The 144179-nt window shown below is 37.4% G+C and overlaps 1 protein-coding gene across 5 annotated transcripts; it reads right to left on the bottom strand.

Moving 5' to 3' along the window:
* Positions 1–75988: 75988 nt before the first annotated feature.
* SNX13 (sorting nexin 13) lies at positions 75989–141246 on the bottom strand. Of its 5 annotated transcripts, none has more exons than XM_050312444.1 (26): positions 141002–141246; positions 120459–120571; positions 116800–116902; positions 112364–112453; positions 111803–111924; positions 109320–109441; positions 109083–109184; positions 108339–108427; positions 107847–107930; positions 105328–105466; positions 104733–104821; positions 103985–104084; positions 102245–102438; positions 100658–100762; positions 99073–99205; positions 98302–98339; positions 94013–94082; positions 91252–91391; positions 88783–88890; positions 87981–88091; positions 86534–86695; positions 85227–85298; positions 83212–83357; positions 81378–81446; positions 80062–80174; positions 75989–79565 (listed from the first exon to the last, which is right to left on the bottom strand). In XM_050312444.1, the coding sequence occupies exons 1-26, from the start codon at positions 141011–141013 to the stop codon at positions 79318–79320; spliced, it is 2874 nt and encodes a 957-aa protein (XP_050168401.1). In that variant the 5' UTR covers positions 141014–141246; the 3' UTR covers positions 75989–79317. The 5 variants fall into 5 exon arrangements, 4 of the variants coding, with proteins under 4 accessions (XP_050168401.1, XP_050168395.1, XP_050168410.1 ...); XM_050312438.1 differs by having other exon boundaries at positions 91252–91424; positions 141002–141171; XR_007628618.1 differs by having other exon boundaries at positions 79420–79565; positions 80062–80191; positions 91252–91424; positions 141002–141171.
* Between the last annotated feature and the right edge of the window lie 2933 nt (positions 141247–144179).

Below are 144179 nucleotides of genomic sequence, written 5' to 3'. Positions count from 1 at the left end.
GTGTTTATTCATATAGCATAAAGACTCCCAGTTTTGCTGATTTGCACAAATGTCGAATACTTTCATAGAGCTGTGTTCTATTGCTTATAGATGGGACCCATGATACAGATCATACGTTGCCATGTTTTGAGAAACTGATAATACGGCACATGTAATTAAACATCTTAACATGCTAGAGTTATTTTACTTGTGACTAAATATTTATATTTCATTAATCTGGAAAAGAATCAGCTAGCATTGAGCTCCATTGAGCTAGGTAATGTAAAAAAATACAAAGGAACTGTTGGTTCTGTCCCATAGAGACATGTGAGCTATCTTTATATGATGGGACTATCGTAATCCCACTGAGGAAATGGAGACCGAATGTTACATATGGAGTTTTCATGGTAATTCCATTTAAAAAGTCTAGAGAAGTCTTGAAGTCAGCTGCTAATCCCACAGGATTCACTGTGCTGCCAGTGGAGATGAGATCTCCTACGAGATGATGCAGAACAAGAGCCTACAAATCCTGTCTTGATTTCAAGATGAGACCGTCAAGATTTCCAGGTACATGTCTTCCATGTGAACACAGAGCTACTGTCAAGGAGCCTCAGAAAGAAATTTAAGTGCTGCTGCAGTCAATGGAGTTTGGCTACAAATTCCAAGAAGGAGAAAAGAAGGGATTTTTTCCCTACTTCCCATCAGCAGGCAATGTCCAACCATTCCCTGGGAAGCAGGGCTTCAGTTCGTGGAGCAAGGGATCTGGAAGAGAAACATCATAATAAAAAATGCCCCTCCCCTCCTTCTTTCTCTTGGCTTCTATTGCTGGGCAGACATCAGACATGGTATGGAATATCCCTTTAATCAATTTTGATCAGATGTCCTGGATATGTTGCCTCCAAAGATCTTGCCCAACACCTGCCTACTGGTGAGAGAGGAATGTTGGAGAGACAGTGTTGATGCTGTGTGAGCTCTTCTCAACAACAGCCTGGTGTGTTATCAGCACCTTTCCAGCTGCCAATGCAAAGCACAGCACGGTGAGGGCTGCTATGGGGAGAGCTAACACCATTTCAGCCAAACCCAATACAGTTAATTATTATATTAGTTAAATAATGTTTGATGAAGAGTTGTGTTTTTATAACCACACGCTGCCTGAATGTGTGTTAGAGTCCCTACAGAGCACTGAAAGCCCTGTAGATTTAAGCAATTTTTAAAATCAGAATCCAAAAATGGCTCTAAGCCCACCACTAGGGAGTTCAGAGCAACTACAACAGCTGGAATTGATTCCTCCTTACTTCCCCAACATAGTGCACTGCAGTGTAGATGTTTAGGTCACAGTTCTATGTTAGGTTTTAGAGTCAGGAATATGGCACTTTTTGAGGCTTTAGTATTACAGTAAAGAAACATAAAACATATCCAAAATCAAAGGACAGAAAAATACGTATTTCTGCCTTTTCCTTATCTAAGCTGGATTCCTAGACTGCCTTCACACATGGAATAAAGCTGTAAAATGAAAGAGTGCTGTTAAATGTTTGACCTTTGTAACCTGGCACCAGTCTCACAGCTCAGTACAAAGGTTCACCTTCCCCTCCCTCACCCTCCTCTGCACAGCTGAGATCAGCATCCGTCAGCTCTGATCACGGCTGCCATAAAACTCAGTCCTGTCCCCTTCTCACCAATCCCACAATTTATCACCTACCAGATACCCAACAGAAGTACTACTTCCAATGGTGCCTTCCTTTGTAAATATTCAAGCCTTATATTTGTGGTAGTGTGAGTAATGTTCAGTTCCCTCATTAAATCCATTATGAATTTACAAATTAGTAAATAGTGCCTTCAATATTTATTTAAAATAACAGAAAACATAAACAACTCTCTTAAATGCAAAACTTTCTACATCCCTACTTGATTTTTGCAGAAGTGTTATGAACTTAATAAAAACTCTCTTGGTTGAACTCTGGAAAGCTAATATTGTTCCCTTTGAATATCAAGAAAAAACAGTAACTTTACGCTATAAGCATGATAATTAAAAAACAAAAGTCCCAAAAGACTGTCTGTATAAAACTGTATGGTCTCTTGCACTATAGGAGTCCTTCAGCTGGGCTTATACAAACAGTCCACTGTATGAAAAACATTTGATTTTTCTAATTAATAAAAAGTTTTAAATTATCTATTTCATAGAAAAATTTGAAAAAATGTCTGTGTTACATTCATGGCAATATGAGTAAAGCTAAAAACTAATATAGCTCAAAAAACAAATTTCTTATCACTAGAAACAGAAAGAATTATTTGTGCATTATTTTAAAATACGGTATAGAATTATCTTATACAAAACTTGTCATAAGGTAGTTCATAGCAGTTTAGTGGCTTTCAGTAAGTTTTCCAGCATCAGTTGTTGCACTACATACACTCAAATTTATTAGATTTGTTTTCTCTGCCTGTTTTTGCAGATGCTTCTCTGTAGTATAAAAATAAAATCAGACTCTATGAAACGTGAGGAAAATACCTACCGGTGTAATTTGTTTCTGAAAAATAATCACATCCGGGAAAATTGTTCCATCACCAACTAGTCTGTTTCCCACTTTTCACCTAACACTGTTGGAATTCTAAGTTGATCATTCCTCATCTTTTCTTTCTTTTACCTTCAATGCCACATTTCACATTTCTGCATGACAGAAATTAGCTGCAATTACCAGAGAAAAAAATGTTGTCCATTGAAAAAACTCATTCTACACATTAATTTAGTCTACTGATCATCACTACAAAGAGACATTAATTCTAATAATTTTATTTAAGGAAACACAGATGTATGTAGCAGAACTTGGTAAAATATGTTGGCACCATGATTTGGACATTTCATATTTGATAGGCTTCATTAGTCTTGTCACCTATATACCTCAGTCACAGTTGTCTCACCTTCATTCACAGATTTTTTCCTCCTTTGGTGAGATAGACTCATCCTATGAGTCCTTTCTTCTTTCCTTTTTCAAATTATCTGTGCAATCAGTCCAAAGAATGGGATATCATTTTGCCCTCTACAAGGTGTGAAGGTATTTGATGCAAATCCTGAGACGTGACCCTGGAACAAGAGCTGAGCTCACCTAATTGAGACCTCCCTGTAAGCAGATTTACTGACTCAGGTCTCTGCACCAGGCCTGAACAAATGTTGGATGAAACCAACAGGTTCCTCTCATGTGCTTCAGTAACCTTCAGTTTTGGGTGGTTTGTAGGTCGTAAGGAATGGCAGAGACTCTGCTCCTCAGCTAGGAGATGGAGTTTACCAGCATGGAGCTGGTGTCCTCATCCCAATTCAGTGTGCCTGTCTAAGTCCAGGCCAGCACTCTGAGCAGATAAAGCAGCTGCAGGACACCACACAACTCTCATGAGAGATGCTACCTGAGATCCTGGACGTGGTACAACTGTTCTGGCACGTGGTGCTGCAGCCATTCCCATGGCACTGTCAGAGTTCTCCTGTTCATATCACTCTCTGATGTCCCCACATGTCTGCACAGGCGCCATGTGCTCCCACTCAGGTGTCCTTATTTCCACATCTACATTTGGAGGAAGATTCCCAACTGCAGCAGAAGTACGTTAAGACTGATGAACTATCATGCTGTGGTAGTGAAAGCCCAAGGGATAGGTGAGGTAACATATGCACAGTGATACAGTATTCTTTTTGTGAAATAAAGACATGAAAGAGCTCAACAAAATTCAATACTGATATAGAACTCCACAAGTGAGTGTAAATATACTTGATTTGAACAGCAGCTCTTACCTTTTACTCTTTTTTATTTTACCAGAACATTCTGTTCTGTATATTTCAGAAAAACTTCATCCCATTTGTAAGAGAAATGAGAAGATAAGGAAAACCAAAAACTTCCAAAAGACCATTGATCAGCCCATGAAAGACAATAAAAATAAAGAAGAAAGCAACACCTGCATACAGAAAAAAGCTAACATAATGAAAATGTCTAACTATGGAGACAATACACTTTGAGGCAACCTGCCTATAATAAAGTTCCGCTTACTGGACTACTGCAAGTATTTAATAATTTGTCATATTGCCAAAGCTCAGACTAAACTGTAGTTATTTTCCCTGTCAAAAACTATTCATCTGTGCAATGTCAAGCCACCAGAAGTGGTCTTTATTGCATCCGTATGAGAAAACCTAACCACATTTCATTTTTCTAGAGTAACAGTTTTCTTTTTGTTAGCATGCTATGAATGTACTCAGAGATCAAAAATCTGTTACTTAAAACAAAATGTTAGAATGGTTCAAATTAAAAAGAAATTATATTCATTTCTTTAACTGGGAAGAAAATGAGCAATCTAGTCATGTGATTGTTATTAATGAGACTAATGACATAGTAAATGAACTTACGAAATATAGATGTATTTGTAAAGATTTGGTTGCAATATATCCATAAACTATAATCCTTCAACTGTCAGAATGTCCCAAAGTCACTCAAATATTACATTAAATTGATCACAGACTAATGTCATCTGCAAGTTTTGTTGCTTAAATGTGAAAGTATCATCAGCTTACGTAGTCAGGTGTCTTGGTTTAGGTAAGGTACACCTCAGTTCAGTGCCCCCCACTGAGATACTCCCAAACCACACGCTGTTCTCTCCTTTCCTCTTCCCTTCACCACTTCCTACTGCAGTAGGAGGGAGTTATGAATTGGAGAAACAAAAGGTGAGGATCAGGAGTTGAGATAAAAACAATTTACTGGAAACAGCAGTGAGATAAGCAAATGAAGCCACACCCTTCTTCTCCAAAGCCAAAAGATTCCTTCCTCCATGCCCCCAGCAATGACATGATGTGGTATAAACTGACCTCTGGGTCCTGGACATGCCCCCTCAGCCACATCCCCTCCTGGCACTTGCAAAAAGTGAACCCAGTCCTGGCCAAAAGCCAGGACATCAGGTCACCTGATGAAATACCTCGTCTGATTTCCAGAATGCACAGGTAGAGTTTGCATGTGCAGAACATGAACTATGGAGATCTCCTTTTTGACACTGTACTTGACTTTTATTGTAGGAACTTATTAAGATGCCTTTGAAACTTTTGATCTGTTGTTTAATCTCATACCTGTTACTATGGTCCAGTATTTCTCCATTCACTTATGAACAGTCTATACTTGCACAAATACGTTAGAAAGAATTATCTTCCACTTGTGCATTCATAATTCCACACTGACAAAACTGTGGGCTGAACTGTGGAGAAAAATATCTTCAGTTCTGATGTTGACTACTTTCTTTGTTCTCATTCATTTTTTTCCAAAACTGATGGACAAATGTCCACACACATTTTGGAGATTCATTTTGATATTGCATTAGAGGACTCTGAACCTTTAACTACAGAATAAAAATTAGGAGAGAGCTGCCCCTTTGTTTATGTATGTAAGTCCAAAATATTTTCTAAGAAAACCATGACTTGACAGATACCCAGACGATACATTTGTTTTATTGCCTTTTATATAACTATTAAACACTTTGATGCTTTATTGCCAGCCATTGCTTAGCCTTTCTTTTTGACAGAAATTCTACAGCCAGTGGATTATATTTAGCCAAACATAATCAGTACTTTTGTTTTAGACAATGTCATGCACAATAAAAAAAACACAGAGAATGAGGTCCACAGATTAAAAAGTGATGCAAAACACCTTTATAGACTGCAGACAGAGGAGTGGAAGGACTTTAGAAATAAGGAAAGGTAGAAATATTAGTACCGAAAGGTAAAAAATAACAGCAAGTAATCTGTGCTGCCACATGGAAATCACAGGAAGAAGGCATCAAGAAAAAGTTAACAGAAGCATTTACAAGAAACATATGGATTGAAGGGAAGGCAACACACAGAAGGAATGCAAAAACCAGTGAAGAAGATGTAACAGCTGATATCACAGAAGTAGATGGAAACTGTGAAAAGAGAAGATGGTACCACTGATATTGATGGGCAGCAAAAGACATGTCATTACTAGGATCTTTGGTAGAAAATCTAGCAAATCTTTTACTACATTCCTATGTAATGAAGCTGAAAAATACTATTATGTAGGCATTCATTATTCAGTAGTTATTCACTGGGTTCTGTTAAACTTGTGAAAAAACAGATACTCTACAGGTGTGTTCTTCATTTGTCACAAACCTGCTTCTGCATTAAGGCTAGACATTGCCTGCAAAGTTCTCAAGAACTGCTTCTTAAAATTCTACTGTAACTGAATTCAGGAGAGAAACTCACATCAATTTTAATGTTGGTCATGGCAGATTTTTTCCTAAGTAGGATATTAAAAAAATGTCTCTTTCCAGTTCATCTTCTGGAATATATTTATATTTAAAATGTGTTTTTGGAAGACTATTTTAAACACATGGGTAGCCTATTAGCTTTTTTATCATACTGGGCTATTACTACAGAATTAGCAATAGCAAAACCATCTATTGCATATTCAGTATGCAGTACAGACTTTTGCTGAGCCCTAAGGGAATATAATCCAGCAAGGAAGGAAAAATATTCCTCTCTTCTTTTTCCACAGGCTTGTTTTCATTTCCTCCTGCCTTCCACTGGAAGACATTAGACCTTCCCAAGAGAGGCCAGCTTCAGAGTCTGAAAGCCAAATGACCTAGAACAGAGAGACCTCTGGTATTATTCTTACTTTTTATATCTATTATGCATGTAAAAGCTATTTAAGAAATTATGGAGAAATGTTTGTTAATTATTCCACTTAATCACAATGAGAAGCTACACTGTGGGATTGTATTTATTTTATTGCACATCAAGACTTGTGCAAATGAACCAAAATTAATGGAGGTAGACAGGAAACAAAGGCAACTAGCAGGTCAAAAGTGCAGTAGACTTGCCATGCCTGTCTGCATAGCTTGTCCTCAACACAGAAGACAGGGAACTGTGCATCACTGGTAAGAAATGAGAGGAAGCAGCCAGCCCTTGAGTATGATTATAAAATAGCCCATCTAAATGTTATAACCAAGCTTTCAAGTGTTTGAGGTAAATGTTTAGAATAGTTCTGTTTTTCCTCCCTGATATTTTGAATTTCTAAAGTGCTATGCAACCTTATTTTACTTCTACACCCTATCTCATGAAAGGTCATATTAACAGTATAGGATTAATTGAACAGTACATTAAATCAGATTATCACAACTTATTTTTACATACGCTGTTATTATAATTTCAGAAAGTGGACATTTTAAAACATTACCTAAGGCAATGCCATGGGCAGGGACAAAAAAGGCAAATACACCATGACAGCAAGGATTTAAGCTGTGGTGCTCTCAGATCACAGTTCCCTTCAATATTTTCTTCATAGAAAAAAATTTTTACACAGCTTTGGCCTTCAGAGCTTGCTGTGGAGAATGGAATTTATCTCAGGTAATTTTCACTATTTAAAAATTAGCTTTTAGCTAATTTTATCTTTTAGCTAAAGTCACTCTCATAATTAATGAAGAGCTCCTTACCTCTAAAGGTTTCATTTAATCTCAAGATAGAGGGAAAAATCACTAGTTCCAGAAGCAAAGTCATTTTACTGTTTTCTCCAGTGACCATGGAGGCAGGACACCTAGACATGTATCTCAGGCTACCTATCTGACTTCTGGACACAGGAAGTGAGAGGGCACAAACCCCTTTGTTTAAATACATAAATGCAGTTAAAATGACATGAAAGTGCCTGACTTATTTGATATTAGGCCTCATGTCAGCAGACATTAAAGGATTGAACAGGGCATGTGACTTCCCTGTGGCTACTCACCCCTGCAGCAGATAATGTATTTAAGGGTTTTAAGGGTTGGGACTTTGATAAGGTCTGGGAAAAGGACTATGGATACAATTTTGAGAAGCAGCTAAATTATTCTGAAATCTAGCCACAACAAGGCACTTTTATCTCTACTGTCTAGCAAACAGGCTTGCTTCTTGTTTCCCACAGAAGAAACTATCACCTTGAGTGAAAAGTTTCAGAGCTTGCCTATGCACAACTACAAGGAAGAGTTATACAATTTAGAAACAATCATCTCCCCTTCGGTTGTGCTTTTTTAAACTGCAAAGAGCAAAAGTGAAATAGCAAAAGCCTAAAGGTATTTCCTTTCCATACAGGACAAGATATATTTCAATTCTAGAAGTCTTTGACCTTTTTCAAACTAGGTATGACTGCTGCTAATGATCAGGAGTTTTTTCCTGTAGAGTACTTTAAAGTTTATCTGTTTCTCTAGCTTCATTTTTTTTTTGTGGGAAAAACACAGTTATATTTTCAGAAGATAGATTAGAGGTATTTCTGACAAGCCAGGACAGATGTTTATAGTTACATTACCACAAACCAGAATTTCTCATTTTGTCTTCAAAGACATGAATAATTTACCCAACACACTGATATTTCTTCAGACTATCAACTATTACCTGACCAATCTAGATTTCTCTGTATGTGTAGGGGTTTTTAAAGTATTTTTAAAATTACTTATTACAAAATTTAGCTACAGAGCTAATTGGGATCTCTTCTTTCTAGGCTTGTTCTACAGAACTGGTTACAGCAGGGAAGAGAATGTATTTGAAAATTCACTGTTGTGTGTATCATGAAAAAATATCTGGACAAAAGACTTAATAGAACTGAAAAATGGAAATGGCTCTTAAAGCAACAGAACAAGGAAATTATCAGCACACCATAAAAATGTAGAGAATTGTTATTAACATTCACTAAACTTTCAGTCTTTATGGTGTTTTTAGCGAACAATTAACAGCCATCAAGTTATTAATAAACTGCGATTATAAGATACCATAAAAATCCAACCAACCCAAATATAGTAATTGCTCATCTTTACGAAAATATTTCTCTATCCTCTAGGATATCTTGAACTCATAACAAAAAATCTTTTTACAGAGATTTTTAACAAAGTAATTTAAAATTACTACTGTTTTTAAGCATCTGTCAAAATGATTGAAAAAGAAAAATGTTGCTGAGCAAAATATTAGTATTCATTTCGTCTCTGGTTATGATAAGCTATGCCTTGTGGGTCATTAAAGCAGTCTGTAGGTCTCTGCAATCAAGGGTTAGCTGGTCCACAAACACATGAAACTATGTTGTGTAAGGTTGGGAAGTTATGAGAGTAAACAATCCATAAGCAACTGTTACCCACAGCACACTACAAGGAATGAGAATGTTGGGAAGGTGACAGTGTTAATTACACAATCTGACTATTCCTGAAATATTACACAGAAGGCACCTAATCTAGGTGCATGTTCTGCATTTTCTAAAATACAACAGAAGATGCTCCAGCACTGGTTTATATCCCAAAACCATATATGGACAAATATTTTTTATACTCTAGATATATATTACACATAAAACTCTACATAATTATTGAAAATGTCCACTAATTTCTTTATCACAAATATTTTGGACTCCATGCAGGAATGTGGCTGATGTTCACAACATGAGGGTAAGCCTTAGGTAAACCATCCCGAAACAGCCCCATGGTACAACAGAGTGGACATCCCACAGTTTGCCAGGAGGGCAAGCAGCGTCCGGAATTTGTCTGACATGTCTCTGTTAAATTTATACTCATAAACAATCCAGAAGAATAAAAGCTCATGTTACTGACCACAGAATAGTGGTCTGATAGCAACCAATAGCATTGTTAGACTAGACACAAATTTGATATATGGTACTTTGCTTGAAACTTAATGCAAAGGTGTTTCTTCTAGTCAGGAAGTCTTAGATTTTTCTACATTACGTTAATAGCGTTCCTCCACAAACATTTTTATATAAGAAGAGCACAAAAAATTAAACAGCTTTTATTGAGCTGTTGGAGTCCATCGTCAAAGGAGCGCAGAGCTGGAAGCGCAGAGAGAAAGCACAAAGTCTGTGCATGAAGGGAGGTGGAGTGACTCAGCTGGTCTGAATCAGTCTAATGACTTTACAGAAGGATTTCAGTTTGGACCAGCTGAGATCAGAGTTCTATTATCAAGAAGGAGAAAAAAAAAAAAAGGATGGAAGAGGAAATCCCACCTTCAGAAATTAAGATAAGGAATCAGCAAATTTTATTACTATAAGTAATGTTTACAACAACATTTAGCTTTCAGACTTTGATGAGATTACTCACTAATCTTTAAATGAGCAGCCCAGAGCTAGTGTATTTTAGATTAACAATTTCCATGATGGTTCCTAGGGTCAGTTTGCAGCTTAATTTGTCCAAAGTTACATAAATGAATGAACTCAGAACATAAAATCTGTTCTCTGGTAAATGTAAATAAGAGAGGTAAAACCACAGATCACATATGGGGACAGAAGGGTAAGGAATCAATTAAAGATTTAAGAAACACCTTAAGTATGCAAAACACTAATTCTTCCAGTGACTGTCTTCCAAGGACAACTCAAGGAAGCAAGATCTGTTTTCAAAATAAATGTCCATTCCTTGGCCTGAAGCAGGGAAAAACATTACAGAAAGAGACAGCCATTGGATTACCACACATTTTCAGGATTACTCATTTTTCCTGCCAGATAAGTAATTGAAATTAATTATTAATCATGACAAGGATGTAATTTTTAATCAGTAAGTATTAAGATTCTATTTTTTTACCTTAGACAATGCATTTTTCTGTTTTCTTCAAAAAAAGCAACTTAAACAAGTGCCTTAGCTTTCAGCACTTTATCTTGGTGGAGAACAGCAATGAATTCATATGAGCAAGACCCCCAAAAAGACTTACTTTGAAATGTAATTTGGAAAAATTCCATTTTTAACTTCTGTAAACCTGGGTCTTCATTAAGTTCCCAGTCATGCTGATGAACATACCAAGTTACATCCAACCCATGTAAGGATGTGAAAGCACCAGTGGGAAAAGCCACAGGAGAAATGTTATACAAACAGCACATGCTGATGGCACCAGACTAAGCAGGTCACACAGAGATGTACACAGGACCAAGTACAGAGAGCAAGTCCTGATAACCGAGGTGGGATGGGATTGGATGGAATGGGGCAGAACAGCATACGAAGGGATGTGATGGGATAGGGAGGCTCAGAAAGAACAAGGCCTAAAGCAAGAGATGACTGCCAACCCAAGGTCAACACAAAGGGATGTAAAGAGGACTTAGCAGCTGCCATCCTTTATGCCAATTCATCACAAGGAGTGCTAAACAAACTGCCTGGACACAAGTTTCTTGTTGCCTGCATGTTGAGCAAACCTGTATACACCTCTTGGTGTGGGAGTCATGGTGCAAGTATAAATGGGTAAAATCCTTTTTATTTCAGTTTTAATTTTAAATTGAAAAACATGCTCCCACCAGGGCTTGCATTGAACTTTATTAAATTGTTGCTACCATATTACAGCAACATATCCTGTGAGGCATTGCTTGTGTTTTCATAGTAGGTCTGCACCCTTCCAGGAAGTGTTAGATACATAAATTAAATCCTGATTTACCCTCCACACATGTAGTATAGATGGCATTTTTACCACAAAATCTACACCACCAGTGCAGGGTAGCCAGCATGCTCCTGAAGCATGGGACACATCCCTATACTTCTTGCAGATACCTATACTGCCACTTCTAGAGTTTCGAAAGTCCTGAACTGCCCAACACTCAGACACAAAAATAGAATTTATCCTAAGCTGGATTTGATAATAACAGTCTTTTATTCAACAGCCAAAGGTCTGAATCACTCACCCATGCCACTGTTCTCCATGCTTGGCCAGATAGGTATACCTTCTGAGCAAGCACTGCAGATAGAAATTTCTATCCTGTATAGAAATCTTCCTTACACAGTTTTCTCAGTCCATGTTCTTGAACCTGTGCCATCTTTTATAATAATCTAAATGATTTTTGACAGAGAGAATGAAATCTGAATTTTGTGACATTGAGAATGATTATAGCAGTTGTTTTCATGAGACGGTAAATGTTTAATTAAAATCAAACAGCCTCAACAAGAGAGATCTATTCCTTTCAGTCATTGTCTGTCCCTTCCTCTGTAGTTATACAGACTAATAGAAATATCACAAGCTCTTTGCATTTGCTTGGAAGATGGCAAAGCCTTGAAATTCAGCAAGCAATGAGGAGGCACTGAGTTTGGTTATCTCTTATTTGCAGGAGTGTCCAAATCACTGAATTATTGAATTAAAGATGGGCAGTGTAGTACCACCACAACCACTACATAGGAAACAGGTATAAGAGAAAGGTTGTCCAGTAGTGACAGCAGAGCCTAGCAAAGCTGAGAGTCCCCCTCACCATATATCTCTCTTCAGGAAAGTTTTCTCCTATAATAGCCAGTTTTCCACTCCAAGTTTATTGCAGATCCCACAGTACCTCTGCTTTAGGTGATAAATCTTTAGGTGATAAATAAACCCTACTGAAGTTTTTTTCTGATTTTCTTTTATATTTTCTTATAGACTAAAGTGTAGGTTAACCTGGTGAACAGACAACACTTCTTAGAAAACATAGGTCCATGCTTTTACAAAATAGCTGATGGTCAAATAGTTGCACCTTCAAAGAATGCAAAGACACTACTGTCAGAAGACCCAGTCTTGAGGCTAATTAGTTCAGGCACTGCATCATGTTTATTCAGCTACATTTCTACTGTTACCCAAAGGATTACTGATGTTTCAGTAAGGTATGGTATTATGCCACAGAAGCATACCAACTGGTTTGGTGATAGTTTCGGTTTCCTAACATGGCATTGAATTATTTCCATCTAGCCGTGTCCTCGCTGATGTAATCAAACACCAGAGAATGTGCTACTTGAGGCTCTTCATCAAATTCATCATCTTTTGAGCAAGTCACTAAACCAAAAGTTTGATCCCATCACATCTAATACTGAATTAGATGGTTAAAAAATTGCATTTGACTCCTGCATCTTAAGAAATCACCTTCTACCAACCAGCATAAGTGACAGTCCATCTCATCGTAAGATCACTATCCCATCAAATATGCAAAAACTCCTCAGGACATAACTGTTTCAGAAAAATGCTGAAGACCTAAATTTCTCACTTACAGAAGTCAAAGTGTTCAATTTTTAAGATGTACCATTCTACTTATGTAGAAATCAGCCTTAAAAATATATATTGCACAGATTTATAGAATGGCAAGGACCAACTTTGAATTCAAAAGAGATCATGCTGATTATCAAGTCTAATCTCTTGCAGGTTTCTTTGGAAAAAAATGTTTTTTTAATATAGGCATACTTTGAACAATCTCAAGAAATACAATTTTTGTTTCACAGAGTGATATTAAAATCCAAGAATAAAGAAAATTCATAGTTATAGTTCACATAATTACAGCTTGTGGTTCATAGAAGACCAGAATGATGGCTCTCACATAAGCTTTTTATATTTTTCCTAATTAAAATGGGTCTAGCTTTCTCATAACTCTGTGCTGGTGGTCTGGTAATGTGACCACAGACTCATTTTATCCTCTTACCTCATTGCTGCGAGTGCCAAATAAAACTTGTTTGTAGGTCTTCTGGAATGCATATTACATTTACTGCTGGGCTGCATATTTTTTTAGTAATTAAATAGATCTCACAAAGCTTACTAAACCTGGCTTTGCAGACAGAGGGAAATTAGAATGGCATGCAGGAGCCCAAGGAAACCTATGTAAATTGGGAATGGGTGCAAAGCTAATGATAGATACAGAGAGAATATCAGAACAACAGCTGGGAGAATGAGTAATCCTAGAAGGCACAGAGTTAGCTGAAGATGATGGAGAAGCAAGAGAAACAAGTTCCCCTTGATTTAAAGGATGTGTAAGCAGGAGATCAGTTAGAAGCAAACCACCTTCATCTCACTAGGTTTGTAAAAGGTGTAATTTAAAAAGAAAAGAATATAGTATATAAAAAATTAAAATATATTATTGACAACGTAACAGCAGACAGTTCCTTACCTTTTTTTTTTTTTTTAAAGCCACAAAAGCTTTGAAAACATGCAAAGCTGCAAAAAGGAAAGACACATTTTAAATGTTAAAGATTATTACTAGAAAAATTATTATTAAGAATATAAAGTGCAATGTTAAATAAACATTGACAATTTAAAATGCAAATACACTTCTAGTGCAAAAAATCAGTTACTTTGACACAGAAAGTATGATTTAAAATGTAAAATAACTGCATGAAGGTGTAGACAGACATGTTGAATTTTTCTGGAGTTTATATATACAATGTTTATATAACCCTACAGTTATTATATCTAGGCTCAGATGCTGTAGAAGAGCTCTTTTAGGAGCTCATCACCAAGAAATATTTAGATTCAGTGGACAAGATTCTGGTTGAGTTATTTCTGATATCCAAATCTAGGACATGGAAGAATTGCTCTCCAAGGTTCTTTTTGCAGCTGTAAAATGTCTGTATTAAAAATATCAGTGTGACAGACATTCCTTTCTCCTGCACTGACACCAGTGACAGAAGTTTTTGCATCCAGGCTGTACTGCATCCTCTGGCTAAGTAAATCCATAAGCTTTTTGGTTTGTTCAGTGGCTCCTGCTCACTATCATTGACAATTCCAAGTGGTTTTATAGTTCTCTCTTAAAGCAGAACACTATGCTATAAAGAAATAATAGTTCAATTCAGTAAATTTGGGCAAGGGAAAAAAAAGAAATAGCATAGAATAAGAGCTACACTTGCATTGCCATGTTTTAGATCATGGTTGTTTCCTAGTTGAGCAGAAAGTCCATACTTGTTTGACAATAGGATTAAAAATTGCTACAAAATGCTGTGATACTGGCAAGAGATTACAGACAGATATCTAATTTTTGAAAATGCTGTTTGTGTCTTGTTAAATTTCACCTCACAATTAGAGCTGTGAAAGCAGGAAGAAAGTTTTCTCAAAGAGAAAGCAAATGAACTCCAAAGTCTGATCATCTCTGCTACTCTTACAATTTCTCAGATGACACTTGTTCATTTGTCTCAGCAAAATGTTCTCTGATATATATTTTAGCACTTACCACCAATCTCAGTATCTCTGTGCCTTAAAAATTTGGTGTTCTTCTTTTTTTTTCACACTGGAAAGTGAGAAATAGAGATATAATTAATTGTGTTTGCAGAAGGCTTCAGTGACGAAAATACACACAAATATATTTTTAAACTTCTGCTACTATTGAAGCAAAACACAGCAGCACAATGTGTGTTACTTCATGGGCCTCTTGAAGTGCTGCCCTTCTGTTTCCTGTAGCTGGAGTTTCGGGTGCTCAGCCACTCCCAAAAACAGATCTATTTTTTATGCCTTGAATAGAGATTACTCCAAATCAAAACCTTATCTCAGCTTTCTATGACTTGATTTCCTTCACTGCTTTGTGTTGTCACCACTCAAGAAACAGTTTCTTGCTTTTGTGCTTAAAATCATTTAAACCTAATTTGGCTTTCATAGAAGGCTTTCACTCTGTCCTGACACTCTGGGTTCAGTTTCCTCATGGGCATATTAAAAAGCAGAAAAAAAATGCACAAATCTTAAATTCTTTAATTTCTAAAAAAAACCCCATCCTCAGGGGAATTTTTAAGATGTTCACAGCCTTTGAAATTTAGGGAGGATGGACCTCCCATCAACTTCTCTCCAAGTCTTAACCTCTCTCTGGCTTGGACTCATAGGGGCCAGCTGGCTGTCCTTGACAGCAGAAGTTAATTTTGCATCCACTTTCTGTAATATTGTGTTAGATATTTGTATGAAGGACATCTTGGCATCTGCAAATAAACAACGCATTCAGGAAAGCCTGTGTGTATACAGTATTAGTCATTTGTAGAAGAGCAGGATGCTTCTGAATAAAATGCTAAATTTAGATTGAAACTTCTCATTCACCAAAAATGCCCTATTTGAATTTAACTTTCTTCTATTTTTCCTACAATTTTTAAATCTTTCCTTTTGAGTTTACCAAATCTATACGGTTTTCTGCTTGACATAATAGCCCAAAGAGAAGGTAAGCAGCAAATAGATATTTATTCAAATAATTTTTTTCTCGACTAAGATATATATTCTTTTAAGCACTTTCAACTTTTCTACTGAATATTAGGGTGTCCAGTGTTCTTCAGACTAACTTCAGTGTACGGTGTAACTTTCGTTGAACCTGAGGAACAAATAAAATGCTTGCTAAACAGCTCAATCTAATGCTAGACTATAAAAAGTAAGTCATTAAATATACCAGTAGATATGCATAGCTAACAAGGCAAAAATGTTACTTCCGTTCAAGTGAGCTTGTGTTTTCATTACTGCTTAAAAATTTGTATTTTTTTTACAAAAAGCTTTCTAGCTGAGGTAGCACTATAGCTAGATATTATTATATTATGTGGTTATATTATTATGATTAGATTTAATAGAGAATGTAAGCATAAATGGGGACAGATCTCATGAAACGAAACAGGTTTTGGAAGGACAGGGAGAGGATGGGACCAGGTAAGTGGAAAGAACCTCTGTATTATACAGAGAGGGCACCCTTTGGAAACAGACTGTCAGGAGCTTTCACTCTTCAAGGCACTGGTTTTAAAATAATGCAAAATGTAAATATATGACATGCCATTGAAAATGTTAAAGTTTTAGCTGGTCTGACTAGGATGCAGTGCCACAGAAAGAATGTCAGTAATGAGTTAAAGCACATATATGTCCTGAAAAGCAGAAAAGAAAGGGCTCTGTAGTGCATAGCACAGAAAACATCAGTTCTGGATCTGCAATGGGGGAAGAACTGTGTGCAACCACTATGATCAGATTGTGTTAATGCTCCTGTACAATCTTCTCCACCTACTTGTTGGACAGATCACAGCCCAATTACCAGCACAAAGTTCCTTCTTTGGGGACCCTATACAAGCATGCAAATAGAGGTGTTTGTTGGACCTGTAAACAGAAGGTGCTGGTTGTTAAAGGTTTCTGAAAGATGATTTTTTGATGTCCTTCAGGTATCACTAAAAATTTTTTTTATGTATCATAAAGCAAAATTCTATCAAGTCTGATTTCAGGAAAAGAATCCATAGTAAAAATTACAAATAATACCACTTGTCACATGTCTTCTTTTCAAAAATAATTTGTTCTAAATAGATATAATAAGATCTTTCCAGAGCTGATATTGCATTTCACTTCTGAACAATCAAGCCATCTGTATATTAATGCCCTAGGCAGCAACTGTAATTTTGTTAGGCAAAAAATAATTTGGGTTTGCTGTCACTGATAGCTGAGAATAATTCTAAAGAAAGCAAATGAATAAAGTGTCCTTTAACTAATGTATTTTTGTGGTGAAAAGAGTAAAATTAAACTGACAGATGACACAAAAAATACACTGATCCTTTTTGGCTAGAGCAAAAGCTCTACTACCCTGACTATTCTTAGTTTAAAAGTTCTGAATGTCATAAACAGTGACACTGCATCTTCTGGGACAACATTCCTAAGAGAGAAACTTTGTGGGTTGGTGGAAAGTAAATAGGGAGGATGGTGCCCACCTTTGCTTACAAGGTGCAGATATACAGGTATTGGGATTGTGTTGTGTCAGAGCAGTGGGGACAGAAGGGCAGCAGGGTTTTCTGTACAATTACACTATGTTATTGGCTACTGTGGTCAATGCCTGTTTAAATCCCCATGCCTTTGACAGCAGAGGAAGGGAGCCAGGACTGCTCTGGGCCTGGTGTTGTGGTATGATGGGCCATCAAAGAACTCCTTTGCTTTTGCCTGTATATTTCTTGCACAAACATTTTAGAAATAATCTCATTTCTTCCAGGTTTTGTTCCCTTCCTCATCCTAGTCAACCCCTATAATAGAGATCTGCCGTTGTGTTCTCAGAGATTATGACAATAAATTTCATCTCACTCAAGAAACCATTCACTTTCCCCAAAATTCCTCTAGAGTCTAGATAACTTCTGATCAAAAATAATTCAATTTATATATACATAAGTATATATACATAAAATATAAAAATATAAAGAAAAAAAGTCTTGAACACAGTTGCACTGATGTTAGTATGACCTAATGGTATTATTAAACAGAGTACAAATTTTTACAGCTTTTTTTTTATCTCTGGTGTATGGGCTTGATTCCAGTCTTTGAAGAAATGCTGCACTGTTTGTAGTTTGGGATGTCAGACTTTTAGGAAAGCCATAGCATGCAGGGTAGCTTAATTTCTGCTTTCGTGTCTGTAGTAGGAATTTAACTCGTGAAGCAGAAAGGCTCACTGTAAGGCAGGCATTGCAATACAGCATAATGTTCCTGAGAAAAATAAGGATTCCCTCTATCTGGTTTCACCACCCCTATCTGAGTTCTAGCCTGTATATGCATAAAGCATATAATGCTGAAATACCCACCTCTGCATTTCTTGCAGTGGTAGAATGTAAATTCAGGCCCTTTATAATCTGTTGCTGCTCAGAAAGGAGGGACTAACACAAAGTTTAATTGCTGGTAAAGCCTATAGTAAATATTTGCAATATTCTTTAACTCCCTTCCCACAGCTCTGTACAACACACACAACTTTAGCAACCTCAAGTTTCAAACCAGGATACAAAAGCACTGTCCGTCCCTGTGCTAAGTTAAATGTTTTGTGCATCTAACATAGTGTCACCAGGGTGAAATTCTCTGGTTTAAAGAGAGGTGGCAAATTTGCAGCTTACTCCTCCCAGAATCACATTATGCTATCTCAGTGACTTTGAAGGAAGAGGAGCCCAGCTGTCTTTACTTGATTCTGTATTATCTTGAGACCTGGCAGCACTATTATCCTCAAGATTTCACAGAGACGCTTCAGACTTTGAAGAAACTCCTCAGCACCTCTTATACAGACACAGACATTGTTTTTGGCAGCTAGAAGGAGAAGTAGCACATGTGTTAGGAACATATGGCCTTGGCTGGTGCATTTTTAGCCATTTTTACTTCCCATAAATATGAGATTAACTCTGAGCTGGTAGAGCAGAGAGTTGTTCTCTTTCTTTTGCAGTTTAACAGTCCAAGAGATAGCCATGTATGTTCTTTACCGGCTGGTGATCTTTGTAGCTGCACCTGAAAGCCCCAAATAACACACGAGTCTTACTCCATATTGACATATAGATACATGTTGAAAAGGATGTTCATATCACAGTCAAGACTTGCAGTCCCATGTCCACAGTCTGAAAACATCTATATGTGTGTTGTCATACTGAACTTAATGAGACAGCTTACCTAAGCAATGTTATGGACATGCATATGAGCATGACTCACCCTTCTGATAGACAAGTAGGTGGAAAAAATATGTCCTGCATAAAGCCAAAAGGCTTAAGAGTCAAAGGCTGTAGACCAGCCCATCCTCCAGGCCCTCCTTCTCTTTGAAAAGCTGTCATCAATAATTACAGTGAAGCACATGGAGCTCTGTTTGAACGGGCATGGTCACCGACGTGAAGGGGGGATGATTGGTACCTGGCAGGGCAAAGCAAGGGTGTTGAAACTGTGTCAGTCATGAGGAAAGAATTGGTAAATGGAAAAGAGAAGAGGCAGCATGAAGGCTTTTTATGCTGTGTGTTTTGGACATGTACATGGCTCTTTCAGTATATCTGTTAAAGTTATGCTCAGATTAGAATGTCACCTTTATAATCTAAAATTTCCTGAATGTATTTCATATGACAAATTCATCAATAAATATTAATTTCTCATTGTTTTTTTCTCAAGCCTTCCTAAATACAAGGAACTGGCTTGAAAATGATCACAAGAAATGTTTTAAATCACTTTTGAACAAAATCTTCCTCTGTTTATCAAATATCATATGCCTAAAAAAAAAAACAAAAAACAAAAAACAAAAAACCAAAACAAACAAAAAAAAGGCAGATTGTGTAAGGTTTTAGACTGGGAGGAGTTAAGTGATCGTGAAACAGTCCTTAATTTTCCTTTAAGTAAAGATACCCAATTTAAAGTGGCCCCTGCATTGATTTGTATAAACTGTACAGGAGTAGGAGATTCCTGTGGTGTCTTGTGCTGAGCAGATTCTCATTTTTTGGGTGTTTCCATGGACACAATGCAGAAAACAACACTGTGGTGATTTATTAAGTGTTTTCTGGGTATGCAGGTCTCTTTTCACTCCCTTCCTCTCTTTCCTCTGGCCAGGCAAAGGTCAGGAGAAAAACAAGCATGGAGTGGAAGAGGCTGGATCTCCAAACAAAGGCAGAAACACTGCAGTTTGCCTCAAAAGCCCAAAACAAAGTCAACCCCCCTCAGATATGCTTTCTCAGCACCCTCCATGCTAAGGGGGTTAGGAGCGTTGTGTAGCTATGGTTTGTTGGGCAGGAAGGGCACTCATTTCATTAAGAAGTTTATTCACTTCCAAGAGGAAAACTACTAAAAGTAAAAGCACTCTTTTCCCACTGAAACCAGGAGACTGTGTCATTCCCACAACCAGGTTGCCCAGGTACTTACTCCTACACATATACACTCATGTCTGTCCTGGGACATTACTGAAAGAAGGATGAAAAAAACAGACAGCCAGACAAATCCCAGTTCAGCAAAGCAGCAAGTGTTTAATGCTCAGATGATTAAGCCTTCAAAGGAAAACAGATGAGAACAACCTTCTGCAAGGCACAGGCAAAAGGTTTTGGTGAAAACTATTAATTTCAATCAAAACCTATATAATTCTTGGCATAAAATCCATCAGAGAGTGATCCTGCATTTGAGATATGGGAAATTAAAACAAACAAAACAAAACAAAACAAAACCAACCAAACAAAACCCACCACCAAAAGAACTAACCCAACCCAACCTGTAGGTAAATCAACCCTTTTGCCCTGTGGCAGGTCACCAGGGAGCACAGCATGTTGCTTTCCCACACTAGCAAGCAGCTTCTTGCACATTTGCTGTACAGGAAGGTTACACAGCACTGCCAGAGAGGCAGCAATCTGCCCTGAGATGTGGTAAGTTTTCAATGATGGATATTTTCCATACAGTGACTACAGGGAACTGAGGCTGATAGGATACATGACAGCATTCCTGCTCTAACTGATATGTTGCACGTACCCATGCACTTGGAAGATCTCCTGAGCTGTCACTTTGAAGAAAAATGGAAAGTTCATTAATGGTCCAAAAATGCTTTTTGTGGGCCATTGTTGTTTATGTTGGGCTGTTCACTCTAGGAGTTATTTTGGAATGTGCTTGCATTGGGGTTTGAGGTTTTTCAGAAGAAAAACCCTGGTTTATATTTATGTTTAAAATATACTTTTGAGGAAGAAAGAGCAGAGTCCTTTGTTTTGTGTATTTATCCAAGATGTACTTTATTGTTACATTTTCAGTTCCTCATCCTGCTGTCCTATATCTTTTTGTTTAAGTCTTTGATTTAAAACATATGGTATGGGCCACTGAAGGATTTTATTTGTCCTTTTCCCACCTCACTCTCTTCCCACTGCTCCCACCCCCCCCCAAAAAAGGGAAGTTTTACTGTCTTGAGTAAAGGTACTAATCTCAAGGAAATGACAGGATAATTTGGTACAGCTCCAGTCACCTACAGAACTGTTTTGGATCAGAAGACTTTAGAAAACAGTCAAATCAAGAATCAAAGTAGTTTTCTTAGGTAAAACAAATTCTTTTAAATACTATGAAAATGTTTTTAGCATTTAAAATAATAATGCCATTTATCCAAGAGGTTATACGTCCCACTTCTCCAGCAGTAAGGGACCTGGTTAACCCATGTTTTGCAGTGGTAGTTGTAGTTCTCTTGGTAAGTAGTAAGGGAGTCAGTGGGTTGTGATTAGATACAAACCTGTAGTATTGTGTAGCACCAAAAATAAAGATTTCTTAGCCAATGTACAGGTTCTGATTCCCTGTGAAATAATTTTATCCACAAATAACTTCCATTTACCAATGGAAACAAGATTTCAAGTCTAATATTCATGAGTTAATATATCTTCCTGTAAGTAGAAACACAAAACCAGATTTCAGGCAACCAGAACAATGACAAGAGTCATTGCTAACTAATTGCAGGAGACTTATGTAGAAATAACATCCCTTCTGGAAACCAAATGCTTCACATTTCTACTTAAAACTTAGAAAATGTGAGGGTTAAATCTGCTCTACTACAGCTTCTGTAGCATTTCTGGTGCTGCAGAGGAGCAAAATCCCAGAAAAATAAGAAGGAGCACAACACCTCTGTGTTGTCCACTTGGCAGACCCAGTGTAGAAGGCCTGCAATGATGACGCTTATGGTAAACACAAAGTGTGTCTGATGGGATTCCTCTGCTTCTGTATCTTCTGGAGAAGACACAGCAAAGAAAAATTTAGCAGAGCCCTGAATAAGGTTGTTCTTACCCATGCTGTAGGCACAAAAGGGGTAGACTAAGAAGCGGACAAGAATATTCTTTCTTTTTAAATTCTCCTCCACTTTTAGACAGAAAATGACTTGGCCAGAGCAGAGTGTCAGGGTCAGTGTATGCTTTTATTTTGACACAAAACACCATGCCCCATTTAAGCTTAGGGGAAAGATATTGCATTCACATGGATTTTTAGCACAGACCACAGAGAGGCTATTCTGTACTTTAAATTAACAAGGACATGCATTCCAAATTGTGCTCTGAGCAGGATCTGGCTTTGGTGGGGACAAGAGGTTTGTTGCTCCCACAACAAGGACTTATGAAACATTTTAATAAACAATAAGGCTTTGTCTGAAGAGAGAGCCTTGACATCCAGTGTACAGAACTCAGATATATGCACAATACATTCAAACTGAACCCCTGTTGTATTCTGAGAAACCATGGCAGACTAGTGGATGAAATCCTTATTTACACAATTGTTCACTTATTGAAGTGGCCTTTCCCATAGTATTTTCACAGGGGATTTAACTCCATGCCAGTCATGTTTTCTCCTGTCTTGTATCCTGATGTGAGCATTTAGTAACAAGGGATCTTCTGTGGGAAAATGTTTTCTCATTATACCTTGCAAAGAAAAGTCCCCTCACTCTGAAATATTATGTTACCGTTAATTGCATTAATCCCGTGTTCTATTTATATGCTTACTTCAGTGAATACTCTCAAAAATCTATGGACCAGTTTTTCTTTGTTCAGGTTACTAAAAAGCGACTTCTTTTTTCCTAGTTCTTTTAATACAAGAGAAATCAATTTAGGCAAACATAAATTAGTTATATAAGACCTCTGCTCAATTGTAGGCTTTGAATACCCACATCACTGGCCATACATGAGATACATCAGGCTCAAAAATGCTGGAATGCAGAATCACAGCTCTGGGTACAACAGCATGGCCTTTGCTTAATGGTTCAAATATGGGGACATACTATGTCATTGCTCTCAGTCTTTGCACTCCTAGAAAACAAAGAAGTTAGAAGTTCTGCTTTGTGCACTTACATGGAGACTGAAGGACTTGAAGACTCTCTGAGCTTGATTCCAGATTTCATGACTCACTAATGGCAATTTTTCATTTTGTTTTCCAAACTATCTTGCTGTTTACTTCCACTGAAGTTGCAGGCAAAATTTCCATTGACTTCAGAGGAAATCGGATGGCGCCAGTGAGGTTCTCATAGTTTTAGAAAGCTGCCCACATTTGCCACTAACTTCAAGAATTTGGTCTGAAAAATCCTTTTATATGTGAGTTAATTACTGTGGGAATAAACACAGCCACTGAATGTACCAAGACATTTTAACTTCTTTTCATACTGTAATTATATGTATTATCTTACATCACTAATTAAGTTCAAATGTTCTTTTCTTAACCCTGTCATTAATAATCTGTAAAAAAACTGTCAAGAACAAAACTGAAGAAGAAATCCACTGTAAAGACCACTTATAAGAGTGTAATCTGGTTTTTTTTTTTCAGTTCTGGCTTTCAGATACTGCCTCAGGGACTCCATTTGGGTGGTCAAGTAATTCTTCCTGATGAGTAATAAACAAATAATTCTACACCCAATTCTGTTTTATTCCCACTGAGTGGTAGCTCTTTACGCAAGTAGTTCCACTTCAGTATTTAGGCATGCAGTTAATCCCAGCTATTTATATGGCTAGATACCACTCCCTGAAACAAGGGATACAGTATTAGGCCATGTGTAAAAAAGTAGAAAATTGCCCAATAAAAACAAAAATCCTATATTGAAAAGGCAGACATTATATTCAGGACTCCAGCACCAAATTAATTACAATTTTCAGGTAAAAATAAAGCTTTTCCACTTTATATTTTAATGCCCTTTTTTTTTCCCTAAATTTGGTGGGTTTTTTTTTAGCAACAGTGATTTTTTTAATAGGTGTATTGTCCCTGCTGTCCGGATCTTGGTTAAGAAGAGCTATTTTGGTGCCAAGAATATTTCAGTGAATGTTGAGTGTTGTTTTATATTGAGTAGTAGCTGTCAGGCTATTGTGAAAAAAAACCCAAACAGGTAAACAAAAAAACACCACTGTACCCTCTGGGCACCCATGCCAAAACACTTGCATGGAAAATCTAGAAGTATTTCCGTTAGTGGTTTAAGTAAAACAGAGTTTGGCAGTTAATTTTCTAAATATCTAAACCTCACTCTGTTGGAGCGAAATGTATGCCATCCTTTGGAGAGCAATATTCAGGATGTGAAATATGAATGCATACATTTTCCTATGCACATACTCTTGCAAAGGTTTCTTTTTAGGAAAATGTCACTACAGCTCTAGTTAAATAAAAAGCCTAAGCAGTTCAGTCTAAGATTTTTATCTCTTAGTCTTTGGGGGTGAGATTTTGACCCCTTTATTCAAGTCAGTTCATCAGAATTAGCAGTGAGGTTTAGTCAGCATCGGTGAAAGCTGCAGCAGACAACAGAGGGCCCTGGGTCAAAGCACCATGAAAAATAGACTGCTTCTGTGGTTTTTTTCCCCTTGTAACCTGGCTGCGTTATACCTGCAGGTAGAAAACACAGCCAGCTCCACTTTACATTAATATTTAAGCATCATAAAAAGTGCTATGCCTGAAGATTGTTTCCAAACACTTTCCCATTTCATAGCACAGAGAGGCATACACTCATACACAGCTACATGACCATATGCACTGATACATAGCAGAGCCTCAAAGAGTCCTGCTGCAAATTTCCTATTTGGAACACCTTTATTATTATTTTTTCAGATTTCAGTTCAGCCAAATCAAAGACAGTTTACTTAAGAAACAAAGATCATCACTGACACTTCTGGCAAATTAGAGAACAGCATCTTAAACCTCTGATTTCACAAACAGCATAAGGAATTTTGGTTCAGGCAGTTGCCAGTCTTGCTGAACTTCAGAGACTACATTCTTCTCTGCCTATTCTCAAGTGTTTTGAAACTTAAATTTGGGAGAGTTCATGCAGCTGTTGCTGGCACTGTTTTGGCTCTGCATTGTGAGGCTAAGTGCTACCGTCTTGTCTTGGTTGCTTCAAATCAAATAATTCCCAGAATAAATCTCAAGAGCTGCCAGCAAGTTCAATTTAAAAGTAAAATACAACAATATATAAGAAAATGAAGAATGTTTTACTGTGCATTAAGATAACCTTCTGTCAGTAATTTTTTAAATGCTCCTCTATGTTTTAGGTTGGTAGAAACTTTGAAAAATATATTATTCACCATCTTAATAATTCATAACTATAATAGTACAAATATTAGGAACAAAGATCAGAAATTACATTTATGTCAAATAGGATAAGGATAATTCCCAGGATGCATATATGTTTGAGGACAAGTTCTGTATTAGCTCTAGAGATGCTGTACTTGGCCACAGAAAATACACACTAAAGAAATAATGAAGAATATGTTCAATATTGCAATAATAAAGGAAGATAAAGTGAACTAGGGCCTCTCCACTGTTTCTGGACAGGCACTGTCTTTCCATAGCACAATTCTGCAGAAAGGCTCCTTCTTTGTCATCTGACAAACTACCTCAACAGAACTGGGAAGAAAGAGCACAGCTACCAACCTGTGATACCAGCAAAGTACATTCCTTTATCTGGGATCAATAACATGCTAAACTCTTGTCCTGAGTCTTTGCTAGTTTAGCTTATCCCGTGTGATTTTTACCCTATATTTAGCTGAAGTACAGACTGTAAGTTGTCTTTGGGGGATTTGTTTGCTCCCAAGTGTGAACTGAGGATGGGCGTGGGGAAAATCTTTCCTTCTCTAGTGCTCTGTTTTCTCACTGAATTTACTGGGAACAGCAGAAGTTCAGAAACAGTGACAACAAGCCTCTGTTACTTATGCCATGTAAACTGTTGCAACTCTGAATCTTGTCAAAGAAGTGCATTAATTCAAATTAGCATAATAAGTTGTATGTTTTGGAGTTTGGCTCAAAAGGGCCTCTAAAGTCTATTTTGCCTATGGATTTCTCAGATGCTAACTATTACAGTTTGTTTCCCTGCAAAGAACGCTATGAATAGAACAGGAATGAGGAGTGTTTGACAAGAAACAGAAGTATGTAATACAAAACACTAAAATGCTCACAGTCTCATTCACCTCCACTAAGGGTTTCTTCTTTCTTTTTTCCCCCAACCCAAGAAAGTAGTACTCTAAAGCCAGTACCCACATCCCTTTATAAGCCTGTCTCCAAATGTAGCTGTTGTTTCATTTAGGACAGAGAACAGAAAGACTTCTTTTTATCCAGATATGACTGTAAATCTCAGTAGAAGGCATCAGTTCCAGCTCACTGTGCCACGAGGCTGTTTTTTGCATTTCGTTAGTTTCTTTGAAGTCATCTGAGCAGACAAGGGAAGTGACTTGGACATAGCTGTGCCCTTTGATGAATCCCATGTTTTTTTAGAGCTCTGAAGGCATCCTCACAGAGTGTGTGAACCAGTTGCATCACTCTTTGGTTCATTTTAGATGGTGCTGCTTCTTTTAATGATACTACTAACATCTTTTATTTTCCTAGTCTTCTTCCTAAAGAAAAAGGTGCAAGATATGAAATTATCTGAATATTGGTGTCCACACTGTACAGTGCTGCTATCAACTCCAATGGCAGTAGAACTATTTTAACCACTCTACTCTATAAAAGACAGTCAGTTCTGCTTTACCATCTAGATACGGGAACACAAAGGCATGGCTGTACTAAAGAAATAATGCTCTACAGACAAATCAAATCAACATAGCTAAAGGACAGATACCACCCAGCAGTTTCATCTCCTGGAAATTAAGTTGGAAATTCCTGTGGAAACTGAAACATCACATGATGTGGGTACTAATGGAACAGAACAAATGATACTGGGGGAGATGCACAGACCCTCGAGCAACCAGAGTAAAATCCATTTTTAGGCACCCAGCAAGCCAGGTGTTATGTCTTAATGTCCTTCCTCAATACATAGCAAAAGAACAAAATGCAGCACACTACTAAGTACAATCCTGCTATATTCTCTGTCCTGGAAAGTGTACAGTGTTAAAAGATCCAAACACAACTTCTTAACACAGGATGTTATCCTTACATAGAGATTTCCAAAAATAAAGATGAAACAAACATTTGTTCAGCTACTCATATTATCTCTACATTTCATAAGGAAGAAAGCTTTGCCATCCTTCACATAAATAAATAAACATCCTGATACACTACCTAAAATTCTGTTATAATTATAAATATTTTAACCAAAACCGTTTCAAAGTAAGAGGTGATACATCTAAAAATATCAAAACCATGTGATTTTATTTCAATTAGACACAGAAACATAATTGAACACATTAAAATAAAATGTAGAAAATAATTTAGGAAATTTGGTTCAATTAGAATAACATCAAAGAGCCCATTACTATATCTTGAGTTAAGTAAGCATGTTGTCACTCTAACAGACTGGTTTTAATTTGTTCAAAACACTCTGTTGGGATGATTTATATTCCAGTATTTCTGGAAAACACATTTAGGAGAGTTAATTATCTTTTCTGAAAGGCACAACAGTTTTCATTGACTCAGCTGAGGTGCAGATATCAACCTATACATTCTCTAACTTTGAACACGATATTTGAATTGAATATTCTAAGTAAGAACCTTCAATCCAAATCAGAATCTACCACTTTCAGTCTAAAAAAACCCTTCTAGCTTTATTTTTTTCTGATCTTCCTAGTTCCAGAGGCAATTTATGGAATCAAATTTATGGTGGGAACTGAGAATCATAGAGACCCAAAAGAACAAATACTCTGTGGTAGTTCACTGACCCTGCAGCCACACCAATACAACCCTTTTTCAAGAAAGGGGGGGGTTTGTTTGTGTTTGTTTGGTTTTGTTTGGTTTTTTTGTTTTTGTTTTTTAGTTGATTTTTGTTTTTTAATGTAGATCCTTTCAGTAATTCAGCTCAGAGTAGCCCCACATGCTGCTATTCTTGAGCAATGAGGATGAAGTTTCTCAACAGCTTAAACCAATCTAAACCAGCTTTTCCATCACCATCCTGCCTGTCTTTCCCTTGTGATCTCCACCTCTCTGCTGCAGGCACTGATGGTTCCAAGTGTCTCAAAGCTGGTTCAAAGGGCTTAGCAGCAACCTATTAGCTCTTTCTGTCGCCTGGAACTCTCAGTGCCAGGAGTAGTACAAGAGAGGCAGGGGAGAGCCAGAACAAAGTATTAAGATGAGACCACGACTGTGCTGACTGAGACTGGTTTAATTTGTTACAGAAGTGCAACCTGAGGGTATGGTAAACACCAGCATAGAGCATATAAGGCATCAGAACAGAGGGGTTGACAGGAGACTTCTAAAGCCAGCCTTTCCAGCAATGCCAATGTCTTTAGTAATTTAAGCCTGTCCTGCCACAACTAGACCTCCTGCAGTCCTTGTGCTGCTGAGTGCCGTAGAGGAGGGAGTGGTGGGAAGCAGAGAATCAGCAAATTTGACACAGATAGGAGACTGTTCTCTGAAGGAAACATCTACAGGCCATCTTCAGACAGCTTTTAGAGTCTTATGCTCTCTTAAGTAAAACAGTTATTAAATACACTGCTTGTTATATTACTTTACAAGCTGGTTTGCTGCTTGTCTTTCTGCTCTTCCACTCATTGCATCTTCAGTGTATTAACAAGCATGAATAGTTAACAAGTATCAATAAGCATTAATAGCTAACCTTATCACTTGGATTGTTTCTTTGGGTGATTTCTCACTGGGATAATTTTTATTCCTTTTGTGAGCAGAATTGCAGACCAGAGTGAACACTGGTAACCCACACTTCCCAGTAAAGGGCATTCATATTGAAGGAGAGAAAACACAATCAAGCCTGCAAGGACAATGTCATGTCTGGTCAGTGGGACAGACCTATGTATTCCCCTTACAGACTGATCAGAACTGATTAGCCCCATTAGAACTGATTCTCAATGAGGTTTCTAAATGGTCTTTTAAGCACCACATGTAAAAACAAAGATTGCCCCATACACTGCATTTATACCTTCAAGAGATAAGGATTTGAGAAGCATTTTAGGATTGGAAGGGATTCTCAGAAATTTCCTACACAACTCATTAGGTAGAATATCGAGAGTATCACTGAGGAATTCAATTATGTTCTGTATAAAATAAGATAAAAATATAGGGAAGAGATTAAAGTAAAGATTAAAAGAAAAAGAAAGGAAAAAATATGGCATTTTTGTTTGTTTTGGCAAGTATCCTTCTCTATGCAACTCCATAGAAGGTGCCAAAGAGTTTGTGGAAGGTTTAACATTTTTATTTCAATAGTTTTGGCCCATTTCAGAGGACAGTGACCTGTGGGAAGCATTATGCATGCTTACTCAGAAAAATGTCTGAAATACCACTGAAGGTTCCAGCTGTTCAAATGAGAAGGAAGTATAATTTAACTGCTGGCCATGACCAAACTTGGATGACAATAGTTAATGTGGGATTCCCATCTCAGTAGAAATTTACCTCAGCATCTGCAACATTCAACAATAGAAGGAAATAGTGGGAACCAATAGCAGGATTTCCTTTGAAAATTCACTTTTATTCTTTCTTCCCTTAAATCCCTTTATTCTTGCCTAGTAAAAATTGTAGACATCAGTAGCAGCTGAAAGGGAATGCAACTTCAGGCCTGAAAACACTTCAATCTGTCAGCAAAGAGGTGTGGCAGCTGGTCAGTCTGCTGTCCTGCAGGAAGGAAGCTGTAGCCTTCACTTGGAGTCACAAGAATCAGCCAAGAAGGGAATGCCTAGATGGTGGGTATGGTAGGGTCAAGCTCTGGAGCAAAGTTGTGCATAGAAGATCCCACACATAGAAGATCCTACCATGCAAAGCTGCTCAGGTTGCCAGTTTACAGTAAATACCAATGTTCACAACAAGAAACTGTGATCCTCTCTGTGTCTCCTTAGCAAGTGGTGGATTACAATAGCAGCATATCTTTAGAGAGGCAAAGTTGTTCCTGAGGACCCAGTCTTCTCCACTTTGCTCATTAGAGAGGATTTTGCAGCAGATCAGTTCTAGTCTGGCCTCATGGGTCAGAAGTGGTGTAAGCACATAAGGAGCCAGCTGGATCTCTTCTGGTTGAAAGGTCTCCAGTGTGTTCCACAGTGTAATGTGGTCTTGGAGTGAACAAACTGCAAGAAGTGGACATAACAGGAGACTTGTTTCTGAAGCAGTCTTACAGCAGCTGGGTTTTCTCTGCTTCACTAGTGAATGAGTTGTGAGATCAACATCCTGATAACAGTCAGAAAGAAGATGTGCTGACCTTGTTAAGTATTTACCAGCAATGATTCTTGAAAGGAAAAATCCTATCGCTCCCCCTGGGATCACATCAGAGGGATGACTTCAGGTCAGGAGCTGTGAGATTCCAACAAATCTACTGCTGAGAATACTCAAGCAGCTATGGTATGACACAAGCTCTCCATTACAACCGAAAACACCTGTGTGAGAGGGTATACAGTTTAACCCCATGATAAATCTCCAATGAGAGTCTTTTCTATCAATCACCTTTACAACCTTTTTGAAGTTTCTTAAGAATAAAGCTGAAAAAATTTTAGCCAGACAAGAATATGATGTTCAGAGCTGGTGAGCTCTCTTTCTGTTCCTTTTCCAGAGCTTATTATGGTGCAGTGTAGTAGTACAAGTACAACCAACAGCATTTGGTTGCACAGGGTAGCTGAAGGATACTGAATCAACTCTTAGTTGGCTGCCTGGCTTCCTCTGAATTAGCAGCAGGCTCCCAAGAAAACACTTTGAAGGGTACGGAAAGGCTACTGTGAAGAAAAAGATCACATGCCATAGTATCTTCTACCCACCGTCACACAGTAACAAGCCCAAACCTTTGTAAATGCAACTCATTTATCTTCTATATTTATAAAAGACTACAGGAGAAGCAGTGCTTTTTTGGAGGAAACACAAAAAAACAACTTGGCAAAACTCATATTGTGCCAATTCAGCTGACATATGGCATACATGAAACAAAAAGGAAGAAAGGCTCATCTTCTTATACTCTGACCTGGCTGTTTGACTACATGCAGCACGAAACACAGTCAAACACACAGAAGTGTTACAAAAACAGTGTTAGCCTTTTTGTAACATATATACAGTCAGAAGAAATCAAGAATAATGGCTGAAACTCCAGCATTAACACAAACAGTGATACTCAAGGACTTCTTTGGAAAGATTTGGGATGTTTATATATCTAGGAATATGTGGACCTAGTTAATTATAAGAAATCCACCTAAATCTGCATTTCCTTGTTTCTCAAACTCCTACAGTTACAGGTGCTTTTTATTTAATTTTTGAGTTATTTTTATTCCACTCAAATTTTCACCTGACTAACAAACATCAGCGGATTCACTACTGCCATTATTTCTTCACTGAATGCATGATTTAAGTTTGTCTTGCATCATACATTGGGGGGAAAAAAGGAAAGGAAAAAAACCAAGCAAGGATCCACTGAATTTACTATGACATTGCATTGGTTTTACTGGAGCTGAGATTTTCCAGCAGTCCAACAGCAGAACAGGGAATGAGACCAGATCCTTTTTTAGTATTTTTTTCTATCTTGCTCTGCCAATCTGATATTCGACTCTGCTGCTATTGTCTAATATGCTTCAACCAGCATGAGATTTTTTATAAAATTCTTAATTTTAAGAGGACCTATTTATTTTTATTGTAATTATTAATTTAGCAAAAATCCATTTTGTGATGTCTATGAAATTGTGTCATGATTCCCTGGCCCTTAAATGGCAATCCTTGAATGACCATTCTCATTCATTTTAAACAAGAAATCTTTTCTGCAATATCACAGCTCTGCTTTTGATGATTTCCATAACTGATGACTTCTGAAAATTTCCAAAGTAGAATTAAGTAACAAAAACGGTGAACTCACAGGTTCAATACCTACTGAAAGAAACTTCTTTATGCCTTCAGAACTTCAGTCTTTAGAACAGAACATGATGTTCTTGGTTTGAGAGGAAAAAAAACAGAGAAACAGCCCACTGGGACTAAGCAGGGCTATGAACATAAGCACACACTTCACTGTTAAGTCATCCCTTGCATTCTAAATTTGATTAATGAAAGCTGTTTTCTGCTATCAATGATCAAAGCTTCCACTAAACCTAAATGGCTTATGTAAAATTGGATGAAATTGCAATCCATAACCTCAAAGGAAACCTCCAAAGGAGCACGTGCCCACACACACACTCACATGTATCACCACCTTTCAAAATGCCTCTAGCTTGCTGATCTCAGGGTATATCTGTGGATATCTCAAATCTGATATGATTGTATTGAAATTGGACACTTCATATAAGGGCTTAGAATGAGCAAGTGGGAACATGTGGCCCCACTCTCCTCTCACACTCAAATCAGTGCAAATTAAGACTAACACTGGATGAATTTTTTTGACAAGCTGCAGAAGTTGTACAAAAAAAGTCTACTTTCTGGGAAACCCAAGGCTTTTGCAAATTTGTGTTTAGCCTGACAAAACATTTCCAATAGGAAAGTATTTTGATCAGAAAGTATTTTCATTTTGAAACTACGTTTTGTTAACACAAAAAGTGCTAAGTAAATCAAAAGTAAACCTAAACTTTATAAACCATTTCTTTGTCTTTTCTGCAAATGGAAAAGTCTTACATGAAATTGTCCATTCCATTTCCATGGTCAAAAAAAAGAAAGGCAAACAGATAGTTTAATATAGTGCACAGGTCAATTGAACACGACAGTACAAAAAGTATTCACACCCTTTCCTTACACGGGACAATTTTTCTTAAACCATAAAATCAATTAATATTTTCAGGCAGTTTCATTACAGATCAGAACTGGCCTCCAGCAAATTTGATCAATTCCTTAAAGATTTCTTGCATTCAAACAGAGGAAATTACAAGGAGCTTTACAGAAAATTCGTGCTCCTGAGCCCTGATTAAAGACTGTAACAGAGTCCCACTTGCAGTTAGTACACTTTTCAGTGCTTGAACAACACAAAGTAACAATCCAAGTTATGCTCAGTTCATTCTGATTTATCTTCACTTTAATTTTCCATGTACCTCCTGGAAAGGTTCAAAATGGTCTTAACAGAAACTGTGAAGCTAAGTTATACTGCCATTTGTGCTTACAGCACCTCTCAATAATATGGTAATAGATGCACTGTAGCAAATAGAGTTCAGAGCACTCAGCCAGACTCTACTGGCTCCAGTTCTGACACTACCTAATGTTTCACATCTGGCCAAAAGGGAGTTAAAATGGCAATCCTTGAGATAAATCCTTGTGAGTTGAAATGACAATGCCTATTCTCTACTCAAGAACAGAAGCAGATGCCTCTACTGAAAACTGTGTTAGCTGTGAGAGCAGGTTTTGTGATAGGTCCAGATCTGCACCTACCTTACTACCTCAAACTCAGTTTTACTCAGTGTTGACAACTTTCAGAGCTCTTCAGTCTAATTTGAATTGCTAAAATAAAAAAAGTAAACTGTTCAATATGTAATTTGTTTCCAACTGAGATTTTTAAAATCTTCACAACACTTTTACAAGTACAGGCCCAGTTTGCCTTGATCACTTCTGCACATCTTCAACACTATTATGAGTATTTATCGGTATCACTTGACAGCCAAGACTGGCATGATATGGCCAGAGAACTGATCCAGTGTCCTCTGAAGTCGATAGAAACCTTCTCACTCTTTGAAGGATTAGTTCTTTATTTCTTTTTATCTCTGTAAAGCAGCTGGAACTTTATTTTATGTTCTTAGTCTTTGTTGAAAGACAGACTTTTAAAGGGTTCAATAGCCCCATGAACTGTAATATGAACTGCTATTTGGTATGTTTTAAAAGCTAGTAAAGTTTAAAAGGTTCTTAATTTCCTTAGTTATCCATCTATCTATCAATGAATCTATCTATCTAGGTTTGATAGATAGTTATTCAGGTTAGACAAGTAGATATCTAGGAAAGAGGGAGGGAGAGAGTAAAACTATCAGTTCTAGGTGGACAGGGTGGATTGATGGCATCATTACTCACTAACTATTTGTTTGGTTTGGGCACAGGAAAAACACTTCCAAACCTCCTCTGTCTTTGATGAAAAAGTTGAAGAATGACCATGGCTTTGAGATGCTACTTGGCTCTTAGCAGACAAAATGCCTTTTGAGTATTGTTGTCACATAGATGAGTCACTGGGAAAAAGCAGGAGTGAAGTCATAAGGATGAGTTATGCTGTGCCAACTCTCGTAAGGAGAGAAAGGATGTTGCCAGGCCACCACCATTAACAAGTTCTCAGACCTTTCCTGCACCCTGTGAAGGACTAGATCATTGTGTTGGGACCGCAGAGCATTTCCTTCCCAAACCTGAGGCAGGAAACAGGAACACAAGGAAACAAAAGAAGAAAGAGAATTCCAGAGATAGTTCCATTATAATCACATGTGACATGGCAAAATATTTCCTTTCTTTCCTCCATAAAAGAAAATCTAAATTAAACTAAGCTATGAACCTGGATGAGAAGTGGTCTTCAGTCCTCCTTGTAGTTGCCCTCTTTTACTCCATGTTCAAATTTTGTCATATAATTGATATTGCTTATTCTTTCCTTTCCTGTCCAGTAAAAACCTTGAAGTGCCTGACTAGTCAGATAGGAAAAAGACACAGAGGGATTGCTAAATTACCAGAAAACTCTCCTGATTAGCTCCCTCTCAGTTTAAAGGGAATTCAATGGATTCATTGCTTAAAAATATTTTTTTTAATTGCTTTTCTTTTCCTCCTTTTCCCTGAGCAAAATATTAGTGCTCATTTTTTCTTGGATAGATATCCACCCTAGTCTAGCAACTGCAGATTAATAAGTCATTGCTATTGCTAAACCAAAGGCACTAGAGGAATATTTGCACTCCAGCCCTTCATTGACTCCAGGAGACTTTGTACTGGGACCTCTAGGGAAAACATAATATGAGACTAAACAGGTTTTCCAATAATCACATTTATTCATTCTTCCCCGTACAATAAGATACACCAAGGACCACTCCATATTAACCAAGAACATTTTCAGATTTCCAAATATATTTTTTGCAATTAAATGCACAGATAAACAGCTTGAGGATACCATTTAATAGTTCCCTTCAGCACTAATCATCAAAACACACACGCACAAAAGAATTATTCACACTTCCAAAGAAACAGTTAAATGCTGAAATTTCAAAAGCATCTTTCCATAACAGGATTGGGAGTATTACCTCTGAGTTAATGCATACAGTAAAGGAAATTAAAAGAGGCTGCAAAGCAAAAGTAAAAGTAAAGTTGGCTCTTACTGAAGTCAATGACAAAATTCCTTTAAACTGCAGTAAGACAAGATCAAGCCCCAGCAGCCTGGATTGACTACAAAGCCAAGGAAGATTTTAAAACATGAGTAATAAGAAGGAACAGTACACAATTACTAATACTAAAAAATTAGAAATATTTTAATATTTAGAATACTTCTTCAAATACACATTTTAAATGTTTTTAGGATTAGTACAATGTTATTACTACAAAGCAAGGATCAATCATTTTCTCAGTCTAAGTGCGTTGGGTTTTCCTTCACAGTATACAGGCAGTGTAAATTCATTCATATTTGTATATATCTTTACCATGTGTGCCTACAGAGAGGGAAAGACCATAGTTACACAGGCAGGAAACAGAAAATGTTCCTTTTTCCAAGCTTATCCTTGCCTCCAAATCATTACAATGCCAGATTTTATCAGGAACGCTGCTCTAAAAAAATTAAAGAGACTTTCAGTTCCAGATGGATTCTACAGTGATGTTACAAAGATAATATAAGAAACAGAAAGTGGAAACAGATGTGTCATTTTTACCAAAATGGATAAATGGATTACATTAGTGTAAAACTCTCCAAATGTTCTGTGAGTTGTGACATCTGCAGCAGTATTTTCAGACGTGGGTAGTTCTCTCCCTTTACCCCTGTGGGTTTGGATGGTTGTTTCTTCCTTCTTCCTTTCTTAGACTGTAAGGGACCATCTAGCCTGAGCCACTCACAGGCTGCAGAACCAAACTTGCCTTGAATTGCAGCAATAGACAGACTGTGACTATCCTTGCTAGCCATACTAATGAATTTTTTGTTGCTAGACAGAGAAGCCATAACTAATCATTTCAGGAGAGCCATTTTCTGAGCCTGCTCACAGGATTGTCACCGCTTTTGCACAGTCACTAGCTCCTCTGTTGCATTGCTCGAACATTTTATTCTTTGATGAATAACCTTCCCAAACAAAAATAAATTATTCTCTCTTTCTTTCTGCATCAGTACTCTGAAACCTTCCTCTTTTTGTGTGTGTGGTGGGTTGTTTTGTTTTGTTTTGTGGGGGGGGGGTTGTGGGTTTTCTTGTGGTTTTTTTTTTTGTTTTGGGGGGTTTTTTGTTTGTTTTTTGTTTTGGGTTTGGGTTTGGGTTTTTTGTTTGTTTGGTTTGGTTTTGGTTTTGGCTTTTTGTTGTTTGGGGTTTTTTTTGAATGATTTCCTTCATTCCCAGTGTCAGGGTCCTCTAAAAATTTTATCAGAAATAATTTTCATATTTTCTTTTATATCAGTGATGAAAGTCTTACCAATGTAAAGGCCAAGAACCACCTGTCCTCTTAGTGACAGCTCCCTGAGATGTTTAAAATTTGAGACATCGTGATAAGGTTTTAGTCTATTCTATATTACCAATTGTCCCTTTCATGTCTTGACCAGAATGACAAATGACAGAACACTTCAGTGCCATTGTCCTTCTCAATGACACATATCTCCATTCTTTAAAAACAAGATACTAAAAGCTTCTTTCTGAAAACCCATGTCAATGGATGCTGACACTTCCTTTCATTTTTCAAGTGAAAGTTCTTTAGCAGCTTCCCACAAATCCTTCAGCTACTGGGGTCATTCTTTTGCTTTTTTAAATATTGGTAAGTGATTAATTTTTCCCAGCTCTAGGCTAGAATAAATGTCTAGAGATAAATTTATGAAGCTAACTTACTTTAAAATATGTAGCTTCAACGGTATGTGTTTGATGTCCTTCTTAAATACTGGATAACATGATTACTTACAGAGCAGTTCTGTCTCTTTCTGTCATTATAGACACTTTTCTTTAACAATGGAACAATATAATTGTGAGATTATTTAGTATATTTTAAAATTTCTGTCTTACACTCTGCATATTGTCTCTTTGTGTGGTTTTTTTTCCTCAACAAGTGTTAAATGATTCTTACATTCTTTAATGCCCCTTCCAACCCAAACCGTTCTGTGATACTATGATTTTGACTTGTACCACTATCAAATTGACATTTCTTTCATTTTTATACAAATTTTCATTTTTCCTGTTTAGTTGCTTGGTTGGTTTGTTTGTTTCATATCTGTTTCCACTTTCCCTTTGAGCCACGGTTTCTTTTTATTTTGTTTTGTTTTGTTTGGGTGGTATTTTTTTTTAAACCAATATGCCCTTCTCTCAATTGCGGCTTTTGGAGCATTTGGTAAAATATTCCTAAGCAGCTCCCAATTATCATTCACATTTTTCTGTTTAAAAGCTTTCTCCCAAATGATTTAGCTCTTAATTGTTTTCAGCTTTATGAAACTGTTCTTTCAAAGCACTAAGAGAGAGGGTATGTGAAATCGCTTTTTTACATTTTTTTGCTAGTTGAACACTGGTTTGCATTCATATACCTAATATAATATTGCTGAAGATTTAAGAAAGGGGCAAAGAGAAATTCCTACAACTTTTACTACACTGAAAATAGGTATTTAATCATGGTATTTAATCAATAGGTATTTAAACATCATGGTCTGCTCCATCATTTGGTTCTGTAACATTCTTAGGAGAAGAGCAAAGTTGAAAACAGGGTTTGATTTGTCATTTGTCATACTAGATGAGTAGATAAATGTCCTTCCTGTGAGATTGGTCAGATCTTTTCAAGAGACACGATCCTCAATGCACTTCAGATTTCTACCATTCCTTTGAAATTTTCCTCAAGTGTCTTGGCTTTTGCTGAATGCTTGGTGAAGAGGCAGGCAGGTTTTTCAGTAGAAAAATGAGTATCTTTAGGGAGCTGGGGGGGAATGGGGTTTGAGACAGTAACAGTACATCAGTTTCTATATTCAAAAGAAATAGAGTTCATATATTCAAAAGACAAATGCAATAAGAGTTTGAGGTTTCAAATGCATTAAGGCCTGGGCTACATCTATCAGCAGGTGAATTATCACACTGTCATCAAGCTGAGTTGATAGATGCTTCCTTTTGCTCAGAAGAATTACAACAGGAAGACAATATTTTTTTAGAACCAGTCCAATCCCAAACTTTTAAATTAATTCAGTAGTGACATGGATAAAAGTAAGAAAAACTGACAAAGAATAACATCCTTTTTCATGCTTGTAGTCAAAGTTAAATACATTTGAAACTGATATTCCCTGCTGACCCACTGGAATAAGCACAGAATTTTTTCCTCAGTGTTACATAATTCAATTATGGGCTTTGTTTAATGATTCAGAGCACAATTTAGATAATTTTTCCAACGGGTTCCTTAATGAAATAATCACTATTCTCCTCTTAACAGGATTAAAAGATATGAAGTAACTCACATGAATTATAAGAGAATTAGTGGCAGCAGTCATTTGAGAGATCCAGTGTGGAATAGGCAGAACTAATTTGGATGCCAAGATCAATTTCCTTATTATTGTAAGGGAGCTTATGCTTCCTAAGCTAACAAACTGAAAAACTGTCAAGACTATTGCAGAATATTTTTAATAAATTAGAAGGAAAGGGTGAGGAATGGCCATTTATGGAGAGATTCCAAAACAAGTAGCCTTCAGGTTTAGTGACATCAAAAGTGTTCCCAGATAACTTCTAGATATGTGGTTTGGATTCTCCTTTTGACATAATCAACTACAGCTCTCATTGCTGACGTGCTTTGTCTCTGTCTGGTCAGTAAGGAAGATCATAAGGGAACTTGAGTATTTGGGGGAGGGAGAGTATTTTATTTACAGTGTAGGTATGGATGTGTTTATTCTTGAGTGGTAAACACACTGACACATCAAACACTGTGCTGAATGTTCCCAGTCAAGAACTATTTCAAGAATAAGAGCAGGCTTAGTCTGGTCAGCTACCTTTATTTATGTACCAGAAGAAAGGCACAAAAATTTTCAAAGCAGTCAGTCTTCTTTTCACTTATTATGTCCAAGAAGTGAATTACTTAAAAAGGTAATCAGAAAAGTCTGATAACTGATTTGAAGGAAACAAAACAATGCAGAGCAATAAGACATAAAAATACTGATTTGACTGAAAGAAAAAATAGGGTTTTAAAAGAAGGTGTCACAGACTGATAGAAAAGTTTGGTTTAGAGAGTACATCCTTTAAAGTATCTGTAGTAAGAGTCTGAAAAACAAAAAAATAGATTTAAAAATGCTTAAGGCTTTCTTCTGGTAGCCAAAAACCCCATAAAATAATGCTCACAGCTATAGGGACTTTGGTTCCATTTATTAAGGAGGTTTAAATCTACATCACCTAGTTCCTTAATAAATGCCTGAACAACCAAGTTGTAGACTGGTATTGGAAAGGTTACCTCAATCTCTCATTGCTTTTCCTCACTTCATATTAAAACACAAGACAACAATTGGAAATAATCACAGGTCTGAAATCTGCTTTCCTGTCTCCCAAGACAACAGACCTAATTATTGTGCTAGAATGTAATTTATTTCTGTACTTAAAAAAATATTCAGATAACTGCATAAAGTAAAACTCCACCAATAAAACAGGGCAGACTGTATCTATACACTTAGAGACGATTGCTAGGGTACTCTCCAAAGTGCAGATTATTAGTTTTATGTGTACAATGCTGTTAAAAAACTTTAGAGTTGAAAAGTGCTTGGGATCTATATCTTCCACTTTCTGAAAAAGCACTCTGTTCCCTGGTTATTTTTCAAAAGACTGCTCAACACACCCCTCCCAATGTGTTAAGATGAATCTTGTTTGATCACTATGTGTTAGGAAACCTAGAAATCACACACCTAGAAACAAAAATTTCAAAGAACTAAGGAAAGAGAGAGTCTAATTTCTTGACCCCAAACCTCATTAAGCATAAGGCAGGCTACTGACAGGACTTAACTCAAACCAGAGGAGCTTTTGGTGCAGGCTCCAGTCATCATATCAAGAGACCAAGAATGTCTTTTACCAATCATTTCTGGGAGCTGTTGCACCAGATTTCTAGCCCTCCATCCTCTGCATGTGTACCAAACTACCAAAACTGCAGCTTAGCTACTGTTGTAGATCTTGCCCACCATGCATTTATCTAAAACTTTGCAGGTATCAAAGTAAATTACCAGTTCTGCATGCACAGACATGTTCAGAAAGATCCAGTAAAACCATCCAATACTCTCCAGGCTTCTGCTGGATTTCCACATACCAGCTGTCCATTGGAGCTCAACCTTATGTTGAGTTTCTCCACAGTTGAGGCCAAGTACAGTGGTTGGTGGTCTTCTCTTCCTCCAACACTTACATTGTTAACACCAACTCAGGAATTGTGCTTTGCACTGTCCATTTCCATTTTAGAGGTATTACTGTCAGGCCCCAGCTGCCTGGTGAATTACCTTCCTTCCTTAGCAGCTGTGTGCTAGATGGAGGTACCAATAAACTCAGTTTTTCAAAAGAGAGGAGTAAAACAATGATCTTAAACCCATTTTGAGGTTCCAGTCGCTTCCTTGGTAACAGAGTAGAAGTAGGATTAAGGGCAAGAGAGATGGTAGGTGAGGGAAGGAAATAGAGACTTCAAATAATGGAGAGATACAAAGAGCAAAAGAAAAAACAGATACACACATACAGATATATATAAGCAAATAAAAATGGAAACCAGTTAGAAGACAAAACAAATGGAATATGGAAGAAAGATTCAAAGAAAAGGTGGTGGGAAAGACAAAAAAAAGCAACAAAGTATAAAAAAATTTAATCATCTAGGTTTTAACAGTCAGGTTGAAATTAAATGCGAAAAAAAAAACCCAAAGCAACCTTTTCAATTAAAAAAGTTCTGTTTAGGAAATGCTTTTCTTGGGAAAAGAATACATTATAAAATTTTATTTATATTGCCCTTAAAAGCTATAAGTGTTCCTTTATCTTTCGCTTTTCTTTTCTAAATAAAAAACACTATCAATAGGTATCACAAGTTTTCTGTTGATGGGAAAAAAAATCTTAGCTCCACTGAAGTGAATGGCAAAACTGTATATGACCATTTCAGTACAGAAATGTCAAGAATGCTTTTACAGAAGATATAAGTAGAACATTTCCAACCTGATAAGGCCACTAAAACTTGAAAAGTTACAACAAGAAGGGAAAAAAATTACAACTGATTGAAAGAGTTTAATTAGGAGATCCTGTTGGATTGTGTCAGCTTTCCTTCCATTCAAAATTTAATCTGGTGTAAATCTGAAGCTGACAGGGATAGAGTAATAATGATTAGGGGAAGCAAAAGCCCTTCTCATTTAATTCTCATTTATATATTGTTATATGACTCAGCTGGGTCTCAGACTGAGCAGAGGGAGAGACTTAAGAGAAGTAACAACTCATCCAAATGCCGCCAGTTTTCCAGAAGAAAGAGGAAAATGCGTTTTTCTTTACAAAAACTCGGCTGCTTCAATGTGGCAGCACATGTCTGCGAGAAAAAACATCTATGGTGATTATAGTTAAGAGACTGAAGGTTTGCAATAGAAAAAGGCTCCCTTCTAAATGGATAAGACATATATGAGATCTCTTTCCTGTGTTGGTAATGGGCACAGACAGCGATGCACTGTCACAGCTGCCCCTCTCCCCATGCCTGTGACAGGAGAGATGCTGCTGATGAAAATGAGATTTCCCTGGGTGCACATAGTGTCCAAAGATCAAATAGGAAGGGACAGTGTCATTGACTTTTTCATTAATCGTAGGAACGCTGAGGAGATTGTCAGGGAAATGAGGGTTGTAGGAAGACAGACTGCACTGAAGACTGAAGGTGATGTCTTGAAATTCTGGAGTCAAGGGCAAAACTTCTGGCATCTGCAGGGCCAGGAGCCCACCCTCTGCGTGTCAAACAGTGAATGCAAAACTTACTAAAGGGAACAAATAATTTCCACATCAGAAGGAATTCTGTCAGGGAATCACCACACAGCCCTCTCCCCTTCACCATGAACATACTATGATGATTTAAGAGCAAATCTTTACATTGCCTGCTAATGGTGATGTAAATGAAGGTTAAAATGACCATGAGAAAGAAACTTCTGAAATTATTGAATGCTTCATACGGCAGCATGTTAATTTGTGACAAGAGTCACAAGACTTCTCCCACATCTGAATAATTTAGAATAAACTTCAGAGTACAATAGAGGTGTGTCAGTTCTGGGAGTTACTGTGGAAAACCTCCATACACAACCATGGACCAATATGGTCTTCCTAAGATCTAACACAATTGAATAACTTATCAGTAGCCAGCCTTGGTCATAATACACATATTAATCATCTTATTTTACCAATTAACAGGAGAAATGTTACCACTGAAATAAAACTTCAGGAGCACCGACAACCCAGAAGAGAATTAGGCTGGATGAGCAGATTACATCCCAGTTTCCAAAAGCTAAAATCTACTCCGGCTTCTTCCCTCTCTGCTCATTTTCCTCTGCTGAAAAGTGACAGTGATTGATGCCTTCTCCCACCCAAAGTATGCTGTGGTTATTGCTCCTTATGGTTAGAATTAAGCTAACAGCCCAGCTCAAACACTCACCCATTTAGATGAAGTATTTATTAGCCACGAATCCTTCTGTTCTTACACCACCTCAAAGTCCTTGTGTACGTCACTGAGGAACAAAAAGGGAAGGACTCTGGCGTTCAGTCGGAGGCTCCAGCACCAAACCCTCTAATAAGGCAAGCAGGCATGGAACAGCTCTGAAGGCCCAGATGTTTAAACCATATGAAGCTGCAAAAGAAAATAAAGACCAGCTGAATTACAAAGGGGAAAGGATACAATGTTTGTCTATGGTTAAACTACTGTAAACTTTGAAATCTGTATTATGGAATCCATTAAGAAACCCATAACTTTGATTTAAAAGTAATAGTCGTAAGATTCTTACTTTGCCATTATTTATGGTATAATGAGAAGGTACATTACTGGAATCCCACGAACTAAATAGATGGATTTCATTAAAACTGTCCTGATGAAGAGTAAAATTGAAGGAAAAAGGAAATAACAATTTTTATTTGATGCCAATTTATTTTCACAGGGCACTTTGCACAGCAGAAACCTAGGAAGATGAAAAGAAAGGGAAAATTTTCCCTCTTCTCCATAGCAGAGAGAAACTTTTTAATGGTATTTGAAGGGCAGAAATGACCTACTTTTTAACTTTTTTTTATAGTTGCTTCTATATTAAGAATTTGTCTATGTATCGAAGAGTTGCCTGAAGAATCAAAGCAAGGTACAAATTCAAATCAGGATTTATTTGTCAACACATCGGTTAAATAGAAAATTTCTTCTGAAGAATGTGCTGTAAAAAGTGAGTGCTTGAAACTCTGCCCTGGTAGGGTCCTTCAAGGACATAACTCCAGTGTTCATCTTGCCTCCCCCCTGCTCCCTGCTGCTCTCCCTTCCTCTCTCCCCTATGATGACTGTCCTGGAAAAGTAGAAATTACAGAAGCATTATGGTTTGGTGCCCATCTTTCAGGTTGGTTTTTCACTCCAAAGGGCCCACAAACCAAGTCTGCACAAAGTGAAACCAGGACTGTTGTGGTCACTGTTGCTTGTTTTGTGCAGGGATCCCCTTCCCACTGAACTCAGTGAAGCCTCAAGAGCTCACCCATTCACCCCAGCCCCGAAACTGTTCCTGCCACAATGTTTTTTCACAAAACAGAGTTCCTCTAGGAAAACTAATATAATCAGAGCAAAGTGACTGTCCTATCTTATGGATTCCATTTCAAAATAAGCAACAGGTGATTGGCGACAAACGAGATTGGCAGAAGCCTGGAGGCCTCATCTCCTTGCTGATAAACCACCACCACACCAATGTCTGCACAGGGTGTGCGGTGGAATGGCTGCTCTCCTCCGCCTCCTCCCCAAGAACACTCCAGGGTGGGATGAGAGAGATGATAGGTCACATAGCATCACTTCTGGGGCTTCACCTTCCCCGTGCAGGGAGGAAGAGGACTGAATGGTCCAACATTCGCATATTATTATCTCACAGAGGAACAGAAAGGATACAGTCCCCTCCAGAACTCTTAACTCCATTCTTGAGTTATAAGTATGGACATCATATAGTCTATAGTTAATTTTACAGTAAACAGAGAGGGTTTTGCCCACAAACTCTGTTTCTCTACTTTCCAGCTCAAATGGCCACTTATCCCTCTACTAGGCTGTGCTGCCACTTTCCTAGATCATGTTTCTGTCATGGTTCCCCAGGCATGTTAATGCTTTCCCACTTCCAGCCCTACTCACCACCTCCCCAGGCAAAGGACTGGAGCTGGGTGCAACCTTCCAGGTGAGTGCTCAGCCAGGCTCAGGCCAGAGGTTCTAAAGGTCTTCCAGCTTCACTGGAAGCAAGTCTTCTCCTTGATTCTAGACCATACCTACTTTTCATATTAGCAGCCCATAACAAGCTTCTTCTCATCTCTTTGTTTGTTGCCTATGGACATGCTTCTGGCTTATTCTTCCTAGGTCTGAGCCTTTGCATTCAATCTTAACATGTATATCCCCTTCAGATGGCTGGAACCCTCATGCTCATCCACTGCCTGTAGTACTACACTCCAGTCCTTCTACCCACACCAGTATTTCCCGCATCTGTGTCACCCACTCATTTTGTAAGGGCCCCCGGTGCATTGTGCTGAGCTCCCCAGCCCCAGGGAAGCTGAAATCTGCAAACAAACTGGAACGGATGGAATACCTGGAAAAAAAAAGATATTTTTGTTTTCAGCTTTTCCACGTGAAGTTGCATTCTCTGGTGTGCAGATGTGCTTCTCTGATGTACCCTTGTGTGCACACACATAATATGGGCATCAAAAGAACAGGCTTTAAAACTGCTCAGTCATTTTGGTAATTTTGCACTCTCAGTTATTGAACTAATGTCCTGAGCAGCTGAATTTTGTTTGGGATGTCATGTTCTCAGGCAGACTGTAAATTCAAACTGTGAAGAAACTTTGATACTCCCAGTCCTTGTTCCTATTCTAATGTTTTAAACCGTTGCTGTTGATTTATTAGGAGTAAATAATCATTGCAAAAAAATAAGAGCCATTAATTCCTCATTTTTTAAAATCTACAGACTTCTGACCATCACTGCCTTACAGTGACACCTTCTGGAAAAATCTAGGAGGAGGCAGAGAGCTGCTCCATAGAGGAAGAGAGAGTGTGTAGGACGGATGTGAATCAAGACAGATCATCTTTGGACCACTCATTTCTGGCAGAGTTCTGATGTTCAAATACATGTATAGGGCTGTTACAGCCACCCTACGGCTTAAGCTCTCTTTAAAAAAACAAATGTACTGCTATGACATTAATCAGGTCATACTTGTTTTCTTTCATAAAAGAGTACTCAAGTGTACAGGGGTCATAATACCACATTCTTCTCAACATCTCACAGAGATAAAAACAAATAAAACTAAAAGAAATTATTTTTACTGGATTAAAGTTTATTCTGTTTGAAATACAGTCTAAAAATGTTGCTATATACTGAGAGAGACACTTGTCTTTATACTAAAAATCTTTAAGGGACAATAGTACCTGTAGTACACAGACTTCAGCTAGTTAGGCAACTTGCTTGGTCAGACAAGCAAAACTGGGAAAAAACCCTCTAAATCCATTACAGGAGAATAGCAGAAGATGTGAAAATACAGTTACCATTTCTAGAGAGCAGTTCAGCTGCTGAGAGTCTACTGACATGGCACAGCTCCCAGTGCTGCAGCTCCCTCAATGTTTAACACACAAAGGAGTTATGCCGGCATCGACGGTAGTTTCTGAGAGCACTGTCATGAGAGTGGCTCTGCTGGGTCTCACTAAACTTACAAAAGAGAAAGGCTTTGAGACTGAGTGCCATTTAAGCAAACACAGGCTTTACAAGGAAGGTCTGGGATCTGGGCATGGCCACGTTCAGTTCATTAGCAGCGCTACGCTGATGAACAGCTCGTCCAGGAAGAGTGTAGGAGTAGAGTTGGTTTATTATAAAAAGCTGAAATCTAACCAAAAGCAGAGCTGTTAGGCCCCCACAAAGAGTATGGCAGGGGGATTTTCCAAATTCGCAACTCCTGACGTCAGAAGTACAAACTCCAAAATGTCTCAAGATTCTTACTCACGTTGTCACTGATGACCCCTGTGCCATGAGTTTCCATCCATTTGTATAACAGTGCTAGCTGTAAATTTCCAGCTCATTAGTTAGTATACGTAAGCATGAAATCAGCACAGCCATGATGATTTAAACCAGATGAGGATCTGACCTTTAATTTGGACACTGGATCACGTTGGAGGGGAAATGGTATTACATGGGAAAGAGTCATTATAACTATCAAAATAACATATTAGTCAGGTGAGGTCGGCTGTACTCATAGGGAACATTGTGCCCAAACCCACCAGGCTGGCTGGTATTGACTCAGCCCAGACCAAAACACGCATTGGGTGCTGCTGTCACCAAGCCCTCAGCCCTGTGAGATGGGGTAGGCTGGCAGTGCAAAGTGACAAACTCTGGCCTGACCTGCCATCCACACTAACAGGCTGCACCCAATGTACATGGCATGGGGACATCCCAGATTTCCAATCTACAAAGCAATTCAGGTTGCACGATTGGTCTGTTCGGTCTCAATGTGGAACCAGCACGTAGTCCACAGTTGCATTAAGCCCCAAGAAACTGAAAATTGTCCCACTGCTGCAAGCAAGAGAGGACTTCAGTTTTCAGGGGTCTAATGAACTTACAATAGAAATCTTCCCAATGCAGATTAGCCCAAACTTTAACTTATTTCCAAAAGTTTCCATTATTCTTTGTGTGTTGGTAGTTCCTTTACCTGATTGCACTTCAAAAGGCACTTTACCATTTAAAAAATAAATTGTACTTCACATCACAAAAAAAGGAGTCAGGAAGACTTAGTTATGCAGATACAGTTTCCAGAAGAAAATAGGAGAAAAATCCATGGTGGAATAAAAAAAGATCTTGTATAATCAGGATTGATCATAGTTTAAAACCCATGAAGTTTCCAGACTTGTGACTTCCACCCCTTAAAACTGATTTAGTTAGGTCCTCCAGCTTCACCCAGAAGGTAATTTCCTTAGGTAGGTAAACCATGGTAGCAGTAGGATGTTCTGAAAATACCAGGTACTGTAGCATTTGCAATAAAGCAAAGGTAAGTGAACACTAATTTTATTTCTATGTATATCTAATCTCTGTGTCTGCATTGTTACTGAAGGCTGTGCCGTTTTGTAGCAACCCACTTAAAAGGGTTACACACAGTTGTGCACAATAGGTGTAATATGGAGAGTGCAAGATGGAAGAAAACATAACATGTACTTCCTGGAACTCACAGGAGCAAATGGGAAAGAAGGATAAGCAGCAGGTATGATCCGAGACAAGTGAGGAGAGACCAGCACAGTGATATAAATCAAAGAGGCTTAGTGCTGATATGCAAACTGATGGCTATCTTAAAATTTGATTTCTTTTTTTTTTTTTTTAATAAAGGGGAGTCAGATTTATCACAATAAGCTCGGACCATTTTTTGAAGACTTGCACTAGCTGTCCTCACTGATGCTCTAGAAACACCACTGCAGTAGAAGCATTAGAGAAACTGAAAGAAGGAAAGGCTTTTGCAAGGAACAGCTTAAGACAGTGACTATGAGGTTTTCCTTTTTTCTCAAGACCTGATGAATATTAAGCAAAAAATATTCAAGATACAAGGGATGCATGCATTTTTCACTGATGGCTATGTGAGTTACAAAGCTATAATGAGAAATTTACTTCAGACTAGATGTAAACCATTGATCTTGAAACCATGAAATTAAAAAGAGAAACAGAGAGGGGCACAGACAGATAGAGCATGTATATTTGCAAAGGGACACAATATGCTGGCTGGTATTGCTCAGTGAAGGACAGGGAGCCTTCTGTACTGTCTATGTGGTTACTATAAACTGCCCCTGAGAAAATATTTAAATGTAAATTTCATTTTGGTTCAAGAATCAACCTTCAAAAAGAACCATCTTACTGTAATAGTAATCCATATTAATTTACTACACAATAACAGAAGTCAGTTTGACAATTGGTGTTTCGCTCTTACTATAAAGCTTGAAATGGAAACTGTGGCCTTGATGAAAACTGTAAAATTCCAGTAAATGGGATTAGTCATCCTTTTGTGTGCCCCAGTTCCACATATCAAATAACAAGCAGTGACACCCTCAGCTACCAAGTGGAAGTAAATATACTTCAAAAGGGGAAAAAAAGCCTTGGAGAGCATGAGTAACATTTGACATTTTAATGTTCGGAATTTCTGTAAATGTCTCTCTCCCAGAGGAGAAATATCTTCCAAAATATTTAGTTCATTGTGGTATTTCTCTTTGATATAGTACTACAAAATCCAGAGGGGGGAAATCCTTAATTAAAACATCTGAATATTTAATTAACTCTTTGCAACCTGGGACTATTTAAGGCTTTTCAAATCAAGATTAGTATAGCAGATGGCAAAAAGGAATAGATTTCAATTTTAAAGACTCCTGCAGATTTCAGAAAACTTCACTCTCTGATCTCTCACCATCCAATAGTGGCCCCAAGCCTTTTAATTTCATCCTCAAGAGAAGAATTCCATTGAACAAGCAACCATTCCATTGAAAAGTATCTATTCATTGTACAAATACTATATGCCTGATTGTTGTGGTTTTGATGCAATATGAATAGGATGAATATGTCCATCCCAGGGTTCACTGTCCCCCAGCAGAAACCTCATGTATTAACTTTCTGCACATCCTGGTTACACAGTATATTTAATCAAAGCCTGATGCACATGGCTGTTTGCACAAGCAAGGCAACCCCATTGGCAAGGTTGCATGTAGAAGTTTCTGGGTTAATTGTCTTTTGCTATTGAGTAAAGCTTCCAACTGTTATAAGGTTTCAGTAGACTGAATGGATCCTATAGAGATTTCCAGTGCCAACATGGTATAATAGGGTTTTATTTTTCTGATCCATGGTCAAATAACAGGACAATAAAAATACATTTAAAATTTTTAGTTACAAATTTCAGTAATTGACTTAAAATTAAATCAACAGTAGCAAACCCAAATCCTTGCAAAGGTTTACTGCTTTTATTATTCTCACTTCATGTCATGGATCAGAAACAAAAATCCCAACATAACACCTCAAAACCACCATTTAAATCCTCACAGTCACTAGTAACTCCACAGCATTAAAAACATCCTAAGCCATTTCTCTGCATCTTGCAAGAAAGCCATGCTCAACAGCAATCCCACTCTTCAGCCTGACAAAGAAGGCTCTTCCTCCAAAAACATAGCCCTGGATGATTTCCCTTTCCAATGTTAACATGAAAGCCAGAATGGGAGAGCTCCAACATCCAGGATACCCATGGGCTGTCTCTAAGTGGACAAGTGAAGTTCAGAGAGTGGTACCTCTTCTGCAATGGCAGGATGTTACAGCAAAGGACCACATCCCGGTCCTGCTGCCCTGACCAAGTGGCCTCACACCTGTACAGGTGAAGAACAAACAGAAGCTGTCAAAAAATCCACCTGCTTGACTTCTCTACGGCAGTAGACTTAAACTTCAAAATGCTTTGCTTTAAATAATAGTCCCCAAAAGGAAAGGATCTTGTCTGTATTGCTGTTATAAACATAAGTTCCTATTAGAAAGGATGGGAATTTACCTCGCCTTTTGAAAAGAAAGGGATAATCCATACTGCATAACTGGGCAATTCTTTTCACACTGCATACAGGCATTTTGTGTACTTCGGGGTGGAATCCACAGAATTTCAATGTTTAGTTTGCACAAGTAAATGTCTTCCATTTGATAACAGCTCTTTACAATGGAGTAGTAAGATGAATGAAGAAAAATAAGGTGGCCTTCACTGCATTTCATTCACTTACAGGCCATGCTAGGCAATACCTATGAATGAAAGAACAGTTGACACAAGTTTGCCAAGGTAGTTATGTAATAGTAGGAAAAGATTGTGTTCTCAAGGCTCAGAGGAATTACAGCAGTAAGGGCACAGAAAGCATGTACATGTTGCACAAAGCCTAGCAAACCCAAGTGGGGCTGCAGGCAGGGCTGGCCCCAATGCCAGAAGAAATTCACAAACGCCCTCAAAATTCTCCTTTTAAGCTGCAGCTGGCTGCCAACTGTTCAGTAACTGCAGAGAAAAGGAGGAACAGGGAAACTTTACAATTAACCAGCATATAACTTTGGTACATTTCAAGGAGAAATGCAGGAAGGAAGAAAAAAAATTAAACATACATTTCCCTGCCCCCATTTTAAAAGGAAATAAGAGAACTGTAGGAAAATTACATGGCCATTTACAGGCAGTTGTACCAGCTGAAAGACCAGTGAGAACAGAACAGAACAGCGCAGATACCCTTAGCTAGATGGAAAAAGGACTGGAATTTAACTGCCCTATAGATAGCCAAAGGAGACTCATCAAAGCATACAAAATACAAATTCACACATACCAGAAATGTTGACATTTAAAGAAAGCAAAGGGAGGTGAAGAAATTACTCAGGCCACCTGAATTAGAGCATGATTACCAAATGAGACACAAGACCCACCAGTGCACAGTTCTAGGCTCATAGCATCTGCTGATGAGAAGATGTATCGCCCATTAAGCTAAATTAAGATGCACAAAGGAAGAGTGGCTTCTGGGAAGGAATTTCCAGTAAAGCCACATTGGCATGAGTAGCACAGACCACATAAGCAGACCCACCACAGAATAAAAATTAGTGTCAGAGCTGCCTGCCAAAGGAGACCAATAGGTATGGCACAGAGGAGAAAATCTGGAGGAGCATATTGCTGCTTTTCTTAACACATTGATATGGGAAATTTAAACCCGTATGCTAATTATCTTTTCATTAGAACAGTGCTATTGTACTATTTGCAGACGAAGTTACTACTAAGCATTTTGTTCCTAATCTGTCCCTTAATGGGAACATATTGATACACACTCCCTCAGATGGAATACATTAGACATTAAATATAAAAGTTGTATTTATTTTTATGTAACTTCACACACAGAGAAAATAATATCCCACAGACTATATATTAATCATGTTTACTGATCTCTGCAGAGTATTAGTACACTTTGAAGTCAACCTACTGTGCCAAGTCTCTGTCAGTTGAAGCCATAAATTTTCTTCTTTGCTCCTTGTGTAACTTTTCCTTTCTCTCCCCATGCCAACCCTCAATGAGGCAAGATTAGATTGGAACTAGATGCATTTTTATATTAGCCTGCAAGAGCTTATGAGATGTGTGAATGGATGACTTCGATTTGAAGGTACTTCTTCTAATACCCAAGTCATCTTTTTCAGCCAGTAAACATCTCAGACAGGCATCCTTTTTGAAACATTCTGCAACAGAGTGAAAGCTTTCCAAAGGTACAACTCTGCCCGTTAGCACATCATTAGATACCCAAGTTTCAAGCCCAAGGCTGCAAATTACCTTTAGAAAGTAGAGATTATAAATAAAGCCTCTGAGATACGGTTTCCCCATACTAGGAACCATAGTAATAACACATCCATAATTGAATAGGTATTTTACATCAGAATAAAAAAACATGTTCCAGTTGGAAAACTAAAACAAATAAACAGCAACAAAAAACAGCTACTAGAACAAAATGAAAGGATATGTTGATAAAACTTAGCATATAGTCTTGCAGAATTTTCTACCCTAACATACAATGCCACCTAGCAGTGGAAAAGGAGTTATCTTTCAACCATCAGCTGGTGTAGGCATGTACAGACATGACAACCACAGGGACACGGCATCAGCCAGTCAGCTAGTGGCTGAAGTTCCCAGCATCTCCCTGCAAATCCTGGTCCAATAGAAATATCTCTTGATAGTCTCTCAGCAAGAGTAACTGAGAATTATTACAAAAGCACTTTCTTTTGTAAGTATGAAAGCACTGGATGCCAAAGCGTAAGCATTGCTTGATAAGAGCAGCTCAGAAAAGGCAGTCCAAACTATAAATCCTTCCACCATTAGCACCATCTTCAGCAGAGCAAACAAGTAAATACACTACTACAAAAACATAATTCTGTAGCTTCACTCAGAATAGAAACACAGACTGCATATAAAGTCACACAGAAATTTTGGCTCTAGCTGGCATACAAATCAAAGCTAAGGAAGCAAGCTGAATTTTCCCTGGAGTCACATCAGCACAAGTGATTGTTTGCAGCTATGCATAGTCGGTATCTATATCCATCTGCATTGCATTTTAAAATGCAGGCTTCTGATTTTGACCCTCTGAAGAGTACTGAAGCAAGCTGCCTACAGTAGCCTGAAACCAGTGATGAACATACATGACCCTCAGTATATTTTTCATGGCAAAGAATTACTTCAGTCCCTCATCACCATCTGACTACAGTCATTTAAGACCAAATGCTATGTCAGCTGGAAAGGATAAAAATTAAATGGCCTTGAAAGCTTATTGACAGTCTTTTTCCTCTGTCTTCCAATAAGAACAGCCTACACGCAGCTAACCAAAACAGAAGTTGAGAGTGCTCAGAAAGCTAAAGTGCCTCTGAAGCTGCTGATAGCACCAAAAATAGCAAAACTGGCAAAACACAGTAGAGCACTTCAACCATATTAAGCTAACTTTATTGACTGATTGATTGATTTATTCATATTGGAGTGAAGTGGACTTCTTGAAGGTCAGTGTTAAAAGCCAATCTGCAGTCCCAGTGAGTCAACCTGTTCCTTCAAGATGGGCCCAGACTAGCAAGAAGGGGGAGAAAAAAGTGACACTACTATAGGGGAATCATGAAGGGGCTGGTACTCACCAAGCAATGTCTTCTCTATGCAGCCATGATGAGAAGTTACTCAAACACTGTTTTTCTTAGGTTAGGGTAAGGGTATACAAAGAGTGTTTCAGACAGGGATGTAACACAAGATTCTATCCCCAGCTCTGGGAAATTGTCACTCACACAACAACCCCTGGACAGCCATTGGTTTGACTGACCAAAGGGCATATAAATGTCTTTTTTCTGACCCTGCAGCAAAACAAACGTGGCCTCTCCGAGTGTCTGAGCTGCCTCCTCCTACATGGCTCCTAATTTCGCCTGTGCAACAAACCTTCTCTCCTGTTTTCTTAAATATGTAATTGGCAGAGGCGTTACTATAACTTTTGATTGGTTTTGCTTTGCAAGACCACCTTGAAAAAATTATTTCTAGCCCCAGGGGGGCTGGTCAGTAAACCCATGATGCTACTCCTGCGCGCCTATCTCCGTCCCATTGGAGCTACCTGTTCTGTGCTGTGCCTGTAAACATTGGATATCAAAAGCTTTCCCCAGCCTATTATTCTCATAATTGGCTACTTTGGGCTTTTTTTGCTGGCATTGTCTGGGCACAAGAACCTCAGATTCTAGCAAAGCATTTATACTGGTTTCAGATGAGGTAGAATTAATTTTCTTCACAGTGCCTGGTATGGGGTTGTGTTTTGGATTTGTGCTGAACACAGGGCTGATAATATAGAGGTGTTTTCCTTATTGTTGAGCAGTGCTTACACAGAGCCAAGGCCTTTTCTGCTTTACATACTGTCATGCTGGCAAGGGAGTTAGAGGTGTGTGGGAGGTTGGGAAGAGACACAGCTGGAACAGGTGACCCAAACTGACCAAAGGGATATTTCAGACCTTACGGTATCATGTTCAGTATATAAAGTAGGGGGAAGAAGGAGGAAGAGAGGTTTGGAGTGATGACATTTGTCTTCCCAAGTCACCGTTACACACAATGGGGCCCTGCTCTCCTGGAGAGAGATGAACACCGGCCTGTCCATGGGAAGCACTGAATTAATTCTTTGTTTTTATTTGCTTGCATGTACAGCTTTGGCTTTCCTTGTTGAACTGTCTTTATCTCAACCCATGAGTTTTCCATCTTTTCCCTTCCAATTACCTCCCCGACCCTGCTGGTGGGGGAGTGACTGAGCCACTGCATGGGGCTTGGCTAAATCTTAAGATTTCAAACCCACTGTCTTTGCATTACACCTTAAACATGCACACACTGAAGAGAAAAATTATACAGTGAGCACTCTCATAAAATATGAGGTGAGACTACTCAGTGTTATGATTGTAAAATGAAAGATTCCAATATCAAAACAAATGTATGTTGTCCACAAGGGAGTTATTATTAAGGTAAAAACAAGCCACTTGATCTCTAAATTTCCACTTTTTAGTTTTATATCTGAAATTTAACCTCATATGAGTAAGATTTGGTGCGTTAGGCAGAATGGCCTCTTTGGAAAAAAATACCTACCAGCATGCTTATTGCATCTGTATCCACAGCATGTCCAGAATGCACACACTCTTTCACCCACAAGATAAAGATAAGAGATTAGAGACCCTTTTGAATGCTTTAGAATTTGCTTCTTCTTTGAAAGGGTTAGTTATTAGGGCTGTGATACAATTCAGAGGCAGTTTTCTGATGAAGCTGAAATGACTACTATTCTGGGCTGGGAAAGGATGTTACTACAAGGGCTCCATTAGTCACCAAAGCATTTTTCTCTTAAATGTGCCAGTTTTTGACCTTGGAGGTCAGCAATAGACTGTGTATCCGTTGTTGGTTGGTTTTCCTGAAAACTCATATCTAAGTGCTCGGGCTGATGTTTCCCTAATTGCATTTCCTTTCTTCAACAGTTTGCCATGTCCCCACTCAAAAAGAGGTTCATCCAACCTGGAAGTGCTTTTGAGGCACTGGGGATAGAGTCTGCTACATCACTTCTGGCTGAAAAAGAACTGCCAATCAGAGCAATCACAAACCTTGAAATCTCAGCAAAACTAACCAAAGGGATTGATTCAGAGCAGGTGAGGGGAAAAAACCCAATAGTAATACAAAACTAAATCAGAGCTATCCAACAACAGGGTCCAGTCATCATGTGCCCAGCCACAAGGGGGCTTTTACTTGCACTCAGTTACGGGCAGAGAACTCCTAGCATATGGACAATGGTATAAGAAGGAAAATAACAGAATTTAATACCAAAATCGACAAAAACTGCAGGAAAGAAGTAGACTTTTTTCCTAAAGAATTCAAACAAATGGATTAAAACTACAAAAAACCCCAAACAAACAAACAAACAACAACAACAAAAGCAAAACCACATTTTTCTTTAAAAGTCTATCTCCTTGCAAAAGACAAATACTTCAAAGCAGGTAGCATACACAGTGACACATCAATGTTATTGATGGTAAGTGTTCTTGTTTCCAGTAACTATTTCAGTCTCAAATGTGTGTTTCAGATGGTTTAAATAAATAAATTTAAAAATTATACAAAACCCGCTTCTGCCAAATACAGAGAGGCAGTATTTTTTCTTGGTTTTCCTTCCGTGTTACTTGAATTGCTACTTTTTTTGTGTGCACATTTTAAAGCAAATACCTTCAAAATGCTGTTTGCACTTACCCAAGTTGAGATATGTAGGAAAGGCAAAATACTGAGTATCATATATATACATATATTCCCTGTTTGTGTAAGACCTAACATTTACATTTACATTTACAGCACATATCTCTGTGCAAAGCCATACTATCAGGCAGAAACCAGTCCCCCAGGTCACCATGGAGATGATAGATACCAGATATGGATTAATATCACAAATCAAAATCTGAGCCTTGAGAGTTCCTTTTTATTAAAAAACCCTGCAAAACACGAACAAACCCACACATAAAAAACACAACCAAATAAGCAGAAAAGCAGGCCATCTGATCTTGATTTCCTGTTGTCATATCCTTAAACTCCACCAGTGAAAATGTTGCTCAGGAACACCATTAAACACACACACTGCCCCCGCGATCAGGATTAAGCATAAAACAAGTTTATACAGACACAGAATCAGAAACTTTTCAAAGGCGTTACAAAAAATAACTTACACAGTCTTTATGGGAAATTACATAGGGAAGAAAAAAGTCTATGATGTGACATATATCACCCTGTGGCAGTACTTTGACAAATAGACAAGCCTTTACACAGTGCCCTAGATACATTCTGTTATTTAATGTCCAAGCATTCCAGGCTTGAAAACAAAGGAAAATAAATTTAGTCTAAAACCTACTCTTTCACACTTTATAATACAGTTGAGGAAACTAAATTCATTTAGTAGAGGATTGTACAAAGTGGCTAATTCTTCCTTATTCACTAGGTGGCACTACGGGTCCATCAGTCCTATGTTAATGAATTTAAAGCTCATCAGTCTTTTCTCCTCAAATTGTTGCAGCTGTCTGTCTGCAAAGCACTGTCATGTTTCAAAGCCTTCTTTAAGCACTCTTCTGGGTTTAACTTAATGTTTTGTCATGTTAAGAAGGAAATCAATTTTTCAAAAAGAAATTAAAGTCACAAAATGCAGCACGTAAATATATTACTTTATATTTATAACATTCTGGATGGTGCTAAAACCACATAGACTGAAAGATCTAGCATGGAGGGAGAAAGAAGCAACTAATTTGTGTCTGAAGTTTGACATTTCTATACGTTCCATTAATGAGTAATAATAATAATAATAATTGCACTTATTTTGTTTGACTCCATTTAGTTATTGATTCCTATAACTTAAACTAATAGCCCATGTAGTAGGTTCACTGATCTTTATTGAGAAAACAATGTAAAAATGAGGGGAATTGAAGTTAGAATCTGAGTTTTCTTAAACTGAAGAGCTAATAACATGAGACACAATGCCCAGTGCTTTCTGCTGAGGACTATACATTATCAGGGATGGCAGAAATCCAAGCGTTTCTTACAAAACCACGCAGAGACTGAAGAAGCAGTAAAATTCCCCAAAACCTGGGCTGATTTCTAACACTGGTTTGGTCAGTAAGTTAATGACTCACAAGGCTGATTAGCAAGAGACAGGTAGAAAGCAAAACCTGATTTTGCTGTGATAGCAAAGGAAAGCAGCAACCCCTGCTGTATGCCTGTGCTGTTTCTCCAGCACTCTAGGTGGATTATTTTTCCTGGAGACCCCTACATGTTATCTCTCCACAGGCTGTGGACACAGTGGGTGCAGCTGGAAGCTGCCATTGTCTGTGTCTAACACTGGTCCATGGAGAGAAAAAGCAAAGTAAAGCCAAAATTAGAAATAGCTGTGACACTGCACTATCAAAGTGAGGACCCCATGTTTGCCCATGAAAGGACAGTGCCCACTCCCCTTGGGAGTGTTTTCTTTGCTGTAAAGGTCACTGACAGGTTCTGCTACAAAGCTCCTTTCCAGTTCCATAGGGGAAAGGGTCTACATGCATGAGCAACAGTTTTCAAGTGTTCTGTGGTCTAGCTGTGAAATAGAGCTAACGGCAGACACTGCTGTAGGTGAGACCTGGAAAGGAGAAGCCAGGATGCCAGGGTAGATCTGACAGGTACCCAGGAGAGACGTATACAAGCTCTTGCAAGGACTTATGAAAGCCACAATTTATATCTAATTGGTGCGTCACATAAGAGAAAGACCCATTCACATGTGGAAGTTCCAGATTTCCCACAGGACAAACTCCAGCCTCACTCAGAGAGTAAATCATGCAGCAGGTTTCCAAATGACCAAGAGCCCTTTAGAATTATGTTTTCAAACGCACTTACTGGTTTGACTGCTTCTGAAACTCTGAATCTCAGGTGATGAAATAGGAGATGGGATAAATCTGACTCTTAGAAGCTGTCAGAATCATAAATATGAGGGGTGAAAATCCCTGCTAAAACAACCCCTCTGCATTAAGCCTATTTCTAGTGTTTCCATGCAGGGTTTTTTTTTTAAATCATACGTTACTGTTCACAGGAATGTGTGTGCTTCTGAGTAATTCCTGAGGTCCTTTAAAAGTATTTATTTGAATGTTTTTCTTCTTCCAGGTTGTCACTTGCTCACATATCAGAAGTTCAGAAAAAGGCACAGAGCACTACTGTGCTCACAAGCAGCTCCTTCAATGGTCCCTCGGCAGCTGTAACTCAGCAGGAAAGCTAAGCTGCTTGGATGTGTTAATTAGTTGGCAGCTCTCCTCAAATTTTCAGCAGCAATGCTTAGTGCTATAGGTCTGTTTCCAGGCATACACTTTCATTTTGCAGTTTCATCAAGCAAATCCTGAAAAAGGAAGAAGAAGCACTGTATTTAATAGGAGTTAATGCATTACTTTGCAAGTGCTTCACGGCTGAGAGTCTAAAGTCTTCCTTTCAGCAATGTGACTGAGACAGCTGCAAAGTGCTAGTAATGACCTCCACTAAGTGAGTCAGTCAGTTCAGTCCAACTCCCAGCAGATAAATAAAAGCAGACATATCTACCCTTCAGCTATTTACCCAGCCTGGGGAAGGAAACAGTGTATGTGAGCCTTGTCCTGCTGTAGCTGCACAGAACCAGCTGTACTCCAGTGAGTGTGAGGTTAACCCTGCAACTGAGACCTTGCAGCCACAGTGTGACTGGATGTCCCTGTCACACACACTACCCAAGAGCATTAACAGTCTCCAACGGGCATCAGTTTAAACACACTTCAGAGTATTATGTCCAGCTCCTCAACATCGTGGGTACTTTCAGGCAGCACGGTACCTGGGATCTTCCACATTATGTGCACTGCAGGAGACTATTTCAGTTTTCAGAAACAGTGCTGGACAAAAACAGAGTCACCTGTGAGCACTGGAAGGGTCCAGTTTTGAAAAGCCTACGAATTTTCTTTTTTTTGTGTTTCATCGATAAGCAATAATAAGTAGTAATAATTAGTAATTGGTACTCTCAGTACTGTTTCTACCTTGGTTTTCTGGACTCCATTAACAAAATGCAGACTTTCATGAGTAGGTTTTCTTCTGTAGCTTTTCCTTATTGCCTGATAACAATGTAAGAGAATTTCAGTAGGCTGTATGTAGTAGATATGAGTTCTATTCACCTGAGAAGAGGTATTGTAATCTACAACCATATATTATTATTTGTACTTGTGCAAACTAAAGGTATGAGGTAAAATTTAAATACAATGCACTAAGATATTCAGAGGATAGTGAAAGGAATTTACCTAGTTTTATTTGGATGATAGAGCATTTACCCACTTCTCATGCACTTTGGATAAGTGGGTTTATCCTTAGTTTGGATGTATGTCTATACAACTTCCATATAACGTGTCTGCTCTTCCCTTACAGCTGAGAAAAAAGGTCAGAGAAGCAACTTCATAAATAATTTTTAATTATCATGGTATAGCAAAAGTGCCACTTCAGGTGGCATTTGGATGGCAGAAAAGAGCTGACAGCGGGTGTGGCCCTTCAAGACAGTAGGGCAAGAGGATTAAATTATGTTTTAATACAAACTGTGCAGAGAGATAAACATGTTGCTTTTCTCTGTTATTAGTGCCCTGAGGGACAGATCAGTCAGAAAGAACCAGTAGCCAAGGAACAGCACAAGCATAATTTGGCAGCTGGGAAGAGAACTGGCCACTGTCACCCATGCACACGGCCAAGGCAAAAGCACTTGCCAAGACAGGGGATCTGCAGCAGGACTCTCCACCCACAGTGGTCCCAGCCAGGCAGTTTTGAAAAATACTCCCTTTAAAATCCTTAGGGATGTGGTTTGTTTATAAAACACGGTGTCATAAGGTCTGTAGCACCTCTTTCTTCAGGCTGACTCATGTCAAATGTTAAATATATGTCTTTAAAACTGGTATCTGCAGTAGGAAGCTAAATGTAACCTCGTTTGCTCCACTGGCAAAGTGGTTCAGTTATGATGCTGCAGTTCCTACTTTTCAAGGAAGTCACCCTTGGTTTGGAGCTGAATAGGAATGCAAGTATTTACTCATAAAGTCATACATTGAATAGAGATATTATCATAGTGTTTAAAACAACATTTGCTAGCTTCATTTATAGGCTTAAGTTGAAGAATTAAACAGAATTCTGAAAAAAAAATTTACTGGTAAACATCCACGTTTTTCCAAGAGATAGTTTAAAGAGATAAAATATAAAATATTTCCCCTTTCTTATCTTCACAGGAACAAGCAGGTACTACAACTGCTTTTCCATTTTTAAGGTGGCAAAGATAGCTCTAACTGGTTGCATTTCCCATAATTATTTATTACCTTTAAATTCTTTATTATGTCCACTCTCCTGGATTCTAGGTCTTGAAAGGGGCCAGAGAGATGACTAAAAGTGGTAAACATCCTCCCAGTGATAGTAGTGGCTTCCCTGCATGATACTCCTCTCCCCTGGTATCACAGACTCATCATCACGGGGGAACCCAGTCTTTGACTGGCCATACAGTCAGCTGGAACAGAGTCAGAAGAGCAGGCATTAATATTGTCATCTAAAATCTGTTTAAACGAAAATATCCCTTATTGCAATGCATCCAGATTAGCTCAGTTTCCAACCAGGAGGTGGCAATCTTGCTTCACATTTGGGTTGTTTCCAGTCAGACTTCCAGGCAGGACTGTGACTTGCGTGCCTGCAGAATATATGACGAAAACCAATTCAATTTTAAACTGGCAGCTACAGTCTTATTATAGGCACAACATCAAAAGAAAAGGAAAAAAGCCCCTTATCTCTAAAGACATTCTGAAGTTGAGCCTTTCAACTGAAAATAATATAATTTTTTAAAGTTACTCTTGGTAAGTAAAATTATTTTGCATCTGGTCTTTTATTTATAATTACATTTAGGGCTGAGAAACTGAGCATGGGCCTATTTTATAGGCAGAACTTTTAAAGTGGAGGTAGGTGCAATGGAAAGCTTTTCTTTCTTTCCTGGAGGTGTGATTTGCCTTCCTCGCAAAATGAGCACAGAGGAGCTCTGTATGGGAAAGATGTAAATTTTGCTTCCTGGAAGAACCTGAAGTAATAAAAAATTAATTGGTGTCTGAATACACAAAAATACCTATTATTTGAATAGGTATTCAGAAAAAACATTCATACGCTACAAGGCAATTCAGCCTTGGTTTGCAGGGAAAATTAAAATAATTTCCCACAAATAAAGGGGAAGGAGTTACTTCTTACACAGGGCCTACTCCCACTTGCCACACCTTACTCAGTGAAGGAAATGGGAGATTTACAGCAGCAAAGTCCATGATCACTACTGAACTAGAGCAAACACAAGTCTGTGATGATTTTTCATTCCTTAGCTCTACTCTTCTCCCACAGTGTTTCTGTGCATTTTGGGAAAGTTTGGCCATTCTGCCTTTCCAAGGTCCTGCAGGTAGATAGAGACAAGCCAAGAGACACAGGTGTATCACAGAGAACACTTTTACTCAGAACTTCATGTGTGGCAGCTGTACTTCTGCTTTGTGGAGGGATTAATGTGGCACAAGCAATACTTGACATACTTTGGTATTTTGCACCCCAGAAGTATGTCAAGAAGTCCTTGGTTTGCAGAAAAGAACTCCCTCTTGCAAGCTGTGTCTAAAACCCAGAGATCAGTCTCTGCAGAGGTCTAATCAGGTAGCAATAAACTATTTCATTTCAGATATTAGAGATTTCAAAACATTTAGTGCTAAAGGAAGAGCTCATCCACAAACAGCATCTGGAAATGAGGCTTCTCAGCAGAGTCCAGAAATGTGCTCAGAGTCAGGATTTCCCACCACTGTACTTTAGATACATGCTAAATAAGGCTTTTGGTGCATCAAAGGCTTTGGTGCATCAAATGCTGTCCCTACCATGACAGCAGCTGAAATGGGCTGTTTTCTCTGAGGCTCAGCTCTGCCTTGCAGTAGATACTTCTTCATAATCATGTAAATTTTATCAAAGAACCTTCCTAATACTTTAGGCAGTCCTATTTTAAAAGAAATACGAGCACAGAAGAGTAAAATAAAAGTATTTCTGGCTCTTGGAGGCACCATCCGTTTGAGCCATGGTGTGGCTGCTGAAGCACAGAGACCCTCATCCTCTGGCTTTGAAAGTATTTGATTAATATTTACTTTCAGTGAATGGCTTTGTGCCTGTAAGAGCATCACAGCACAGTGACTGTAAAGGGCAGAAAGCAAGAACTAGGCCAATAAATCGTATAGTCCAAAGCACAACAAACATTATGTTGTGCACAGATATTTGCAGTTCACTTAACGAAGTGAGAGTGAAGGCCCCAAGACCAAAGGGTGTGGAAATCTTCAATCTGCAGACTTACACGAACTGCATGCCAACTCAATGTAAGACTAAAATAAATCACTAAGATAAGAGAAGATTCCTCCAGAAGGCTGAAAAGCACTGGAACATCTGGAAAGAAAAAAAAAAAATTTACTTGAATGTGTGTTTTGGATGCTTTGGAGGAAAAATATCTGCAAGAGACTGTCTTGTCTTTAAGCACTAACACTGAGACCCAGGATGTTTCCTGGGGATTAATAACTGCCTAGGAGAGTTAATGACCCAGAGAAAAGCTGAGGGTCATTAAAACCAGTCAGTCATCAGCTTATTGGGAATTGTCCTCTGCTCGAGTTTGTTACGGTTATTGCTAGCACCCCTCCTTCTTGGTAAATATAAGAAAACAAAAATACAGCAGCATACTTCTTTCTGCACAGCCAGAAAGCCCTTCAGCCACCCCTCTGTGAGGGGAATTGTTGGGGGGCACCACCATTGTGCTAAGCCTTGCAAAACAGACGATGAAATTTCTCCCCTTGAAGTTAGATTATGTCACATAGACACTTAAATAAAATAGCGTAGCAGAAGCTGTCTCTCGTCTTGCTGATAGAGGAGCATCACAGGCTGCAGGGAGGGGATGGAGAAAAATACCTGCCAGTTTTCCATGAGGTCCTCAGAAGTAAATGCAGCACAACTCATATTTACAGAGGATTTGGAAATGGATCACAAAAACATTTCTGGGCCTAAGAACAGTTTTCCCCTCACTAACTTTTGCTGAGGGAAGTGCTGCCCCACTGCCGTTTCAAAGTGCTCCCTATGCAGAGCTGTGCTGCCCATCAGCCCATGGATGGGGGGTGAAAGGCCCCAGAGCCCAGGTCACCTCTGGCAGTTCTGTCTCACCCTGGGACTGTGGCACATGTGTGAAACAGGAGACCTGCCAGGGCACAGAGGGTACAGCACAGGCTGGGACACCGGTGGCAATGCACCCAAAGCCCAGCAGAGCCTTAGAAACAACCAGTAAGAAAGAATAGAAAGGGCACGATCTAAAATATATGGTGACAGTGAACATTTCTTGCAAAATTTTGTATAACCATCACTTTCTTCTCATTTCCCTTAACTCTGTGGAGTTTGGGGTTGCACAAGAGGGAAGGTGATGTTATGTCATGAAAGAGATTAAAAGCATCAAGTTAGACAGCCAGACAGATCTTTGCAAGATCAAGCATTTCATCTATAAAATGAGGTGTGTATGGTTCCTAAGGCAATTGCTAGCTTGCAGTTTGGGATACATACAATATCTGCACTTTTCAAATGTGAAAAGTAGTATTGTTATATTTCAGTGCCCTTAGATTAGGTATAGTGGCATATGCAATGCCTTGGTCACCTTTCAGTAAATGTTAAATATTCATCAGTTTAACTGTTACTTCAGAAGTTCTTTATATAAAACATTAACTTTTAAAATAAGTGCAGTCACAGTTGTCAATTGGACTTATAGCTGAATAGGGGCAGAACAGGTATTTGTGTGTCTGAAGGCACACAAATAGTACCAGTTTCTTGAACTCTGATTTGGCAATGAACACTGCCAAATGTTCTTCTCTAAACATTTCATTTGTCTGAGAGCTTGCCAGTAACAAGGGGAAGTACAAGACAGGCAACAGCTATAGGCATGTATTTCCCACCTTAGTTACACGCCATGATACTGTTACAGGAGTTAACAGCCTAAAGGAAAGTCACAATTCCTCTGGAAAAGACATTCTTTCAGGGAAACCTGCACCTGTGTTTAAGTTAAGGTAGTCAACCATAAAAACCTGAGGAAGCAAAGTTTTTTTTAATGAGTAGATTTGGTAATGAAGCATGTCTAACCTAAAATTGCATTTTTACAAAACCTGAACAGTATGAGGCAGGCTACAAAGATAGCTTGAACAAACAGCACCTATCAGTTACCAAGAACTGCCATCAAAAGACCTTAAACACCAATTTTAATTCTCAGCCACGCAAAAAGATCCAAGTGGACGCAGATAGATGGTTGTAGCAGTGAAATGGTGGAGGTGCTACATGACTGGAGTCCTCCATACTGCCTGTCAGGCAGAGAGCAGGACAAGCGTAACCAGGGAGTGCCCAGGCCATCTCCTTCCAGCAGCAGAGGTTTCAGATAATTGTCAGAGAATCACAGAATCATTTAGGTTGAAAAAGACCTTTAAGATCATCAGGTCCTATCACTAATCAAGTCCATCACTAAATCATGTCCCTAAGCACCACATCTACACATCTTGTAAATACCTCCAGGAATGGTAGCTCTACTACTTCCCTGGGCAGCCCGTTCCAGTGCTTGACAACACTTTCAGACAATAAATTTGTCCTGCTATCCAATCTGAACCTCCCCTGGTGCAATCTGAAGCCATTTCCTCTTGTCCTGTCACTTGTTACATGGGAGAAGAGATTGACCCTCACCTGGCTACACCCTCCTTTCAGGTACTTATAGAGACCAGTAAGCTCTCCCCTGAGCCTCTTTTGTGCCAGGCTAAACAACTCCAGCTCCCTCAGCCACTCCTCACAGGGCTGGTGCTGCAGACCCTTCACCAGCTTCATTGCTCTTCTTTTGCTGCCTGGTAAAAGGTCTACTGCCTTCTTCCCCCACCATTCTGGGGTGGGCAGTGGAGCTGTGTATGAACAATTTAGGAGATGCAGGGCAAGAGTTCCAGTCTGAGAGAAAAAAATCATATAGACCCTACAGTACCCATGCAGTAGGGACCTGCTAAAACAGAAAGGTAATTATTCTAGAAGTCTCATTTTATAGATTTGAGTCAATTACGCTGAGCTGATAAAATAAACCTCTGTATTTTCTGCTGTACAGAATCTTACTGCACTTTCAACTGGGAAATTTTCTTCCTTCTCTTGACTGAACATATGGCTCCTCTCAGAAGAAACCTCTTCCTCCCCATTCCCTGCAGAAAAGTGATGCACCACTTCTTAGACTTTGTTTGATGTTACTCCTCATGACTTTTCAAGATGTGCTGGGACAGAAATACTCTTAACAGCAACTTTTACAGCACAAAAAGGGGAAAACTTCTTAAGTGGTCCTACTTTAGAGCCAAGTGCCTTAGTCTTTGGCTTTGGTTAGGGAATTTCTCTGTACTTAGAAAAATAAAAGTTCACCAGGATACAGAAGGATCTTAGGAAGTTCAATCCAGTCTGCTCCCACAAGGGCTAATAAGTCAAATTCCATATTTTCCCAGTGTTTACTTCTCTTCCAAGCTTCACTTTTATTTTCTCTGTCTCAGTGTAACAATCTTAGGCAGCATCACCCTTCATTAGGAAAAACAGAAAAGAAATTCAGCAGCTTCTACCTGTACATGTAATCAGTGATAGGCACACAAGTAACATTAGTTGCCATATCAGCCTTATGATACCTTTTTGAAAGGGTTGTAAGGGTTAAAGTAAACAAGGAAAAGTGAGGCAAGAGAGAGGGAAGGCTGCCAGCCTGTCAGAAACCTCTTCTAACATTTTATACAAACCTTCTACTTTCTGAGTTTAGCTAGAAATCTGTGAAAATCAGGTGCTACCATCTGCACATTTTTGACTCAAAGTAGTGGCAATCAGCACAAAACGTAAATAAATATAGGCAAATAAACACAACAATAGTCAACCTAATAATTCTACAATGACAAACCTGCAAGACTGGAAGAGATGAAAAAAAAATTGGAATTCAAAAAACAGAGAACCTTACAATTTTTCTGGCATAATTTTGCCAAATATCAGGCACTATATGGAGAGCAAACATCAGAAAAATGAACAAAAAGTAACCTTTATCACTCAGTTGATGTATCTATCTCATGCATCACACCAGGGTGATTAGCAAGAGGAAATCCAGGTCTCCTACCAGCTGCTGCAGCAGCCACCTGACTGCACCAGGGAACCAGAATGTCTGCTCCACATTTGCTTGAAGTGCATTTGCCATATACAGAAAGTAGGTCTAAGAGAACTATAAAGTAGTAGAGCTGGGACAGTTTCTTGGGGCGGGGGGGGGGGATGTCTATTGCAATTCAAAATGAGCATGTGGAGCTTTTTTTTTTTAAATATCATTTGCCAAAACTGCCAAAAAGGACTTTTTATTTGACTTTGTTGTGTGATCTCTCTGCAGCCTAATTTTTCCTGCTACTGCTTCTACAAGTTCTGGGAGACTAAAAAGGTCATGTACTCTGAAAACAGCTACAGCAGGAAAAGCAGAAAATGATAACAGCCCGAGTTAAAAATATGGTCTTTGTCACAGTGCTCTGGAGAAGTAAGATTGCACTTGCCAAGGCTGGGGGAAAAAGCAAGCTGCAATAACCTATATGATGATAGCCTTGACACGTGTTAAGTTTCAAGCTTCAAGCAGTCACCGGCTGCGACAAGAGTGACTTTTCTGAAAATTCCTCTTTAGTCATCATGTGCAAGCAGAGACTTACTAAAAATCAAAACCTGAAAACTGAAAGATTGTTTCTTCTCAAATATCCATCCCACATCCATGAAATACATGCAGAAAGGGGGTAACATTTCAATGGATGCCAGATCCTTTGCCCACCAGGAGCTTTTACAAATGCACAGAGGCAAGAAAGTAATAGAGAAGGGCAACAGAGAATGATCTGCTGAAACTAAGTACAATATCAATACAAACAATGCAATTGTTTTGGGGTTGGGGAAAATAAGAAAGAGTTCCTAGAGTTTCCTTACACAGCCCCTGTGAGCTGGCAAAGCTGACAGCCGCTTCCACCCAGGTCTTTGCCCTTTCCACCTACAAGCTCATGTGTCTGATGCCTGCTCTGCCAACACCCTCTGCAACCACAGCCTATGCTGACAAAAGTCTGTTAAATTAAATTTTTGGTGGTTTTTTTCCCCATGACATCACAAATATTTCCCCCCTCCAAAAAAAAAAAAACAAAACAAACCCACACCCCAAAAAAAAACAAAACAAAAAACTCCCAACCAGATGAAAACAAACAACAATAACATAAAACAAACACAAAACCAACCAACCAACCTTCATGCGGCTTCTCAGTTTAGGACCTATTTTCAGAAATATGTTTTCAATCTAATGACTTATTCAAAGACAACTGCTATCATATTCACTCTTTGGAACAGTTCTTTTGGGAGAAAAAGCAGCAGTATCATTTAGCATAGAGAATGTACTACTGTACAGGTGCTACTTTAAAGCCCTATGTTAGTGCCATTCAGGACTGTTTTATACTATGCAGGACTTTTCCCAAATTAAAACAGGAAAAGTTGATAACAGCAGTCACAGAAATTATGACAATAAGTTTTGTAAAACAATGAGCTTATCAGGATGGAAGTATCCTGAGCCAACAGGTTTCAGTGGTAGTCAGAGAACAGATTAGCTTCTGTAGAGCAAACTAACAGCCTATTTAATAATACGCACCATGACATGCACACAACCAACTTTTATAAATTCACAGAGCTGACAGAAGACAAAAAACATTTGCTCAAGGAGAATAGGGCTGGCAATTTTCTTCCCTCTTGACCTGGAACACCAAGATCCTTCCTCCACAAAGAGAAGCTCTGGAGATAACACTGGCTTCTGTATCCTAAAAATTCATCATCTTTCCGTCTGCCTCTTAATTTTGCCAGACAGCCATGCATCTTATTTTTGAGGATAGCTGTTCTGGAGAGGAAGGATTAAGCTATCATAGCCTGAGGTCAAAGAAATTAAATTTGCTACTTCTCTGGATGTCACTTTGGGACTGCCTTAAACTTTTCAGGGGCACAGGGGTGGGATGTTGGATTTCTCCAGCCCTGCTGCTTTTTCTGTGCTTTCACACGGGAGGGAAGGAGAATGCAGCCTGTACATGTGACACACTCACAGTACAACTGCCAGGCAGCCCACCCTTCTGCAAATACCATTAGGAATCTTTTTGTTCCAAAAAACAAACTTAAATCAACATTAGCACCGTAATTATTGCAAAGCTGGTGAATGGGCCACTCTGTTACCTAAAGTCCATTTTAATCCCAAAACAACATAGTTAGGATGGGAAAGACTTTTCAAAGGTATTTGAAATATGTGTACTCCATTTCATGTCCAGGGAATCAAGTTACCAGCCTGTAAGTGAGATAAGGCAGCAAGAGAGCACCCAGATCCCGGGTGGCTGTGGGACTTGGGTAATTTGCTCAGCTCAGTCCCTGGGCTGAGCAAAGCCCTGGTAACACCAGCTGGAACGTGTGCCCTGCAGCCCTGGACAGCTGGGAGGAGAAAAGGCCAGTCACAAATTAAATTAAGAGGTGTAATATGGTGTGAGAAGAAAAACAAATTGAGATTGTGAAAACAGGTGCCAACTGACATTTACTCAATACTCAGTCACACTTTCCTTTCTCTCTATGTGATTAGCAGCTAAGCTGAATTAGGATAGATTTCATGCTTCTGTGACCTTCTAGAACCCCCCTATGGAAAAAGAAAAACACCTGTAGCCACAAAGTTTTTTCTAAGAGGGTAAAAGTGCCAACTACTGTGAAGTGAACTGACCAAGGCAAAAATATGTGTGTATGCTTGGTGACTACAACTGGATTAAATTTTACTTTTTAAAGAAGTAGCACTAAACACAGGCTTTAAAGTAGCACCAGGCTGGCAAAGTCATGGATTTATTTGTCTGCATCATTCAAGGTTGTCTTGCTATTTAGTGTTCCAAAAATAAGCTGAAATTTACAAGGACCATCCTGAAGTTTTTGGGAAGGGCTGGAGTAAAAAGCAAGTAAAGGCCAAGTAGTTCCCTGCAGAGCCTCATGCTCTTTCTATGCCTCTGAAAGCAGAACTGTAATTTTGTATTGGCTCCATTTGGGGCTCCATGAAGGAAAGGGTTTACCTGGGAGAGCATAGGAGATCATCCCAATACCACTACACCTGAGCACCACTCCTCCACTGGAGCTATAGCTGCTCATGTCGGGATATAAAACTCTCCTTTCACTGCCTGGGCAGACACTTCTGTTCAAACATGGAGGGGCTCAGCACTGAGCCTGGCCTGCTCTCAGCTGGAGGACTCACCAGTGGTTTCTGATGGCTTCTGCTCAGTGCAGGCTTCACATAACCTGCTCCTACTTTCAGCCTCTCTCCTAGCAGGGAAACTACAGCAGATTTTCAGCAACTGGACCTGCAAATGCACCAGTCATCTCTCTTGATCTGATTCAGATGTCAAGGGCGTCCCTAACTCTAAACCAACCTTCTGGTAGGATAACGTCAAGTAGAAGATATGCTAGATTTACCTGCTAAATCCAGGACAATCTCCTTGTATGTGCCCAGCCCTGGTAATTTCAGAAAAGTCTCCTCTGACAAAAGGATCAGCAGGCCTTTGGGATCAGAGAACTTCAGTAGGGTCTGTGAACACAGTGCAACTTGCAGAGCAGATCCTTCCCCCTTCCCAAAAGCACCAGAATTATCAGAACAAATGCTTTTGATGGAACTTCCATCTGTGTGAGGATATGGCCATCTTGCATTGTGCCTGCCTGCAGAAAAATTCAGCCCTATCTTGTCGGGCTCGCAAACAGACCCACGAGCTCCTGCCCCCTTCAAACCAAACTGCAGAACATAATCCACCCACATACAACCCCAAATGTGCTGCTATCCACAAAGACTGAGTGCTTTGGGAGAACACAGTTCGAGCTACACCTTCCACTAATTAAACTTACAGACTTTTGTGTGATACCATTAAGTTTTGAAACTCTTGTCAAAGACAGCGGCATTGAATTAACATTTTTTTCTCAAAACCTTCCACAGCTGAACAGATGATGGCAAGCGTGTACCGTAAGACCACTTTATGAAAATGTCAGGGGTCTTAGGAATAGTTCACATTCTCTGGCCTTCGGTTTCATGATCTTTATCATAGTAAAATGTTTTTGCTTATTTCTTGCCCACCTGCTGTGTGTCAGTTTTCCCCCACTGCAGCTCCCTTACTACATGTACAGATCGTACACAATCACTTTCTTTATACCCAGCAGATCTCAGGCACTACTGGCCTATCACACACTGATAAAAACCACAGCACATAAAACACTTCGTGAAGAGAGAGGAATGTGGACTGGGAATGTGATTCAGGGCTAGAATAAATGAGAACAGAGGTCTGGAACTTGCTGCCATGAAGTTTTGGATGAAAATTCATAAATATTTCTAAAGTATTTATTTTCATCTCATACGACCCATTATTCTTATGAAATGTCTGCAGCAAATCAAGCCAGGAGACAAGCTCCTTGAATTTTGAAGCCATAAAGCATAAACAAAACACTCTGCAGGGAGCGGTAAGGATAGACAAGAAGAAGGGGTGTAGGTCCAAGAACTCCACTGCCTGACCTCTTTTTAACCTACACAGTTCAAGGGAGTATCAGCTCCTCTACTCCAGTTCTTCCTAACTACGTTCAGTAACTTCACTGCCTGTTCACGAGTACCTTGTCACATGCATCATTCAGCTGTCTACATGAGCACTATGAAATCTCCTTCAAAATACATTTGCTTTTAGAAACATACTAACCCCGCTTGTGTTTATAACAAAACAATTTGAGGAATAAAAAAATGGCTAAACTTTTGACTATATTGAAATAGAGCACATTTTAAAAAGTGCTTTATCTGGTTTAAATCTATTAGGAAATATTTCACTTTTTTTTTTTTTAAGTTAGTTTAAAAAAACCCACATTCTTTCAAAGATATTCCTACAGTGATTAAACAATTGCTGCTGCAAAACCTACTGAGCACAAACAATAAAAGAACTGTCTGGTTTACTTCAAACATAACTTTAAAAAATCAAGAGTAGAATTTTAACTTGATGTGGAAAGCAAATACAGAAAATCTCAGGTAGTTATCCTTGCAATATTTTCTTCTTAGGACTTGTGAATTGAAATGACCTAAAAGATGTAGCAGGCTATTAGAACAGATTTTAACTTATATGTGGAATTGTTAATAGGAAAGAGAAGAATTCATTTAAATGAAATTATTTCAGGCCCATAAAGCACAGGCATAGAAATAGAAGTCCAAAATGTGGTTTCTTTCTCATTTAACTTAAATCAACAACCACCATATAGAAGGCAAAAGGCTACATGGTCAAAACAGGCTCAGACAGCAATTCGTGAATCATACAACAGGATACCCTGAGTTCGAAAAGACCCACAAGAATCAAGTCCAGCTCCTGGCTCTGCACAGCACAACACCAAGAGTCACAACATGTGCCTGAGAGTGTTGTCCAAACACTCCCTGAACTCTGGCAGGCTTGGTGCTGTGACCACTGCCCTGGGGAGCCTGTTCCAGTGCTCGACCAGCATGTGCATTACTATTTTGTAATCAGCTTCTGTCAGCCAAGCTTTCGCTCTGCATTTATACCGAAAAAGTATTGCTTAACAACTCGGGTATTTCCATGCTCTGAACATCTCTAGTGCCCACAAAACACAATTCTTTGCCCACATCTTCTCTACAGACACGGCCCCTCTACCTCTAAGCTAGTCCCACTGCTGTTTAAGCAATGCATGGCATCACTGAGCATAAAGGCGTTTACACTGTCTGCATTTTAAGAGAAATTTCATGAAAAACATGAAAACACTCCATGTCCCTGGAGAATACATGCAAATGTGTGCCAGTTCTCTCTTTTTTTCCTTCACCATTTTGATGTGAGGTATTATAACAAGTATAAAAATACTGATTAGATTAAAAAACGAAAATTATCAACCACAAAGAATTCTTCAGAACAAGCACCAAGATTGTCATGTATTTTTAAATTAAAAAATCAGAAGCATAATTTTGCTTCTCTACACACAACTTTAAAATTGCAAAGTTCCACAAAAATGGACAGAAGGAGGCTTGATGTAATACTAATGCTTAATGTACTTTGCAACACACACATATACTTGTGCAAGTATTTACAACTTAATGTTATCAAAAGTGGTTACGGATGTGTATTTTAGACTTCCTTGGTTTAGGTTTCCTTAGAAGAAGGAACATAACATTTGCTGATTGATTAAAAAAATAATCAGAGTAAAAGTGGACATTACCTCTGGCAATTCCTAGTGGTGGTACTTGGTCTTTTTTGTCTTAACAAAAAAAGAAATATTTTCTAGCTGAGCTGACTGGTCAATGTAGATTTAACTAATTTTGGTGTGATCAACAAAAGCAGTTTGCATACACTAGGCAGTTTATTTGGAGAGTGCTTCTCTTGACCTGACATAAAACCTACAAATAGCTAATGGGAAAGGAAATGAGTACTGTTTGTGAAATAGTATTTTTCTGATGTGAAATGCTTAATGCAAAATGTTTAAGTCTAAGAACCACACATGCACACAATATTAGAGACGCACAAAAATTTTAACAGACCTGCAAAATTCAATTTTTTACAGTCTAATTTGTATAAGCAGTGTGAAAGCTAAAAGTATTGGGATGGAAGGGAGGTTGGGGGGATGTTATTTAAGTTTTTAAAATAAATCAGAAGTTGAGAAATATTTCTGACCCACCTCAGTTTTTCTTCTATAGCGCTTTGTTTTCAGTAGTGAGAATATTGTACTGCACATGATGCTTATAAAATCTGTGTACAAATTTTTACTGTTTGTTTTCTAAGAAATGGCTCAATGGACCCATTGTGAGAGCACTTCTCTTTCAGTTTACTAAACCTGACCTGGCATCAAATAAATAATCAGTACAAAAGTTTTTATTAAAGTAACTTTTAAAATTAAAAGGTAGCTTCTTATGGATTGTTTTTAATTCTAGTCCACAATACTAAAAGAAAAAGGTTATGATGGCCACAGGAGGTCACCATTTTATATGCATTGAACACAAATATTTCACCTGATTTTCATTAACACAGACAGCTGAAGCTGTGACTGTCATTTAGATATGAATGAGCAATCCAGGTTTCTCAACTATGGACTTAATAGATGATCTCGTATATAAAACTCAATCGAATTTTCATACGCCATTTAGAGTTAAGAGCATAACAAGTGCCTTCTCTCTTTGCATACAGACATCACCAGAATGGACACAGAATGCAGTAGGGTTTTTTTTCCCACCTCAGTCACAAGAAATTCAACAAATGTTTTCCCCTCTAGTACCCACCTGCACCCTAGTTCATACAGGATACTGATAACCTAACTTTTTAAGTATTTAACTTAAGAAAACATATGACTGCTCAAGTAATTGTTTATGTATTCTTACTTCAGTAAGTTACCACTTTATTTGGAAAGAATGCCACTTAATATGCTCTACAGCATCATCCATGAATTTAACTCCAGTCCCCAGTACTATCAAGTCAAGAGTCCACCTACACAAACAGCTATCTACCGAGTGTTACTACACTTCTCAGGCTCAAGATGACAAATCCTGTAGAGACCACAATATTCTTGGAACTAGCAATAGTACTAACAACAGGAAAAAAAGGATGGATTCTACAGCAAGTGAGATAACACAGATGTTTACACGTAGAATCACTTGGTATCACTCAGGTACTTCAGCAAGTGACATACTGGTGACAACCCATATCTTGGTTCTAAAGAACCCTGGTCAGTAACACTCACACTTCTACAAGCTCCACTTCTCAGCAGAACAGTGAGGCTTTAACACATTCAAAGGCATTTAGCCAAACTGCTCACCACGAGCCTCAGCACCACTTAGAACATAAGTGTAATAAAAAGAAAACTAATGTTATTCTGTGTGATACACAGGAGAACCTTGAACACATGTTTCCTTTACATGGCACTGCACAAAGTTGGCAAAATTGGTGAATTTCCAGATGCATGACATCCCAGTTTCACTTTTGCACTGATACAATTCTTCAAGACAGTAGAATATTAAATGAAGTTCCCATCCTTTTCTCCCCCAGATAATCTGTGTTTTTACATGAGACATAAGCAGGCCTTGTTTGTTTGCAGAAATGATGTTTGGAATTACTGGGAAGCTGGTGTTTTAAACATATATAGATAATATACACTTGAGCAGGTAAGACATGAAACCAATTTTTTAAACAGACTATAAAGGCATATTTTGTATGAGGTTCTTGAAAACAAAACCATTGTCTTTGATAATCAAATTCTAACTTCACCATCACACTGAAAAATAAGGAAACCTGTAGCTTGCTAAGAGGAGATGACTTATGCAAAGGAAGTTTTGTATTTACCTTAATACTGGCTGGCTATTTTAAGAACAAAAAAAAAAAAGTGAAAGTTCTGCCTATTCTGTTCACGGAGTAACCAGGTAACTTGCAGAACCATCTTCTACATGTTCTAACAGTGTTCTCAATTCAAAGGATTTATGAGAATCTCTAACTAAAACTCCAGCAAGTTGGCAACAGAAAAATTTCATCAGTATCGCTCAACTGAATTCAGAATTAACAGGTTTTTAGAGTTCAAGCTGAGAAAACTGAGCATAAAAACTCAAACCACTCCTTGAGACTCGCTTTAAAAGCATTAGGGTCAGAAAGAGCAAGTCCATTTTTGAAATATACATTCCTTACCTCCAATTAGTAGGTCTTGCCAACAAATTCAATATAATCTCATTCTCTACTTAAGCCCAAACTCAGATTTAATTTACCTACTTTTCCAATTCTAAAACGCCAAATGAGAATTACAGTTAGCCCTTGCTCAGCCAGATATGAAATTATTTAACTGACCCATGCAGATTATCCCAACCCCAACATGCCATAGTAATTCAGCGAGACATGGCAAATATCTCAAATAACTGGGAAACAGTTACTTGAGATACCTGCATACAAAACTAGTCAAACATATTTCAGGGAGGGACACACTATAGTGGCAGAGATGTTTCCAGTGTTTAACGAAAATAAAGCTCAATTGCTTTTAAAATAAATAAGTAAATTATTGTTTTCATGACATAATTTCTTTTCCTCCAAGAGATAAATTATGAAATTTGTAGTTAAGACAATGCAGAGTGATGCTGACTACTCAACTTCACAAAACTTTAGCAATTCTCACACATGCACTAGACATCAAAACCAAAATTAAACAATGTGATAGACTGAAGAGCTAAAAAAGCCACGGACAAATATAAACCTCAGTTAGCAAATGCCAAATATTTTTAAGACATTTTTAAAAATAAGCTTATTATGGAGTGTATTTTTTGCCATGAAATTACCCTAGGACAACAGCTTTGACAAAAAAGAACTTCCAATCTACTAGTGAAATTCCTGAGATGTGTCTATATCCTGTAGCAAGAGCGTGAAAGCAAGAGAAAGTGGTAAGCACTTCACTCAAGGGTCAAAGAACTAACATCTCTGTAGCTCAAGACATCTTTTTGATGAATGTGAAACAGCTGGAATAAATATATCAAGGGTAACAATTGTGATCCCATGGTAGATCCAGCTGCTGCAAAAATAAACTCGGGGGGAAAAAAAGATAGAGTAAAAAAACCCCCTACATCACACAATCCCACTGTTTCTGTGTAAATCCTCCGCAAACACTGGTCAAAAATGAACGTAGAAATGAATTTATTAAAAGCAAAACCAGTTTATAAAATGTTAAAAAAAAAAAAAATAAGAAATCAAACAATCACAGCTTTATTTAAATAGCAATAGTTTTATCTTCCGTGATTTTTCTCCAGACTTGCAAAATATTTGTACCTGCAAGTGAGAAAGTTATTTTAAAAATAAACAAAGACTCATAACAATCCTGTTAATACTTTATTAGTGTAATTTTTTAGCTTTCTATTGGACAGAACATAAATGCAAACTCCAAAAAAAATTCAGAGTCCTCTGCCATTCAGTAGAAGTGACCATGGCAGCCTGTTTCATGTTCATTCTTTGTTACAGAAACGAGAGGAGGGGGAAGGGAGGGGAAAAGCATCAATAGAACAATTAGGCACACAGCTGACACTTACTGTACAATGATATGCACAAGTAATTTATAACAGCTCTACTCATGAGATGTGTTCTTCAGATTCTTCCCTTGTAATATATGAGCTTTGCTCAGGTGAGCAAAGACCATTGAGAACAAAGGAATTAACAAAAGAGTAACAAATAAGACTTTTAAAACAAGTCCTTAAATAAACTAACGCAACAATAGAATGCAAAAATTGTTCAGCTGAGAAGACATTTTTAACCTAGACTTCAGAACATTAAAAATTTGTTTATTTTACAGCTATTCAAATACACATGCATTAAATGAAAATATTGCACAAAATTAAAATTTAGATTGTGGAATTCATATAGTTTTATTTTGGTACACATTGTGGTAGAACTTAAAATTTACTGTTTAGTTCTAGCAAACACCAGCAGCACAAGCTTGAGGGTGAACCAAAGGAAAAATTCAATTGCTCATTTTCTCTTTAAAATAATTAAGGCTAAAAAACAAGTGCATTTGTTGACAATGGCACAATTTTCAGCGGCCAGTCACAGCACCCAAAGGCCAGAAGACACATCCAGACACTTAAGTGCTGTATATTAACATTCAGTTTTGGAAACTTTCTAGGATAATAGGCTGCACGGGTTGACAGGGTAGGTTTTTTAAATCATTGACAGGAAAACCATTTAAATAAAGACACATACAAACTCAATTCAACAGAAGGTATTCATTTCTTGCCAGTATTCATGGTTCTTGCCAGCCAAGAGGCACCACTGAATTAGGAAGCCATACTCTGTAATTAAATACAGAAGACTAAACTTCAATACATATATACATATGCACACATGCGTGTATAAATGTGTGTATAGGTATATGTATGTAATAAATTCATTAGGTAAAACAAATAATAAGCACGGTATATTATGTTCAGTTCACATTCCTAGAGATATTATTTTATTTTTGTACAGAAATGTACCAGATGATTTAAAAAAAAAAAATCCCAAATTTGTATGTTATCACTATCCTCTTGAAATTTTTCATGGTACCTACAGATAGATAAAAGGTTCCATAGATTTGACAAAACAGTATTTGAACTTCCCACTTTCATACTGAATAACAAATCGGTGACTTAAAAGACATAAATTAGATTTGGTAGGATTAATGAGCTATTTACTGTATCACCAAGAACAACTGCTGAACGATCTGTCATCAGTCAGATATCAGTTATGCTTGAGCACCCTGACATCAGAGGAAGATATAGGCATGTAAACAATAGGAGCTGGCTATGTTGATTACTTCACACAGAACTCAAGGATTTTGTTAAATTCAAAAGCATTTAACCGTCACAGTTTTACAGAATCTGCAGAGAGGAAGGGAGAGGGGTTCTTACATATTTACGAAGTTGTCTTCCTAAGGATTACAAAAGAAAGGGATTTAATTTACAGCATTTAGTTCTGCAACAAAGAAAAAAACAAGTGCACTTGAGCCCATGCATACTGTATGAGAATGTTAACAGTACAATATGATCATCATTAAGTAGTATGATAAAAGGCTACATTTCATTAATAGAGTCCATGAGAAAAAATGATCTATATAGAGGCTTCAGTCAATTTAACTAGGTCCTTCGAGAGCCTTCTATCTTCTCTTAGAATGCTTTCAAAAAAGGTCTATGTTCCTCTCTCGCATAAAAGGACCATTTGTTCCCATTAAGACACAAATTACTACAAGGATCCTTGGGATCCCTGATCCATATCTGTATCTTACCCTGTGTTCAGCATTCAGGAATAAAAGGGACTCTATAAGGTTACTTTCTGTTCACTCAAGATAGTGATGCTCAAACAGCTGGGGACTATGAAAAAGAAAACACAAACTGAGATATGCTGTGGTCAAACAAGATTTGTTGTTACTGTATTTTTAATGGGACAGAACTTCTTCACTGAAACTAAACAGATGGATGTGGGGCCTTGATGTCAAATTTGTATTAAAATTTTACACTATGCAAAAAATAAAAAAATTATTTAAAAAAATATTGTAGTTTTATCTCCTTTTTATTTTCATATATACACTGATATGCGTTCAGAAATTTCCAAGTGTTTGCATATGACAAATGAAATCTTTTACCTGTGAGGAACCAACTAATTCTAACTTTTTTCCATATGAGGCTTACACACTAAAAGGCAAGGAATCTTCCAATTAAGTAGGACAGTCTTTTACATCCCAAAAATGTTCCAGATTTTAATGGGGAGTTGTGTGTAAACTGTGTCTTAGTGCAATTTCCTCAGCTTCTAACACAACATCCATCCTCTTTGAGACATATACCCCCTTCCTTCTACAACTATCAACTTGACGTATGTTCATATAGACCAATTGAACATAAATATGATGCTCCTTCTCCACTGAAGTTACATGCAAAATGTATGCCAGGTGCTGTAAGAGCAGCATATGGCTCTTAAAGCTACAGAATACTCAGAATAAAGGGTTTGTTTCTACTGCACCTCTGCCTTTACTAAAACCCCCACTAGATATAATGTTAGTTTAATTTTCAAAACATGAAAGGTGACATAAATGTGGCATAAAAGCCACATTACTTCAACCTTTCTTTAATAAATGTACTTCTATGATGGGGCTATAGCTATTTCTCCCTTCTCCTATGAACCTACTATTCCAGAGACTGCTTTTCCTGTTAGCTCAGCCTTTACAGGAATGTTAAAATAGCCCTACAGAGCCTCAACAGTCTTAATGTAGAACAATTCCACCTGACTCACACATTGCACTATCTCCCAGTGCCAAAACACCCTTTTCTTCAACTGTATCACCATAGTTGTGCTTTACTTGAACAGTCTGGCACTTATCATTGCTGGCAAAACATTGATTCAGGAATGGAAGGGATCAGCATTCTTGTATATTGGGCCAGTTCTCTTCTCAATGTTGCATGAAGATGCACCAAATCGTTTAAGACACACAAACCCTTCTGGTAGTGGTTGAATTACAAGTGAAGATGAGAAGATCCACAGGTCTTACAGATGCATTAATAATCTAATATGTGACACTAGAAGACTGGTGCAGAAATGACAGCATGTGAGTTTGAAGCCCCAGAGAATATGCCCAAGTAATTAGTCCTGGACAAACATACACCAGCTTAGTAGGTTTGAAGTGTCACCTTTTCTGTAAGGAAGGCGCTTGAGTAGAGTGTAGTCTCTGCTTATATCTCTGCATCTGCTTTGACCGTGAATGCAGTTTGTTGAAGAGCTCAGGGAACTTATTTTGTGGAAATAAGGTTTCTAGGAATCTCTCCAGAAAGACGTACACCATTCTCTTATTCAGTTGACTATGCTGGAACATTTCAAAGACCCGAAGAATGCCTTTCCGTGTAGTCTCAGCGCCTATGATGTGCTTCAGTTCATCTACAAAAACAGTAGTTAGCCAGAAGTTTAAAATAAATTCTACATATTAACAAACTTAAACTGAATGTTGAGTCTTTCAAACTATGTAACCTGAAATCTGAAATCACAGTGCCTCTATTATACAATTCATGGTTAAACTAAAAGTTCTCTTATAGCAGAAAGGATTTCTGAAAATTACTTCACTTTTACCCTACATATATGAAAACCACATTAGTTTACAAGAAATCATACTGTATTGGAATATATTTCACACACTAAACTTAAATCCTCTAGTGGAGCTGAATACTGGGTTGCTTTTAAGAGAATTACAGTTGCAAATTCACAGTACACGTGAAAATGTCCAATGCTTTAATAATTAGAAATCTTTTGATTTAAATACAGTTCATATGTTTGGTATTTCTTTTTGATACTTAAAACAATCAAGAAGAATATTGACATTAATTTCAGTAACAACATATGGTAAGGATTATTAGGCTTCAATCCCAGACTCACTCACCTGGCATTATTTCCAGTAATTTGGTCTTCCCTGCCACTCTTGTTCTCATTCTAATAGCTTTGTCCCTCCGTGGAACAGTCTCTGCTAAAATGCCGTTGGGCCAAAAAGCATCTCTGTAACAAAAGCAAATCTGTCAAAATACATTAACATTTTATCAAGTGAAAGGCTCTTCCAAATCCCTCAAAGCAATCTCATAAAATAAATACAAGAAAGTAATTTGCACACAACCTAACACACGCTTCAAATATCAGAAAAGGAAAAAGAAAAGGTGAAGAAGAAATAAAAAGCAAGTAGTACAACACACTCAACCTATTAGTAGCTACCATATACTTTTTTAGTACAAGAATCGGACGACATAAAATTCAAATAAAATATTACACACCAAAACCATTCCAGTACCATATACTTCTTAACATAAAATAGACCTAAGCCTTGCTTTTATCCATCAGTCTCTATTGTCACTGAGAGAGACTCTAGGCTTAGGATTATTAATTGCTTCATCAAATCTTTGACACTAGTTAGCTGATCAAGAAGCTAAAGCTAAGATCAAGTGGTTTCAGTGTAGTATAAAGACCAATAAAAAAGACCTGTCTCTGCCTCATAAGCTATTTCTCCTCAGTGAATGACAATCTTTTTCTGAATAAAAAGTGTACTTTCTTACTCAGTTTAATTAAAGAATATGAGAATACTTGTAACGGTATGACCCTTTGGTGAATACACAACCCTACTTTATGACTTTCACTCCAACAAAAAACAAACAAACAAACAAACAAAAAACCAAAAAAACCCCAGCAAACTATGGAGGGAAAAAAAAAAAAGTGGGTAACTTTCTCAACCACAATGTAGAAGACCTTTAGGAAATTGAAAGACACAGCCTTTGGTACTTTCAAATTCAAACTTCAGTTCTGTTGTACCTGCCCAATGTGAAATGTATTATCTTAGAACTAGGGCTCTTTTAGTACTATTTGTTTGCCTTTAAAATCCAGGCATGTACATGCCTTCATCAATGCAAACAAGACACTATATCCAGCAGGGATGAATGATGGAATTCCTAAGTATATCCATATTCTAACTCTTCTAGACTGGTTAACAAATTTGGTAAGGTAGAGGAGAAAACTCAGAAATACTCTTCTTCATATGACAATTACTTTCTCTCATTTAACATAGGTAAAAAGCAGTGTATGATTTGTATGATACAACTGGTCTTCTCTGGAGTAATAATAATTTCCTCACGTAAGAAGAATAGGAAGGATACATAGATATTAGACATCAATTGGCAAGCACTTCACATTTAACATCTATGACAAAAGACATACCTGAAGCGTTTCACTGCATCTGCTACTTGCTCAGGAGACGTCATCCAATCAACATGATCAACTATTTTTCTAAAATCAAAGGAACAAAGACCCTCATTTAATTTTTAGATTCTTTTAGAACAGAGAACATACAAATGAAGCACTTTGAAGAGCACTCTAGGACAGACAAACTATAACTTCAACTTTCTCCAATTCCATAAATTATGGAATTATGGTTCTATGATAGGTAAGGCAATCAGTGGTTCTCAAGATAAAAATCTAAGCTCACTCCCTAAAAAAAATCTAAGATCACTCCCTAAAGGTGAAGCTTTTCTCTTTTTCAATAAGTGTATGATGATGAAGCTGGCTGGAAAAATGATGTTGCATCTCCCATCAGCATTAGATAACTGGTTTGCTTGTAGAGCACTCCTCTTCATGGAGTACTCCAAATTCTGCTTCTGTAAACAAAGGACCTATTCAAAATCTCAAAATACCATACTTATGTACACAGTTACCTCATAACCCTTAACAGGAGATATAGACTGATCATTCATCAGCACATACACACATAGTTCTATATCCAAATCTAGGATGCTCATAGAAATGATATATGCATCAGTAATCACCATAATCTTGGGATTGTATCCCTAACCACAATTTGAATTTAGTTTTCTAAGACAAAAAACCCACAATTTTGCTGCAGAATGCCATTAAATCCCAAGAACTTGCCAGGACAAGGTATGACTGCTGAAGCAGATGGAGCCATGAGTATCTAGAATGACTCCAAATGCAGAAGTGAAACAGTTCTGCAGCCATCTCCCCAATAAGGAAGCAGCATGCTCTTCACAAACTCTGCTACTTAATCTACAATCTGGAAACAGTAAAAAATATTCAGTCTCATTCAACAGGGCAGCATTTTCTTGGAAGCAGAGGTTTCAAGGTAGTTGTCACCTGTCCAAGAGGGATTTTTTGAGAAAGACCAAGTGACATTTTATTACATGGTACCTACTGGTACCACAAGTCTATATGTTTAACAGTGATGATGAACATGTCACAAATATACTTGTGAAGGGTAAAAAGTAATGACACAGCTAAGAATGTCATGATAAAAAGTAATAGGAAACTCCTTCTCACCTACTAGAAATTAAGTTTGATTCACAGCACTAAATCCAAAGTGACAATGCAGTGCTAAATCTCCATCTAGATTTTTTTTTCTATATTTTTGTTTACATTTCAGAAAAAAATTACTAGAAGGGCAATCCTGGAAACTGCATATCTCTAAGCTGAAGGCAAGAAACATTACTTATTTAGCATTATTAACTAGATTTGCATTTGCATGAATGAGGGTACATGTGGATTACAGAGCAAATGGAGGGGGCAGAACAGACCCCATAACAGCCCTTTTCCTTGGCCCCTTGCATCTTTTAAAGTGTGAGAGCAGAAACTTGACATAGCAACTCAGTATAACTTGATAGTGCCAGTGTATCATTTGTAGCATGAAAGAGATGTAAGCAGAAATAGTGCCAAAAGTAATAAATAATATATTAACAAAAAGTGCAGAGTAAAACACAGGGCAAAAAGCATCAGTATTAAGTGATGTTTTCAGAAATTTGAATTCTTGTTGGTACGTGAAAGCTCTTTTGTAAGTTCTCCAGCATTTAAGAGTTACTAGAATTTGTCTTTCAGCAATGTTTATCTCCATTTTGCACCACATTTGTCTTTGTTTTATTGATCCTCTTCAAAGGGGAATGCATGCAGGTTTAAAACACAATAATTTAGTAATACCAAGAAGGATTTATAGATACAGACTACATAGCTTCACTCACACAACTGATCAATATAAGAAAAGCAGTACCTATTAATTGTGTCACCGTATGTTGCTCTAATAAGTTGCTGAAGCAGATTTTTTATATTTCTTCTTAACCACTGATTTCTTTCCTTTAAATCAAAGACTTCATCCATAAGAAGGAGCATTACTCTCAGTGGAATATTGTCATCCACCTGAACACCAAGAAAAAAAAAAATCAGTAAACTTTTATTTCACTAAAAGAAAGCTACAGTTTTAGCGGCTACATGACAGGTCACATGCCTCAGTATAAGCACAACAATGACAGAAACACTTTGCTCTGCATTTTACTGTAATGAAATTTTCCCTAAATCATCTGCAGCACCATTAACAGCAAAGAAAGACTGAAAATTAAAGATAAACTTAGGTACATTGAATTTTTAAAATAAGAAGAAATAGTTATTTCAAAAGTCAACAGTTATCAAAAAAGTTGAGTAAAATTAATACATGTCCTAGAGAGAGAGATGGTCCCTAATCTTTTCCTTTGGTTGCTGCGCTTCCAACTGCCTAACACGAAAACTCTGGAAAGAGCTTTTCTTTTTTGTGGCATCATTTTCTTATGGATACTAAAAACAATGACATTGCATTACAATGACCTGCCTTTTATTTAGGTATTGTTCTAACCTGCATAGCTACCAAGTGCTTTGATGCTTGGAGATAAGGAAAAGTATCATAATTTTATTATTTAATAGATGATGTTACACAGATTACTTTACAAAAAACATGTTAGTATTATTATTTTGGTGGACTACACAAGGACATCTTTACATACACCTGGAGACAGACAGTGGGTTCATAACCCAGCTGGAGATTGTACAGATCCATAGCTCATTTTTACAGTACTGCTTCTCCATGTAAAATTCCATTCCAATTGCCATATTTTGGTCTAACTTAGTGACTGGAAGTTGTGAGCAACGCATCTTAGAAGAGAAGTTGAGAGCTAAAAGGTTTTAAAATATCTGAAATCTGCCTTTAAGTAACACTTGATATGTTAACTTAAAAACTGTCAAGAACCGTAGCTTATAATCAGAAGATCAATTAAATACTTACAGAGAAGCTGCTCATATACTAGAATTATAGTTTTTTGTTTTGCTTGAGCAAAACAGAAGTTCCAGAAGTATCAAAGATGGTTAATTCCGGTTGTAAGTACAAACTTGTGGATACAGTATTACTTAGTGAAAAATAATGTGGAAAAACAAAATCCAGAAGAGCTTAAGGCTATGTTAACTGAGGAAAAATACATCTACCAAGCCTTCATAGCAGTTATGTACAGGAAGACAAACTGAAACGCTGTGATGTGACCAAAGAACCCGAAACATGAAGGCCAGAGCAGGTGCAGATTTATGACCATAGCAAATTGCATATAATCACTGATAATCTTATGGTTTTTCTGTCCTACTTAGAGATAAAAGGTTTTTTCCCAATTGCTTGCACATATATGATCAATGTTTCAATCAAAACAATAATAAAATACACTAGTTTATGATAACACCAGGAGCTTAAACTTCATTTTCAAGTTGCTAATATTACTACTTTACACATTTTAAGTGTCCATATACTAAAAGTTTATTATTTAGAAACACATTCTAAAGGTTCCTTCCACAACAACAGAGCAAAAACTTCTTTTGATCCATGAAACAAATGCTCTTTAAAAGGTCTCATCAGAAATCGAATCCATTAAATGCCGGTTGAAATTATGCAAACAGTCTGGTACCACACTATCTTTGAACAGAAAGAAATTGGAGGGAGGAGGGAAAAAAACCCCAAAACCAACTCCTCAACCACAAAACACAGAAGCAGTAGTATGTACACTCTCACTGTTATTCTATGTTGTGCAAACCATTTCAGTACTAACAAAGATGTTAATTTTACAAGTATTCAACTTTCATAAATTTAAGAACTGTTTGTAAGGGCCTGGTATAATGTCAGAAAACAATAAAAAGTGTAGTTTAACACAGAATAAGTGTTATTTATTTATTTGGTTTCAGAGGTGCCAACTTTGAAAGGACAAATGTCAGACTCACGTTGTCATCAATTGGCGCTGCAACACGGCAATGGTCAGGATCTGAATAGGTTTTCTGGATCAGAGGTGGAACCTATAATAAAAAAGGTTATGTTCATGAAGGAAAAAACCACTTTGGAGTATGAATAAATCAGATAAATTTTCATAAGCAATTTGGTTATGAAAATAAAACATTTTGGTCAAAAGTCCAAAAGATGCAGCAGTCCTTTCACCTTCCAAAACCAAAAATCAAGTCTGTAGATATTCTCCTATAACTATCAAAGTTATCAACCTCTTTAAGACAATACACATCATTTCTCAAGTGTCCAATGCTTCAACTGAAACCCACCTAAAAACTCATATGAGAGTAATATTACTTCTGGCATTTCCTATGCATCTTAAGTCCTGTCTAGCCACGGTCTTTCCCGTGAGTATAACTGCAGACATACTGTTGGTCACACACCAGGGAAGTTACCAGCAATGAAAAAGTTCGGAGATAGTAATTTTATCCCACAAGAATTGGAAAAAAACAAAAACAAAACAAAAAAAGCCCCACCAACCTCCCCCAGCTACTGATTTATTATTCCCTTTCATTGTTTAAGGGTTAACTCACTCATTTCAGTTGCTGTTATACACCTGTCACATATAACTGCTTTGGTAACACAAAATGGAACAATTCCTGACCACAGACCTCACAGCTACACACAGAAAGAGGAAGGCAAGAGAAACAAAGGGAAGATGAACATGTTATGAAGATTACTACTTTCACAGGACTTCTAGATGGCATGCCATGCTAGCATACCCCACCTCTAAGCTATTATATTTTAGAAATTTAAGAGATGAGGAAAGATGGCTGGAAAAACAGAAAGAAAATTTAATTTAAATCAGAATTCAGCAAGGAGTAAGCAGAAAAGAGGTTATCTCCCTATTCTAAGTTTCAAAATACATGGTGGTTTTTTGTTTTGTTTTGTTTTGTTTTCCCCTCATGAAAGCAGCAGATGCAGGCAATTAGCTTTATGAGAATGGTTCATTAAAAAATAAGAAAATCAGTGAATCTCATGTTCTTCTCAAGTGGTTGCATTGAATTAAGTGAAGGATCACTGTAACAGTCTGTAGATGCCATCTTAAAACAATTTACTTAATAGCAAAGAGAATCTCCGTAACCATAGTATAATGACTGCTGAACCTTATGAAAAAGGTGCAGGTAAAAACCAGATTGGTTTTCTGTTTAATGACTTGACTCTATAGTATATAACATCGGCTTAAGTGAGTCAATAGTGAATCTTCTATTAATATACTTGCATGTATTAACTACCAATATTTTCTTACCTTGAAAAATGATTGCTTTATGTCTTGTCCCAATCTCTCTGACATTTTACCCATGTTGTCTGACATTTTAGTCATTCCCTCTGCCAGGCTGTCAGGGATAGACTTGACTGCGTTTGATACGTTTCTCATAGAGTTACGCAGTGGGTTTACAAATGTGTCCATCTGAAGGGGAAGATGTTTAACCAGAATTGCATAATCTATGAGGACACTAGTATATTAATACACTATGAGAAGTATCACACCGTGCCAGAGAACAATAACATAAAAGAAAACTCAAATTATTTAACTTCATTACAGAATGCAGAATAAAGTTCTAGCTTCACTTCCATTTATAGTTCTCATTCCTTACAACCCTACTGTAGCTATTTACATCTTTCAACAGATGTTTTCCTGAGTCATTTCCACTTCCCATCCCTTGGCTTTTCTTAGCTTGAATTTATTTTCCTTTTCTTCTCCATTCAATACCATTTCTCCCTTCCAAGCTTTCTACTTCCAGATGTTTCACTTCTGCTTTCAACTCTTCATCTTTGAAACATGCCTCTTTTAAACAGCACTGGATTAATATGCTTTAGTATCATGGCAAGTATAATTAAAAACATAAAGTAGTTCCATAGAAACTGTTACAACTTTTCTTTCAGTATATACTCTAAATTCAGTCCAAAAGAGGCACAAATATTATTGTGATGCCCTTAAAAAAAGTTAAGCTTATAAATAATCTCATAAGCTGGAAATCACATCTTACTCGGCCATTACATAAACCTTGATAAATATTTAACTGTTTCACTGTTAAATATTTAAGGAATACAGGTAGAACAACAACTTGAAGTGACAACAGTGTCACAGATGCTTTTTATACCAAAATCACTAAAAGTTTAGAAATTACTGCATTTGCAAAGCAGATGCCCACATAAACTGGTCAACTGAACAAAGAATCACTTGTCTGAAGAGAGTTCTGGTGGCTTAACAGAGAGGACGCACAGCCCTGAGCTCTGAATTTGACCAATGACTCTGGATGGTTATACTTCTGAAGGGAAGCACATATCTTTTGGGCTGAAGAGTGGAAAGCCTGGTAACAGCAGCAAATACAGAGTAAAGAACTGAAAGAAGAAACCAGAAGGAATGAGACTACAATAAAAATAAATCACAGGTGTCTGACAGAAAGCAACTTGCAACCAACACACTTTTAGAGCTGTCTTGGTGTTATGTCCAATTTGAAAATTTTATTTCTTTGTCATACAAAAAGATTTTTACTCATTATAAAAATGTTAATTTTTGTTTCCATGAGTCCTTGGACATTTTGCCACTCAAAAGTACTAAAGCAACTCACTTGCAAGCTGCTTTCGAAGTGCTATATAGCTGCTTAATATCAGTTCAACTTGTCAGTTTAATGCCATCATTGCATGAAGGAATGCTCTAAAGCTCCTTTGACAGTGCAAAACATTCTTACCTTCCGCGCAAAATCCCCCTTCCCTTTGCTGTAGGCTTTATTCTCCAGGAAGTCATACACATAATGGGCTAAGGCTGGAGAAGCTTTCATCATTTCAGGATTTAACAAGAGCTGAGTAAAATAAGTTTTAAAAGTTATTTTAATAAATAATGAACAAGATACAAACAAAGACACTGCATTTTGCAATGCATTTTTTCATTCATTCCTCAGATTTTATTCCAATATTACACTATTCTCAGGATTGAAGCAACGGGCTTCTTGGTAATTCCCATAATTTTAACCCCTGTGTTCATTATAGCATTTAACATTATTTTACTCATCTTCATTATTTATTGTTAATGTGTTCATTGAGTTGGTCAACATACTTTAATGCAAAATGACCAGGAAGTCCCTATGAAGTAAGACAACTGAATTCCTTTGCTTGAGCTGACACAGGCCTTATGTAAATGAAGGAGCTGTGTAGTTTGCTACACCACCAAAGTGGGTGCAACAGAAATCCTTATGCCACAGTAATCCTTATGCAACAGCACAAGAGGAAGTGACCACAAACACCTGTGTTAATGAAGAAAGTCAGTGGTGTAAAGCTCAAAACCAACGCAACTGGAACCTCACCAGCTCAGAAAAGTTGTGACAGAACTGGCTGAGAATAAACCAAAACAGCAAAGAAAAGGCAAACTTATTAGACAATATCAAGTTCTTATGATATACTATTAAGGATTGTATACCTATAACACAGCTTTTTTTTTTTTTTTTTTTTAATAATTCCAACTAAGCACAGAGCCGAAAAAAAGTAACAGCTTACCTGCAAATAAGCATTTAAATCTTTTTTCCTCTTTTCTAAAAATTCTCTGTCCATATTGTTAAATGTTTTTTTGCCAGGAAGTTTCAGTATATTTGCAAGGTTTTCAAACTAGAAAAAAGAGAAGATTTTTTGGTTCTGTTTTCAAGAGTTTCAAATCTCCATATAAGGCCATTATTTCACCTATTCAATCATATAACACCTGAAAAAAAAATGTCTGCATCATGCCTGGCACTCAGAATCCTCAGAGAAGCCAAAGTGAAAGATACACGGTCAACAAATGCATGAAAACTCCCAGGAGATTTTCAAGGGCAAAATTTAACTTCTGAACTCACATGTGATACTCACTTTTGACATACAGATTAATACAGTGTGCAAAAGCCTTAGGCTCAAGATTTATCATTGCTATTTGGGCTGAAATTAGAGTTACAAGACTACATCAAGGGAACTTGTAAATCTTTCTAAAATCTCTTCCCATGCCTATCCTGATAAAGCTTTCACTGCTGGAGACATGGCAGCACCCAGCTTACACATAGGTTATTGTACCATGCTCAGTGTGGCATCACCTGTGCCCTTTCTCCAGCTAATGATGGTGATTGGCAATGGTTGACACTGTTCCAGTTTTGCAGAAAGAATGGCAGTTCTGGGGATGCAGCAGGGAAAGATGAGGCCCTAACACTTAAGAAAGCTGAATATAATTGGTACAATGCACAAAAATAAAAAGTGACAAGAACAAAGCCTGAAAATTCAGGACTATCCACATATCCAGACTTCCTGTAATTAATAATATTCTTATAGCGGTAAAGAGAGAAACACAGAGTATCTAGGCTTTAAGAAACAACCTTTAAGAAACAGATTGCATCTTCTCTCCAGAAAAGAACATAAAATTACAGATTTAATGAGATGGATTCCATTCAGTCCTTGCAAGATCTCTTCTTGCATCATTAAACTTTGTAAGGTTACAAGGCTCATATAAAATTTATGGTCTGTAGGAAGCACCAAAAAACTCTTTCCAACTTCACAAATCCCATTCCATTGTAAGTAGGTCATGTGGGAAAATAACTGAACAGAATATGGTCTAGTTTTTAATTGGAGACTTGTATCTAAGCAGAAGCAAGGTAAGCAATTAACAGCCTCTATTTTAAATACAGGTAGCTACTTCAAATGACTGACTAAAATCACTGGTGTGAATCTATTCAGTACTTTAGGAAAAAAACTCATATGGATACTATACATAGCTAACTTCAGTTCCATTTTGGATCAACTATCTGTTTTCTCTGAAAAACATAAACATTTCCTCCCCTTCCTATTAAATCAATGATTCTAACCCTTCCGATTAACATGTCAATAAAAATGTCTCAGACAAGCACACAAGACAGTAAGGATGTCTATTTATTGTCAAGACAAATCAAAACTCTTGGAAGTTTTGCTACACAGAATCACAGGAATTTGTTTGCTTTTTGCAATCTTAGTGTTCTAGGATAATGTTTCTATTCTCTGGAAATTCAAAGAAATCAGATTTAGGAACAACAAATATTGAGCCTTCATATTTTGAACATTTTTGGTTTTGCCGTTTCTTTCTAGTCATTTGCAGTTAGGTTAGTTTTAAATGACTGCCCCATAACAGCAGATCATTAACTCCCTGTAAGATCCAGGATTCTTCAAAACAGTGAATTCAATTAAAAGAAAAATCAGTTTGAATGAGTGCAGAGTTTGGTATTTCAAATTTATTGGCAGCACTCTAAGATCATCACAGATTCAAAGGAAAGTCGGACTTCGTTTATAATTAATCCAAATATTCAATGTGTTTGCTTTTTCAATAAAGCCTTTACCATTTTATTACTGCTGTGACTTTTAAATGCTAACCTACCAGAACAGAATTTGTTGTCTAGGCCTCTTTATTAATAACAGAGTAAAGGGATATAAAACTGACACTTCTGACTAGTTCAAAGGTTATGCAGTCAAATCTGACTTCTCCAAAGGCTTGACTTAAAAGTACTTCAGTCTCCTTTTAAAAGCACTATATTTTCGTAATTTTTTCATATCAGCAGGTTCTACTTTGTACCAGCTGGTAAATTACAACTCTATATTCTTCCTTTTTTCATTTTAGGAGGGTTAAAAGCCTAAGAATACAAGCACAGCAGTAAAAGCCAGATTGTTTAGCAGCTATCCCTTTTGGGACCGTACCAATTCTTAACTTAAAACCTAAATACCTATTTCCCAAACTCAGTTTTTATTTCCTAATTTTTTTTTACGTTTTTTTTTTTTTTTGTTGTTGTTTCTTAATCTTTAATACATAACTGTTTGAGACCAATACGACTTCCATACAGACATTTTAAAGTAAAATTAAGCAGGAAGGTGGTGGGAGGAAACTTTCTAAGTTCCATTTCCTTTTGATAGAGCAATCAAACAGTCACTGGTTATTAAACTATGGAAACAAGCACCTATAAAGATTATTATGAGATTAATTACCTGCTCAGTGATCCTCATGTGAAAGTCATGGAAGTCACTGTAGCGTCGATATGTCTTCCACATCTCTTCACTGTTTGCATTTCGCCGATGGACTGTGATGGCATACAGGGCATATGTCTTGCCATGATCATTACACACTCCTGCCACAGCATATGGGTCAGAGTCAGCATAGACTAGTAGTTTTAAAAACAAAAATAAAAAAGGAACAAACAGAAAGAAGGAAGACGAAAGGACACAAACGTGAAGTGAAGAAATGTCTGGAATGACAGACTTGAAAGACAAAAATGGACATGCAAGAAGAAGAGTAAGCTATCCTTTTATCCAAAATACTGTATAAGTGACACTCTCCAAAAACTTATTATGTAAACTTAAACAAAGATTAAGCAGCTTTAAAGTTAGATAAATTTCAATGACATGCAAAACAAACAAACAGAAAAAAATTTCAACTTTAAAATAGTGAATAGATCTTTTAAAAAATATTTGAACCTAAAGAACTCAAGATGGGAATGAAAGTCAACTGTGGAAACCAGAAGAAATTTCCATCTGCAAAGCATTCTAATCATATTGCAAAAGTCTGCCCATCAAAAAAATCTCTAAGACAATTACAGCAAACTGCAAGCCTTCAGTGTTGTTATTAGCATCAGCAGTTTGTTATTAACTCTAAGATAAAAACACTCCCCACACTAATTTATTTAACAGAATCTACACACAGAGACATGTATCTGTAGATATATATATATTATATATTCTCTGTGCATACACACACATTTTATGGAAAAGTCGATTTATAAATGAAAAGAATACAGACAGCTGTCTGAAATAGACGCAAGCCTCTTTTTGATCTTCATTAAATATTTAAGTCCTCTTGGACATTCCTCTATCACAGAATTTTCCCACTACAGTTTGATTCAAAACTTTTCATTTAGTCTAGAGAATAACCTAGAACCAATATTGTTTACAATGTATGTTTTAAATTGGTTACATCTTGTATCTCTAAGTATTGAACCAATATCCAGTACTCACAATCTTTCCGTGGCTAGATGAAAATACTTTTTAATCACGGTCTGTGAATTTTTCAAGGCAGCCATGCTCCAAAAAATATACTTTTCCTGACAAATCATCAATTTCATCCTCTGTGGTGCTTCCAATCTTGACCCCTCTTAAGTATAACACTCATGTCTAAGCAGCCAGGGTGCACCTATAGGATACTGACAGCTGCTGACAACGCCAAAATTATATACCGGAAAGGTGCACAGTGGGCACAGAGCATCATCTTCTCTTTGACATCTACCCTCTAGAATAAGAATATCAAGTGCTGAACACCAAGAGGAAGGAGCAGGAGTCAGGATGGTGCCAAGACTGCCTAGAGAACGGAGCCAGGAAACCCCAGCCCCACAGACGCGGCCCAAGCCCTATCCTCTACATTCACATTGACCACTTTGCCGTGCAATCACCAGACCCCATCTCAGGGGCACTGCTAAGCTGCACCTTTAGGAGAACTGCTTCAGGACAGGAATGGCAGAAAAGGAAAGAAGCTGTCCTGCTGCCCCTTATGTCATAGTCTCTTAATAAGTATTTATTCTGCAACACAAGACAATGTGAGTCCTGAAGCACACAGAGGTAAATCCTGTTTGTACACATCCCACAAGAACAGTAAAGGATAGTGACTGGCAGAGGAAGAGCCTGCTCACAGATGAAAGATGCACCTACTGCCAAAGCAGGGACTTGTATTTCTTGTTCAAGCATGAGGTGAAGAGGAAGATTACGCTCAGTTTAATACTATTTTACAATACAAATCTGTACGTGTTCCCTGTTCCAATGGGAGCATTATGGATTCACAGTCAAGCTGATAGTTATCAATACATGCTGCCATCAAGACTACAAATTTTACCATTTGTGTGGTTCTAAGTTTACCTCATTTTCTTACGTCAAAACATAAAAACTTCTAAGTTTAACTCTGAGAAAGGTATCACATACCATTTTAACAAAAAAAGTGATTCTTAACAAAATGTGATTCTTTACTTTCACATTATTTTTCCCTTTCTCTGAGGACTACAATGACACAATGACACTTAGACTGCACAGTGCTCTCATACTGGATTGGAATAACAGTTTAATTAAAATGTTGAGTAGCTGAATTCTTGTTCACAGCTCATGTGTGCACTATATAAATGCACATATTTAAAAGCCTACTGCATAGAAAAATCTACCAAAAAAAAATCTGAAGCTCAATTAAATTTAATTCACAATTTAATTACCCAATCTCATTTAACTAGAATATTTGCAAATATTATCTGAGATTTTTTAAAAGATAACTAAAAATGCCACCACTATAAAGACTGAAGTAATTTCCTTAAATTATGTCAATAAGAAAACACAAAAATTAGGGGAAAAATATCATAGTAAGGGAAGTAAACAGTCAAGAATTGTAATTGCATGACTAGAAAGAGATGGCTTCAAGAATTTCTTTAAGTAATTGCTAAAATAAATGCTACTCAATATTAAGTTCAATGAATGATTCTCTGGAGATAGAAGTAGTAATAAATAATAATACTACTATAAACAACAAAAATTAAATCACTTTTTAAGTACAAACATATAGTCTACCACCTGCAGCACAAATACTGCAAAGATTTCCCTTACAAGGACTTAATGGAAAATATGAATTCAAATGTTTTATGAGGTCAAAAAAAAAGAGAAGATTAGGATTTCAAGGGCCTGTGGAAAACAAGTAAGCAGACATCATAACAGATTCACTTACCTGTATCTGAGATGTATGCATGGAGCTGAACTGTCTCATCAGAAGGGACATTTGAGAGGTCATCTAAGGACTGTAGGGTGGGGGAGAAAGGGAAGAAGGAAAAATGGGTAAAAAAAATAAGATCAGAGATATGTTTCATTTGAGATGTGTTTTGATTAGTCTACTTAATTTTCAAACTTTCAGCTCACTACTCTAACAGAATAGATTAATGCACTGTAACAATGCAAATAAGCATTTGTACTGCCTGGTTACCAAAGCCTTTATTTTTTACAGAATGTGAGGCCCTTCATGTCCCTTATCATTTGCACACATAGTTTTGTGATCACTCATATTTGATCAAACATATTTGCCACTTTAGTTTGATATCTCAATTCTAATGGAAGTATGGCTACAAATAGTCTTTTACTGAGCATTAAGGAAAAAAAACCAAAAAAAGGTCACAAACAACTGGGGAGATACAGATGTTGTATAACAGACCTTTTGGTTTTATTTTTATACCATTCTGTTTTCTTTCAAATGACTTAAAACACTGCATAAAAGTTACAGTGCAGTAGAACTTGAATAGATTCTCTGCTGCATGTAAGAAATCCAGCAACCATTCTTCTCAGGAATGTTTTCTGTTGTAAAAAATGAACAGGTACATTCTCAGCTGGCTAATGCCCCTTTTCCATATTCAGTAATTGCTGGGATCAAAAAATGCCCAATGGGTCTTTCAGAGAAGCTTTGCTATTATATAAAATTATTATATTTGGTTACTAAGATTTAACATAATAAAGCTCTTCAAATTTATTGAATGGGTCACTACACATGTGATCCTAATCTTAAATTACCAGCTGGAACTGCTTAAGTAGAATTCACAGACACTGGGATTCCAGCTACTTTATATATTTTACCCCCAAATTCTAAAATTCTCCAAAGAAACACATTCAGAAAGAATACAGCTATCTTCTATCTTTTATCATTTAACCAAGCAAGTTTAACAGTGACTTGCCACAAAAAGTTACCTACAATGGGCATTACAGGGTAGAAGCGCCTATGTCAAACTAAAACCTCAACCTATATCAATCCACTTTCCAAAACTCCTGCTTCCTTAAACATAAAACAGTCTATGTATTTACAATTAAAAGATAAGTTCAACTTGCAAACAAAGTATTTAAAGACTCTGTTCTTGCCCCTTCTTCTAGAATCTGAATCTTTATCAACTCCACAATATCCCAACACAATACTCAACTCCTTCCTCCTCTAGGTCTCTACAGGGAATGGCTCTTCTCTGCCTCAACAACCTCAATCAGCCTCTGGCCTAAGCCCTCACTATGGAAGATGAGGTATGTAACATTTCTGTTATAAAGTCTAGATACTGAATAAAAGGCAGAATTAAAATCGTCTGAACATAGAAACTGTGCTTTAATATGTATTACAGTAAAGAGTCTCCTAAGTATCATTCACCTTGTAGACTTACACTACTGAAGTCCCAGAGTGAGAAAAGATAGAAGAAAGAAAAGCTTATTTGGGAAATCTGTTTTGCCACCGCATGCTACAGTGCTAAAAGTTTATGTCTGTTGAATGGTAGAACAGAGGAATTAATGCAAAACTATTCTGATAGCAGACATCATCTTTACCTCAAGAACTCCCAAATCTCTAAGTTACTGGATGCTGGAGAGTATTCTGGTAAAGTATCACCGTAAGTGGGCTATTCCTTTAATCTTTACCCTTTCTTTTGACCATTGTTGGACACAGGACTAGACCTTCTCCAACCTAGGCCATTCTCAAGCGAGTCACTCTTGGACAGCTGTGACACTGTAAGGTGCCCTGCACTATAGTGCAGTGTCCAAATTTAGGAGCAGAGTATCACCTGAGACTGGCAAACAGCAGGCATTTGTGGAAGCTTGGGTAAGTATTTGATATTCTGAAAGCTCTAGAATTTGATAAACATTAAGAAGGCAAGTAACAGTTAACTCCTCAAATATTTTCTTTGCTACAAAATACCAACATTAAGGTAGTGTTATATTCTTTTAAAAGTGTTATATTCTTGTTTTCCTGCTTCTCCTCATTGTCACTCAAGTTCAGTTTTCTTTGTGATAACTGAACAGGGTTCAAGCTGACATACGGTAATGAGTGCCTGAAGTTCAACCCAGTCATTTCTGCCCTTCAAGGTCTTGGATAGGTAACAGCTATGTAACTTCTTCTATTTACTCAATGCAAAAACAATATGTAAAGATCCCATTATGGATCCGTTTAGAGGAGTCTATAAATATTTGCAATGGTTATATACCCTCAAAATGCGCCCTACTGGTTTAATACAGTAGACTAATGAGCCAAATTAAAAGGCAGAAATTAAGATATTTTTGTAAAATAACTTTTCCTCAAAATAGTTTTGAGCCTCTCTTCCAAATTCTTCCCATGAAAGTATAAACTGCAGGTGATGTATTTTATAATAGAAACTTTAGGAAACACTTGACTGCTGTCTTAAGGCCCTGTACAGCAACAATTAATACAAGCAAGTGAAAAGGTTGAAACCTGAACAGATAACACAACACACAGACATTTAATATGATCTAATATCTTTGCCATTACCTATATTCACAGAAACACAAGTTAATTAAAAACCCAAAAATATCACATCACAACTCAATCTTATTTAATACATTGTCATTAGCTACAAGTACAGAAATTCCCTGACCTTTGAAGTAACCTCTCCAAGGTCTATTTTTCTTCATGTAACAGACTAACACAAGGGAGCTAAACTATGTGTACAGAAATTTACTCTTGACATGGAATTCAGCCAGGAGAAACTAATCTACCACTATTCAAACACCTGTGAAAGCACTGAACACCCTGAACAATATACACTACAGAAAAGCAAAAGCAGTTCTGCATAAATAGAAATTTATTATGCATTGCTGTTAAAATGTTCTTCACTCTTTATAAAAATAACAAATGTAGTATTCTATAAATACCCCTTTCACAACAGAAACAAAAATCAAGACTTGGAAGTGTCCCATGCAAATATCTATTGTTATTGCAAGAGTGCTTGATAAAGGCTTTAAGAGTTTCTATCTTAGCTGGGAAAGTCACATGAAATCAAGCAGCAGATAACCACTAGCTAGATAAGCCACTACAATTACAAATCTCCATCTATAAAATATAACTCTTATTGATCAGATCATTATTAGAAAAAGTATTTAAGAGATATTTGTAAAAAATATGGCTAAATTAATTTTTTCTTCTGCATCTATCAGGAGTTTGCATAAATTGTATTAGCTAATATTGTATTAGCTAATCAATTCCCCCTTTTTTTTTTCCATTTCAAAACATAAACAAGAGGAAAAGAGTAGGAAAAAAATCCCAGTTTAAATTAAAACAAAGAAACAAACAAACAAACTAAAACAACAAAGATCCCAAAGAACACAAAAACCCAGACCCCACAAAGAAACAAACTCCCCACAGAAACACATTTACATTAATGTTAAGTTTCCTTAACATTCCTTTAAAAAATACACTCTTATTCTTCTGCATGTAAGCATGATCTAATCAATGCAGTGGAACTCCAAAGGAGCTACAGCATTTTCCAAGAATGAACTATAAGGGTCTATGAATAAGCCAGGAAATTGCATGCAGATTGTAAATCTTTATAAAACTAAAAGGTTTCAAAACATACTCTCATATGCTCAATTGAACCCTGCATACCTTGTGGCTCAGCTACACAGTTTGAAGAAACAACTGAGAGGAAGGGTAGGATATAAAACTAATTTTTTGTGATTTTGCTTTTAAAATAACTGTATAAGACTTTTGGTTTTGGTACATTCAAAGAAAAAGTTCTGACCAACTGACACAGTCAAGAATCACTTAAAAAAAAATACCAAAAGTTGAACTTGAAATTGGTCACATTAGAAAACAAAGATACTTTTTCAGAATAAACTACTGACACTTTCACGTCTCCAAAACAAGTCCTAATGCAAAAAAAACAAAACAAAAAAAACCAAAAAACCCAAAACAAAACAAAAAAAACCCCACACCATCCTACAAAAATCTAATTAAATGGCTCATTTAACAGTCTGTTTGAATTTAATCCTTTGAGATTTCTGTTTCAAACGATTTGTTTTTACCTAACTCCAAATTTATCTCTATTTAAGAAAACCAAACAGGGATAAGAGAGAATGCTTTGCACAGATTAACTTTTTCAGAAATTAAACTGCAGTGAAGTAAAACCTCTAATGTACATAAATTATTTTATAACATTTTCTGAGCTGTTGAGGAGAAAAAAAAGTTCAAAAAATCCAATCACTTACCAGATTTATGCTGCTAGTAGGAGACCCATTAAAAGATTCTGGGAGCAACGAGGAAGAGGAAAGGGAAAAAAAGGTTATAAGTTTTTTCCCTGTTGTAGGGCCACACACAAACTGCATGGACAAAACAGTATGGAAAATAAAGGAAAACTGTGGTACTGGGCAAACTGGTGCACCCAATATACAACTGTTTCAAGTTTCCAATAAAGATACCTGAAGAAATGTAAGCTTATAAAGGTACAGATACTAAGTAAATACTCCAGATAACATTTTTTTCAAGTTTACATCTCCAAATGACATTGCTTCATTAATGAGTTTCATAGTTAAAACAATTTCCATTGGATTTGTACTTCAGTTACAAGAACAATGATTTTATTTTCTTTAAAAAGCCACATCTCCTACATACTTTCAATTTCTATTTCCAGATGAAGGGTAAAGTTATATATTAAAACAACCCAACATATTGAGAAGTCTGAAATATTTTGTAATTGAAAAAAAAAAAATAGAAGAGTTACATATTTAGTTTAGTGACACACTTGTTACCGAGACCTGACAAAAATTTATATGAGATTAATAAACTTACTACAGAGAAAACCCTCAGTTCCAAAACAATTTATGCACAAAAGCACTAGGAGGAAACATTAATTTAAATATCAGAGGCACCACAGGAACAATTTAATTTCTTAAAAACAGTGTGGATAATTTTCTTATTTTCATTTTAAAGCAGAGAAAAGAACAGTCCCAGGAAACAGCCCTTAGAGATATAGAGCTCACCTCCTTCACCATCATCTGATCCTCTGAAACTAGGATCCTTCAGCATATCCAGCTCAGCTAACATACGCACATACAGCACGTTCTGTTTGAACGAAGGGTAGAACCTTTCATCTCGCAGCATCAACTCATACACCTTATTGAAACAAAAATGCCACCTTCAGAAACACTTCTAACATTGTTTAATTAATCAGACTACTTTTCATAAATTCTACTTGAACAACATGTATCTCTGTGTATGTGTCTCTGACTTACTCTTAATGGAACAGTTACAATAGCTAATTGTGCCAGACGTATAACACAGAAAATATCTCACTAGTTAGACTTGCACACATAGGAAGGGAAGTGGCACAACATCTGTAAATGCTTTCATCCTCTCCTCTTAACCCTTCCACTTGCACTATAAACATATTTGGTCTTTATCCATTTCATAACAGGTTATCTCTGAGTCTTTCTTTGTTGATAAACTATAAAGATAGAGCTGCAAACACTCAGGGCAAGAGGGGAGAAGAGGGAACGGATGGGCAGGAAAACACCATATGCTACCTTCCTGACAATTGCCAGTTTTAGCCAATACAGTACTGCTCCACTCCAGAAGATTTAATAACACAACTTCAAAAAATGTAACTACATAGCCTATGTAGTATATATACATATACACACACACACATGTATCTATACATAGAAGAAATTAATTCATATTATTTGGATACTCATGTCACCTCTAGAATATTTTAATGATTTTTTTTTCATGGAACACTGTTCAAGTGCTATACCTGGCAAGAATGAAAAAAAAAAAACAATTCATGCAGGTCTTTTGTAACATGAGAAATTTATGCTCTTCAGCATAAATTGTCCTTGTAGCCAACTTCGAATGACACAGATTTCACAAGGTGCTTCCGTAAGTCTTATATGTGGGCCTTAAGTGTTATTCTGTTGTTCTAAGTTCTACAGCTCATATCACTAATTTTTAGTATGAATGAGAATATTAAATTAATGACCTAAAATAAAAACCTCTCAGACTGGGTATCAAAGTTACTGTGAGAATATTAAGCATTCACTTTTCCTTTTTAAATACATATATTAGACTTGAGTGATAAAGTCTATGTATGCAAGTAGTAAAAATACTGGGTTTTCTTCAGTACTTGCTGCTTCTGACTCCTACACTGGGCAGGTTTGCAGAAACAGACCAGTCAAATTAACTTCTGGAAAGAGATACAGAATTTAATATGGGACCATCACATCAACCTTTGAAAAAGAGAGCTAAAACTGAATCAAAACTGAATCTCCTAGTTATTCTACACATGGCATGTTTCTTAAATTGTTGCATAAACACAAATAAAAATACTATCATTCTAAATTGTGCTTCATAATTCATTTCATACAGGATATCTACTCTTTCTGTCTATTGCTTTGAAAACCATGGGCTAAGTAGAAGCTGACAGTTTAGAGTGTGATTTTTATAGAATAGAAAAATGGTAAAACAAGTTTTATATATTTGATTTTTTTCTTTTTCAGTGTCTGTAACCATGTCTAATACCCTATACCATTAACGGTTCTTACAAAATACAGGATGAATAGAGTATACCTTTCTCTGAATGTCATCAAAGATTTCAGGTGTTGGATCCTCATGGTTCAGTGTTTCTGCAAGTTTTGCTACTAAGTTGTCATCAATATTAACTCTCGGAGATGCCTGTCATAGAGATCTAAATCAACTTTTGCAGCATAAAAATAAGAAAGTTCTATTTTCACAAAAAAAAAAATCCAATCCAATGCTGCAATTCTTTAAAGTTAACTAAACTACTTCTTGATGAAAATCTCTATTAACTCTGTAGAACATACAACAGGATTCAGACCCCATCCTCCCCCCCAAATTAACTTCAGAGTGTGTATCTAAACTTAGAAGTCTCAAAATTAAACACTAAGAATTGCCTCAAAAACAATTTATGCATACTATTTTGAAGCAGTATATAAACCAGATTTACTAAGACTTAAAACCAGATTTTACTTACTTATGAATAGAAAGATCTAGATTCAGAAATCAAGAATAAGCCAATTAGAAAGTAAATGGATGAAGTCCTGAAAAGTCTGAGGAAAGGCTAACAGTTTTTCAACTCTGCCAGTTTCCAGAGGGGTTACTGTAAACATAGTAACTTTTCATGCAGGCCCTACCACAGCTACCAGCATGCTAGTAGCAAACATCATCTATGAGATTCCCAGACATTCCTTGGTATTACATTTCAAATCACTGCCCATCAAGAATTCTTTTAGATGGGCCCAAATTCACACGCTTTCCCCATTTTCTATATCGGAGACAGAGAGCCAGCACCGAACCAGACTCAGCACAGCTTACTTGATAGCATAGCTGAGAGGCTGAGTTTATCAGCTTGGAATAGAGCTAGTGTTAGGTGGCTTCTGACTTCAAGTTGGTGAGCAGTCAGCTCAAGAGCAAGTTCTGCACAGACCACCATGATGATAGACTACTGAAGTGAAAAAAACAAAGTAAAAGAAATTATGTCGAAAGAGAACTAGATATTTGAGGGATAATTTCTTGAAGGAAGCTTTTGAGTGAGAAGTGATTTTTATGCACACACAAATTTAGAACAAAGATGCTTTGTTAACACAAGTTGACTAGTAGTTCCTTTCATAGAAGAATACATTACTGCCTATTGGAAGATATCCAATGGTGATATTTGAGCAATTTACACAGACAGTTGTAGAGAGGCACAGGAAGTTATTTCATTTGAAAACCCAATCTTAATCCAAGTTTAGACAAATACGGGGCTCCAAGGGGACAGGCAAGGTTGGAGGGCAAAGTTAAAGGAAAAGAAAGGGCAGCCTATGAAAAGAGACGGTATTTTTTACTCCGTCTTCACATTGTCTCCAGTTTGTCTATTCTAGAAAGTCAGCTTCTGAGGAACACATTCAGAGCATTTGACTGGATAGTCAGTGGCAGTATGAGCCTTTTAAATGGAGAAGGAGAAAAAGAAAGAGGACGGCATTTTCTTACTGCTTAACATAAGGAGAGAGAAAGAAGATACACAATAACTTACATGTAATGGGTAAACAACTTGTGCTACATCACAACCATTTCATATTAACTTAGCTGTAACTATCAAAGAAGTATCTGTACAAAGAATAAACGCCAAACAATGCAAGAATAAGTTATTCCTACCTTTTCTGATAAATATTGCTCATAAACTCCAAATGCAGCTGCTCTTAATAGACCCTTGGTCTGATTAGTCTGATGTTTTCCATCTTTCTGCCGGCTTTGAAGTACCTCCAGCTGTTGCTGTGCCGTAACCCTGTATCCTTCCACTGTCATCCAGAAAAACAGATGTGCTTGGCCACCAGTCTGCTGCATGTAATCTGCAGAAAACAGACACCACACAATCGTAGTTAGCTGTGCATCTTAGAATAAGAATTCTCCGTGACATTAACTACACATGGAACTCTAGGATCTGGTTATACACCTGGTACAGAGTCAATAAAAAAATAACTATATACAGATTGGTGGTAATCAGTAAACAAAACTGAGAGCAAAGTCTAGGAACTAAACACTGAATCCTCAAATACATATGTAAAAAGTGAACCCATCATTACTGTGTGAATATAACAGGCTTGTACAGCATGATACAAACAAAGAGGAAGTTCAAACTGGAATTCTAACAAACAGGTTCATAGAATAGGCTGGAAAAGATGTTCAAGACCATCAACCTACCACTGTCAAGTCCACCACTAAACCGTGTCTCTAAGCCATGCCACTAAGATTGCGAAAGTGATTGTTTTCACAATCACTAATAAGTGAAGATCTATACATTTTTGAATACCTCCAGAGATGGTGACTCCACCACTTCCACGGGCAGCCTGTTACAGTGCTTGACAGCTCTTTTGGTGAAGAAATGTTTTCTATTATCCAATCTAAACTGCCCCTGGCACAAATGGAGGCCATTTCCTCTTGTCCTGTCACCTGTTCCTTGGAAGAAGAGACCAACCTCTACCTTGCTACACCCTCCTTTCAGGTGGTTGTACAGAGTGATAAGGTCTCCCCTGAGTCTCCTTTTTTCCCAAGCTAAACAATTCCAGCTCCCTCAGCCGCTCCTCGTAAGACCTGTGCTCTATATCCCTCACCAGCTCCGTTGCCCTTCTCTGGACACACTACAGCACCTCAATGTCTTTCTTGTAGTGGCAGCCCCAAAAACTGAACACAGGATTCAAGGTGCGGCCTCACCAGTGCCAAGTACAGGTCACTGTCCTGGTCCTGCTGGCCACACTATTGCTGATACAAGGCCAGGATACCATTGGCATTCTTGGTCACTTGGGCACGTGCTGGCTCACGTTCAGCAGCTGTTGACCAGCACCCCGAGGTTCTTTTCCACTGGGCATATTTTCAGCCATTTTTCCCCCAGCCCAAAGCACTATGTGGAGTTGCTGTGACACAAGTGCAGGACTCAGCAATTGGTCTTATTGAACCACATACAACTGACCTTGGCCCATCAATCCAGCCTGTCCTGATCCCTCTGCAGAGCCTTCCTACCCTCCAGCAGATCAACTCTCCCAGCCAACTCGGTGTCATCTTCAAACTGGCTGAGGGTGTTCATTTCATGATCACTTTGCCCAAGACAGTGTCCAACTGTCACATCACCCACAAGTCCTCTGTTTGCAAACAACAGGTTCTGACTGGCGCCTTTCTAGGTTGGCTGCCTCACCAACTGTGTCAAGGAGTTATCTTCCACACACTCCTGGAACTTCCTGGACTGTTTCCTCTCTGTTGTAATGTATTTCCATCTACTGCATTAAAAGAACCATCACCACAAACATGGATATTCTTTTTAATGACATTTAGCAATTCCAAGCATACAGCCCTGTGAGTTAGTATACTCTTCATAAATAGAACAGATAAATTAACACTTACCCATAAAAAACTGTAGTGCAACATTGTCTACCAAAATATGGTCCAGAGGGACTGTGCAAAGTTTTCCAAAGTTTGCTGCCAGTTTCACAGTATCTATTTCCTGTAAGACACAGTTCAGTGTGTTCATAGGCTTTATTTTTTTAATTAGCTTTTAAAACTTCTACTTACCACAAAGCAAATGTGATTAAAAAAAAAAATTACAGATAATAAAGTAGCCTTTCAATGATTAGATATTTTCACAACCACTAATAAGTGAAGATCTAGATTATAAGGTCACGTTCTCATAACTATTTGCCTTCAACATGGGCTACAGTTATTCTGCTAGATGAGAAGTTGTCTGTTAATACTACTGTTCTTGTAATACTATACAGGTCAATTCAGCCAACAGTGACACCAGCAGGAAATTAATTTACAAGAAGAATTAATTTCAGCATTTGATGGGCTGCAGATAACTACAACTTAAATTCATCTCTGTCCAACTTTCTTTTGTCAATATGACATTTCTTGATACTACAGTAATGCTTCTGGGTCCAGCTGTAGAATCCTTTATCATTTTAGCTGTCAGTATGTCCAATATTATATTATCTTGAAGCCACATCTAGGTCCAATTAACAGAGTCAAGAAACTAAGTGAAGTCAAACATACCAAGTCTGTCAGCCTTAAATTACAGAACAAGCAAACAGAACAACTAGTCAGTCATTTGCAACTTCACTCTTTCAGAACTAAAAAAACATTTTAGAACACTTACTTTTCCTGACTGCAACCTCTGAATTCTTGAATCACATACTTTCATAACATATAATAAACTGTTTATTTGATTTTTTATAGTGTTGATATCTGAAAGCAAAACCAAAGAGGATTAAGCAATGCAGATGAGTAAATAAACACTAGTTCTGAAATACTCTAAAAATACCATTTAAAAAAGTGACAATTCACATACAAAACACATCACCTTCAAAGAGAAGGTTTTTTCAGTTTAAATACCTTATTGATGGAAGTGAACAAAAAATACTTTTCTCTTCCCTTTTTCAGATTAATAGGTAACTGACTACCCATTGATAACTAAAGTACTATTGAAATTCAGAACCACCAGTCATTCAGTTTTGATTTAATATAAATACACTTACCTAACCAAATAGTCTATATTTAAAACAAAGAATCAAACACACCAACCAATGAAACACTTACAAAAATTTAAGTTTTAACATTTCACATGTAATTTATTTATTTTTTTAAAGAAAACATTTTATATTACACTGCATCATTTCTAAATTTTTGGAATATTCTTCAGAGATCATGCTAGCAAATGCATTTCATATTTCACAAAACAATGCAGCACTAACCGTCTCCCGCTGTATCTAGAGATCGAAGATATTGCAGTTCTTCACTTGCTTTATCTTTCACTGCTTCCAACTCTCCTATATTATCACTTAATTTAATAATATTCATAAAGGCCTCATAGTTACAGTTGGAATCACGAATCTGAAACACAGTGTTACACTGTGAGTTATGTAAAACAGCTAAAAGCACACAACATGATTTTCATTACGTGAATTACTTTGATACAGCACTGCAAAGTGGCATTTTGAAAGCTCTTTGATGCTTCTAAACATTCCTTTTGATACTGAAATTTTACATGGACTAAGAAGGAAAAAGCATACACAGTGAAAACCTATTTCACACTATCACTTTCTCTTTTCAAGAAGTAAAACACAGACACATGGAAAGTCCACCAACCTACTTAATGAAGATTTTCTCCAAAACCCAATCAACTTCATTCTGCTGTTACCTATCTCCTTAGCTAAGCAGGCAGACAGTTGTGAGACCACTGAAAAAGTTCAGCTTTTCTAAGGTCTCCTGCAAGTGTACAGGCTTCCAACATTATGGCTCCTTAAGATACAGAATTACAAAAAGAATTAAAACATTCTATAATGTAATCATAACCTACAGAGGTGTGGGGGGAAAAAAAGGAAAATAACTGAATTAATATCTTCTCTGGATCCCTAATTCAGATAGCCTTGCAAATATTATTAAGCTATTTCAATACATACTATTTTACCACTATTGGCATAGAGTGAACCTGCTCTAGGGACTCAAAGGAATTTGTGTGAGTGAAGGAAGCCTGCTGTGCTGCCAAGATCACTGGAAACTGTGTTGTGAATGCAGCATGGAGACCAGGGGAAGGTTGGCAGCTTTACAGCATCTGCATGCAGGTGCTGAGGGTTAAGTTCTAATGTTGTCTTTATTATCTGAAGCCAAAAGAAGTCACTTCGCCCACATCTCTTATAAATGCTCACTTTGATATGGAAATGTAATACTTGGTCTGTACCACAGAAGTGCATTGGCATGAGCTGCACGAAGCAGAGAGAATGAAGAGCGGATACCATTGATCAAAGTTAATGGAAAAATCTCCACAGAAAGCTGGTTTTAGAAGTAACAGTTCAAGCAATACTTGAACTTCAAACATTTTGTAAAAATGTGAATTTCACAGTGAAGAGAAAAGTTGGAATTAACTTCTAATTTTGTATTTTATTGCAAGAGAATTAATATCAAACTGTTGTATGCCTAGAAAACTGGAATTAAACTTCTCTTTTTCAAAAACTGATTTTTTTATTCAAATCTGATTTTATGCCAAAGATTCCAAAAGGAGTAAGGATTTATTTCAGTCATCTCAACTTCTGATCTTAATTTCTGCAACAATCTTCATTTCATAAGACTTACATTAAATTTTTGAAAGTATTTATTTTTCCTTATCTTTCCCCCAGCACATTTACTTCCTCATTTCAAAAAGCAATTTTGAAAATTAATATATGGGACATGACCATGGTAATAGAAAGCTTTGTAAAAAACTCATAATTCTATCTCTGGATGCAGCTGGGGGCAGTGCTTAGTAAATAAGGGACATGGCCAAGTTACAAATAGAGAACACGGACAGGAGTAAAGTGGAATCAAAAATTGAAAAGTCTCGTCCATATGAGCAATTTTTTTTTCTTACTAAAGCTAGGTTCCTGTAAAATAGCAGTGTGCAAATTTTCACATGAAATGGAGGAGGCTGGAGTAAAGGAACATTGTACACATACACTTGATTTCATTCCATAATTCCATACATAAGAACTTAGAAATGCAAGGGTATTTTCAGCAGAGTATTTGAATGTACACTATAAGACTTAAATACATGAATAAAAATAAGAGAACTTGGGAAAAGAAAAATTAAATTTGATTCATGAACTCTAAAGGATAATAAACTATAAGAGTAACTTTTAACTCGCTTTGCAAAAAAATCAGCCTGAATATTCTATTTATGTTAACTTTACTAGATAATACTACTTTTTAAAGTTTGTGGGCTTTTTTGCAGGTGCACTAGGGAGTTAAAGTAAAGGCTTTATTTCTTCCCATTCAGTTCAATTACTAAGGGTTACCACAAATAGTGCTAAAACAATTGCCCTGGAATTCCTTAGCAGAAAACAAAAAATAAATTTTACTGCTTTTCATTCTTGAGTCCTCTTAAGATTTAAAGGACAAATTGAAAAGGGAAAACTTCCACAGTTACTGCCGTATCTCCTAAACAGCCAAGTAAAACAGTCAGTGGAGTCAGCTTTACACTTTGTCATACATTTGTCCAAAGTCAGGCAACTTTTGACAAACAATCACAATGAAGAGTGTAGATAATATAGACAGAGTGTGAGTGCATGTGTGGGTGTACAAAATTTGATGTAGCAGCCATAAGTTAACTGTTTGCTCATATATCCATTGGTAACTTTTATACCAGGTATCTATGTGCCATGATTAAAGGGAATACAGGTAAATCTTCATATGAAAACATTTTGGAAATAGCATTAATTTTAAACATTTTAAATCTTACCATCCATATGACATACTGATTAATATAATCAGGATCACTGAGCTGGTTTATTAATGGAAGAAGAATTCCTCGGGAGAGGATTTCCTGAAAAACAAAGGATAATAAATCATGTCATACATTTATTCATTATGCTAATATAACTGCAACAATTTAAAAATCACTGTGTAGAAACTAAAAAAACTGTAATTACAGAAAACATTTAATAGGTACTAGCACATTCTCTTCCAGTTAGCGTTACAAAATGTTAATAACTCACGAAAAGCAACATCCATTTTATCATGCTTTGCTAACGTCGCTAGAGCTAAAACAACCTTCAAAATCGTTTCACGCAAACTACTCTCTGCTACTAAATACTTATCAAGAACTCTACTGCAGTTAAAATATCCTAACGTTAAATTAGATCAATTTTAGAAAATAAGAGTAGCAGATTAGATCTAAAATTTTTTGAGGTTAAACCAAAGAACTGGGATGGGTTTTAGAGTCTGTATTTACCCTGACAAAGTATCGCATGATCTTGTTCTGGAAGTCTCCAGGAGGTAGCAATATATACAGTAAAACCTCACACAGATCCCTTAGGAATCCTAGAGAGGAAGAACAATAATTTTATATTATTTCACATCTTACCTGATGCTATAAAATCCTATAGATAAATCCTTAATTTTAAGTTCAAAGATACAATCATATATATCTTACAGTCCAAGCATCACAGTAGCACCTTTCAGATGGAATATAAGCAGCACTGATGTTAACCTAATTGAGAGAGATCTACCTCAAAACCAAGACAACAAAAGTCAAATTCCAAGATCAAAAAACAAACAGACAAACAAACAAACACACCCCCAAACCCTAATATATTTTCCCTACTTTATATTTACAGGGGTTTTTTCCCCCCTTCAACACTTTGCCTAAAAGGATTAAATGATTTTTTTTTTAATGAAGACTACAGACTAGTGACAAGGAAGGTACATCTAACAAAAAGCAGTAAGAATCTGCCTCTCAGAAAACATATTTCTATCTTAAAATTCTTCCAGTGAAAGGAGGAAGACTTACAGGCTTCATTGTAATTGCAGCAATAATATGTACAAATTAGAGTAAATATATGTGTATAGTTGACAATCTCACTGTGAAAGTCACATGCTAAGATTTTAATATATTTCATACTGTGTACACAACCATTAGTATCTTAATTTAGTCTCCCACACTAAAATATTTACTCAGAAGATAATATTAAGAGACCTTCTTCATCTTTGGGAGAAGTGCAGACTAGATCACGACAGACATCTTTTTCCATTTCAACTTCAACCTCAAAGAATGTATCTACAAGTTCCTCAGCTTGATCTATACAAACAAAAATAAAAAGAAACATAATTTTGGAAAGATTAGAAACTTGAAAGCAAACTTCAATTATAAAATATTTCACATATGTAAGATACCGACCTACTCAGACTCAAATCAAAACATATTTTACATTACCTTTCATCTGATCGCCTTTCTCCGCTATCCTTTGCTGAGCTTTTCTGAAAACTCGAAGATGAGTGCCAAAGTCATCAACAAGTCGTGTAGTGAAATAAGGCTGCCAATCTGTTTCCTTTGACCTATTAGACAAGAACATCCAAGAAAATGAATTAATTTATCCTGAACAGAAAGAACGATAATAAATTTCTACTTTTTTTTTCTCCCTGCCAAGAACAACATTGATAGTAAACATGGTAAAGCAAAGAAATAAATCAGTCTTCTAATTGTCTATTCACTGAAAACAAACCAAATATGTTAAAATATCACTCTTGCATCACATTAATATTTATGCTTGAATTAGTTTTAAATCAACATTAGTATCTGGGATACTGTTCTGACTCATGACATTGCCAGGTATCTGTGAGAAATCCTGATATAAATAGTTTACAACCTAGAACTCAAACACTCTCCTAGGTCTTTTTCAGCCACACTCTCTACCATTTGGGAAGGCATCTAAACAAAATAATTTTCTTCTGAATTTTCAGTATATGCACAAGTGAGAAAACACACATTTCACCTGAAACTAAAAGTAATCTAATATTATCAACAATTGATTCCACAGCTTATATGAGGTAATTAACGTGTACCTCCAAAAATGCCCATAGGTTTACATCAAAATATAGTCACTGTTATATTTGCATAAAACTATTTCCTTACTAGTATGAAAACGATAAAGAGATATTCCTATGATGTCTGCGCCTTACTGGTCAACCACAAAATGCACTTGTGCATTATAGGTTTAATGATGCTTGATGTTAGTGATGGCTCTTGCCCTGAACTAAGTATTCTCCTACCCAAACTCTCTCAGACACCTACTTTGTTATAGCAGAATCCTTCTATAAAACTTCTTTTTTGTGTTTGCTCCCTCGCCTGCTCTTTCTTTCCCCTCGAAAGGAATAAGGAACTCTAGAAGAAAGGGAAGTCTACTGCAAAATCTAGAGGGGAATAAGAAGCAGAGCTGTCCCAAAGGGCAGTCGATAATCCTGCTCAACAAACCGTACAGTGATGGAACCGCACAAAACCTCTAGGTGGCAGCCTCATACCACGCTCCCAAATGTGCAGCTCTCATGGGAAAAAAAATTCCCACTGTATTCATTCCCTGCAGAAGCTCACAGGGCTATATAAAAATTAGAGGCGAGGGTGCTAATCTAAACTGTTTCAGCTATATCCAGCTACAGGCGTTATAAATACACTACATCATCTTCTCTGCACAAGAACTGCTGCAACCCTGTGAAATTGATTTGCTTTGTGGAGCAGAACAAAACTGTACAGGAGCAGTGCCTATTTTTGAAGAGCTATAGTGCTGTAGGAAAGAAAAATAAATTTGTTATAGCTTGACCTGCTTTGACACAAACTCAGTGACTGATACTGTCCAATGAAGTAACTTCGCCAAACACACAAAAATATTGAAGCTGGGTAGCCAGGTCCTTTTCATGTAACCCTAGGTTTAGTTGCTGTAACATATTTAGCATAGTTTTCACTACTTTCAACACTGTTTCCTAGAATCTTCACTATTCCACAATCAGTAAGATTATATTATAATGAATTTTTCTTAGTATTAAACCTAGATCTACATCTTTCCCTTCTCGCCAGAAAAGTACACTGACCTACGTTTTCAAGTCAACAGAGAGAAGGGATAGCACATCTTAAAATTCCTAAGAAATCAATTATATTTAGGTGACCCACAGCCTTTTCTGAAGAGAAAACAGGTGCCAATCAGCACAATGGGATGAATACCTGAAATAAAAACTTAACAAAGAAGTAGGTGGATTTAAAGGTATGTGGTACCTGGGCTGAGAAATCAGCCATACTAAAGAAAGTAAATAATTTTCCAAACAAATTGCTTAATCAAGTAGCAGGAAGTCAGCAAACAGCAGAAAAAACATGAAAAAATTAATAAACTATCCATTTGCTCTGGATCAACCCTATTATAAAAAATAATTTACATATGTGACATACCATTTCATTCCCCAGATTACTATTCATTTAAAAATACCCATTGTTCTTACATATTGAAGAGCAACACCACTTTCAAAAGTTATCTGAGCTGATACACAAGTTGAATCCAAGACTATCAGACTGACTTACCTTGGGAGTGGTCCTACTCTTAAATGAAACAGACCTGAGTACAAAGAGGTGATGATTCACAAACTCAGTGCTTAAGTTGCAAAAAAAAAAAAAAAAAAAGGCTATTCAGTAATTTTAGACATTAATCTTAATTTGGAAACGGTCATTTTGCAAAAGACCATGGCTACAAACATCATCATCTCCATTATATCCTTTAAGAGATCAGCAAAAGATTGTAGTTCTTAGACTACTATCTTAAAATTTTACACGTTCTTTCTGTAAACTATACTGAACTATGGCAATAGATAAACTTAAATCACTTATCTACTACCATACAACCCACAGTGTATTGATGAAAATACAAATAATCTTACCTGGCAGAAAACTGAACGAGTGCATACTGAAGAGCCTGCCTAATTTCCAGAAGAAATGATTCATCATCACTTAGTGTATAATACCAATACTGCACATAGTCTCTCAGGGAAAACTGGATTACCTGAAATTGGAAGGAGAAAAATAAATGTGAACTAATGAAAAAGGACTAAAAAAATAAACAATAGATTTTTCTGCCTGATAATGCAAGAACACTTATCTTAAATGGTTAGCACAGTGAACCATACTCCCTTATCATTATAAAATTATGAGTGAAACAATATATTCACATACTGAAACCTCTTATTAATACTCGTTTCCACATATCATCACCACTACACTGACAGACTATAATACGTGGAAAATATACTCAAATATTGCTCAGTATCCTCACCCATCCTCAGTGTTTTCTCACTTATCACTCTCAAATATGATAAAACTTTTAAAATTCTATTTCTTGCTCAACTACTTATACATTACATAGTCAATATTAAAAAAAACCAAACAACAACAAAAACCCCAAACAAACAGAAAAAGGTTAAACAGCCCTGGTTAGAACTTACCTGTTGCAAAGGCTCATCAATTATATTTGCACCTGTCAGTCTTCTGTCAATCTTAATAGGTCTGGCTTCACGTTTCATTTCTTCTATGCACTTGAAAGAAATTGGGAAATGTAACTTTGCAGGTTTTAGGTCTAATTAAAAACCAGTTCTACCGTTTAGGATACATATACCTTCAGTAATGACTTTATACAACATTTTCCACGTTATTGTAATTTATAGAAAATATAGAATCGTAGAATGATTTGGGTTAGAAGGTCATCTAGTCTAATCAATTCCCCTGCTCAATTTGATCTTGAATGTTTCCAGGGATAAGGCATTCACCACCTCCCTGAGCAACAATAATAATGGTGAGGAACTAACCTAAAAACCTACTTCTTGTTCACTGTAAATGTTTGCTAAAATACTAGATCAGAAGGAAATAAAACTCAAATAGTCAGAAAAGGAGGGAAGAGGGAGACACAACAGCAGCACAAGGTAGTTTTTGTGCAAGATTCCAGTTCCCTACTTGATTGTGAAATCTCAGGTAGGTAATTGTTCAGTTGGGTTTTTCTGGTTTCTTTATCCATCTCAATTTATTCTATATGCCAGAAGAAAAATTACTCTTTTGTACCATTGCTACTCAACAGATGAGTCTTTCAAAAGTAGTTGATGGGGGGGGAAAGAAATTATTCTATTGAAGGACTTGCAACTCAGAGCAGTTAACTCCAAGAATGACCTCATCAGAGCTGAGTTTAGGCAGGTGACATACTGAAAAAGAACACCCTTTATCAGTGCTTCTCTAAGTTAAACTAATACTGTCTTTCCATACAGTTCTGATTAGCCGTGCACAGAAATAACAGTGCCAACAACTTACACTACTGCTCAAAATAAGCAATCATTTTTTTCTTCTAGAGAGAAATTTATCACTATACTGGAAACATAGAAGAACTGCCAAAACGATAAATGAAGACAATATAAATCATATATCCAGTGTTTCTGTTCTGTGTGACTCTCCCTAAGTATTGCTCATCCAAACCACTCAACAGTGAACAGCAGTGAAATACCTGAGGCCAGAAGAAAAATCAGCCTGCTTAACCAACTCTGTATCACAATACCAAAGTATTTTGTTGCAAAATTCTGTATATTTTTAAACTTTTAAGACACGGGATCCATTCAATGCTACTTTAATTCGAATAGAGTTGACTCACATTCAAACAATACCCCAACTATATACTGCAAAATATTTTTGTCTTGATGGTTTCAAAAACACCAAAACGATACAGAACTGAATACTGATATACTTTTACTAGGCACAACATAGTTCAAATTGTGAAACAAAGTTGTTAAAAGAGTTCTGATGGACTGCATCCATAAAACCACATTTGGAAAACACGGAGGAAAAACAGAAGCAAAAAAAAGGAGCAGCCACAAAGAAGAGAGAGAGGAAGACTCAGAGAATATGCAAAATTATTAGGCAAAAATCTAAATGTTCATATCCTCACAGGATCCAAGTTTTGGCTTAAGCTTCAGGAATTCATCTTGTCCAGCCTCCTGCTCAAAGCAGAGCTAACTACAAGGTTACACCATTTTTTCATATTCTTTTTCTCCAGTGAAACGTTTATGTACCTACAGAATAATTTAATTTGCTTTTGATATGTTTGAAGACATCTAAAATTTCAAATATGTGCTTTTATTCCATTACAGGTACAACAGTTGACCGTAGTCTCCCTTGGAAAGCATTGCTGGTTTTAAGTCTGCCTTCCAGACACTGACATAGAAGACAAACTTAAAGGAAGGACCAAATGCACCAAAGACAACAACTGTTCTATTTAACTGTCACTTCACACACAATTAATCTGATGCACTTTACCAGTATTAAATCATGACTTAGGAAAAACAAACATCACTTGTTATCATTAAATTTGACACCTCCTTACTTCATTTTAAGCAGGTAGGAAGCACTCATGAGGAATGTGAGACATATACTCCATGAAGTAAGATGCAGCACAGAGTAAAGAAACTCAGGCTCCACAAACACCTAACTGCAGTGACTGAGTAGCTTCAGACTTTATCTTCGCTACACTAAAAGATATTTTTAAGTCCTTTTTTGAAACTATGTTAGGTAATTGTTAAATACGAAATATGCTTTATTTGTACTGTGCCACTATTTCCCAAATCACAGTCACAGGATTTCATGAGCAGACAAGGCACTCATTTACTCATCTGCATCAAATCCATAACATAGCACATGACCCACTGACTTACAGAGATTCAGAAACTAGTCAGGGATCAAATATTCAACTAGTACTTTTAAGTTGTTATCACTGTTATCTAATAGCAATTTGGCAATGTTATACCCAGTCTACAGAAACTCCTTGTCTTTTGGGCAAAGCAGAGACATCAATTATTATAATAACCAAAAATTCCACACTTCTGTAATTTGGAGTGAATCTATAATTCTAATTCAAAAAAGTATTCAAGTTAACAGTTCAGAAGGCTCTAAACTTGCCCTTTGTTCAACACTGTTTTAATGTAAGGTTGCAGACTTATCTTGCAGAGCCAGTACATTATCGCATCGAATGTGTTGCTGACACAAAAGTTATGTAAGACTTGCTTTAAAAAGAAAAGAAAATACAAAACTAATTTTTAAGCCTCCCCGTGTGTATGCAAACAACAACAAAAAAGATATATGGTCTTCCATCAAGTGTACCTTAAGTATTTCTTCTTACTGTGAGGCTTTCATTATATATTCACTACTAAGTATAATAAGCAGTGATCAAGGAAACCTATTGGCACCAAATCCTGTGTTGTAACTTACACTACATTCTACACATAATTTGCATCCACAATTTTTGTGCTCTGTATTATAAATGACTTCTGTAAAGTCAAGCATTTGAACATTCATCTTAGTCTAAAAAAACTCTTAAGAATAAGAAACCTTAACACAATCATAAAACCTCTGATTGTCTTTGTTGAAAAGAGCTGCTTATTTATTTCAGATTATTTCTCAGAGTAACAAAAAATAATTTTATATTAAGGTGAATTCGGTTTCTATTTGGTTCATGGAAGAAGTATAACCTATATAGACTAGCCACTAGAAAAAATATTCCTAGTTCAGGACCACTTAGGATCACAATGGCTTTAAACATGAGAACAATTTCAAGTTAAAAATATTACTTTCCATGAAGATAAGTCAGCAGAAATTTAATGCAGAAATAGCAAACAGGAATCACAAGCAAACTACAAATTTGGGTTCGGTTAGGACTCATCTCTTCTTGCATTGCTAATGAAAAACTCAGTTAATGCAATTTTAATACAGTGGTAAAAAAGAAATGCAAAACACTATTGTACAAGAGAAACAGATTGTAGTTGGTGAACAGCTCCAAAAAAAGCATTTTGTAAGTCAGCTAAAAATAAATACCTTTGGTATTACAAAACTTAAACCCAGAGATTAGTCAAGGCAGGTCAGTTGAGAAAAGTGATGTGTCAATAATCCATATTCAAATCAGAAGTGAAACTACTCAAAGTGCAAAGATTACACAAAAACCTCCACAAGATTTTATTCTTTTATAAAGTAACCAGAGCACACATAAGTACTGAGATAAAAAAAAGTAACATGAATATTAAAAAAGTTTTCATCCATGTATTGGAAATTTGACAGGAAAACTTCTTTAAATCTTCTCTCAAACATGATGATATAAGTAACACTCCATATAAGCGCTAAATTCTATACCACACCAAGAAACCTAGTCCTGTAAAATGAGGTTTAATTAATGGAACAGAACCGTTAGCTGACTTTCCCTTTTTCAGCCTTAACTGTTTTTCATTTGGACCAGTAACCTTATTCTACTGTTTAGAACATACTTAAGTTATAGATTTATTTCAAAAGATTCAACAGTTTAAGTGAAAAGGCTACTTACCAACCAGTTACAAAAAAGTTGTGTTTAGAAAACATACTGCTGAATCACAAGATAAATTTCTGTGTACTACTGATAACATTGAACACTCATGCCCTTTCATACACAGCATGAAGTGTAGTTACCTGACAGCTAAGAAAGAGCAGGATGTTACAGTAAAAACAGCTATAAGATTAAATCTAACATTACTAGCAATCTTGGGGTTAAGCTGCTTTCTCTGTTCTGATGCATGCAAATGGATTAGGACAACATATAACTAAACTTCTGAGCTACCAAGATGTATTGTTTCATAAACCAGGAATTCCTAGAAATTCTACCTTTTGGCTACTAGCAATTTTTTCTGTACTAAACAGATGCAGATTTATCCAATGAGGAACCCTGAATTTAGGTCCATCAACCAAAATTATGTGTTAAGAATTCAGAAAAGGAAAGCTGAAAAGTGGAAAAAGGCACAATTCTTAGATTAAAACTGATTACTAGTGTCATTCTAATTTTCCAAGTTAGAAAATCTGATCTAGAAGACCAGAAAACTTTCCTTACCTTAGGGATCCCAACTGATGTACAAGGGAGAAATGAATGTTCACACTGCTCAAGGTATTTTTCTGAGTTGCTTTTTCCAAATAAAAGTGTAACCACAAAACCCCTAAAATGGAAAAAGAAAGACCAGCTACAACAGCCATCTTTCCCTACCTCTAGAAAATATTTCACAGCAAGTTATAAAATGACAATATATGACAGTTTGCTTACTCTCCTACTCTTTCACAGTGTAGTGTGCTGCTTAAAATAACTGACACAATACTAAGTATGAAGTTTCGCAGTCTTGTATTACGTGTCTTCATATATTCTTATCACATAGCAGCTCTATAAAGTACAGTTTATACTACAGAGCTGCTGTGTGAGAAGAACCTGTGATAACACAGTGTCTATGCTCACAAATATGAAAGAGGGGTACATGGAAAGGGGGGCACATATAGAAGTTGCTCTGGTTGTATTTATACAAAGATTCTTTTACTTCAACACTATGAAGTAATAAACTCTTTAGTAATATGTTCAGGCCACTCCACTGAAGTATAAGCCACAAAAGCACAGTTCAGGAATAAACTGATGTAGTAAGCATAACTAACCACTGATTGCATATGTTTAAAGATTGCACTCAAACTTGCTAACCAGAATCTTGTAGTGTAAATGCTTATCCAATTAATCAAGAGGATTCTCAATATGGTGAATGAGAAATCATTTTACCTCTCTCTAAATAATAGATCTGGAAAAGATTGTATTTTACTTAATTTTTAAAAATTCTTCCAAAGATTACTGGAAGGTCAGCTTTTCTCAAGGACAGAGTAACAACAGAACAAAGGTAAAAGATAGAAAAATGAAGACCACAGACTTATCATTTTCTCCTCGAGTCTGAAAAGTAACAGTCTCGGCTGAATGCTTTGTGAAAGTCAGAAAGCAGGTTCAGAACCATTCCTGATTTGGTCAGCATTTAGAATCATCAACATAGGCAGTCAATCACATATATATGGATGTGATTGAGTATCAATTATTATGGGTTTTGATGACAGAGCAAATTCCCTTAAATGACAAAGCAACCAACGATCCAAGAAATTTCAGTTCTTGCAACATCAGAAGCCCAAGCCTGGCAGGAAAGCCACAATTCACATAATTTTTATTTTACTTCCTTAGGAGTGAAAGAGAGGAAGAAAGAAAATAAGGTAATTAATGCTTAGTAGAAAGAAAAGGCAGATGGAAACCAACAGGCCCAGCACTCAGGATAAAGGATCTGCACCAACACTTGAAAAAGAGGCAAAAAGTGTTTCATGAAGAATAACACCCTGTAATATTCTACACAGGTTAAGGAAACAAAATCTGTATTTTGCCTCCTGTTTTTGATGGAAAGAGCTCAGTTCCCTATATGATGAGTTACCAGATTCTGAATTGAAAAAGGCTATCATAAGTCAGCCTTGAAACAAAATGAACAAGGGAAATTTTGATTTAGAACTTTTATTCATATGTATACAAATGATTTCAGTATTCTTCCACATACACAAAAAAAAATAGTATGTTTACTACAAGCGATCTGTGCAAACATATAGCTGAGAGTAAATCAAAAAGAAATAACTAGAACATAATAGAAGTTAAATAGTATAAACAGACTGATTATATTGATACAGATACGGTATCACCATTGTCTTCCTGCACAGCTCACTGGTGTATAATTTAAATGCTTAGGTCAATACTAAGAATGAGACCAGTTAGGATTCAGCATTTTCTTTTGTTTAAACTGCAAAATGGGACAGCAGCTGGAGTTCCAGCTAGTGGGAGTCAGAAACCTTTGGTATAGGCCACTTTTGGTTTTTTGAGTGAAGTATAAAAACCTAGAAGTAACGTACAATTCAACCATAAAATTCTAGCATAAAAATCCATGTCCAAAATTGTTCTTTTTCTCCAGAAAAGGACATGGTAAATATTATGGACACTACTATAATAAGGAACTACATTTTTATTTTCTAAATTTATGTAAATGATGTTATAACGAAGTTGCAAATCGTAAGTGGAAAAGTTACTTTGTAACATTAATTTGTTTGTTTCTAAGAGAAACATGACTAAGCATTTGGCTGAACTTCTAGGGAATTAATTCAAAAAAAAAAAAAGAAAAAGTAGGCAGGAATAATTTAGATATAAACCTATTTGACCCAACTGGCACTCACGGTTCTGTGTGTTGAATGTTAACGTGTGTCACTCTGAAAAAAATTAACAGTGCAAAAAACGGCCAGATCACGGCCTTAGCCAAAATGTGTATGTTAAAGTAATGAAGTGATGACATTCTACTGGAAGGGCTGAGACTTGCCATCTATGTAAGTAAACACATAATAGGGAGATGGATACAAATTCTGCTTCAACAGATACACTACCTACCACTAGATGAATTTATCCTTAATAAGATCAATTTTTACTGACTAGTGACAAAACCGAACCAAAGCAGCAGAAGAACCACAGAGCTGAGTTGAGAATGAGTGAGCACAGGCACCACAGGCATTCTCGTGGTGACAAATTGTAGCTGGTTTCAGACATACTCTATGAGAGACTGCTTTCACTGTCAGCTTTGAAAAGCCAAGCTAATGAAATTGAGCAAGAATGAAAGATAAGCCCTTATTTTTCATACTGCATGTGCTACCACTAAGGAAGTGGTAGCACAAAACAGTAAACAGAGGAAATCTTGCCCTTTGGACAGACTCTTTGTCTTTTCCTCTGGACAAACAGCCAGCAAAATATGATAAACATACATGCATCAAGACTTAACAAGACAAAAGCATTTACTTGGAAGTGGTTTTACTTTAACTAAATCCTCATTCTAGAAGACTGACTATTCTGATTTTTCAGAGATGGAATGCTAAACTTAATCCAGTTGAAACCCATGCATAGCAGCTCTAATCCTAGCTACAAAACTCTATTACATTTTTTGATGAGACATACAGGAATATACATACATTCTGCACTGTATCGAATAAGAAGGTTAAAACAGTGTTCCAAAGGAAGGAAAAAACCCTTAAAGGTAGCCCAGACACCCCATTAGAAATCAAGTAGGTCTTGGAGAGCCTAGAAATGTTGTTATTCTGCAGATTAGAATTACGAGAGAGAAGAAGGAGGAATAGACATCTTGACTTTGCATTGAAAATGAAAGTTTTAATGGTTACAAGGCAGATATTATAATATACAATGTAATAATGGTGCTAAAGACCATAAAAACTTCACCTGTTTGCTTCCTTCCTGTCTACATAAAGTACGAAATACCTACAGCTGCTGAACTGTTCAAAGTGTAGCATCACTTTCAAACACCCAGGAAAGCATCACTAGCTTTCCTCATGAACCAAGTGCCTTAGGCAGGGAAATGAGACTGTGATAGAAAGGGAGACATAAGTACTTAGTAAGTACCCGGGAAAAGAACTGACACAGTAATAGAAAGTAGGAACTGAAATTAACATTGGTTTTATGTGAGGATTTGTCCTCCAACACCCATTATAAACAGCTAAACTGAGATTTCAAAGAAAAAAAAAAATTCATAAAAAGCTGCTCAAATGTGGAAATATTAATTACATAAAGCCACTACAGATCTTCAGAGCAAGCCATTTGCTACTATTCACATTAAAATTTTATTTTCACAGATAATTATACAAAACACTAAGTAGTATACTTACCCACCCACAAAGCAGAGGATATAAAATGCAAAGTAAAATATAGCGAAGGGTCCAAAAGTTACTAGAAAAAGCACAACGCCAAGACTTCCCCATCCCCATATGGAAAGACTGGTCTGTAATGAAGAACACATAGAAAAGGAACAATTAATATGATATTCATACAACTTTAAATCTCCAGAGCAGTATTTGCAGTTTCTACAAAGCTTGATACATTGTAACTAGATAGGAAATAAGTTTTGCTTGATGAAACAAAAATTACCTTTGTTTTAAAGAGTATATTGCTATCAAATATGTCCCTATTATATTGTCAGCTAGTAGTCCAGTTTAGCCAAAATTAAGAGTATTTTTCTTTCAAATACTGTTACTCATCTCTAATTTCAGACGCAACTATCATCCTTTAAGGTGTCATTTCTTTTTCTTCTCTACCCTCATTTTGTACACTTTTGTTCCTTGAGATCCCCTCCTTCTCCTTCCCCATGAAAAGTTCACTGACATTTCCAAGAAAAAAGCAGGTTTTGTGACAGAACAGGAAGAGACAGAATACAACATTGTTTTACACACCCAAACATGTTATTTTCTACAACCAAGCAATGCTATTTCTTCCCTAGATCAAAGCAGTTGCAAGACTAAAAATGTGTCCCTTTCTCCAGTCAAGTCACAGATGGGTCAACAGGTGCACCAAATATTTGATGCAAATACACTCTTACTCCCTCCCACAAACAAAAGGGAGGAAACTGATTACTCTAACAATTACTACCATAGAAATCAAGGGCATTCAAACAATCCTTTGAAATACCCAAGTAGGATTTTCTTTTAAAACCAGGACACTTAATATATATAAGTAAAAACAAAGAAAATGAGCAAGAGAGAGATCCCTGATTAACACTTTTGTCCACACAGGTATTACCACATTCCTAGAAGAGATCTGGTTTAGCAGGCAGGACTAAATACTTTGGCAGTGGTGGGGAGACAAGGGTTGTTTGAAAAATCCATGGGGCACTTAAAGCTGGCCACAAAAACATCTGTGGGACTGGTGGGATTGCATAAATGGAGCAGCGCTTCACCTGCACTGGAGGAGCCACCACAAATACAAAAAAAAGCAGCAAGATTCAGGTTATTGTGCCAATATAGGTTACAATATAAGTGCATTTATATACACACATATATACATACATGATCTATCAGTATAGACAGATGTGTGTATGCACATACATATATGTATATGCACAGTAATCTAAAAAAACAAGGTTGGGAAAACCTGACTGATCTTAGCTACAATAGTTTTTAGACCTTCACAGTGTTGCAATGCAGTCAACAAAACTTACATAAATTTAATTCAACCCAGTCTCTAGCTCAATCTGGAAAGCATGTTTCAGCCAAGTCCCAAGAGTGTGAAACCAATGATGACAAGTATTTATAGGCCACCGAAACTGTTCCAGTTCTAAGGTTCTCAACTTCTTTTTCTTTTTGTTGTCTAATTTACGCCTTTCCTAACAGTGATCAAATGATACCCTGATGGGAACTCAGACAACTGCTATGTCAACAAGTAACACTAAGGAAGTATTTAAATAAACTCGTCTTGCAGTTTGACATTTAGAAAACAAGCAGAGATTGAACACCATATTTGCAGAGAGCTGTTTTTTAGCTTTTAATATGGAGGACAGGGGAAGCTTGGCTACAGCCCATTGCTCTCAAGGATGATTTAGATTTAATCTTTTCATCTTAGGCACAGGATTAAAAAAAAATCAACTTTTTCAAAACAAAGTTTTAGAAATCCTATAAACAACGAAGACTTCTATATAAAGCAGCTCTAATTATTTTCTGAGAGCAACACCAAAAAAGTGAAATCACAGCTCTGAGGAGAGACTGTTTCACAAATCTAAACTGTAAGAATCAGAATTACTTCATTCTTCCCAGTTATAAGTTTAATGGAACACGGAGATAAAATTCTATTTTCTTCCTAGTTAAGTTTCTTTGTAAAAGATATAATCTATACCGGCTTTTTTCTTAGTCTTTGAGGCTGGGAAAAATTAAACATACCAGTACATAGATGAGTGTAATTAAAGTGCTGCAATTAAAATACTGCATTGCAAGTTATTCAATTCTATTTAAGATGAAAAAGTGCTTTATTAGATGATATAAACCATACAATCCACACAGCTAAAATGCTGAATCGGTGCTACATTGAAAAAAAAAAAGAAAAATCTTGATCATGATTGGGTAGAAGATTTTGTTGTTTTGTTGACTCAGGATTAGTAAATGCAGTAGATAATTGTGTCCTTTCTGAAGAGAGCCTACAGAAAAGATGGAGAGAAACTATTTACAAGGGCATGTAGTGACAGGACAAGGGGGAATGGATTCAAACTGAAAGTGAGTAGGTTTAGATTGGATATTAGGGAAAAATTCTTTACTGTGAAGGTGGTGAGGTCCTGGAATAGGTAGCCCAGAGAAGCTGTGAATGCCTCATCCCTTAAAGTGTTCAAGGTCAGGTTGGATCAAGCTCTGAGCAACCTGGTCCAGCAGGATGTGTTCCTACCCATGGGAAGGGGCTTGGAACTAGATAATCTTCAAGGTTCCTTTAAACCTAAACTATCCTATGATTCGATGATAAACTCTTTGGAAGGCAGAGAGAAGAGACACACCAATCTACAAAAACAATCAAACGAAAAACCCAAAACACCCTGGCTAATGCAACAATGAAGAAAAAAAAACAAGATCTCATTGTACATCTAAATTTCAGTATAAAAAAGAAAGCTCTGCCTAATTATGCCCTCATAAAACTTCTGCAGAACACTACAAGCATCAGGAAGATAGGGAAGATATACACACAGAAAATAACATTTAATCAGGGTCTTTATTTTGTCAAAAAACCACTGTGCTTAATGGCATCATTTTAAAAAGTTTAAGTTCTAAATATGGGGTAAGCACTCTAAATGACTTAATTAAACTAGATGGCAGGATGCATATTCAGAGTTGGATGAATGCATAATTAACAAAGAAAGTTCTATAACTCTAATAAATAAAACAGTAACCTTTTGTCCTCTGCTCTAGTTTTGTAATTTAGCATACGGTTACAAAGATTCAAATCTCATTTGGTATTTTAATAGGATTTCTTATAATTCATACAACTTGGTATACTGCAGTAAATACAACTGATACTGGCCCAATTCTTGTATACTCTAAATGTGTGGTTTATAGTCTTACAGATTTTGAGACATTCAAAGGGATTTAATCATCAGGATGGTACCCTTTTGGCTGACTGTAAATAAAACTTCTCCTAACTTCACACTTCTAAAAGGCACTTCAGCAGTATAACTCCTAGGAAAAAAATTAAAACTTTGTGTAAAGTTCCTTAAACACATCAAAATCTAAAAAACCAATAAAATAACATCTAAACATTACACAAACATGACTACACAGCTGGTTAGTACAAAAATAGGTTCAGGTATTTAAATTCAAACCCTGCTTGCAACTTATTTCCAAATCAGTTTTATTTATGATATTAATTTTTAGAAGATTCACAGATTTACTAAAGCTCTGTCTAGCCTGACTCAAGTTAACTACAGGGTGAATGCTTATCACTCTTGACAGAAAGAACAAGCCAGTCTTCTGAATAAACGGCATAAATGCTGGCATTTAAGTTGCAGCTATTCAGACCCTGGATAGCTGACGTGCCCTATGTTGGAAGGACAAACTTTCAAGCTGAACTGGCATAGTGCTGTTCCCTGACTTTCAAGGAAGTAGGGACATTAAAAGGCTAAAGAAATACACAGGCCTTAGTTCTGTGGTAGGCATGTTTGGGTACATACCATGTACACACACACACAGATAAAGGATCTTTATTGCAGATCAACAACTGTTCCACCTCATCAGTTGTAGCCATTTTTGCTTACCACCACTACAAACAGCATATGTTTGCCCCACCATCACCACTTCTTAGCTTTCAAGTCCAAGATTTCACAGACTTCTGCAGTGTATTACTAAGGTCATATATACAACAGGCTAATGGAGCGTCATGATCACACACGGTAACTTTCCACAGTATGGAACTGGTTTAGCAAATTAAATTGCAGTTGAAGTTAAGGGTTGTCTGTAAGCTCAAACAGTGCACTGCAGAGCCTCATCAGGTGAGAACAGACACACACAGGTGAATATTAACACATGCTTGATTCAGCTTTTAGGGACAACAATATCACCTCAATGACACCACCAGTTTTTTTTACTAGGTTTTGGGCATTTTTCCCACTGTATACAGCCAACCGCTAAAACTGGTAGATAAAGAATTTGCTTTCTTACATACATCTGCCTTCTCTTTCTTTGGTTCCTGCTTCCTAACCACTGCAACACTGTGATGGTCTTAACTGCAGACCCTTATGGCTAGCAGTGCTAAGCTATGACTGACTATATGCCTTAACATGACCATTCACACAGGACCTTATATAAATCCACAACGGCAATGACTTATTCCCATAAAGAGCAAAATTATGTCTTACTAAAAAGTAGCTTCAATAGGTTTCTTGTTTGTTTACTCCAGCTGGCAAAGCTTTCAGACCTTTGACTCTCTCCCATCTTTGAGCAAAATCCTCAGCCTTGACACACCTTAAAACGATTCACCAGGGTAACATAGGTTTGTTGTTTGGATTTAAACTAGTGCTGTCAATTTTAGCCTGCAACTGGCAGTAAGACATACAAGTGTTTCTAGTTTACTGCAAAACAAGCGCTACTCCAGAAGTCCAGATGACAAGCTCCTTCTATCCTCCTTGGTGCCACCAAACAGCAGACACATGTGTTTTCTCTCAAGGCGTCAAGTGCCGCTGTCCTCTCACTCCAGCAAAAAGCTCCTGTTCCAAGCACTTGTCTCTCTTCACAGTTTCTCCCCATATTCAGAGGAACTGTGGTTCCAAGCTTGGAGATGCAGTACGAGAGGAAATAAAGAACACCAATACAGAGAAGTCAGGCTCTGGAATCACCTGCTTGTCAATCTTAAAGCTTCAGAAGAATAATACTTAAGTCTTACAGTAGCATCCAACAGACCTGTACAACATGGGAAGATTGCTGATTGTGATTGTTTTCAAATTTAATGGCTGCAACAGAATAAGTTGCAAATAATAACTTTGAAAGAACAGTGTCATTAAAAAAAAAACAACACCATGTTTCTTTGCTCAGAATTCTTTTACTGTGTTTATCAAATTACATTTGTCCATTAATACACTAAAAACTATTGTAGCTGACCTGTCCCAAACAAGACATTGATAATCAAACACTGCTTTCCATTTGGGTAGTTGAAACTATTGCAGTTTTTCTAATAGGCTTTACCAAATGTATTTAATGCCTCCTCTGGGCTCACATTAAAAAAAATTGCCAGAGATTACATATAAAGTAGATGTCAAGTTTAATTTTGTTAATTCTACACATCTGCCTTTTAATTTGACTTCCATTTTGAGTGTAAATGGAGCATGTTAACATATAAACCTTTCTATAATTAAGGTGAATGTCATTTTTGTCAAGTGATTAAAAACATTATTTTAGGTTTCAAATTACTGTCTCTTCACTAGCCTGACAAGCAAAATTGGAAAGCTGTACTAACTGGAGTGCCAATTTCACTCCAGAGAAATTGTTACGTTACAGTACTCAGAGAAATATTTAACAATTGTAAAATAAACCATTAACAACTCCATAACTACCTTCTCCCATCTGGAAAAGTTACAGCAGTCAACTGAAAGACATGTCAAACAGGGTTTTGAACTGTATATTGTGGTTTCCTAACATTACTAAAGGTCTCTTTTTAACCTCTTTCTTCTTATCCTTTCTTCCTTTTTCCTTTCTCAGCCCAAAAAGGTAAAGCAGAACAAAACCCTGAGCCCCACTGGCACTTCATAATATGTAAAAATAATTGTAGTGAATCTACACAACAATTTACTGCAGTACTCACAAGAAAACTCTTGGGATTTTTTTAAAATTTTTTTAGAAAGAATTTTACGTATTTTATTTTGCTTTTACTGCTCTAAGTTTAGATTTATTATTTTTCCCAAGGCAAGCTTAAAATACTAAAGCATATAAATATACACTGATCATTTTGTAAATAAATAAAATTGCACAATTAATGTTAACAGTTAAGAAATTGAAGAAAATTAAGTTTCTTCTGCATAAGTACAGTGTTCCTGCTGATCCCTCCGTGTTACAAGGCTGGAAACTTTCCTCTTCTGTTACACAAGAGTCCACCTGTCCACTCTCTACCTCACTCAAGTCTTCTTCCGCTCAATGCACACCTCGCATGTCAAATGGTTTAACTGGTTAACAGTTGGATTAATTCAAATGCAATCATGTCTAATTGTATTGAGTTCAGATTTTCCTGCTGTTCCTTACACTGCACGAAACAGTAAAGCTTTTGTGATCTTTTTGCCCTCCCCTCCCCTACACCTATACAAGGCAGCCTAACAAATTAGGCTTTTACAAAGAGGTGATAATTTTTCATCTATGCTCTAAGACCACTATTACTGCACTATTGACCATTCATGAAACTCATTTTTAGAAGCACAAACCTTTCAATGAAAATACATGGGAACATTTTCTTAAAATACATAACATTATAGTGTGTAACAAGAGAGTTTAAAAGTTATTGTGCATATTACTTCAATGTCAGTATTTATCTAACTAATTCTAGTAGTAAAACCCGCATGTTTGCAAAAGTCAGAATATGAATATTGAATTAGTAACATAATTACAATAAAAATAGAAAAATTATGTTCAATATTTTTACACAATTGCAAGAAAAAGATCAGCCTTTCAGTTAACACTTCCAGTTCCACCAGAAATGGTAAATATTTTCAATGTCAAACTTTCTTTTCAAGTGAAAAAAGCAGAGTAAAATTCAGCCTGGAGTCAAGAGTCAAGACTAGTAAAGATTATTTTTAGTTCCTCTCTCACACCTGCTCTGCCAGCACTGCTGATCACTACATGAAATTAGGAAGTGAAAATTTTCATTTAAACTGACCTTCATTTTACTAACCTTTATTTTCAGCATTAACAGCTGAAATTTTATTATACCAGGGATATCAGCAAGGGACAGAAAGCCTCATTTCATGTCACTGTTTCTTGAGGATGGCCCAAGTATTTCTCTTATTACAAAAAACAAGAGGCAACATTCACAGACACACATTTTTCCTGATAGCATGCATGAATTAAAACCCACTCTGAATCATGTTCTAATTTAAAAGGATATGGAGTTTTGATCAAATTTAAAAGAAGTACTTAAGCATCTTGGATAGCAATGGGAAACAAATGATGTAATTCCACTTTCAGCTACTTTCTTAAATGTGAAAGTCACATACTCAAACTCAACTTTAATACTTTTTCCAGGAAAAAGTGATCTTTTTCCTTTGTAACAATCCATATTGACTTGTATCCAAGCTAATTTAGTTATCTGGACAGAAAACATGACAAAAAAATGAAAGCATTTTGGATCACCTTAGGTGATTGAAACAGGGCCAGGTTTATTGCTTGACAGGATCGCCTAAGGTGATCTAAAGTGAGAAAATAAAGTAATCCTTCTAACTCTATCTTGAATTTAAGCCAATGAGATAATCCAGGTTGTTCTACATACAGCCTCTGCATAAACAGATTACATGTATTTCAAGTCTTTCTAGTGCAAAACAATTGCAAAGGGGAGAGAGGGGGAAGCCCCCAGAATCTTTATCAAGTGGGAAAAAAAAGCCTCTGTACTCCTAAAGAGCTAAAAATAATGAAGTCACATGCTCTTTAGTCGAGAAACTGTTCTTGTGTATTTCACTTGTGACTACTGCTCAAGCAGCATTTTAAGCTTTTTTACTGTCTTGCCTTCAACTGCACCAAGGAGTTATTTAAAAGGTTTTTTTCACCAGTATTTTCTTCCCTCACTGCTAAAGAAACCTGATTCCACTGAATGAACTTAATCATCAGCTTTGCTTCTAGAACAACTTCTACTACTTAAAGTTCCCAATATTTATCTGGAAGCAAATACATTAAATCAGTCTCTCTCCCTAAGAATCAGGTCTCATAGGCAGTCTCTATGTCTCTTCTAATAAAAACTAGAGGGTAAAGCTCAGGGATCCTACAGAAACAGTTGCATGGGACACATTTTTAAAAAGGTTCTTCGTATCTTAACAGCTGAGCTTTTGGAAGGTAGAGATTTCTTTAGTTCTAAGCTCTTCTTCCACGGTAGTGGTAACTTCAGCTCAACACCCTTTCTGCCAAGCAATAAACATCCGCCTATTCTTTCAACTTAAATCTCCATTATTTATGCCATTACCTGTATCAGCTCATACTTACTAACAAAATTTATATCAAAGTTATATATATAAATTATTTGGGACACAGTCTTCAATTTAAAGGCAACCCATTCCTGTCTATGATCTTTATAGGGAGGACAAAGTGGAAAAAGATGGGTTATAAGACATCTGATGAACAGTGATTACTTTTCTTAAATCCATTTTTTTTTCTATGGAGACACCACACAATTTCACAGCAGTGGCTGGGTGCCAAATAGTTTGTGCAATCTTTAATTGACAGTCAGCTTTTAAAAAAAATATGCACAGTGATCCAGTGATATCCACAAAAATATCCACAGTGATCTGTTTCAGAAAACCTCAGTAACTTCAAACCACAACCACCCCACAAAAACAAAAAGTGAAACAAAGTAAAACAAAAACCCCCAAGTTTTTGCAAATATAAAACTGTCAAAGACATAAAGATATACTAAAGACAAACTACATAAAATTATGAACATTTTGGAACTGCACACTGCAGCAGCAGCTATTGAGCTTTTTTTTTGCTTTTTCCTAACAACTCATTTAATGTAAGCAGCAGACAATACCTTCAAATTTTACACTTAAAAAAATACTAAGATTTTTGTTTTTACCACTTGATGACTTGATTGAAAGCATCAATAAGCAAATAATTATTTTCAAGCAAACTTCTCAGAATCAGAGGTTTCTTCTAAACAGACTGCTAAACCATACGTTTCAATTCATATCTGCAGGATGTGTGAATTTTTTTTTTTACTGAGAGTTAAACTGTATGTGCTTACACATATTTTGCATATACATAAATATTATACATACACACAAAATCCAGTACTTAAGTTTACTGTAGAAAGATTTAGTCATTAACTTCTAAATAACCTGTTACTACTTTGGCTTCCTCAGGCTATAAAATTAGTCATCCAAGAGTTTTGTTTAGTTCTTTAATCCGCTGGTGATATCATATGTGCTATTTGATACTTGTAGCACAATTTTCAGCAGTATCCCACTAACTTTAGCACGAAACTACTAGGTATGCAGTATAGTGGTTTACTCTGGTTTTTTATTCTTTTAATACTACATACCACAATCTAACAGTTCCCAAATAAGCAACATTTCTCCTCTGGATGAAAAAGTTATTTTAAAAATACTACGCTATCAACATAACTTTAGAATATTTTCATCCGGACCAAATATAAAGATCAACGTGATTCTGTGATACTTGCCTTATTAGGTTAGGACACAAATGTGAAAGAGTATAAATGGGCGAAAGCAATTCACATTATCTATCACAATTGCCAGGAGTCCTTCAGTAATACTCACCCTCCTACCTGACATTCAACAAGACTAAAAATTAACTTCTACCTTGTCCTTAGTGAGCAAGGCTGTTTCTCTAACTAGTCAGTTATGTCATGTATCTTTGTAGAATTATTTTGGTAAATGAAATAATGTGGTTTAAAAATCTCTATCCATCACCACTCTGGTAAGAAAGTCTTTTTCTTTTTAATTTATTATAAAGGAGAAGAAAATCTCTAAGCAACAATGTAGTGTTCAGAAGGAGAAACCACACTGAATTTCTCAGCTCTGATGTCAAATGGCACCTTGACTATAGGTAGTACTGCAACCACTATCATGGAATCCAGAAAGTCAAAGCTCAACAGAAAGCCAATACAAATGATTTTCCAGACCATACTGGTACCAGAAGAGCTTTAGCACAGTATCCCACAGCCTCCTTATCACAAAATTGGTGAGGTATGGGCTGGATGAGTAGATTATAAGGTAAGTGGAAAATTGACTGGATTGCTGGACGCAGAGACACCATCAGTGGTGCAAGTCCAGTGGGCAGCAAGTAAGTAGGCAGGAACCTTCAACGATCAGTATGGGACCGATGAAGTTCAATGACTTAATAATGTGGGTGATGGGACACAGGGAACTCCCAGTAAGTCTGCACAGAATACCAAAGTGGGGTGAGTGCTCAGTACACTGGAGGGTTCAGAGGGGTGTCAATAGGCTAGAGAAATGGGTTGACAGGAACCTCAGGAAGTTCAATGAAAAACAAGCACAAGTTTGCATCTGGGGTGGACACAATACCCTGGGCCACAATACAGTCTGGGACCCACTCTCTGGGAAACAGCTCTACAGAGTGGGACCCAGAGCTGGGCCATAAGGCGAACACATGTCGGCAGTGTGCCCTCATAGTGGGTGGACAACAGTACTGTACCCTGTATCAACAGAAATGTCACCAGCAGGTCCAGCAAAGTGACTCTTCTTCCGTATTTGAACACTCCTAGAGTCCTGTGTCCAATATTGGTCTCCCTATTACAATACAAATCCATCCGGAAACCAATGTACAATATCCAATTCCACCACAAGGGATTTTGTGCCAAAACAAAACATATCCATATAATGAAGCCACATACTGGCTATACTGGCTACCAAGAGAAGGGTAGATTTAGAGAGGTTGTTGGTGCTCCCAATTTATATTCTAACCCTCTTTTACGTGACTGAGAAGTAAAACAATTTTTAAAAGTATTATCACCTTCCTCCACTCCTTGATGCTCATCTTTATCTTCAAATATAAACAAGTAAGAGCAGTAGTCTCTATACACCTACCACCAACATAATAAAAGGCATCTACTGCCTAAGCATTGGAATCTGAAGAAAGAGCTACCAACACAGTATTGACTGATTTTAATACTTAGGGGGGTTGTTTTATTCTAATTCCAAGACCTCAATCAGTGCCAGCATTACAAACTAGTTTCAGTTTGGAATCCTGCTTGCAATGATCACCTCTTCACTATATCTAATTACTCTTGTCAAAAATTTACTCATAGTTCCCCAACATTTTTTACAAGTATGGATTACTTTTTAATCAGCACTGTAATTAGCAAAATATAAAATGAAATGGATATAAAAATAGAAGAACTTCAAAGCAGAGTATGCACCATAAAGAAGCAGTTTTCAGTACACAAATAACAAACAGATCCCAAGCTGCAAATATAGTACATTTTAAAGAAACTTTAATCCACTGACAGAATACTAGCACCTTCCTCTGAAAACTGTGATGATACTCCACTGTTTCCTTCTTAAGTTTGAATTTAATAAAATTCTTGGACTGCCATACATGTTCTCCAGTTACAAAACACAAAAACTCTGATACAACCACTATTTCACTATAAATTCCCAGTGGTCTCTGAGAGTACATCTGAACTCCAACAAGGCCAAATTTCCTATGAAGCATGCTTACTGGATGAAGACAAAATAACCATGGAGACAGCTGTTACACAAAATGACACAAACCTCTATAAAGCTAGAGTAAGCCTCAAAACTTGCAGTTTCTGGCAGCTGCTTTTCTGGACAGAATATCATCCAGTTGCATAAAATAAAGCAATAGATAGAGATTAGTTCAGCACTCCACAATATTCAAAGAAGACTGAAAGTTTAATAAGCAGCTGATGCCTAACTCTTGGGAAAATGGACAGTGCCAACACAAAAAATCAGCATTTTGAGGGTATGGTAAAAAATGCCCTTTCTTAAGAGTGAGGGGGAATGTTTAAATATTATTGTCTTTTTCCAATGGGATAAGTGCAACGGGAATATAATAAAAATAAACCAAATCTTCCCCCTTCACGTGTTTAATATTCCCCTTTCCTAATCCCTCTTCCAGTTCTTATTGCTTGTGTGCTTTACCCACTGACTTCCAAGAGATGTTTGGCTCACCATCCTTTTTGGGAAGGCATACTTGCTCTGTGCATCCCCTTCATGGTCCTCTGTGCACTTTTGCCTTTTCCTGAATACTGTTACTGAGAAAACTATTGTCTGCTGCCTGCACAACCCTGAGAAACTTTGCAAGTTTCACCAAGCGATTTGCTACAGAACGCTGCTCACAGGCACTGCAATGTGTAGCTCAGAAGCAAACAGGTAAGTGTAAGTAGGGCGGAACCTCCTACAATTTTTCCAGTAATCTGTTCCACAACCTCTGTTCATCTGGCCTCTCTATGGAAGTAAAATGCCTGCTGAGTATCCTAGATGAACCTTTTAGCCTCAAGTAGTCTTCTCTTTCCTCACAAAAAATCTGGGCCCAGAATCAGTATATCAGCTATTCCCTGGGTATCTCTCAGATGCATATACTACCTCTATCACTAAGACACTGAAGAAGGAAAGCAAGTGTGAATATCTACAAATAATGTTTATGCAGAAGGACACTTCTATGAACTTGCTGGAACACTTCACTCTCAAACATCAGGGCATGGAATATTTCCAACATATTTCAATGAATTTGAAGGGGGAGGGGGAAAGGAAACCACAGAACGGGTGCATCAACATTTGCCACTTCAAGATTATAGACTGAAACTAATTATAGATAAAACTAATTGAGTCATTTGAGTATCCAGTTCTCAGGGCAAGTTTACAGAAGATATCTAAAACCTTGAATCAATGCCACTTGGTCAAGAAAAAAGAAAGAAACCTCACCGAAGTGGAGCTACCAAACCTTACTCATAACTTTTTGTGGAGTCAGAGATACATTCAGAAGTCACAGAAGAAACTATGACATTCCCTGTTTTCAAAAGGACAGAAATTATTTTGGATATTGATTCCCTTTAGAACTTCACAGAAGGAAATGCAGAATAGCACTATGCACTTCTCTAGCACTGGACTGTGCAGCTGTTGATTTGGCACCTTCTCCCTTGTTCCCACCCTCATATCTCTCCAGAAGTCTGGTTCACCAAGGCAAAAGAATGCAGTTGCTGTTTAGCTGCTAGACCTGCTACAAGAAGCCTGGTGAGAGGGAGAAACCTCTTTAGCAGCAGCCCAAACCAGATCCAGTCAAATATCATGTTATATTGGGATTATTAAGATAGAAACATTATTTAAAATAGAAAACAAAAAAAGGTATGAGTAAAATAAAGAACAATTAAAAGTAACAGTAACAGGCAATGGAAGACCATTGGAGAATTCAATAAAGGAAAATATCTAATAAAGTAATGGAAGAGCTTAGAAACATTTCTAGAAATATTGTTTGCTGTTGGTCTCACTCTTGCTAATTTACAATCTTTTAAAAATATTTTTCAAGAAGCTGTAGTAGTTCAACTGTTAACTGAACAACAGAAGACCAATACCATTTAAAGTCCAGACCTTAAAATCAACATGAAGAAATAAATATAAAAATTATTTCAAAGTTTTAGGCACACATGCAAATCAAATTAATGGAAGCATGACGCATTAACCTAGTGTTGTAAAGAAATATCTTTTTGTCAAAAGAATGAAAATTATATTCATAAAAACAATGTTTTCCACAAGAATTTTTTAATTTTATAGAATAAAAAATTTATAATAATTAATTATTCATTCATTATATGTACCATTGGATTAAATTCATAATTCAGATATTAATTCACAACATTTAAAATTTCCATAGTATATGATTTTACTTTACAAAGTTGATGATATTTCAGTTTGTTAGTATTGTGATCAGAAATACTAATTTGAGTATATAAACTATAAAAAATTATGTGTCTTCCAAGTATATTAAAAAAGGTTATATACCTTAATCAAATATACTCTTCAATAAAAAATAAAATGTCTATGAGTAAGAAATACACCAAGATATACTGGGGGAAGGGAACCACTCACACAGCTTTTTAGGAAAAAAAAATTAAAAATAAGTCACACACCAAAATACAGATATGATTTTAAAGCACAAATAGTTCCTTCAGTGGGTAAGGAACAGATATCATTATTAGTGATCCTATTACTTTCAAACTATCACAAAAATAAAAAATATGCTTCACAGAAATAAAAACATATGCTTCACAAAAGTAAGCTGATACAATGTTATCAAACACTACAACAGTTGGGCAAACCAAAAATAAACAAAGTTTCGAGTTATTACAAAGGACACGGAGTGCAAAGGTTTAAGTTGGCCTCACACAGGAGGAAGGACTGAAGACTCAGAGACTGCAGCAGCAGCTGTTAGAGTAGCAGCTCAGCAAGGAGCAAGACTCCCTCATCTCTCCAAATCAAACAAGATCATCTTGACAATCAGTAAGGCTTTAAAGGAATCGCTCTTTCTACAGTTACACTGGTTGGATACTTGTTTCCCAAAGCATGTAGGCCACCAGATTTTCAACTCGTCCCTGCAGTCTGAAATGCCAAATGCTGAATAAAGAGTGACTGGGAACATCACGTATGTTCATTCCCCATTGCCTTCAGTACCAATTAAGTGGTATGAGATACATTATCCCAAGTCTGAGGCACTGTTTCGTAATCAGTGGCACAGCTGAAGCAAGAATTTCAAGATTCTAAGAGTATTTTCTACTTGGCCCTGTCTAACAGCACTGACTGGAAGGGTGGAAATGCAGAGTATCCTACAGGTCATGTAGCAATTCAAACTTCCTGCTCAAGTTCATTCCCTTACATCACAAGAGACAGCCTAACCTGCTCTGCTTCAGAGGCACCAGCAGAAGCGTTGAGTACAGCCATGTCTTAGAATTGCAAAAATATACAGAAGAACAGGAATATGTGATCTTAAAATAGGGACATTTATGAAATAATAGCATTCTGACACAAACAGATTTGATTAAAATAGAACTGGGATCACTCCCTTCCTTGAAGAAGCATGGGATTAAGGGAAGAAAGGCAGAGGAACAGACATAAAAAATAAAAATGACACTGTAACAAATGCACAACTGCATTTAGGCAGTTAATACTCTTCGAAGTACATTCCCAAACTCATGACCATTCTTGGAGAGAAAATGTGCAAGGCTCATCCTCCTACCCAAAACTCCAACTACAATGGGATACTGAATTAAAGCCTTTTAGACATCAATGCTACCTGTGAACTTCTAACTAGGCCACACTAGCCCTAACTAGAATAAACACAGTGGTATTTTCAACTGTGAGATAAAAAATAATTACACAAACAAACAAACAAACCACAGTTCTGGGAATTTAAAGTTCTTCCAAGTGAAGTTGCGAAAAGGACACCGTGCAGCCATTTGAGGCATGAAGGGATTTAATGGGAAGCAAGCCAACAGAGATGAGTTTATCTCCTCCTGCTGGCAACTAGTGGACTGACAAACTGGTGAGGCTCAAAACAAATTAGCCTTGTGCTCACTGTCTGAGAAAATATGAAAAACAGCAGGACTGAACAAATATCAGTGTCACTGGTAAAACAGTTTCAAAAAAACCTGCTGTACTAATCACAATGGTCAAACTCTGTATTCTGTCCTGGGAAATCTCTGATTTTTCATAGAATCCCACTTGAACAAAACTAGTTACAAATCTGTAGGACTTTTTAAATGTTTGTAAAATGCCAGTTAAATTCTGCAATAAATTTGACTCACACTATTTTAACTGCATAACTTAGATCATGTCCCCTTCCACACAGAAAACAAAGCCAACATAACTTCTTCAGAAAACCATCTCAGCTCCCTGAGGATTTTACACAACTCCTGTTTCAGAACAATAGTCATCTTTAACAGCTATTCCCAAACTCTGACCGGGTAGGAATTGATCTCTTGTCCAAAATAAATGGCAGTTATAAAAGGAGTCCCCCTAGCTGAACATACCCATCAACTGTGCTTACTAACATTAAAAATAAACATCCAATTCACCTCATACCTGTAAATCACAACTATGCATTTATCATTTTAAGGTGTGACACTACAGAAATTATGTTAAAGAGGTTAGAGTGCTCTTGATAAAGCTTGTCAATATGTTTCCTTCATGAAATAATGCCTCAGATTTTTAATTCAGAAATCAGATATTACTTTGGCAGGGGGAGAAGAACAAGCAGTTGGGCCCAAGATCACAAGGACTTTTGCTTCTTGAAGTTTCTCTCTCATGTAACTGCAAGTGACAATTGTAATTGATTTTTTTATCATTTCAGCCTTGGTATTCTCAGCCAAGCAATGGGGAGAAGTGCAAATGGGACTTCTAAATATTAATTCTTTAAGTGGTGCAAATAACTTAGATACAACCACAATTTTGTTTCTAATAATAGCAATTCTCCCAATGCTAATTCAAAGGAAAATATGCTTTGTCATCTTTGTAAGGGTGGGGAGAAAAGGACGAACATATTTCAAACAGAGATAATTCCCTAGAGTGCAACCAGACCAAGGAAATCATCATTTGGAGCTCCTTCAGCTATCTAACCAGACAAGTTATTACTATTTTTATTGAAGGAACTTCACACTATTCTTCTTCCAGTCAGCTTCAGGGAATGGTCCACACTGATATTTGTTTGAGTTGTTGCAGAACTCTGCATTCAGTCTCAGCAGTTTAGCCCCAACTGTACACGCTAAGAATAGTCCTGAGTGTTTAGACACTATCTTTTACTAGTAGCCAGCAAAATATTTCAAAGCAAATACTTGGAACATATGACAACTATTCTTTTCAGAACACTAATTTTCTTAATTTTACCATTCCTCACATAATTTTAACTGACACTTCACAAAACATGGAGGTATTAAAAGAGCTGCCGTAGCAACAGTTAAGTACACAGTGCAGACCAGCAACAGGGTAGACCTCAATTACAAAACATACTGAAGGAGAAAGAGGATTTTTACTCCCAAAGGCTTGCAACTAATGCTCCAGCTAGATTTCATCTAGGAAAACACTGGCCCTAAAGAAAGCCCCAGCATATAAGTTTCACAAAAGGACAGAAAACAAGGTTTTTTCAACACCCTGATAAATCTCTACACATTTGAAGCTGTCTAGCAGCAGAACATAGCTCAGACACATGAAGCATCCTAGGAACCTGCCACTGCCATGTATCAAGGAACAGAAAAAGATAACAATGCTACAGTATATCATGCAGTTAACTGTTCTATAACTGTGTTCTGCATCTTTCAGAGCTGGACTAACATACATTACAATGTGCTACTGTTGCAGGAAGGCTAATTCACTATTACTCTAAAGCAAGTTAAAACAAGCTGCTCAGTCAACCTTTATTCTTAAAAAACAGGCTAATTTACTCAGTTTTGCTCAAAAGCAGTTCTCAATGGTTAGTATCACAGTCTAACAAAAAAAGGTTTGTTAAAGATCTCTTAAAAACTAGATTGTTTAATGGAAAGGAAATACTGCATGTAGTTAGTGAATTGCCTTGACAGCTGGCAATAACAAAAAATACCAACATGTCAGAATTCATTTTGTATGGCTCACTTTTAGTTGGCAGATACGAAAAAGTTTTCCTACTTCATCAAATTTCAAAAATCTTTTCAACCATCACTAGTACTGCAACAAAGTACCCTTGTTGAGAATTAAGTTGTCAAAAATTTAGCTGCTGATAAATTCTGAATGAAGTCCTCACTGAGAATTCAAAGCAGTTTAATGAGTAAACGGAGGGAAAAAAAAAAAAGTAAGAAAAAAAATCTGCTCCTCACTTTAGGTAAAGTGCCTTTTCCAGAGGTAGCACGAGCTGCAAATGTAGACAGCACAGGCCATCAATTTGAAAGACATTCTAAAACTTCTTATAAATTAAGTCAAAATCCTTTTGAATGTTTGTTCCCATCAGAATTTAAGATACTATTGACCACTAAGAGCCAGAGTTGTAAAACACCAGCTACATCACTGTAGTCAGGGCAGTACAAGAGGCGAGCAGGACGAAGATGGTTCTCCGAAAACACAAGAGACAGATCATTGCAACTTCTGTCCATTATGGCCTCGTCAGACGAGAAAGTGCTGAGACAGTAAATCACATGGAAACAGGCCACACTGGGTCTTAAAAAGCAGAGAACAATCTGATGAACAAGAAAAGGGGAACAAGTGAAAAGACATAGAAAGGCCAACACAACAGACTCGGGAAACACTCGCAGCAGGACTTTGAATGCATGCAGACAGAATGTATTCAACATGACTGCAAAAATAAGTTTTGATGGCCATGACAATGAAAAATTGGGAAGTGGCATTTGCTAACTAGGTAAATAAGTGTATGAGCTTGGCATCCAATGACATGATTTCTGAATGTAACTAAAATAAGACGGGCAGTAAGGGTCAAATAAAAAACACAATATTTTTTTTCCTGAAAGGAAGTGCGATCTTCCCCTGAAATTACTGATTACAAAGTCCTAATTCTAACTGCATCCACACAAAATTGAAATGAATCTGCTAGGGTCTGCATACATGGATATGGTCAAAGGATGTAGGAAACTGACCTTGAGAAACTCTAAGTTATAATTTAGCTACATGATAACAATACATGTAGAAACTGATTGTGCCTTTCCTTCATGCTTAAATATATTTAAGAAAAAATACTGTCTACATTCTTAAGTTATAAAACTTATGGATATAAATTTTTAACGGTTAAGAAAAAAAAAAAAGTAGAGTGATCTTGGTCATTCAAGACATAGTAAACTAGACAAGTCCACAAATATCCAGCACCAAAAACAAGTGCACTGTTTGCTTCTAATATCAGTCCACCATACTCAATTTTCACATACAAAGAAAAACAAAAAATGGAGGAGAAAAGATATACATGTACCCATAGACTTGAAACAATCCGCATCTTTGTCCAAAGTCTGGTAAGTTTTAGCTACCAAGTTGCCATTGGAACACCCAAAAAAATGTGCTGCAAAAGGACTCCTCCAGTTCACATCCTGACAGGCAAGAGCTGTCTGATTACCTGAAGAACTCCCTACAGTTGCTCTTCAGGCAGGCAAAGCCTGCATTTTTGCTTAAAATTTAAAATCATGTCCTTGGCAGGGACAAGGCTGGAATACTTTACCCTGAAGCATTTTGTCTACAAATAATTTATATACAGGAACTAGAAAGACATCAGAACCCTGTCCTCCTGACACCAAGGCTAAGTATTATAACTCGTCATGACACATGTAAGCACTAGGTTTTACCTCAAAAAGCCAATGGATCAAGTGTCATCCACACTGTTACCCACACTATATCAGCACTATTACAAAAAAAACTAAAAAACCCTCAGTTCCCAGACAATAAAGTGTCTTGGATAGGCACACAGAGCTATCATCAAAAGGAACAAACAGTGCAGTATGAGGCACTGACCCAGAACGTTCTATGCCACCCTTAAAATAATCTAAATTACTATGGCTAATGCTTACGCATCACACTCACCAACTCTCTTTAATGGAGATTATTAATCTTGACCACCCACCAAATACCCTCAATGCAAAAATAGGTCATGTATTTTTACAGGTTTAACTCACTCCACAAATTTTACCCTCCTGGGGAAATCTGAGAGCTAGTGGCTCTACAGAACCACTTTCTTAATGTCCTAAAACTTTTAACTGATGCAAATTGAACGGTAGAGGATACTTTTTAATGCCACTCATGAAAGCAAAGCTAAATTTTTCAAGTGTCAGAAAGCAAGCCCTTCCCCTGAAAGACTTAAGACAATTCATTTTTGGACGAATAACCTTCACTGTAGGATAAAATGACAAATCATAAAACACGGGTAATGCAATCATCACGTTGGAGAGGTATCTGCACTCCAGACACCTTGCTGACACAATAAAAATAGAAAATCGATTGGTCTTTGCAGAGAAAAGAGAAAACGGGGTAAAGTCTCACTCCTAGCAACTAGAAAGCACTGGCAGATAGTACTGTCAGATTTCGCCCTTTAGAGTGCCTTTGGACACAGTAGACATTTCTAGCCCACGCTGATCCTCAAATACCTGCTTGCCTCACAGCTGAGCTGCCCGGCTGCTTCGGGACGGAAAGCCCCCACTGGGGAGCGGCGAGCCAGGGTAGTCAACTTCTAATGATTACCTACTGCCACGGACTGCTGCAAGCACAGCCGAGCCGCCCGGCTTAAGCCCTCCAAGGAGAAGGCAAACACGGAGCCTTCAGGAAGCCTCCCCGGAGGAGGCCAGAGGGGCTGAAGGGGGAGCGGGCGCGGGGGGCCCGGGCGGGGGCACCTCCCCGGCGCGGCCCGGGGCCCAGGCGGGTTCCCCCTCCCCAGGTGCGCTCCGCTCCTCCAGCTACGGCCCCGCCGCGGGAGATCGCGGGGAGGACGGGCCGGGCCCAGCTGCCGCACGGAGCGGGCACGGTGCACCGGGCTCCGCCGCGGCGCTGGAGAGCCCCGCTCCCGTCCCGCCCTGCCGGCAGGGGAGGCAGGGTGATAAGAGGGGCCTGGCGCTGCCCTGGCCGAGCCGGCCAGCGCCTCTGCCCTCCGCGGCCAAGGGGGAGGCTGCCCGCCGCCCAAGCAGCTCGAAGGCCCGGGCACTGAGCGCTGCCCACCCGGGCGGGCGCAGCGCCGCTCCCCGCGCTCCCGCACCCCGCCAGCAGCGCTCTTACCTCTGTTAACATTATTACCCCGCTGCGCTGCGACGGCGCCTCGGCGGCTCTAGCCCCGCAGCATGGTGAAGCCTGGCGGCCGCGCGCAAAGCTACCCCGCACCCCGCGGGGAGGCGAGGCGAGGCGAGCGCCGCCAGCCCCCGCCGCCGCCCCGCTCAGCGCCCGCCCGCCGCCGCCCCCGGCCCCGCCGCCGCCCCCGCAGCCCGGACCGGAGCGGCCGCCATCTTGGGACGGCTACGTGCGCCGCCGCGCCCCGCCCGCCGTGCGGGGCCGCCCCTGCCGGGGCCGGGCTCGAGCTCCGCTCCCCGCCCGGCCCGGGGACCCGCAGCGGCACCGCCGGTCCGAGCCAGGGCCCGGCCCCAGGGCACAAAGCTCCCAACGCTGTCGTCAAAGACGGTCTGCTGCATGTTGGGTTGTGTTCTTTTTTTCCCCCCCGTCTCCCTTGGTGTGACCTCAGAGCTCTTGGGTGCCAGACAGCTTTTCTGCGAGCGCTAATCGAAATATTTTCTTAAATTTCTGACCAAGCAGCATGCCTCTCATCCACCAGTGACGTATATAGCACTGCGCGTCGTTCCCTGCTCTAGATGTTAAGAAGGAGCACGTGTCCCATGAGGAGCGGCCGAGGGGGCTGGGGTTGTTTAGCCTGGAGAAAAGGAGGCTCAGGGGAGAACTTATCCCTCCCTAAAACTACCTAAGAGGAGGTTGGATCGAGGTGTGGATCGGCCTCTTCTCCCAGGCAACTCGTGATAGGACAAGAGGACATAGTTCTTAAGCGCCACGGGAGGTTTAGATTGGGCATAGGAAGAATTTCTTAACAGAAAGAGTGGTTAGACGTTGGAATGGGCTGCCCAGGAGGGGGATGGAGTCACTGTCCCTGGAGGTATTCAAGGAAAGACGGGAGGCGGCACTTAGTGCCATGGTCTAGTTGACATGGTGTTCCTTCACAGGATGATCTCTCAGGTCTTTTCCAACCTAACTGATCCTTTGACTTTGTGAAAAAGATTTCTATAATTCTGTCACCTACAGTGTTGTTAGGTAGCGGCATAAAGTATAAAACCACATCTCAGAACCAGAGCCATGCCTGCCCTGTGAGCCCTGCTCCCTATGCAACATGCCCCCACAGCTCAGTATTTGAGTACGTGGAAAGATTCCTGTTTGAAACTTGCTGCTCTTCCTTTAAACACTGTTCTGTGGGGTTTCGTTTGTTTGACTGCTTTTAAAATAAACTTTAAAGTTATAAAGTTAGCCTTAGGTGTATTAGGAAACTAGAAACAAGATGGGATATTTTTTCTGCATTGCCAGTAGTACAACATGCACACCAAAGAAATAGTAGTGGTTAGCAGGAAGGATGGAGGAAAAGCAACACTACTATTATAACATGAAGGAAACCAACCTTCTTCAATTGCAGTGTTTTTTGTCCCTGAGTAAAAGTCAAATATGTTTTCTTGCAGAAATGTGACGCATATTAAGCAGTTCTTAAGGTTAGTGAGTTTTGTAGAAGTTCTTTAATTTTCTCAGGAATTGTTAAATACTTAGAACTTCAGGATTGCCCACTTCTTAGTTCAGCTGTTAGTCATGTGAAACAAAAAGACCACTTCCTCAATATTCATAATTTTTTATTTCCTATTCTGAATAATAAAAAGTACTTTTCTAAGTATCTAATATGCTTTTGTACTTCTGAGTCTATATTTTGGAATGTTTTACGTTAGCAGTGCTCCTTCCTCCAAGGTGATTCCTTAAAGAAAATCCAAATCTCACAACATACACAGCTTTACTTTAAACAATAGACTTGACAATAACAGAACCATGCAGTGGTATTTCACCATCTTGATAAATTAAAAATTGTTCAAAAACATTAAGCAATGGGAATTCTGAAATACCAAATATATTGTATTGCTTTGGTCCCCTAACATTTTGAAGGTCCTTATTTGGAAGACAGTCATATTTGTACAGAGCTGTGGCTCTGTGTTCGTGTTTTTCGCCACACTTCAGTTCAAGCAGATAATGCCCTGTGCTCAGACCACTGGTAGAGGAAACCCTGAAGGTACACATAAAATAGCAGAGTGGTCACTAAACCATCAGTAGTGTAATAATGCAAAAACTTCAACACATATTTAGCTAGATAGGAAATAGAATCAAAATACTTAAAGCATCTACTGGTCGATAAATACCTTTCTGGGTAAGGCACATGAACTGATAAATTACCCAGCTCATAAAACCTAAGGGGTTAAAACATAAGGTAAAAATCTCATTCTATTTATGAATATATGTAAATGATAGCAGTTGAACCAAGGTAACTGTCTGGCAAAAAAAACTGTCTCTTGGCACCATATTTCTTTACTTTGTGTGTTGAGACATAGCAGTTAAGGTTTTCAAAAGAAAATTTTTTGCAAAGCTGTATGTACCCTAAGTGTGCTAGATGTAAAAGAAGAGCAAATCTTATGCAAATCTCCCAGCAAGATGAAGTCACAATTAACACTTTGTACTTGAGTTTGCCTCTATTTCTGTTTGGGACTTGTCAGCCCAATAGTATACTAGCCTGGAAAGCACCTTCCATTCTGGTAGTGCTGGAATAAACCTACCAATGCTTCTACTGAAGACTGTTCTCTGATTTTACACCAGTCAGCATAGATTTAATATTATTCAAAATTGTTACTAATGCTAGAATGCTTTTTTCTAATTTTTGGTCAATTTTGGTCAACTTCAGAAGGGAAAAGCAGTGTAATTGCAACAGCAGGCATGAGGCTTTCAGGAAGGACTGAACCACTTAAACGTAGACCCAAGGCGGAAGAGGGGGAAGCATCATAAAGGAGAGGTGAGAAGAGGCAGCAGATTGGAAAGAAGATGACCTGAAGGACTTCTTAAAAAACTGCTGGGAGTAGCACAAAGAAGGAAAGGGAAAGAAAGTTGCAGTTACATTGCCTGTTCCCATTCTTAGAATAACTGAAAACTTGTACAATTTTTTTTTTCCCTGGGAATGAAGGTGTTTTCTAAATTAGTAGGAACAGGTCTGGAAACAAGGATTCAACAGAGACCGAAAGAATTATCAATGGTAGGCCATAAGCACTGGAACACTTATTTCTTTCCCTGACCCCATCTTCAAGTGACAATAACGCTATTAGACTTGATGAGTCATGTGTGAGAGAGTTTTATCCAATTTATCTTCATGCATTCATTC

Source organism: Myiozetetes cayanensis, unplaced genomic scaffold, assembly GCF_022539395.1.
Source record: "Myiozetetes cayanensis isolate MyiCay16 unplaced genomic scaffold, myiCay2020 scf1, whole genome shotgun sequence".
Classification (NCBI taxonomy): Eukaryota; Metazoa; Chordata; class Aves; order Passeriformes; family Tyrannidae; genus Myiozetetes; species Myiozetetes cayanensis.
This window is presented reverse-complemented; position numbering and strand designations above follow the sequence as displayed.

Coding starts and splice junctions, on each gene's coding strand:
- SNX13 (XM_050312438.1), bottom strand. Junction 91,425..94,012: donor TGCATACATCTCAGATACAG/GTAAGTGAATCT, acceptor TAAAACTACTAG/TCTATGCTGACTCTGACCCA. Junction 79,566..80,061: donor ATTACTGGAAATAATGCCAG/GTGAGTGAGTCT, acceptor CTGTTTTTGTAG/ATGAACTGAAGCACATCATA.